This window comes from Pteropus medius, unplaced genomic scaffold (genome assembly GCF_902729225.1).
Source record: "Pteropus medius unplaced genomic scaffold, Ma_sr-lr_union100, whole genome shotgun sequence".
In the NCBI taxonomy this organism is placed as follows: domain Eukaryota; kingdom Metazoa; phylum Chordata; class Mammalia; order Chiroptera; family Pteropodidae; genus Pteropus; species Pteropus medius.
The window spans coordinates 1,075,093-1,219,271 of NW_024351546.1; the positions used below are offsets into that span (position 1 = coordinate 1,075,093).

General features: G+C 39.3%; 2 protein-coding genes and 2 pseudogenes across 2 annotated transcripts in view; 2 read left to right on the plus strand and 2 right to left on the minus strand.

Annotated features, from left to right (window-relative positions):
* Positions 1–28,942: 28,942 nt before the first annotated feature.
* TXNRD3 (thioredoxin reductase 3) lies at positions 28,943–79,411 on the minus strand. Its single transcript, XM_039843597.1, has 16 exons — positions 79,013–79,411; positions 65,438–65,498; positions 64,331–64,440; positions 62,490–62,594; positions 62,178–62,250; positions 60,609–60,728; positions 53,819–53,961; positions 52,222–52,337; positions 51,182–51,407; positions 49,874–49,966; positions 45,288–45,364; positions 44,534–44,690; positions 40,833–40,940; positions 37,128–37,223; positions 33,403–33,537; positions 28,943–33,200 (listed from the first exon to the last, which is right to left on the minus strand). Exons 1-16 carry the CDS (start codon positions 79,238–79,240, stop codon positions 33,138–33,140), a joined length of 1,911 nt encoding a protein of 636 aa, XP_039699531.1. The 5' UTR covers positions 79,241–79,411; the 3' UTR covers positions 28,943–33,137.
* A 17,824-nt stretch (positions 79,412–97,235) lies between these two features.
* Positions 97,236–97,354, plus strand: LOC120587027 (uncharacterized; annotated as a pseudogene).
* Positions 97,355–102,058: 4,704 nt separating this feature from the next.
* LOC120587024 (uncharacterized) lies at positions 102,059–102,162 on the minus strand (annotated as a pseudogene).
* Positions 102,163–109,084: 6,922 nt separating this feature from the next.
* The window catches only part of PLXNA1 (plexin A1), a 304,322-nt gene continuing 269,227 nt past the window's right edge, over positions 109,085–144,179 (plus strand). Inside the window, 4 exon segments of the mRNA XM_039843598.1 lie at positions 109,085–109,251; positions 129,389–129,509; positions 133,137–133,209; positions 135,073–135,217. Of these exon segments, the coding sequence (XP_039699532.1) occupies positions 109,165–109,251; positions 129,389–129,509; positions 133,137–133,209; positions 135,073–135,217 (426 nt within the window). The 5' untranslated portion in view covers positions 109,085–109,164.

Here is a 144,179-nt window from a genome sequence, read left to right on the forward strand (position 1 = left end):
GGGAAAGTTAAAGCTTCTCCGAAAACCACCAAAAGCAAGCAGAGATGAAACAGATTCTCTGTCATAACCCTCAGAATGAACCAACCTTGCCAATACCTTGATTTCAGATTTCCAGCCTCCAGAACTATGGGTCAATGCATTTCTGTTGTTCAAGCCACCCACTTAGTGATACTTTAGTATAGCAGCCCTATCAACCTAATACATATGCTTTGTTATTTTTTTGCTGAGAACTGGACATTCTGTGTTTTATATAATGTGATAACTCTTGAAATCACATATTCCCACTCCTGAGGGATTTCTGATCTTTGCTGTTGAAGGCTAGAGACATCTGCTCTGTTTGTGACTTTTCCAAATTATTCTGAAAACTATGTATTCCTTATTAAGTGTGGTCACTAAAGTTTCTATTCTCTGTGGTCAGTTAGTGACTGGATAAAGATTTCCTTAAATGTCTGGCTCTCAAATAGGAAAAAATAAAAATTAAATAAATTTACAAACAGGACTGTCTCTTTAAATCCCCTTGTGGCAGAAAAACTGCTTCAGACTGTGGGGAGTTGAAAGAATGACCAGACTCTGTGCCAGCCCATCAGCGATCAAAAGTAGTGAGCAGTAGTCAAAATTTTGAAGGACAAGTTTTGAAGGACAAGGTCCTATTGCCCACCCTGGAATCAGTAAGCTACACCATGAACAAAGGCCACTGTCCCTGTGACTGCCTGCCATAGTGCCTGCCATAGATGTAGGATGTTAGCCTCTAATGGAAATTCACTAAAATTTCCAAGCCTTTTCATCAAGCTCTCCCCTGGATCCTGGAAGTGTTCAACTAGATTCTAGAGTTCCACAATAGTTTCTTCAGACAGTTCTTGCCAGCTCAATTACTGTTTCAGTAGAGAGATGGGTTCTTGGAGCTTCCTATGCCACCATACTTCCGTTCATTCATCTTTATTACTAAGTAATATTTCATGGTATGGATGTACCATCATTTATTTAACCATTCACCTGTTGAAGAACATTTTGATTGTTTTTAGTTTGGGGCTATTATGAACAAAGCTGCTATAAACATTCGTGTACACACAGAAATGAACATAAGTCTTTATTTCTTTGGAATAAATGCCCATTCATTGAATTTTAATTTCTGCTATCATATTTTGTATTTCCATTAGTTGTCTTTTGATTCTCTGAATATTACTTCTGATAATATACCCTATTTTCTATTCATAATTATAAAACATTATCTCTGAGGATATCTGCATCATCCCTGTTTATTTTAAGTCTGCTATTCTTTGATTGCCTGCTCATATTAAACATTGAGGATTAAAAGATGTGTGATTTGGGGGGTGATGGAACTGTTCTACATCTTGATAACAAGTATGGTTTTATAATTGTTTGTCTTAACTCATAGAATTTTACATCAAGAAAATCTATTTTACTGTAAGTAAATTATGCCTTAATTTTAAAAAATTAAGTTTAGAAGACCTGAGCTTGTGTTTGGAGCTCATTGAATTTGAGCTTACTGTCCAGTATCTAAATGGGAACTTTTTGGGAGATGCTTATTCAGTACCTTTAGGTCTTTATGGCCTTTGTCAGAGTCCCCTGAGCAATAAGACTCTCCTAATCTCCAGCCAGAGGAGGATGAGGGCTGGTTGCCAGAGTTCTGGGAGCTGAGTGAGAGAAGTGGTCTCAGGATTCAATATGTATTTGTTCACTTAAATACTGGGATAGCACCCAGACCTTCATTTGAACCTAGTGCCCCTTTGTCAAGAAACCCATGGTTTTAACTCTCTCTAGAAAACAACTTCCCAGACATTTGTCGGTGTGCAAAAAGTGTACAATGTGCAGAAAGAATTGTGGGAGGTGAGCCTCTTGCTGTCTTAGATAGACTTTTAAACAGTCTATTTTATATTAGCTGCCCCCATCCCTCCTCCAGAGATACATAGTGTCACTAATTTTTGAGCCTTCGATGACTTTGATGTAAAGCCAGGTTTGTTTTTTGACTATTTTGATCTCTTTTTAGAAATTTTTTTTTAATCTGCTGGGTTATTTACCACTCATCTTTTTACTTTTCTTTCCAAAAATTTCACTGCTGTTTGTTTCCTCTGCTATCCTGCAAGAAATTAAATAATACCTAAAAAATGGGGGAACTATCATGTTTATGGATTGGAAGATTTAACATAGTTAAGATAGCAATACTATTTAAAATGTTCTATAGATTCAATACAGTTCCTATTGAAATCCCATTGGTTTTATGCAGAAATGAAAAAGCTGATTCTAAAATTCACATGGAATTCCAAAGGACCCCAAATAGCTAAAATAATTTTGAAATAGTAAAACAAAGTTGAAGGACTCACATTTCTTGATTTTGAAACTTGTTACACACAGGAATCAAAACAGTATATATAGTACCAGATAAGGACAGACACAGATCAGTGGCACAGAATTGAGAGTACAGAATAAATCCATAATCTATATAGTCAATTGATTTTTTGACAAGGGTGCCAAGACCATTCAATGGGAATAAAATAGTTCCTTTAGCAAATAGGGCTGGTACAACTTGATATCTACATGCAAAAGAATGAAATTGGACCATTACCTCACATAATACACAATAATTAACTCAAAATGGGTCCCTAAACCTAAATATAAGACTCTGATAAAAAGGTTTCTAAACCATAAAACTCTTAGAAGGAAACAGGTTTAAATCTTGGTAAACCTGGATTAGGCAAAGATTTCTTAAATGTGAAATAGCAGAAGCAACCAAAGAATAAATAGATAAATTGAACCTCATCAAAATTTAAAACTTCTGTGCTTCAAAGTACACTATCAAGAAAGTCCAAATATAACCCACAGGATGGGAGAAAAATATTTGCAAAACCTATATCTGATCATTTAAACGATAATTCACAGAAACTAAAGAATGATATATAAACTGAATTCACCAAACACTCAGGGCTCCTCTCCGTGTCTTTACTCTTATCTCTTTCACTGTCCCCATCTTTATTGTCTCTGTCCCTCTGAGTATCTCAGGCTCTCTCACTCTCTGCTGCTGAGAGGGACCACGCTCTGTCTGTGGAATGCTACCCTTTCTCTAATAAACTTTCTTTTTGCCTAACTTTGGCAGGCATTTGAATTCTTTCTTGCACTCAGCAAAGAACCCTTTTCTCAGTGCAGGGCTTGAGTCCTCTCCCTCCCCCCACTTGGAGAATTTGCCCTGTCCTGCCTCAAAACGAGCCACTAAAGACTAGGTACCACATGATTCCATTTGTAAAACTATCTGGACAGAAACAGCAGTTTTTGCCAAGGGGCCATCTTTAGGGGGAGTGGATTGGCTTCAAATGGGCACTAGGAAACTTTTTTAGGTGGAATTGTTGTGTATAACGATCTAAGTGGTGGCTACCTCAATAAACTAATGGAAAAAAAAGAATTTGTTGCCTGTATTTGAAAGAGATTCATATAGAAACATGAAATCCTTGTTTCCCTAAACTATATGGGAGGTCTGGCCTCTAATCGGTTCACATTACCAGGTGGCAACAATGAGCGGGATGGAGCCTGCCTCCTTGCACAGGCCTCCTTTGCATGGGCCTGTGCTTTCCTGACTGTTAGTGCCTAGCTCTGAAGGCACCTAAGTTTGAGACCCTTGATTTATAAGGAATTTTGCCTGACTCCTAAATGGATTACAGAATAGAGAAGTGAAGCGGTGCAGGGACTAAAAGTTGTGTTCCTCCCCAAGGCCAGGGCAACCTGTGAGAGTTTACAGGAAGAACACAGTCCTCAACTGGAACCCCACTGACAGCGCAAGCCTTGATTACCTAGCCCTTCCCTGCAGCGGTGGAGCTGGCTCTCTGGTGCCATCATGTGGTGGCCAGCGGGAAGAGGAGCAGTGGACTCGGAGGAGACGCCACTTCCCTTTGGGATTCTGCAGCCCTTGAGAATTTGAACATCCAGAGATGGGCAGCCCAGCGGCCCAGGAAGGTGTGTCTGGGCTGGAGTGATGAACTAGGTATGTGAGAGCCGAAATCACATGTGCCTTCAGAGCTTCTGGAGCTTCACACCCAGCACAGGTGCAAAGAGTTTCCAGATGTCTACATTTTCAGTGTGGATGAAATCTTGTTTGTCCTGTTCAATATTTTCTCCTTTCAACTTTTTTTCTGATATTACAATTGTGAGCCAGGACTTTGTCTGGGTAATAAGGTTTGTTTGGGGAAGAGCAAGAGATATTTGAACCCTCTCCTCCTCCCCTCACCTACAAGGCTGCCAGAAGGGCAAGCACACCCATATCTTGGGACCTTTAACCTGCCCCAAATTCTAATCTGGGGTCTGAGTATCCATTACGGAGAAAAATCAAACTGCATATTGTTAAGCACAGTGACCCAAGTACAACTTTGAGGGTAGAATGCTCTGTTTGTAGTTGGTGGGGAGCGCTGGAGGGGACCACACGGGCAGCAGGCTGGGTCTAGTGAGAGAACCCCTCCCAAACTGGCATCTGGCTGGTGACTGCAAGAACAGGGATATTTGATATTGTTGGCATTTTTCTTGTGCGACGTCCTCTCATGGCTTCAAAACTTGGGTCTGCATTCACAGTGCTTGGAGTAGCCCTGAGCCAAGGCTTGTATCCTCTGGGGAGGATAGTGGTCCTGAGACTCTGCATCCTCATGACAGCAGTGATGAGACCAGGGCCCCAGCTGCAGAGACAACCAACTATGTGAAAAGACAGGAATTCAACTTCTTTTCACAAAATACCAGAGTTAGATGGCTTTTGAAAGGGCTGGGATATGATGAGCTTGTTTTCCAAGGCCAGCAGGAAAGGTGGGTCATCTTTGCACTGGCTCTTCTGTCCTTGTGTGGTGGTGGTCCAAGAAGCTAGGCCAACATGAGTGGTTGCAAGGAGGAGCCAGGGATGGCTAAGCAGTGACAGCTAAGGCCCAGGTTGTAAAAGCAGTCTGTGGGGATGGAGGCAAAACTGTGGCCTCCAGTTCTGACTTGGTCCACGAAGGCAGAGGGCTTCGCCACTGAGCATTGGTGCCATGCCCCAAACACTTGCTACCCCCTAGGGAGCTCCTGGCTCTGAGAAGCCCTCATTGTTTCTAGCTGTAAACTGGGGACACTAGCAACACCTGCTTATTAGGATAATCAGAGGATTGGGTGAGGTTAGGGGGTACAAGAGCTGCTATGTGTCTGGCAACAGTCATAACCCTTCCATCCTATCAGTGTTTGCAAATCTATGAGACTCACGACTAGCATTTTAGTGTTTGCTGTCGCATTATTTTATGCAAGTAACACGTGTGTGGTTTAAAGAGTGGAGTAGTTCAAACCTCAAAGACCACCTTGTGTTCGAGGACATGCTCAAGGACCCCAGGCTCCAGGGCCTAAACAGCGGCAGAGGCACGTGGAGGCTGGCTGACAGATCTTCCCCAGTATCCTCCCAATTGTGTGGCAGCAACAAGCGGACAAGGAATCCCTCTCTATCGTGTTGCAAATATTGCTGAATGACTGGACATGTAGAAGAGCAGCTGCCAGTGCTTGCACTAGAGGGCTTCTGACATTGAGCCGAGGGCTCCCCCTTCTGTCGGTCAGGCTCTGGCAGGAATCACCATGCACGCTCCAGAGGGTAGGGAGAGTCCCAGGAGGGAACTACTCAAGAAGATGGGGTGGGGTGAAGGGGCTGAGGGTGAAAGTGAAGCACTGTTAGCACCTGCAGTGTGAGGGCAGGGGGTAGCAGCCATGAAAGAGGCTACTTGAGGATATGGACTCTGCCTAATCTGGGGAGCTCCATGGGGCTCCCACTCCTTCTGGCCTCCTGCTGGTACCTCCCACTGGTTGGACCCAGCCAGAGACCATGGCTGGAGTCTTAGTGATAGGGCCTAGAGCAGGTGGAGAAGGGTCAGGGGCTTCTGTAGGGTAAACAAAGACACATATTCAGTTTGCTTCAGTTCTTACTTTGCCGGACTCGTCCTCAGCAGAGAGGCAGTTATGTTCCACCTGTTGTTCCATCAGACATGTGAGGTGGGGTTCTCTCTGCTGGTCACCTTCAAACTAAAGTTCAGACTTGTCTTAGCAGGTCTTGTCCTTGACCATCTCAGGCAACATCCTGTCAAATACCACCTTGCCCACTGGTTAATGGAGGCAGTTCCATCCTTTTTGCTGAGAAAACTATTTTCAACTACACATGTTTGTAAACCTTAAGACATAGTACTTGTATTTCATTGTTGGTTTTGGTGTATTATTTTGCACAAATGATGCAAGCATGCAGTTTAAAGAGTCATAGCCTTTGGAGGCTTACACAAAGTACCACAGTTCTCTACAGAGCTTTCCCCTTTCTCCCAAGGCCCCTTACCAGAATAGTGACTCTTGTCTGGTTTAGCTGTTTCTTCCTGCAGTTCCACATCAGCACGTTGCTAAGCCCTTTAAGAATAGTGCTATCCATCAATTTTATTTCATTTACCAATTACTGGTGTCTGTTGTGAAAGAGGAGGACTCAGTTCTCACAAACATGCCCCCTCCATTGCCCCCTCATTATTTACATTTTTACACCTGAGCAAATATTACTCGTTTTTGTCTTTTGCTATATCCCAGGGTCAGAATCAGTTTCTCCAGGCCTTTTTCCCCAGCTGCTCAGATCCTTCAGAAAGACTTTTTCCAGTATACTGGCTGCAGGACAAAAGCCTGGAGCTAAGCACCTGAAGAAGATTTTAGCCTGCATCATGTAGATCTGAATGTCTCTCAATCCCTCACAGTGGGCCAGTGACCCCCCAGTCCAAAACCCTTTTGTTCTACTCTCTCCAGAGAGCACATTTCTGCAGTGGTGGGAACCAGCAGTTAACCCCCCAGTGATGTGGCGCACAGCGGGTTGAGCTGGGGTGTACTTCTTCTCCATGCCTTCCCTGTTCCAGGCAGTTCCCAGGCCTTTGTAGGGTCCATGGTGTCTGTCAGCTCAGCTCTCAGCTCTGGCTGAGGAATCCAGAGACCCTATGCCCCAGGCCTCTGAGTTAGTCACTGCTCATCCCACTTATCCACACTGGTGCTTCAGCTCCCACAATCTGGGACTGGGGTCTCCTTTAACAAAACCTCCCTTTACTGCAATTTGAGTAGGGAGTATTATCACATTTGTTTTCAATCCCCCATCTTAACCCAGAGGCCCATTTTATTTTTATGTTATGATATCTTTTCTTTAGTCCTTTTACTATTATAATTACTGTCTATTTAAGGCAAATAAGACTGGTTTCCATTTGTGGTAGTAATATGAAGTTTCCTTTTTAAATACATATACTTATATATTTATAAAATGTGTGTTGATTTATACTGACATTACAAAGTAAATAGTATAGAGGAAAAGTGACTATGTCAAAAATCATGAGTGACAGAAGTTTTGAAAACACAGGCCTTAATGAATTTTAAGGTTCTTATGTTTCTGCAGTTTAACAATTTTATAACCATTAGGAAAGTAAAAAATAGACCTAACTAAATTTCCAATTCAGTTGCTTTGAAAAACCCACATGATCATCCTAATAGAAAGAAAAGTATTTAACAAAATTTAACACTTTATTGATAAAAATTCTGAGCAAACTAGGGACAGAAGGAAACTTCCTCAACTAAGTAAAAGGAATGTATGAAAAACTACTGCTAACATCATTTTTAATAGTGAGAGTCTGTATGCTTGCCCCTAAGATCACAAATCAGGCAAGGATGTTTCATCACTGCTCACCACTGCTTTCAGCGTTGTACTAGAGGTTCTAGCCAGTGCAATCAGGGAGGAAAACAAAGATCTAGTTTGGAAAAGAAGAAATAAAACTATTTTTATTTGATGATGACATGATCCCGTATGTAGAAACTCCTAAAGAATCCATTAGAAGAACTACTGGAATAAATTAGTTCAGCAAGATTTCAGGACACAAGATCAATACACAAAAGTCAATTGTACTTCTATACATCAGCAATGAATAATCCAAAAATGAAATTCAGAAAAAAGTTTTCTTCACAATTTTTCATAATATTTGGGAATAAATTTAACAAAAGAAGTACAAGACTCATACCACAAAAAAACCTAAAAAACATTGCTGAGAGAAATTAAAGATCTACATAAATTCCATGTTCATGAATACTAAGACTCTACTGTTAAGATGGAAATACTCTCCAAAGTGATCTATGTAATCAGTGCAATCTCTATCAAAATCCATCATCATCATCATCATCATCACAGAAACTTATAAGCTGATACTAAAAGTAATATAGAAATACAATGGATATAAAATAGCAAAAACAATCTTGAAAAAGAACAAAGTTGGAGGACTCACACTTTCAAAACTGGCTACAAAGCTACAGTAATCGAGACTGTGTGCTGGTCAATTAATTGATGACAAAGGAGCCAAGGATATGCAATGGGAAAAGGACAGTCACTTCAATAAATGATGCTGAGAAAACTGGATATTCTCATGCAAAAGAGTGAAACCGTACTGCTATTTTACACTACGCACAAAAATTAACTCAAAACGAATTAAAGATTTGAACATAAGACCTAAAACCACAGAACTCCTAGGAGAAAACATAGGAGGTAAGTTCTTTGACATTGGTCTTAGTGATGATTTTTTAGACTGACACCAAAAAGCAAAGGCAACACAAGCAAAAATAACCATGTGGGACTACATCACATTAAAAAGCTTGTGCATAGCAAAGGAAACTACCAACAAAATGAACAGATGATCTACTGAATGGGAGGAAATATTTGCAAATCACATATCATATATCCAAAAATATATAAAAACTCATACAACTTGATAGCAAAAAAAATATCTGATGTAAAAATAGGTAGAGGATTTGAATAGACATTTTTCCGAAGAAGACAGACAGATAGCCAAGCACATGAAACTGTGTTCAACATCATCAATCATCAAGGAAATGCAAATCAAAATTACAATGAGATATCACCTCACCCCTATTTGAATGACTATTATCAAAAACACAAGAGAAAACAAGTGTTGGAGAGCATGTGGAGAAAGGGAACGTCCAGCTATTCTACTTCTCAGTATTCCGAAGGAAATGAAAAAACAAACTTGAAAAGCTATCTGCACCCCCAAAGCTATCTGCAGCATTATTTACAGTAGCCAAGACATGGAGACAACCTAAATGTCTACAGACAAATGAATGGATAAAGAAGGTGTGGGGTGTGTGTTTGTGTGCGTATTCATTCATAAAAAAGAAGGAAATCCTGTCATTTACCAACATGGGTGAATCTTGAAGGCATTATGCTAAGTAAAGTAAGTCAGAGAAAGACAAATATATAATCTCATTTATATGTGGAATCTTAAAAACAAACAAACAAACGGGCTCATAGATATAGAGAACAGATTGGCAGTAGCCAGAGGCAGGGGTAGGGGATGGAAAAAATGGGTGAAGGGGGTCAGAAGATAAAAATTTCCAGTTATACGATATATAAGTCCTGGGGATGTAATGTATAGCATGGCGACTACAATTAACAATACTGGACTGCATATTTGCAAGTTGTTAAAAGAGTAGATATTAAAAGTTTTCATAACAAGAAAAAAAGTTTGTAACTATGTATGGTGATGGATATTAACCATACTTACTGTGGTGATTTTTTTCAATATACACATATATTGAATCATTATGTTTACACCTGAAACTAATATAATGTTATATGTCAATTATACTTGAATAAAACATAACATTAAAAAAGTGTGGTCCTGGCATTAAGATAGATATAGACCAACAAAAACAGAATTGAGAGTCCTGCATTTCAGTTTATGACCAACTGATTTTTGACAAAGGTGACATGTAATTCAATGGGCAAAGGGCAGTCTTTTCAACAAATGTTACTGGAACAATTGAATATTCACAGGCCAAAAAATGAATTTAGATGTTTACTTCACATCATACACACACACACACAAAAACTAAAACTAGATCACATACTTAAATATAACAGCTAAAGCCATAACACTTCTAGGGGGAAAAAAAACAGGAGAAAAATCTTCATAATTTTGAGTTAAGCAAGTTCTTAAATAAGATACCCAAATCACCTACCACAAAAGGAAAAATTGATTACATTAGATTTCATCAAAATTACAAATTTTTCCACTTTCAAAGATATCATTATAAAAATGGAAACACAAGCCACAAACTGGGAGGAAATATTTTCAAATCATATATATATGATAAAGGACTTTTATCCAGAATATATATAAAGAACTCTTACAACCCAATAGTAAGAAAACAAACAACTCACTTAAAAATAGACAAAAGATTTGAATAGACATTTTATCACAGAAAGTATAAGATTGGCTAATAAACACATAAAAATATTCCCAATAACTTTATTCATTACACAACTAAATTAAAACCTCTGTGAGATAGCCTTTTACCCCCATTAGATGGCTATAGTAAAGAATATTTGGTAAGAATATGGAAAAACTGGAAATGTTATACATTACTAGCAGGAACATAGATCAGTACAGGTACCCAGGAAAACAGTTTGGCAATATCTTAAAAAGCTAAACATAAACTAACCATATGACCCAGAAATTCTCCTCATTTCTTACAAGAGGAACAAAAACATAAGTCCACATGAAGACTTGTACATAAATCTTCATAGCAGCCTTATTAGTAATAGCCAAAAGGGGAAAAAAACCAATATCCTTCAATTGATGAATGGATAAATAAAATGTGCTATTAAATATTCCAGACAACAAAATATTACTCAGTCATAAATAGAATGAAGTACTGAATGAAGCACATGCTACAATATGGATGAACCTCGAGAACATTATGCTAAGTGAAAGAAGTCAAATGCTTAAAATCTATATATTGTAGGATTGCATTTATATGTGCTATCTAGAATTGGCCAATCTTTATAAACAGAAAACAGATTAGTGGTTGCCTGGGATGAAGTGGAAACAGGGATTGACTGCCAAAGGGCAAAAGATCTTTTTGGAATGATGGAAAAGTACTAACACTGGATTATGGAGATGGTTGCCTTTCTTTAAAGGCATTACATTGTACACTGGAAATAAGGTGAATTTTGTAGCATGTAATTATACTGCGACGGAGTTGTTAGAATGTTTGTTTTCTTCAGAAACAAACATATCAGCTTGGATATGAATCTAACCTTGCCTAAATAAAAGGTCTATTTGCTCATTATAAAGCATGGACAATTTGTATGCAGGTGTTTTAGAGCTTAAGAGGAAGACTGTGGAAGATTCAAGGACAATAAGTGGACGCACCAGGTGGCAATACCTCAACTTAAGGGGAGACTGCAAAACAGTATTAAAACTCTTTATTGAAAAGTGACACACAGTCAATGTAGAACCTTTGGACAATACAGAATATTAGAAATTAAAACATACCCTAACATACCACTCTAAGAAAACCAGCAGCACTCTGGTTGAGCAGGTAGGAGGAGTGAGAGCCTAGAGTCAAACTCTGTTGTGTGATCCTGCCCTTGGATGTGTTCCTTACCTCCCGGGTACCCCTAGGCTCCTTTCTTTAAAAGCTACAGTCAGAGCAGGCCCACCCTCCAAGGCTGCTGGGAGGGCTAAATTAGACAGTGCTGGCCCAATGCTTGGTGCAGCATCTCAGCACCCACTCATAGAATGGGAAGTAGAGGGAGGAAGAGGAGAAAGGAGAGGGAGAGGGAAAAGATGAGTGGGAGGGAGAGTTGGGAGAAGGGGGAGATATCAGCATGGTGTATTTCTTTATAGCCATTTAATATGGTTCTTGGCTCAGCTCTGGAGATTGAAGCAGGTGAGCATTGGGAGTCATGGCATGGATGGGTGGGCCAGGAAGAGTGATGCAGAGAGGACTGAGGGGGTGAGGAGGGGCCAGGGTCTCTGTGTCTTCACTCTGCTGATATTCGGGTCAGATGAGACCTTGCTGTGGGGACCACTCTGTGCTTGTAGGATGTTTGGCAGCACCCCTGACCTCCACCAACCAAATACCAGTAGCAACTACCCCGCTCACCAGTTGTGACAACCAAAATGTCTCCATACACTGCCAAATGTCCTCTGGGAAAAATCACTACCCCTACCCTCCAGGTGAGAAGCATTGCTCTAGGACTGAAGGTTGGCTCAACATCCATGGGGTGCCTTAGGCTGGGCCTACCTTCCTCCAGACACTGTGGCTGAACCAACCAGCCTCTTGGCCTTGTCTTCAGAAGTCAGTCCCCAAAGCACAGTCTGCCCATTAGGCCCTCTTGGGTTATTGTGCCCTGATGTCACCCTCTACTCCCCCAACCCACAAATCCTTAGCTATGAGCCAAGACCACCACTTCACAAAGGGCAGCCCACACTCACATCCTCAAGACTTTTCTCCTAGGTCTTATTTTGCCGTAGCCCTGCAAGCAGACCTTCCTTGCCTGGTCTGGTCAGAAGCAAAGGCTCTGTATAAAAAAGTAACACAAAATCCAGCTCTAGGGCAAGATGGCCCTCTCTATGGGTGCAAGCTAAAGTGTGAGACCTGGGCTTAGGCCTGCCCTGGGTCTGTTCATGATCTGCTACTTGCATGCTATACGATCTTCAGCAAGTCCTTTATCTCCCTGACCAGTTTCCTCAAATGGAGATTGCAGATACATTATACCACCTTGAAGGGATGTTTTTGGATTAAAGGGGACAAGAGTGGTTTCTAGGCTGAGTACCTGCTAGCTTAGTCACTCAGTGGCACAAGGGAGGAGAGAGTGCTGCCTTCACTGGGCCTCGGGGTGTGAGCAGACACCCTCCAGTGACCCTGCTACCTGTACTCAGGAAGGTCCCAGGGCACCTGTGCCTTCAGAAGCGTCTAACTAAGGCACGGGGCAGGAAATGAGCTGTAGAAAGGGCTCCAGCCCTTGCACACACTCTCCAGGTGTTCACAGTCTGTGTTCATATTCCTTTCTCTAAAGTCTTTTCCTTGTAGTCTTAACAAAAGTCATTCATATCACCTTTACAAGACAAGGGACCAACTAGGGAGAAAGTGGCTGCAGACAGCTCTATTGCCTCTCCTGCCTAGCCCCGCCCTTCCATAGGCCAGACCTATAGCTGCAGTGGCTCTGCTTCCCATAGTTACTTCTGGCTCTGGGATCACTTAGAACCCTCCTCTTCTTTTTCTACCCCATCCCTTTTCATGGCGTCATTGCCTGGCCTCCCTCAAACCAAGGGTCAGAGCTAACGGGAGACAGTCCTTGACCAAAAGTTGGCAATATGAAATCAGAAGACATACTATCTGGATTCAAATTCCAGTTCCACTTACTAACCTTGAACTTTGAGCAAGATTTTAAAATTTGAGTCTGTTTCCTTATCATGGGGATGATAAACAGAACCTACCTCATAGAGTTGCGGTGAACTTAAATGAGATAAACATACAAAGTGTCTGGCACAGAGTCACTTAAATATTAGCTGTTAGTGTTGTTGATTTGATAGGAATTTCCCTAGTGTTTCACCTTAAAACATTTTGACTAGTGTGATCTGTTCTTATTTAACCATAATGAAGAAATACAGGTAGTATATTTCTCCAATGGCAAACTGGTGGAGGGGCACTGACCAGGTCACCTGCAGTGTGACCAGGTTGACCAGAGTAACTGGCAGAGTAACATTTGAGAGGACAGCTCCTCATGCTTTTTAATGATTCTTACTGCCTGCCTTCCTCAGAAGGGAAGACCAGAACTCAGAGAAATAATGAGTTGCAATGGACATACAGTTAGCAAATCAAAGGGTTAAGATTCTGCTACCAAATCCAGTGCTCTGTAAGGAGCAATTTATGTGAAATAGGATATTTTTGGCAAATAAATATTTGTAAAATGGAGAAAGTAACAAAACCCACCATTCCTTCCCTAATAAGAGGAACAATCTGTTTGAGCTACAAAATGACTGTTTTGTGTTTTTAACCCACCCTGGAGAGCTGAGAATAAAAACAAACAAACAAACAAACAAACAAACAAACAAAAAACCCTACAATACGAATGCTCCTCAACTTATGATGGGGTTACGTCCCAACAAACCTATCAGAAAGTGAAAATACTGTAATTTGAAAATGCATTTAATATACCTAACCTACCAAACATCATAGCTTAGTACAGTCTACCTTAAACATCATCACAACGCTTGCATTAGCTTGCAGTTAGGCACATTTAAGGTAGGCTAGATTAAACTAGTGCAGACATAGAGATGGTTCCAGACATTGAAAACAGACAGGGACTTTAAAACTATGGTAAATATGTTACGTGGTCTAAAGGAAAAGGTGGACGGTATGTGTGAACACACAAAAAATGCAGCCATAAATTAAGAATCTATTCAATGGGTTTAATATCAGATTGGACACAGCAGAATAACAAATCAGTGAACCTGAAGACCAGTCAGTTTCCAAATTGAATTACAATAATCCAAACAGAATAGAGGGAGAAAAAATACTGGAAGTCTTAAATCTGTTTAATAATAAGTCTGATGAAACTGTAACTGGAATTCTAGGAGAGAAAAGAGAATGGATATAAGAAATATTTGAGGAGGCAATGGCTGAGAATTTTCCCAAAATTGGTATAAGATATCAATCCACAGATCTAAGAAGTTCAGCAAAGCCCAAGCAGCATAAGTACAAAGAGGAACATAGAAAAGGCACATAAGAGCCAAACTGCTGACAATTCAAGATTTTTAAAAAAATCTTGAAAGCAGTCAAAAAGGAGGAAAAAGAGTACATTATATACAGTGGGAAACAATAGGGATGAAAACTGATATCTCTTCAGTAACAATGGAGACAAAGAAGATGGTGGAAATTTCTTAAATTGCTGAAAGGGGAAACCAATGTCAAACTAGACTTCTCTATCTGGCAAAAATACCTCTCAAAAAATGAAATTGACATAAAGACATTTACAGTTTTACAAAAGCCATGGAAATTAGTCTCTAGCAGACCTGTGAGAAATGCTAAAGACATTTTCAAGACAGATAAAACTAAGATTTTTTTTGTCACTTGCAACACAAATTGAAATGGCTTAACTTCCTAGAAATCAAAATATGTAAATGTGGGTCCCAGAGCCTAGTTTGGAGACATGCGGATTACCCTAGGAGGAGGGTGGAGAAGAGGCCCAGAGAACCAGGCAGAGAGCAGCAAGGGAGCAACCTGAGGCCTGAGAGTTTCCAAGGGAGGCAGAAGTAAAGACAAACAGCTCCCTGCAGTACGAAATGGTCAAGAGCAGATGAATCAAAGCCTTATGTTCCCAAACAAGTCACACTTATCCTAGTTGGAGAATAGCCTGAGTCCTTGGTCTTTATGTTGATGGCCACACCAGCACTGACAGCTAAGGAACTGCAGCTGAGGACTTTGCATGAACTGCTTGAAAAACTCTAGTATGGTCTTTGATCACCCTGAGATGCTATCATTTCCATCAGTTAGAGAAATTCTAAATGAAGATGTGTCTCTGCCTTTAAATGTGTACATTTTTTAATGATCTATTTATCAGTTCTTGTGTCAATACCACACTGTCTTGATTACTGCAGCTTTATTGTAGGTGAAGAAATAAATTAAGTCTTCTGTTATTGTCCAAGATAGTTTCATTTATCTGGGGATTACTGTATCTTCATATAAATCTTAAATTCAATTTTTCACTATTTTTTTTAAAGACTGCTGGAAGTTTCTAGTTCTGGAACGCTATCCTGTCACTCCCACCAAATGCAACTATAAAACCTGGTCAGAATTTACAGTAGAAATTTGAGGCCTCTGGAAAGTAAATGGTAGCAGGAGAACCAGGGAAGTAACTGACACTGAAAACACAACACAGAATTCTGGTTCAAACATGCAGACTGAATCCAATCAGGCCAATTGCCTGATACAACAAAAAAGACAAGCATCTCCGTAAGGTTTAAACAAGATCAAGAGACTTATAACATAATACTCAAAATGTCTGGGATGCAATACAAAATAACTTGGTATATGAAAAACTAGGAAAATCTCTACTTGCATGAGAAAAGACAATGACTATCTGCCAATGCTGAGATAACACAGATTATCTGGCAATAATGTTAAAACAACTGTTATAAAAATGCTCCAACAATTAAAAGGAAACCCTCTTTAAATAAATAAAGAGATAAAAATTCTCAGGAAAGTAACAGAAGACAAAATAAGAATGGAAATTATATAATTGAAAAATGCAAAAGCCAATATAAAAAATTATTGAACTCAATAGCAAAATGGAGATGAGAAAAACATGTCTGTGAACTTGAAAAAAGATCAATAAAAATTGTCAAATATAAACAATGGGGAGAAAATTTTTTTTTAAATGAACAGAACCCCAGGTAACTGAGACAATTATAAAAGACCTAATATTTGTGTCACTGAAATACCAGAGGAGAGAAGATGAGTGCAAGGCTGAAAATATATTTGAAGAAATAATTGTTGAAAACTTCACAAATTTGATAAAATACATAAATGTACAGATTCAAGACAGTGGAGTAGGTAAATGCTGTGCTCCCGTCCTCCCATGACCACATCAAAATTACAACTAAATTATAGAACTGCTACTCTTGAGAACCACCTGAAGACTAGCCAAAGAGAACTCCTCCTGTAACTAAGGATATAAAGAAGCCACATGGAGACTCATAGGAGGGGCCGAGATATGAAGCAGGCTAGTCCTACACTCATGTATGGCAGTTGAGAATTGGAAAGATATCTCGGCTGTGGAAGTGCCCCTAAGGGATAGGAATCCCAACCGCACGTTGGGCTACCCACAACAGCTGGCTGTGAAAATTTGTGGGAACTCAGTCAGGATGAGATGCAGGGCTGCTGGAAACACAGGTGTCCTCTTAAAGGGCCTGTGCAAAGACTCACACACTCAAACACTAATCCGAAACTCTCACAAAGGGTCAGCAGCTTGAAGGCACCAAGGACATATATGGAAGAAGTGAATCATCTGGCTTCAGGAGAAGGGCTAGAGGGGCAGCCCTCTCCAGTGCCAGTGAATGCCATTGTTCCTTTGTTGAGGCCTCCCCCTACTCAGCCTGCAGGCCCAGGTAGGCACCAATCTGAGTGTCCATTAACCCATTTCCTGTTTGCCCCAAGAATACTCACTGGCTGCAATTGCGACTGCAGTGTTTACTCCAAGATAATGTGTGGATTATAGTCCTAACCTCACCCTCAAAGTTTGCCACAAAATATCTCGCTTTTAATGCTATTTTTGCATCACTCTAGTATATCGATAGTCTTTAGGAAAAAATGACATAATTCTATTTATAACATTCTGTTTTTATTAGTGGTATTTCGATTTATAAAATATAGTAATTCTCGATCATTGAAAATGTCAAATCCTAGTAAACATTGCATTCCTACATGTGATGTTAAATTAACAGTGGCAGTGAGCTGCACTTTTTTTTCCTAAATGAAAAAAGGGTTAACCTGGATAACACTACTCTCATCCCACTCACTCTCTAAGACACCCCACCCACTCACCCACCTAATTCACATGCCCAGCCAGAACCTCTTTCAGAGGCTAACCCACACTACGAGCCAGCCTGGGCCCTTGTTACAGACTTTCCTAAAATCTCTCAAAGGTCCACAAACACTAAACTGAAGATCACTTTGTAGCTCCTACCAGGTGGGACACAGGCAGCAGCTGCCCTTGACCTCTACCAGAGCCCCTCTCCAGAGGCCCCAGAACCAACACACCAAGTGGTCAGCTTCAGACCATACCAGAACACCAAAAGGTAAACTTGGCAAGCACCTGAGCCCTGCTAAAGCAAATCCTGCTCTGTGGGGTCAGCCTCTACACAACAACTTGTCTGCTGAAGTCACAGTCAGTCAGCCTTAGGGTCAACCTCACCCACTGATGTGTCAACAGCAATCAAGGCTCAACTACAACAGGAGAGCACACACAACCCACACAAGGGACACTCTGGAACACCAAGCTCAGGTGAACAGAGAGACTGCACCACTGGTCCCCACAGGATACCTCCTACATAAGGCCACTCTTACAAGACTGGGAGATGTAGCAGGTCTACCTAATACATAGAAGAAAAAAAAAAAACCAGAAAGGCAGCCAAGTGAGGAAAAAGAGAAACATTTCCCAAATGAAAGAACAGAACAAAACTCCAGAAAAATAACCAAACAAAATGGAGACACAATCTACCAGATGCAGAGTTCAAAACACCAGTTATAAGGATGCTCAATGAACTTCGGGCAAAAATAGTGTCAGTGAGAACTTCAACAAAGGGATAGGAAACATAAAAAAAGAGATTGAAAACATAAAAAACAACCAATCATAAATGAAGAATACAATAACTGAAATGAAGAATGCATTATAGGGAATTGACAGCAGATTAGATGCAGAGGATCGAATCAGTGATTTGGCACCCAATGAGGCTAGTTTAAGGAGCCTCTGGGACAACGTCAAGAGTACTAATATTTGCATCAGAGGTGTATCAGGAGGAGAAGAGAGAGAGCGAAGAATTGAAAACCTATTTGAAGAAATAATGACAGAAACCTTCCCTAATCTAATGAAGGAAATAGACATACAAGTCCAAGAAATGAAGAGAATCTCAAACAAGATGAACCCAAAAAGGCCCCCACCAAGACACATCATCATTAAAATGCCTAAGGTTAAAGACAGAGAATCTTAAAAACAGCAAGAGAAAAGCCATAAGTTACCTACAGGGGAGCTCCCATAAGACTGTCAGCTGATTTCTCAACAGAAACTTTACAGGCCAGAAGGGATTGGTGCAAAATAGTCAAAGTGATGAAATGTAAGGACCTACACCTGCCATTACTCTACCCAGCAAGGCTATTGTTTAGAATCAAGGGAGAGATAGCTTCCCAAACAAGAAATAGCTGAAGAAGTTAATCACCACCTAATCAGTATTAAAATAAATGATAAAGGACTTCTTCAAGAAGAAAAAAAATTAAAATAAATAAGAAAAATCACAAAGAAAAAAAATTTTCACCGACAAAGGCAAACACATAATAAAAGCAGTAGATCAACCAACACTAAACCTAGTACAAAGGTTAAAAGGCAAAAGTAGAACAATCGTGTGTAATTATAATAGTAAATCAAGGGATACATACGAACATACACACATAAAATAAGTAAAAAATAATGACAAAAAAATGTGGAAGGGATGAGTATAAAAATGGTAGTGGTTATAGAATGTGTTTGAACATAAGCAACCATCAACTTAAAATAGACTGCTATAAACATAGCTTGGTATATATTATTCACATAGTAACAAAAAACTAAAAATATACGAGATGCACAAGAAATACAGAGAAGAGAATCCAAACACTACAGCAAGTCAACAACATACAAGAGGAGAGAGCAAGAAAATAAGAAAAGAACAGACAACTACAAAATCAATCAGAAAACAATGAATAAATGACAACAATCACATATTTATCAATAATTATTTTAAACGTAAATGGATTAAATACTCCCATCTAAAGATGAAAAAAGTTGTGGTACATATATACAATGGAATATTACTTGGACATAAAAAAGAGTGAAGTCTTACCATTTGCAATAAAATGGATGGAACTAGGGGGTACTGTGCTGAGTGAAAAAGGTTGGACAGAGAAAAACAAATACCATATAATTTCACTTACATGTGGAATCTAAAAAACAAGATAAACAAACACGCAAGACAGGAACAACTCCATAGATGCAGAGAACAAACTGATGGTTGCTAGATGGGAAAGGGGTTCAAGGGATGGGTGAAAAAAATGAAGGGATTAAGAAGTACAAATTGTCAGTTACAAAATTTAGGGAGATGTAAAATACAGCTTAGGAAATATAATCAGTAATATCGTAATAACTATTCATGGTGTCAGGTGAGTACAAGAGTCATTGTAAGTTATATAAAAGTCTAACCACTATGCTGTACACCTAAAACTAATACAATATTGAATGTCAATTGTAATTAAACATTTTTTTAATTAAAAAAAATTTAATTTGTGAACCCCAAACAGGTTAAACCCAAAGAAATCCACATCCACATGCATTATAATCAAACTTCTAAAAACTAAAGACAAAGTCTTAAAAGCAGCCAGAGAAAATCAACACATTACCTAGAGAGGAACAATTCAAGTTATGGCAGATTTGTCATTAGAAATCTTGGAAACCTAAAGAAACTGGCACAGCACTTTTCAAATACTGAAGGAAAAGAACTGTTAACCCAGAATTCTATATTCAGCAAAAATATATTATGAATGAAAATGAAATAAAGACATTCTCTGATGAAAGAAAATTAAGAGGATTTTTTGCTATCAGATCTGGTGAGGTTTGTTGCACGGAATCTAAAACTGAATATGAGGAAAAAGGAATGACTTAACAATAATGATACTTTTATGAAAATGGTATCTTTTTATCTAGGTTTTTAATTTCAGCAATGTTTTATACTTTCAGTATACAAGTTATATATATATTTTTGTTAAATCTATCCCTAAGTATTCATATTTATATGCTGTCGTAATCTTATTTTCAATTCACAATGATTTGTTGCTAGTACTTAGAAATACCCTTTGCATTCTTTGACTTCTTCACCTAGAAGTTCTAGTAGGTTTTTCTTGATAAATTTCTTAGAATCTACCATGTACTCAATCATGTCATCTGCAAATAAAGACAGCTTATGTCTTCCTTTCAAATTTGTTTGGTTTTTGTTTCTTGCATTGTTGCACTGCCTAGGACCTTGACTACATTGGTGACTATAAATGGTGAAAGTTGGCATCCTTGCCTTGTTTTCAATCACCTCGCACAACTAAGTATGATATCGGCTATAGGTTCCTTCCTTCCTTCCTTCCTGCCTTCCTTTCTTCCTTCCTTCCTTCCTTCCATCCATCCTATCTGTCTTTCCTTCCTTCCTTCCTTCCTTCCTTCCTTCCTTCCTTCCTTCCTTCCTTCCTTCCTTCCTTCCTTCTTTCCTTCCTTTCTTTATTGTGGAAGTCCTTTATTAGATTGAGGATGTTTTCTTCTATTCCTAGTTTGCTGAGAGTTTATATCATAAGTAGGTATTAAATTTTGTCTTATGCACCTACTGAGATAACTATATTGTTTTCTCCTTTTTCTGGTATGTTGAATCAATCTTGCATTCCTGAAATAAACTTGATTGTGATGTATCATACATTTTATAAAAAATTTGTGTAGAATTTGTTTTTTCATCCTTAAATGTTTGATAGAATTTGACAGCAAAGCTATCTGGTCCTGGATTGTTCACTGTAGGAAAGTTTTAAATTATAAATTCTATTTCTTTAATGAATACAGTGCTAGTCAGATTTTCTATTTCTTCTGAATCTGTTTTGGTAATTTGTGTCTTTCCAGGTACTTTTCCATTTTCTCAAAGTCGAGTTTACTGAGATAAAGTTTTTCAAATATTCTTTTTAATATCTGTAGGATATTTTTTGTTAAAAAAATGCTTTCTACTTTAGAACAGTTTAGATTTACAAAAAAAAAAAAAACCATATAGAGTTCCCATACACTCCCTCACCAGTTTTCTTGTTAGTATGGCATACATTACAATTCATGAATCAACACTGATACATTATTATAAACTAAAGTCCATACTTTATTCAGATTTGTTTAATTTTTTAAAAATAATAGATAATTAGTTGCTTGCATTTACATTGTACAATTCAATGAGGTTTTTTTTCTTTCAATTATAGTTGGCATACAATAATATACTAGTTTCAGTTGTATAGCATAGTGATCAGGGATCTACATAACTCGTAAAGTGATCACCCCACTAAACTTAGTACCCCTTTTCCCTCTTACATATTTATTACAACATTATTAACCATTTTTCCCATGCTACACTGTACATCTCCATGTCTATTCTTCAACTCTCCATTTGTACCTCTTAATTACTTTGCTTTTTTTTGTTCTCTCTAACCCCTCCCATCTAGTATCCTTCAAAATATTCTCTGTATCTATGATTTTATTTCTGCTTTTATTGTTGTTGTTGATTTTGTTCTTTAGATTCCACATGTACGTGATATCATGCAATATTTCTCTTCCTCTATCCAATCCATTTCATCCAGTGTAATACCCTCTAGGTCCATCAAGGCATTATATTTTTCCATCCCTTTCCTTTTAGTCTGTGTGTGTCTTTTAAGCTGAAGTGAGTCTCTTGTAGGAAGCATATGGAGGGAGCTTGTTTTCTTATCCATTCAGCTACTCTTTTTTGGTTGGAGCACTTAATTCTTTTCCATTTGAGGTACTTGTTGATAGGAATGTAATTATTACCATTCTTTATTCCTGTTTTTGATACATGTTTTTTCTTCTTAAAGAAGTTCCTTCCACATTTCCCGTAATACTGGCCTGGTGGTGATAAATTCACTTAGTTTATTTTTGTCTGGGAAGCGCTTTATCTGTTCTTCAACTCTAAATGATAGCTTTGCTGGATTATATTCTTGGCTGTAGATCCTAGGCTTTCATCACATTGACTATTTTGTGCCAAACCCTTCTGTCCTGCATAGTTTCTTTTGAGAAATTACCTGCCAGTCTATGGGTGCTCCCTTTTCTCTTGCTGCTTTTAAGATTCTTTGTATTTAACCTTTGGCATTTTAATTATGAGGTGTCTTGGTGTGGGCCTCTTTGGGTTCCTGGTTTTTGGGATCCTCTGAGCTTCCTGGGGTTTTATGTCTATTTCCTTCACTAAGTTAGGGAAGTTTTCCATCATTATTTCTTCAAATAGCTCTTCAACGTCTTGTTTGTTTGTTTTTCTGGTACCCCTATGACACGAATATTTTTAGATTTAATAGTGTCCCATAGGCTCCTTAAATTATTATTATAGTCTTGGCTGAGTGTCCTTGGCTTTTCCATCCTCTATATAGGGCATTTGATCCTCTTCTTTATTCACTCTGTTTCTTCCATTTAATATACTTCTCATCTTAGGTAACATGTTCTTCATTTCTGACCAGTTCCCTTTTATAATTTCCATTTCCATTTTAATGTTTTTTAACTCTTTGTTAAAGTTCTCATTGAGTTCATCTACTCTTCCCCTAAGTTCATTGAGCATCTTAATAACCAGTATTTTGAACTCTGCATGTTAGATTGCTTGACTCCATTATTCCTGGATCTCTGTTCTGTTCTCTCACATGGTTTCTGCTTCGTTGTCTTTCCATTCTGACTGCCTTTTCTGTGTTTGTTTCTATGTCCTAAGCAAAGCTCCTAAGTCTCTCGGTCTTATTAGTGTGGCTTTGTGTAGTAGGTGCCCAGTGGCACAGTTCTGAGAGAGGTTCAGCTGCAGGTCAAGTTTAGCCCTATCCTGTGCCCCTCTGGGGCCACCTATTAAGATTTAGCAAGCAATCCATAGATGCTGTGCTTACAGTTGCCTCAAGAGGCCACTGCAGAAACCAAGGTCAGCCGCCACCAGTTTGAGTCTTGGAGCTGCTCTGCAAGGAGCACCGACTCGCTGAGGACACAACCGTATGTGGCTTGGGTGGGGCCATGAGTTGGGGGAGGTGGAGTTTCAGGGAATCCTCTGGCAGACCACCTCTGTTATCCAGTTAGATGATGTTTCAGCTATGGCGGCCCTGAGTCCGCACACTGGGAGAGGGGAGGGCTCAACAGATGAACAATGGATACTGCCGGCACTTCTGCCTTGGAGAAAGCCTCACATCTGGCTTTTGCTCCAACAACTCAGTGTCCCCTTGTAAGTCCTTGGTGGCCCCCATGCCGCCAGCCAGGCACTGGGGCTCAGAGCAAACAGGTCCTCACCATGAAAGTCTACTTGCGGACACTGTGGCGTCTGCAGCTGCTGCAGCCTCCGTCCCACTTAGCCGCTCGGGACCAGGCAGCCTCACGTCCTCACCCTCTCCTACCTCTTCCTGCTGCAGGGTGATTTCTTAATTCTCTCTCTAGCAATTTTCCTTGCTGTTTGCTTGTTTCTGTTACAACTTCGATGTGGTTGCCAGAGGGATGAACAGAGCCTCTATCATTTACGCCATTTTTTTTTTCCTTTCCAGATTTAACTTTTTCCTAATGTCTTTTTGTCTGTTCCAAGATCTCATCCAGGATAACACTTTATATTTACTTGTCATGTCTCTTTAGGAGGCTCCTCTTGGTGGTGATAGTTTCTCACACTTTCCTTGTTTTTCATGACTAGTCAGGTGTTTTGTAGGATGTACTTCAACTGCAATTTGATGTTTTTCTTATGAGACTTTTTGTCATGAGGGAAATGCAAACTAAAACTACAATAAGATCACGATTCACATCAATTAGATTGGCTATTATTAAAAATTGGGAAATAACACGTGCTGGTGAGAATGTACACAAATTGGAATCTTTGTGAATTGGTGGTAGGACAATAAAAGGGTGTAGCTATTGTGGAAAAGAATATGGTAGTTTCTCAAAAGGTTAAGCATAGAGTTACCATACAATCCAGCAATTCTATTCCTAAGTATATACCCAAGAGAACTGAAAGCAGAGACTCAAACATATACAATGTTCATAGCAACATTCCAATAGCTAAAATGTGGAAACAACTCAAGTGTTCATCAACAGATGAATAGCTAAGCAAAATGTGGTATATCCTTAGCATGGAATATTACTTAGGCCTAAAAAGGAGTGAAATTCCTTAAGTTACAACATGGATAAACCTTGAACACATTATTCTGAGTGAAATAAGCCAGATACAAAGGATAAATATTGTATGATTCCACTTAAATGAGGCACTAAAATAAGCAAATTCAGAGACAGAAAGGAAAATGGAGGTTACCAGGGGCTGGGGGAAAGGAGATTGGGAAGTTATGGTTTAATGGGTTCAAAATTTGTTTGGAATGACAGAAAAGTTCTGGAGATATAATGGTGATGGTCGCATGGCATTGTGAATGTACTCAATGCTACTGAGTTGTATATTTAAAAATGATTAAAATGGTAAAAGAAAAAAGCCAATCAGTGCCCTTTAATCTTTTTGTTGTGTAAATTATTTTAGTAAATTTTAGATTTTCAATTGATTCAAATTTTGTACTTTTGATTGAGTTTTGCTTTTCCCTTATATTCAGCTTCTTTCCTTCCTTTCTTCCTTCTTTCCTTCCTTCTTCTCTCTCTCCAGCCCTCCCTTCCTTCCTGTCCTTTTTAGTGGTTACTTGGTATACTTCAATGATGGGGTCCTCCCTATCCTGCTCATATTTATGATTCTTCCTCTAAAGTCTCAAATCAGTATCACTAAGGTTATAGGCCTCCTGCATGACAGTGATGGGATTAATCCTTTGGCCGTGCCACAGGTGTGCCATGAGTGTTTTTTTTCCTATAATCCTGAGGGTCAGGATCCTTTTTGGTTGTAGAGGCATAGGAGCAGTGGCAGTCAAAGGCATTTTATAGTGTGTAAATGGAACCTCACAGGCCCAAAAGAGTAACTGCTCTTCCTCCACATGAGCAACCAATCAGTGGGCCCATATATTGCAAAGTCTTTCCACTGAACACTCTACCGAATGGGCATCATGCCACCTTGAAACACACAACCAATGGTCACAGCTTAAGAGTTATCATCCTGAGTCTAGCTTCAGTTAAGGCTTGTGCTTGACACATATGATTAAATCTGAGAAACACAGATCCAAATCAAGACACTTGACCCAGAGCCACTTTAAGAAGAGTCTCAATCCCACACTCCTGTACTTAAATGTCAACTATCAAAACTTCTAACTAGGTCAGTTAAATTTTTAACAGAGGCTAGGAAAACTAAGCAAATGTAGCACAAAGCAGCACAGCTCAAAGCTCAAGCTTACCAGCAAGCAACAACTACAAGTACATGCTTACCAGGTGGTTAACAAAGCCAGTTAGCAAGCCAAAGGAAAAGAGCTCCTAGTGGTGGCAGTCACTGTCTAGACACCCTTGCTTGCAGCACCAGTTAGAGTGGCTACTTCAGATAGGATGGACTCAACAAAAAGATGGTTTGGTTGTTGAGACTGATGACCTCAAACACAGTTCAAGAGGGTATAAAAACTTTATTACTCACATACTGTGGTTTTCTGGGAGAGCTGGGCAGATCCCAAAAGCTGGTACAAAAATGGCTTGAGAAAGCAAGGAAAGGAAATGATATTGGAGAATTTGTGGTGATTAGGTTGTGGACTGGGGTGAGGATTCCACCCATGGTCTAGGGCTTTCACAGTTTGAACTCCCTGCTGGCAACAAAAAGAACACCTGGGTCTTCTTATCAGCTTTTGCAGATATGGGCAGAAGGGAAAGACAGAGGGGCGAGGCTTATGAGTCATTGGCAAACATAAAAAAAAAATATGGTCATTTTATTACACTTAGTGTATTTAGACCATTTACATTTTCTAGTGATTATTGACATACTTGGATTAATATCTATCATTTGTAACTTTTTTTGTTGCAGTTTCTTTTCCCCCTTTTTCTGTTTTCTCTGGTTTTAATTGACATTTTATATTCCATCTTTGCTCTTTTCACATATTATACTTCTTTGAAATGTATTGACTGCCCTGGAGATTTTTCACTTTCAAATAACACTATATCGGTTCACATTGTCTAAGAAATCTTTATTTCTCCACGTTTGAAGGATAATTTCAATATGGAATTTTAGGTTTGTGGGTTTTCCTTAAAATATTTCACTTCACTCTCTTCTTGTTTTTATGGTTTCTGATAAAAAGATTGCTGTAATTCTAATCCTTGTTCCTCTATACATAAGGTTTTTCCTTCTCTCTGGCTTCTTTCAAGATTTTCTCCTTGTCTTTGATTTCCTACAGTTTGAATATATGCCTAGGTGTAGTTTTGAGGGGTATCTACTTTCTTTGGTGTTCTCTGAGCTCTGTGGATCTATGGTTTAGTGTCAGTAACTAATTTTGGAAAGTTCACAGACATTATTACTTCAAGTGTCTTATTTGCTTCATTCTCACTTTCTTTTCTTTCTGGTATTAAATTACACATTAAATGTTTTGAAATTGTCCCACAGTACTTGGATGTTGTTTTTCATTATTTTTTTCTCTTTGCATTTCAGTTTGGGACATTTCTATCAACCCATCTTCAGCCTCACTGATTCTTTTCTTGGCCATGTCCACTCTACTTGATTTCATCAAAGGCATTCCTCTTTTCAGTTACACTGTTTTTTGATTTCTAGCCTTTCCTTCTGTTTCTGTTTCATCTCTCTGCTTATTTTACCCATCTGTTTGTGCATATTGTCCGCTTTTTCCATTAGAGCACTTAGCATATTAATCGGTTGTTTTAAATTTTTGATGTAATTCCAACATCTCTGCCATATCTGAGTCTGATTCTGATGTGTGCTACCTTTTCAAACTTTGTCTTTTAATATGGCTTATAGTTTTTTGTTCCAGGCCAGGGGTGATGTACTGGGTAAAAAGAACTGAGGTTAACAGGCCTTTAATGTAAGAGTTTCTGTTTATAAGACTTTGATCTATCTGTGGGCTTATAGTTTTCATCAAAGTTTAAAAATTCTCCAAATATTGTTTTGCCCCTTGCATCCTTTCCCTTTCTTGGACTCTAATTATACATGTTAATTTGATATTGTTCCAGAGTTCGTTGGGTCTGTTATTACTTGCCAGTCTCTTTTCTGTCCTTCACTTTGAATAGTTTCTATCATGTCTTTAATTCATTACTTTTTTCTTCCATAGTGTCTAATCTGTTGATGATTATATCCAATGAAATATTCTTTGGTACTGTGAATAATTAATGAAGTCAGTCTATTTTACTCATTTTTACTTATCTCTATAGCCAGGACAGTGATCTTTGGCTCAGCTCTGAGAACTAAATTCATGGAATACTCACACAGTTACTTGTTAATGACATTATTACATATGTCTGAAGCAGCAGCTCAAGATGCACCACGCTGTGTTTAAAGTAAACATTAAGATTTATAATGTGCACTTGGTGTCATACTTCTGGTCCACATCATAGGTATGACCCTTCCCTTTAAGAACTCTGAACTCCAAGACTTGAATAGTGGGCTTCCATGGGTGTAGACATATCATGTTTCTTTGCAATTCACAGCTGAAAAGTATTCATATGACTCTCACAGAGACAAAAGACCTGGAAATCTGTATGTGACCTAACATTTGTCTATATACTTTTTTCATTCCTTTACTTTTTCTTTTATTGTAACAAATCTTAGGCATGAATATGGCTTTATGCTGAATCGTGTCTTTCCAGCAAATCACCAAACTAGCTAATGGTCATGGGACTTCCTGAAATGGGTATTTTCATTTCCACAAGTTATTTTGATTCTTCTGAATATCTTCCATTTTATTCATTATTTTTATATTTCCCTGTAACATCCTTGTGTGTTATTTCAATGACGTAGTCATTTCTGAGTCTCTTTCTATTCAGTTTTTTATGTATCACATTTTCCTGCTTCTTAACATGTCTAGTAATTTTTTATTGAATATTAGGTATTATTGTTGTTACACTGTTGAATGTTTTGTCTTCCTTTAATGAGTGGTTGGCTTTCTTTTGTAGTGACTTCTGGGTCATCTTGATCCCATTAAGACCTATTTTTAGACTTTATTAGGGTGGGTCTACAGTAGACTTGTCTCTAGGAATAGTTCAACTCTTCTACTAAAGCATGACTCCTTATGTGGTATGCATTTAATTTCTGGGGAGATTACTGAGGACATTGCTCTGCTGGTCAGTTAGAATTTTCCCCTATCTTCTGAGACCTATGGCAATTGTTCACCTATTACTGCCTGTCATTTTTTTGCCTGACCCTCTAGAATTTCACTCTGAGAATGTGTGGCTTAGAATTCAGCAGACTCAATAGCATACTGCTGCAGATTTTTGGATCTCTTCTGTATAGCTCCCACCTGTGTCTTCCTCACAACATACACCTACCTCAAACTCACTGAACTCCAATCTTTATTTTAACTTAGCAAAACTGTCATGCTCTGTTTGGGTTCTTCCTCATATTTGTAGTCTGAAAGTTACTTCCATCTAGAAAGTTGGGGCAATCATAGGGAATCACCTCATTTGTTTCCCTTCTCTCAGGGATCAGTCCTGCACTGTCCACTGTTCATGCCTCAATGTAATCATTCTGTATTTCCTCCAGTTTGTTTACTGAGTAATGTTAAGTCTAGTCCTTGTTATTCCAGCATGGATGGAAGCATAAGTCTCAATGAATATTTGATAATTTCTTAAATAAATTCCTAAAAGTCTTGTCATTTCCTTCCTAAACACACTGGATGGTTCTCCATTGGGAAAAATAAACCACAACTTGAAACACTGTACAATTACTCAAAAACATATAAAGTGTACTAAACCATATTATACAACAAATTATCAAAGCTTGAACTGTTTTAACACTAGCTCATTCAGACCTATGTGTTATAAGAGATGACTACAGTAACAAGAACTCATATGGTCTCATATATCTCAAATTCTAAAGACCACTGACATTGTTTTAGCAACTAGTTTATAAAATCTGACCAATTGCTGCCCAGACCTACTTACTAACCTTTGCCATATAACCATCCCTTTACTAACTGGAGCCTCGCAAATACTCTATATACCCTTCTCTCTCATTTGAGATGAGAGACTGTCAAGGTATTGCTCTCCCTTGCTAAGTTGAATGGTTTCTCAAGTAATCTTTCTTCACCTTTGACAATCATGGAGGCTCCAAGAAAGTTCAACAGGGACCAACCACAGCCAAAGCCCAAGACCATGGACTCAAGAAGCTCTCCACTAAGGCCCCTTGAGCTTTCCTGCTTGAGGTTTCCTTGTCTGGAATAATGAAGGGAGTTCAGCTAAGTCTAAGCTCTAATCTCTTTTTGTTAAAATCCCAAATCTGTATGAGTTTGTCTGCCCTAGGAGAAAAGTCCTCCAAGACATTTGTCATTTGATGAAATCTGTGCTAATTTTAATTTTCCTTGGTGAATACATTAGTTACCTATTGCTGTGTAACAAATTACTCCAAAACTTCATAGTTTGAAAAATAAGTATTTATTATCTCAGAGTTTCTGACAGTCAGGACTCTGGGAGTGGCCTAACTGGATTTTTCTGGTTCACAGTCTCTCGAGATTGTAGTCAAGCTGCTGGCTAGGAAAAGGCTTGCCTAGGGAATTATTCACTTCCAAGTTCTTTCACATAGGTGCTGGCAGACCTGTTTATTGCTGTTGGCTGGAGACCAAGTTCTCACCATCTGGGCCTCTCCATGGGCTTCCTGAGAGTCATCATGATATGGCAGCTGCCTTCTACCAAAGCAAGTGATCCAACAGAGTGTGCATAAGAGTGACCAAAACTTATGCTGCAATCCTTGTATGACCTAATCTTAGAAGTGACAAATCATCACTTACATCATATGCTACTGGTCACACAGACCAACCTTGGTACATTGTAGGAGGGAACTACACAAGAATGTGACTACCCATACCTGGAGAATCCAACTTGAGGGCCAAGGTGGAGGCTGCCTATCACAGTGAAGTATGCCAAAGCACTGATCTGTCAGTAGTTCTCCTATCTATCTATTGGCTATCCTGTTGTGTGTCTATAAGAGCTTTCCTTAAATAAGGCCCCTACTCATCATCATGGAAGCTAAGATACTCTACATCAATATGCTATATGTTGGAAACTCAATAAATGTATTCAATTGTTATAAGTCTGTGAAACAGGCACTGTCTACACTTAAATGAAGACTAAGAAAAGTTAAGCAATTTATTTTTTCATACATCTAGTAAATCATGGTACCCAGGCATTCTCAAATCTGTTCTTCAAAGTCTAGGATCTTTCCATAATTCCCTGTTTCTTGTGACTGGTTCCTGGCTCTAAGCTGGCTCTTTCCAGCTTGGCCTCCCATTAACCCCTCGCTCACCTCACAATACCTCCCTACTCCATATTCCATCATACTGCAAGGACCTTAAGGTCTCTAGGTTGTTAAGTGTGTTAGTCCCACAGCTAAAAGCCTTTGCCCCATCCCTATATACCAGTTTTTTAAAAATTTGTTGAGCTAGCACCTGGCAAATTTCATAAACATTCCATGAGTGTTTGAAATGAGTAAGTATTCATGTTAAATAGTCTTCTTCATCAGTGCATTAAATCGAGCCTGTTAATTGTGCTATTAAAATCTGCATCCTTACTGTTTTTTGTGTTTGACCTAATTAGTGAAGTATATGAAGATCTCTACTATAATGGAAGATGTTAATTTTTCCTTGCAGATCTGTATGCATCTGCATGTTATTAGATGCATACAAGGTTTATCTCACCATTATATGAACTGGTTGGGGGAGAGGGGTAAGGGAGACAGAAGGGTGTGAAGGAGCCAAATACTGGTAGGTTTATACCCAAGCCTTCTCTCTCCCTTGCTAAGGGGAGATAACTAGCCTTTCCAATGATCTGTAACCTGGACGGTGGTTACAGATTCTTTGGATGGATTCTTTCCTTCCACTCATGCCAGTGAGAAGGCAAGAAAGTATCTTTGCTGTCTCTTTCCGTAAGGCAGAGTGCTTTTCACTCATCCTTCTACTAGGAGTATAGTCCACTGGAGTCTGAGCTTTACACAAAGGTCCTATTAGAAACTTTACCTGAGGCAGGCCTGAGCTTTACGTTTACTGTCTCATGCTCATTGCAAAGCAAAACCCAAGACTCCCAGGGTTCGTGGTTTCATTTCATTTGAGATTCTAGAAACCCTTGGTTGTGTATGTGTACTGCTTAGCAATACAAGAATTATTTTATCTAGTATTTTAGTTGAAGTTTTAAAATTATTTTATCTGTTTTTAAAATTAAAATTATTTCTAAAATTATTTATCTTAAAATTTAAAATTATTTTATCTAATATTTTAGTTGAATTTGTTGAAAGTATCAGAGCCTTCTCCATAACTTTGAAATCCTATTCATCCCTCATGATTCAGCTCAAATATAGCTGCTTCCATTAAACTCAGTTCAATTATTCCTCCCCTACCCCACATCCAATGGAAATACATATCTTCCTGTTTCTCACCGTACTGTTTCTACCTCAATTATAGCAATTACTACACTCTGCCTCACTTTTTCCACAGTTACATTTGTATTTTTCTCTACCTAATAAAATAGCAAATCAATAATGGGATCCTATGTCAGTTATCTTTGGGTCCCCATCCCCACACCACTCCTTGCCTCCAGAGAGGATAGCAATATGTCCCTCTACGAACAGAGTTCCCTAATTGTTTATTGGCTTTAAATTTTTCTCTTAAAACATATGCTTAGAAATTATAACCCTAGAACTATCTAATCCTATGGCAGTGGGCTAATGGCTGGTGTGTACTGCTCAAGAGAGCAAGTACTATCTAAAAGAGCGTTGAGCTGGGCTACTATGTGGTGTGTTCCTCAGGAAAACATGATTTTCTAAGAATCTTAGGTAGGCCTCCCACTACAGGGGCCTTTTAGATGCTGACAGGTGTGTAAATTCAAATAGAATCTCCTAATATCACCTATTTACTGAACTTGATTATAATTAGATTATGGACTGAGTCATTTTAAAGTTTTAAATTAGAGTTCACATAATACAATATTGAAAACTTTTTATTATTCTGAAAATCAACATGAAAAAGAAATTCAAGCATCTCTCTCTGATATGAGATATTCTGCTCAGTTTAGAGACACTAAGGGTAGAATAATTCCAAGGCGGTTACCATCAGGAAACCAGGAGAGTGTGAAGCATGACGCAGGCTTCTGACTGTGGGTAAAAGTGTACTCAAAGGAGAAAATAGCTAACTAAACTCTTTCAGTGTGTGCAACTTTCAACTGTGAAAGTTGAATGCACCCCAGTCCTCTGCAGCCAGCTACTCCACGGATACCACTCACCAGTGACCACGTGAATCCCATGCCCACACACTGGAAGACTGCCATTTTAGAGTTTCATAACTGAGGAAATATTTTCACAGAAACAACAAAACAAGGGAATAAAAACACTAGCAACCAGAAAGATAACTTAAGGTAGTTGTACGTTTAAAAGGTCTTTCAGGAAAACTCAGTTCTGACTTGGAAGAGTGTTGGTCTTAGCTCACCTCACACAGGGTTCCGAACTAAGACGTCAAGGAAGCAGTGTAACTGCCTCTCCCAGTCAGCTGAGGCTGCTGAGCAGATGCCCACTGCTGCCAGTCTCCTTGTCTACATTCTCATCTGGGTGCTATGAAGAAAGCCCTGCACTGGGCCCTGAGAAACAGAGCAATGGCCCTGAGCACAATCTCACTTTTTCTGAGCGTTCTTATCTTTCAAAGAAATGGAAATAGACAAGGGAGATTAGACAGCAGCAGCTCTAGCCTCAGCAGCCTTTCTGGGAGATGTCTAGTCCCGATGATTTTGTGATTTCCAACGTGGTAAATATCTGTTAGAAGGGAAGAAAACAAAACAAATTTATGTTTATGTTCAGTATTGCTTTAAGAAAACACATTCTGAATATTACATCTATTCTCCTTTAAAACATACAAAGTAGTTACTAATACAAAAACTTTCTGATGATGTGCATTATAATAGTTTTTCAAACTATACCAATTGAAGTCCATTTTAAAAATGTCCTGTTTCTGTACCTCACCACATGTGGGATGAATTCCAATTGTGTCATCAAGTAGCTGCTTCGTGAGCCCACATTTCATTGCAGCTGCAAATCCTTGGGTAATCTCACCGGCATTCGGTCCAAGAATATGAAATCCTATTACCAGATTCTTTAACACAGAAACAAAACAAAGGGAAGCACAGTAGGTTAATGGCCTGAATAGGAATCTATGGATTTCAAGTTCACAGTTCAAAATGACAGCATCTACTACAAAAAAACAACAAAAAACTTTGAACTCAGCAGAGAGCATTGCAATGAAACCGAGCCACTGTAAGAATTTGTTAAATGAGCCAATAAACACACATCAAGTAATCTGCTTCAAATTCACTAGAAATAAGCAATTTACCCATTACATGGAGCTCAATAGTATGTATGATGGAAAGTTCTGAATTATGCTGAGCTAGTGCTAACTGGTAACATAGAAATCTAAATGAAAGTCTAACACTGGAATAATTCTAAGGCATGGGGTTTCACTGGGATTGCAGTGATTCCCTGCCCAGGAAGCAAGCTGCCTGGCTCCTAAAACAACAAAGCAGTGATCAAGGAGTGGATGCTAGGGGTGCTTTTTTCCCTAAGATTGCATGCTGGGAGGTGGGAGGCACATGTGATGAGCAGACCACTGAGACAGGAAGCAAGATTTACAGCATATTCCCAAGCTACACTGCAGTTAGGCTGTCCTTTTCCCAATGTTTTTAATCAGACCCTAGTATCTGTTTTGATCCTCAATAGTAAATAGTAAAAGTGTACAACAGTGTAGTTACTGTCATTTTATAATTCACATTTTTGATCTTTTCTTCTTCCTCCTTCTTATTCCTCTTTCTCCTTCTTCAAGCAATCCCTCTAACATTTCTTGTAATTCCTGCTTCAGTGGTGATGAACTCTCTTCAGCTTTTTCCTGTCTCGGAAGCTATCTGTCCTTCCATTCTAAATGATAGCTTTGCTTGGTAATCTTGGCTCTAGGTCTTGGCTTTGCCTCACTTTGAATATTTCATGCAAATACCTTCTGGCTCGCAGTTTCTATTGAGAAATCAGCTGACAGTCTTAAGGAAGCCCCACTGTTAACTGCCTTTCTGTTGTTTTTAAGATTCTTTGTTTTTAACCTTTGGCATTTTAATGATAATGTGTCTCTTTGGGTTCATCTTGTTTGGGACTTTCTGAGCTTCCTGGGCTTGTATGTCTATTTCCTTCCCCAGGTTAGGGAAGGTTTCCATCATTATTTCTTCAAATAGGTTTTCAACTCCTCACTCTCTCTTCTCCTTGTACCCCATGTGAATGTTGGTATGCTTGATGTTGTCCCAGAGGTCTACTTACACTATCCTCATTTTTTGGATTTCTACTTGTTGCTATTCTGATTGGGTGTTTTCTGCTACCTTATCTTCTAATTGCTCATTTGATCCCCTGCTTTATCTACTGTTGATTCCCCTAATGCATTATTTCAGTTATTGTATTCATCATTTCTGACTGGTTCTATTTGTTTTCTATCTCTTTATTAAAGTTCTTCCCCTAAGTTCACTGAGCATCCTTATAACCAGTGTTTTGAACTCTGCATCTGGTAGATTGCTTGTCTCCATTTTACTTTTTTCTGGAGCTTTGTTCTAGTCTTTCATTTGGTCCATGTTTCCTTGTCTCCCCATTTTGGCTGCCTCCTTGTTTGTTTCTATGAATTAGGTAGGACTTCTACGTCTCTCAGTCTTAGTAGAATGGCCTTACGTAGTAGGTGTTCTGTGGGGGCCCAGTCTTCCCTTGTCACCTGAGCCAGATGCTCCATGTGTGTCCCTTGTATGGGTTGTATGCACCCTTCTATTACAGTTGAGCCTTGGTTGCTGTTTGCATATCAATGAGAAGGCCCTCACCCTTGAGCTGATTGTGAAAACTGGACAGTGAGGGGCTGACCCTACATAACAGAATTCACTTTAGCAGGGCTCTGGTGCCTGCCCAGTCTGCCTTTGGGTGTGTCATCTTCAAATGAGCCCCAGGTAGTGCTCTAGTTAGGTCAAAAGTGGGCCATGGGGTGTGCCAGCCCCCAGAGACTCCTCGGAGGGGCCTTGCCACAGGCAAAGTTCAGCCACAGCCTGTGCCCTGCTTGGGGCCACTTGGCAAGTCACCAAGCAATGTGCAGATGGTCACCACCTGTGCTAGGCTTGGAAGTGCCTCGAGAGGCCAAGCCACGAACTGAGGCTGGCTGCTGCTAGTACCAGGCTTGGGGTTATTCAGTAAGAGGTATGGGGCACTCCAAGTCCACGTGCTGCTTGTTTGGGTTTTGAAAACTTTTGAGAGATTTTAGGAAACTCTGCAGCATGACCCAGGACAGGCTGTTTGTATGGATAAGCCACTGGAAAAGGCTTCAGTGGGCCTGAAAGTGGGGTGGGGCAGGGTATCAAGGAATCACCAAGGCAGCGGGGTAGGGGAACCAATGTTAGCCAGGTTGATGAAGACTCAGATATGGTGGCTACCTGCATCTGCACACTGGGAGGGGGAAGGGCTCAACGAAGATAAAATGGATTCTGCCAGCACTTCTATCTTGGAGAAAGCTGCCCCTCCAGCCCTCTCCCTGAAGCCAGACAACTCAGTTCCTCTCCATTTGTCTCTGGTGCCTTTCAAGCGGCTGCCCCAGTGCTGGAGCTCAGAGCGAGTGAGTCCATCAGCAAGCAATTCTGTGTGTGGGCCCTTTAAGAGGAATGTCTGTGACTCCAGAGGCCCTCTGTCTCACTCAGGCACAATCTCCGCTGGTTTTCACAGACAAAAGTTGTGGAAACTTCTCTTCCCAGCACTGGAAGCCTAGGTTGGAGAGCCCGGTGTGGGGCTAGGAACCCTCAGTCTTCCAGAGGTATCTCTGTAGCTGAGATATCTCTCTCAATTCTCAACTACTATACAGGGTTATGGGACCAGCCTTCCTCATCTCTGCTTCTCCTGCCAGTCTCTTATGTCCCCAGTTATAGGACCTCTGTTCAGCTAGACTTCAAGTGACCCCCAATGATGGCTGTTTTGTAGTTTAGTTGTAATTTTGATGTGGTTGTGAGAGGAGGCAAGCACAGTGTTTACCTACTCCAGCATCTTGACTGGAAGCCTCTTACTCTGTAAACTTTACATAAAGTCAGCTGTTGCTGTTCATATTTATCTAATTTTAGGTTTTATCTCCCCAGAGAGATTACAAACTCTTAAAAAAGGAGGAACCAATTGCTAACATGGCTTTCTACACTCAGTGTTCTTTATAAAACAAGTCATAAATAAGCTGTGCTTTAAACTCTGATAATCAGGGTATCTGTTATCAGCTTCATGCTCACCTCAATAAGGGGAAGGCAGAAACCACCAACAATGGGCTCTCCATCCCACGGATTCTTCTTTAATGAAAGAGTTCATTAGGAATTAGCTAATTAACTAGAATTTTCACTTTGTTTAAGTATCTCCTTCTATAGGCTTTTTGACACACATTTTATTAGTTATAATCAAAATTTTCACAGATCATCTAGACGGATCTGAGAAAAGAAGTTTCAATGATTATTTCAAGAAGGTATTGGTAAGTCTCAATTATAATCTATGACTTGTTCAACTTCTGCAAACACATTAACTGGTTAATTGGTTGAAGAATTTATATCTTGCCCTGAAAACTACCTTTAAAGAGATTATAAAAACCCAAATACTAGAATAAAAGGTACATTTTAAAATTATAGCATTTCAACTTCTAATCATATTACGTACATTGTCAAGTTTATTGCAAATTATCTTTGCATAGCAAGTATTGTTGTCTCTGCCGGCTACTGTCCACTCAAGAGGCCAGAATAAAGTATGATATACCTGGAAAACAAGAAGAGAGATAAAGAGGCCAAGATTAGTATATATGAAAACCACTCCTTAATATGCTTTTTAACTACACAAACGTGATAATCTCTACAACAGCTTCCAGAAATTTATAAAGTTCCATGATCCCAACTTTAGGTATCTGATGGGAGCAGCTGAACCAGAGTTCCTAAAATGCCAGCTACAGTGTTAACTTTCATTTTGCTCTGATGTTAGTCAAAAAAAAATCTATTAACTAAATTCAATTTTCAAATTCTAGAAATTCATTTCCAGAGTACTATTATCCAAGGCAATGCACTAGGCCCTGTGTGGGCTGAAAAGGTAAATAAAGGCTTAACTCTGCCTTTGACAAGTTTACAACCTGCCTACAAGGTTCATTTTCAAACCAAATCTAGGAAAAGCAGAAGAAACAGAGTTCAACCCATTTAAAGATACTGAGAACATTACCTATGCTACTTGAAAGTCCTCACTCCAGCACCCCAAGTGCACCACTCAGGCTCTTCAATCTGGCTCAACTGTCTAAGAACCAGAAAAAAACACAATGTGCCTCACCCACGCCACCTGCTCGCTGCAGCTACATTTTCCCAGTGTTGACCCTCCTAATCCTTTCATTCAGAAGGCACTGGACTAATGTTTGGTGCCAGGATGAGAAATGTATTCTAAACTACAGATGGTCCCCAACTTACGATGGTTCAGCTTACGACTTGCTGACTTTACAATGGTGCAAAAGTAATACACTTTCAGTAGAAATGGTAGTTCAAATTTTGAATTCTGATCTTTTCCCAGGCTAGCAATATGCTGTAAGAAACTTTCTTGTGAAGCTGGCCAATGGGAACAAGATGATTTTGCCCAACTGTACAGGCATATTTTGTTTATTGTGCTTTGCTTCATTATTGTGCTGTGCTTCAGAGATCCTGCATTTTTTACATGAAGATTTGTGGCAATCCTGCATGAAGCAAGTCTGTCAGCACCATTTTTCCAACAGCATTTGCTCATATTTCTGTCACATTTGGGTACTTCTCACAATATTTCGAACTTTTTCATTATTATTATATTTGTCATGGTGATCTGTGATCAGTGACCTTTAATGTTACTATTGTAATTGTTTTAGGGCACCATGAACTGCACCTATGTAAGATGGCAAACAATCAATAATGCATGTGCTCTCACTGCTATACCGACCAGCTGTTCCCCCATCTCTCTTCCTCTCCTTGGGCCTCCCTAATCCCTGAGATACAAATGCTATTGCACATTAAATATACTAAAATAGTGTAAACATAACTTTTATATGCACTGGGAAACCAAAAAATTCATGTGACTGGCTTTATTGTAATATTCACTTTATTGTGATACTCGTTTTACTGCAGTGGTCTGGAATTTAACCTGCAAAACTTCTGAGGTATATCTGTACTCTAAAATTTTGTATTAAGTCAGGCCACCCCAGAGCACAACCCTATTTTGGCCCCTTTAAGATTTATTTTTTATTATACTGTGCTTTGGTATTAAGCCATGGGACTGCAGCTGAGGATAAGAAAGTTCTATAAAAGCCATTATCATATTTACTAAAAGGGTAGTCTGAGAATATAATTCACCATATCTAAAGGCCCTATTTTTAAGAATGTAAAGAAATATCTCTCAATTCACCCTTTTCTAGTCAGGTAGTAGGAAGCTTAGAGTTAATTTCAATTTTCAGCTTAATTCTAAAGCAAGTCTATAGCAGCAGTTCCCAATCTCTTTGGCACCAGAGACCAGTGTTCCTATGAGAATCCAATGCCTGATGATCTGAGGTGGAGCTGAGGCAGTGATGCTAGCATGGTGGAGTGGCTGCAATTACAGATGAAGCTTCACTCATTCACATGCCGCTCACTTCCTGCTGTGTGCCTCAGTTCCTAACAGGCCACAGACTTGTACCAATCCACCACCCAGGGGTTGGGGGACCCCTGGGCTATAGGACTTTATAGCATTTTGTGAGCCAACAAGTTAACCTTCTAACATCACCTTATTTGTATACCCTCATTCTCTTTCTACTTTGATTTCTTCATTTAAAAAATATCATATATATATTTTTGAGAGGCTTCCTCAAATGTCTTTATAACAAAAATTTTAAAAAATACTAATACATGAAATTTTTTTGATCCTGTCAAATGCAAAAAATAAATATATAAAGTTGGTGAGTTGATCTGCAGTGACCCTTAGGATAAACAAATCCCACAAACTTGGGGAACTTTTTTCACATAAAGATATTCCTTTAACTGGGGTATGGCCTTCTATATTCTTCCTTACTCTCTATTTTAATGTCTCATTAATTTCAAAAAGTTTTAAAAGTGGTAAATCCATAATTGTTACCAGCAATCCTCCAATACCCAAGTGGAAATTTAGCACTGCAGAACGGATGGCTCATTATCACAAGGAGTTAATTACAATGCCGATCAAACAATGTTCTCTAAAACATAAATGTCTCATTGAAAACCATTTAAAATAACATTATAAAGTTTTACTCATACATTTTTGCTACACCAGAAGAGTAAGAGTTTCAGTAAGTCATTAGAACATTTAACTAGGTAATTTCAGTACTATGTTTTAAAGGAATTCCCAATAATAAATTGAAATGTCTTTAAGGGAGAGGACTTGAGATTTCAATTCTCTTTTGCTTAACACCTCGAGTAGTAATAATCCTCCAACTCTGTTTCTCTCTTTCTCTCCTATATTGGGAGGGTATGCAAAAAAAAAAAAAGGCCACTCAAACCACCCACCAAAATGTAATGAAATATTTATAAGGTTGTTGTGATTGAATGAGGCAGGGGTGGAAGGAGAAGGAGAGGTAGAAATAAAAATGTGTGGAGGACATCTCTGTGGGAGTCTGTAGCCCATAGCCCACAAAAGGCGGACAACTCTGGGAACTGGACATCTTCCCCACCTACAGGCCATCAATAGTGTAGGCTCCCAGAGTCATGAGTCTGGATACTATCGTATCAAATGGAAGTGATTGGATGGATGATCCAACTAGGACCAATCAAAGGTCCTCTCACATAATTTAGAATTGAGACTGAAGAACAGTGAGGCAATCAGTTCTTCATAAAACCAGAACTATCAGATAAGCTTGGGAGCAAAAAAAAAAAAAAAAAAAGGTCATATTTTGACTGCTATGTGCATTCCAGGGACAAATAAAGTCTGCAGGAACAGAAGAATGAACTGCATGCACACACACAAGCATACATATAAACCCCAAGCAAGTAAAAGGAACAGTTGATATGGTTTTCCAATTCCTGGTTCTTATTCCTTCCTAAGGCCTTGATACATTCCATCATTCCCAAAAGATTTCATATTAACTTGTGCTTTCCTATATAAGCTTACTCAGGTAGATGTTTCTTACCTGTTATACAGAAGTTTTAATGCATATATTATACCTCTCTCTTTCTCCAAATGTATTATTATTAGTTTGCAATAGAAACAGAATTTAAATTATTTAATTTCTAATTTTCCTAAAATAGGATGATTTCTTACAATATAACCATTACAATAACTAGCAAAATGACAAAATAAAGTGACTGAGAGGACGTTGATTAAAAGAGAAATTCTTAAAAAGTAAACAAAACACAATCTTACTTCCAGATTCTCTTTTTTATATACATCAATAGCTTTCTCTTCAGATAATCCACAACAGCCATATTCCAGAGGAGTAAACACTGTAGTTGGAACATTAATATAATCACACTGAAAGATAAATTACATGCTATTATTTTGTGACATTTTAAAATAAAATCTATATTACATACATTTATAAAAGGAAAATAGGTAAGTCCAGTTAAATGTAAGTGATTGTGACACATTACCATTTCAGGGAATTCTAAATTACACTAAAGGAGACAGGGTGAGCCCCTGATTCCACGGCAAAGATCACACGCTGACCAGTGACTGATGAACAGGACTGGCTCTCTCAAAGCCCCAATCTCACACTTCTGGTCTGAAAATCATGCTCTAGGGGTGGAGGTGGTGTACTTCACTGCCCCTGTAGACAGTTTCTAAAGTGTTCTCCATCCCTACAATTCTGGACCCTACTTTCTTGGAGTACCTCTACCAAGTGACCAAAAATGACACTATATCACTAGAAGTTGAGACCACCCTTGGTCATTTCATTTAACGGTGCCACTGAGATGATGAGCAAAGAAGCAGTTCAACAATGTGAGAATTAGTGACTGCCCTGGATCATCAAGGGTAGATGACATATGTGCACTGGGGGGCTAATAAAGGGGCCAGATCTCATGAGTCCTATGGTTACGATGGAACCCCTTTCACAGGCCTTATCAGACTGAGGCATGGCATGAGTGCACAGCACAAGAAGACTGCAGACTCTGAACCTTACACACACTCTTCCAGCAGCTCCATGCATCGGCCAATAGGAAAGCAAGTACAGGTAGCATCCCTGCCTAGAGAGAGTGTGTTTGTGACTGTGGAGAAGAGTTGAAATGTGTTGGCAGAAGCATCATTAAAACTGTGTGTGGAGAGAAAGCACTGGAGAATATAACCAGAGATGAAGGTCTCTGTGCCTGCCCATCTATAGCCCCTCAAGGGGTGATACTGGCCACAGTAATATATGTCCCCTCAACTTCTGCCAACAAGTTACAGGTGATTAGGTCAGGGGTAACATCTAACCCAAAGTAATCCATAAGCTGGCTAGAAATCCATGCAGGAAAAGGTGAGCTGTGTCAATCAAGTCCTTTCTTTGCAGGAAAATGAACTAGGAGCAAAGGAAGGATCCCCCAGGTGAAAGTGGGAGGGACAGGAAGAAACATGCCTGCAGAGTTGTATCCAAGTTAGTCTAAAAGGACACCCTGTGAAGCCCCACCCATGTGGCAGGGCCCCAGAGCAGCTGTGACCCCAGACCCAGCCCTGCTCTAACCACAGTGAGGCCCAGTCCTGGCATGGTACTTGTTCAAAGTCACTGTGTGATTTGACTTACTCATTCATGTGATTCTTTATAAGAAACTCCCTCAATTTGCTTAGTTTGAGTGAGTTTCCATTTTACCCAAAAGGAGAACACATCGAAATACCACCAGGTATCCCTGCGTCAATGAGGTGATTGTGCACAATAAACATCAGCCTAGAGTCTTTCACTTAAAATGTGCTGTAATCTCATTTTGCAATTGTTAACCGCAAATCATGGGTCAGCCAAGATTTGTTTTTTTTTCCAACATGGCTAGAGAAAGTCACATAACCATGTAGACTGCCTTAGTATTTTCTGACTTCCCTTGGTCCCTCAAATGCTCATCAATCCATTTACTTACCAGCAGCTGACCCCATATCCCATGGCCTACAGTGGAAGCCTTGTTTTCAACAAATGCCTGTGTCCTGTTTCATATCAATTAAGAAAAATCAACGGGCAATTTCTCAACTTTCCTCCCTTTCATCTAAAATACTTTCTCCACATCTTATATCATCTCCTCCACTTGAACTTGAGTTCATCTTGCCCTATTTGTAGCCTTCCTTCCAGTCTGTACCTTTAACTTCTCTCTCTAATCTCTCCATCCTACGACCACCATGACTAACCTCTTAAAGCATTAGGCAACTACTCTGCTTTAATACACCTCAAAATGTTATTGCATTTTGGATGGGATAATTCTTTGTATACTTAACATTCCTGGCCCCACTCATTAATGCCAGCAGAGCTCCATCCCCAGCCACCTCTTATCTACCAACACCTCTATGTGTGCACAAGGTCTTCATTCACAATCTTATAAGGCACCTGGGGTAATGAAATAAGCTGCATACAGCAGCCCTTATGAAGAATAAGAATACATGCCCAAAAAACTTTTCACTTGAACCAAATCATGCAAACACAATCAGAGAAATTCAGAATATGAGACATTCTACAAGAAAGGTAGCCTGGATTCATCAAAAAAACCAAAGTTATGAAAAGTAAAACAAGCCGACAAACAGGGAAATAAAGGCAGGGGACTGTATCAGGTTAAATGAGACTTAGAAGAGCCATGTACTGTGTGTACCAAAAAACATGCACATACACTTAGTGGACAACTGAGAAATGTGAATATTACTGCATTTCTGTTGAATTGCTCAGCTACAGTGATGCAATTGTGGTTACGTAGGTGAATATCCTTGTTCTTAGGAGATATATGCTAAAGTATTTAGGAGCAAAACATCATTGATGTCTGCCACTTATTTCAAAAAGCTCAGAAAAAAATGTACATGCATTGTATATATACATCTGGAAAAAAGGAGAGAGCAAAGATGGCAAAATGTTATTAACTGTGGAATTTAGGTGAAAGGGTAATACGGGTGATTGTTTTTATTTATTATTTATTTATTATTTTTTTCTATGGTTTGACATCTTTCTTAATGTTGGAGAAATAAAGGTCTTCAACAGCTCCCACTGCCCAGAGAAGGCCTTACTGATGATTCTTTACTGTGGCATCACAGATTTCTGATGATCTGACACCAAATCAATTTATCAAGTCTCCAGCCTCATTCCCAACTGTATCTTTCTATCACCAACTGCCTGCATATGCCCCAGAATGCTGTAAGTACTGTGGATGGGACAATTCTTGACACCCACTCAGTAAGACCACTTCTCCAGTTGCTCATTACTCATCAACACCTCTGCACATCCACGGCACTCCTAACGGAGCACAACATGACTTCCTTCCGCTGGGAATTGCTAAGAGACTGCTCATATTTCTAGAACAAAGTAAGCACTGCAGAGCTCTTGGGATTTTGAGTTATCTACTTATCAAGAGCCTTTTGCTTCCTCAATTTTGAATTATCCCACAAGGCCCATCTCAAATCTTTGATCAAAGACTATGAAAGGTAGAGGAGACTGTGGCAATCATCTGATTCACACCATAAGTTTTGCAGATGGTGAAACTGAGGTGCACAGAAGTGAAACAATTCAACCAGGTTCATACACCAAGCAGGAAGTGAAGCTAGGGCCAGCATCCTGATCCAATGAGTCCCCTCCTACTCTGTGACAGTGCAACTGTCCACCGGGAGGCCTCTTGGGAGTCAGAATTAACTGCTCCTCATCTTATGCATGACCCCCACCTATCTGGTAAATCCCCGTGGTGCTGGAACCATGCCAGTCCCTTGTATATCACCCAGCACAATATCTTGCACACAGCAGATATTAAAAAAATATTTATTGAAAACCATTACTAATAGTAAGTCACCTTAAATGATTTATCTGTGAAGGACCCTTTACTTCCAAAACAAGCACACAAGTGTTATTTGTACTGATTTTTTAAGTCATAATTTTTATTTAGATATTATCTTAAAAACAGTAGTAAGAAATTTACCTTTTCTAAACGACCCCCAAAGAGTCTTCGAGCCAACAGCTTGCCTGCCTGTATAGCAACGGGAGTGAGCTCAAGTTTACCTTCCAGAATATCTCCTATAGCGTAAACATAGGGCACGTTGGTCTGTTCCATATCGTTTACTGGTATCTTGCCATTCCTATTAGATTTTGGAAGGGAGAAAAATATATTATAACTAACTCTATACTGCTGGATGACTAACACTATTCCAAGAGACAGAGACTAAGTACATAGAGAAAAGACCTCCCTCTAAGAACTCATGTACCTGGAATCATAAACTGTCTTACAATAAGATGTACAATAACAAGGGTTTCTGGAGCTCCAAAAAAAAACATCCTGCTGGTTGATGAAACCATGCTCGTTTTATGGGTGCTGAGGATATTGCCAGATTTCTGCCAGAATTGCAATTAGAGCTTTGAAATTTTTTTCCTTGCTTGACCAAGGACATAAAAATTCACTCTAAATCAGATAGTAAGTGCATACATTTCCACAATTATTTTTTAAAATCATGCATGAGCTCTTTGAGGCATACAACAGTTACTGACTGATTAATGAAAAAATTGGTAACAGAGCTCAGACAGTACTTCCTGTAAAGTAAATTTAAAGTATTAAAATTTTGCACCTTAGTGCAAAATTTTGCACCTTAGTGCAAAATTAAATGAGAATTTCTAAGAGGTGATCTGTATAAACATTTTGCTTTGTGCAGCAATAGTGCAATGATCCCACATGTACATACTTCTCATTGATTTTGACACCAATCTTCTCCAAGCCTATTTTCCTTGTACTGGAGTCACGACCAATTGCTAACAAAACCTATATTTAGAGAGAGATCAAAAACACAAATTATCAATATCAGGAATGAAAGAGAGAACATTACTATAGATCCTTCAGACATTACAAGTTTAATAACTATTTTGAATGTCCTAGGCCAATGAATTTGACAGCTTAGATGATAAAGATTCCTTACTTTTTGTTGAGGTCAAAATGTGTTTTTTTTAAATTGCAGTATAATTGATATATAAGTTTCAGGTGTATTACGAGTCTATATTTGTATATGCTGCAAAATGACAACCTCAATAAATCTAGTTAACATCCATTACTATACATAGTTACAATTTTTTTTTCTTGTGATGAGAACTTTTAAGATCTACTCTTAGCCACTTTCAAATATACAATAATACAGTATTACTACCTGTAGTGACCATATTGTACATTACATCCTCAAAACTCTTTGAAAGACACAATTTACCAAACTTACACACAAATCTGAATAATCTTATTTTATGTGTTGAATTATATCCCCCTACTCCCCCACTTCCAGCAAATTCACATGTTTAATTTCTAGCCCCTTATACCTCAGAATGTGACTGTATTTGGAGATAGGACCTTTAAAAAGGTAATCGAGGTAAAATGAGGCCATTAGGGTAGGCTCTAATTTACTATGACTAGTGTCCTTATGAAAAGAGCAATTAGAAAACATACAACAGACTAAAGAGCAATCATGTAAGGACACAGGGAGAAGGTGACCATCTCTTGGCCAATGAGAGAGGCCTCAGAAGAAACAATGAGAGAGGCCTCAGAAGAAACCAAATCAGCTGACACCTTGATCTCAGACTTCTGGCCTCCAGACTTGTGAAAAACTAAACTTCCTTTGCCTAAGGCACCCAGTCTGTGGTATTTTGTTATGGAATCCCTAGCAGACTAATACCCTATCTTCCATTCTCATTAAGGAAACTGAATTCACAATTTATTAACTTTCCATAAATTAACTCCAGACCCAGATGACTTCACTGGTAGAATCTACTAAACACATAAGAAATAATACTAATGATACAAGAACTCTTTCAGAGAAAAGAAGAGGAAATCTTCCCAACTCCTTTTTATGAGGTTAGCATAAATATCTGACACCAAAATCAAACAAGTATATTTAAATAAAATTATAAGCCAATATCCTCATGAACATAGTTGTAAAATCCTTAACAAAATCTTAGCAAATCAAATATAACAATATGTGAAAAGGATCATGACCAAGTGAGGTTTGTCCCAAAAATACAAATTTGGTTTAACATGCAAAAATCAATCAATGGAGTTCATCTGATTAACAGAATAAAGGAGAAAATAATTTGATCATCACAATAGATGTAAAAAAAAGCATCTGATAAAATTTAACACTCTTTGAGGATTTTAATAAAATCCTCAGCTCACTAAGAATAAAAGAAAACCTGATAAAAGGCATGTATAAAAAAGTTTACATCCTAGCAATCATAAAAGACTGAATGCCTAACTAAGATTACCCCTAAGATCGAAGCAACATGAGGACGCACACTCACAATTTCTATTCAGAACTGTACTGGAGGTCTAACCTGTGCAACAAGGCAAGAAAAAACCAAAAGGCATGCAGACTGAAAAGAAAAAACCAAACTGATTATATATGCAAACATAAATCCTAAGACTCTACAACAAGGTCAATGTACAAAAGTCATTTATATTTCTATACACTACCAACTAACCATTAAAAGTTAAAAATTTTTAAATACTATTTATGATCGCTTAAAAAAATGAAATACTCAAGATAAGTTTAGTGAAATACATGAAAGCTCTCTAAAGCAAAATAACATATTGCTGATAGAAACTAAAGAATAGATAAATAAGGGAAAATATACGAAGTTCATGTACTGAAAAAAAATCAGTATTATTAAGATGTTAGTTCTTCCAAACTGATCTATACTATACAATCTCAATCAAATCCCAGCCAGCTTTTTTTTTTTTTAATCGACAAGTTGTTTTTAAAATTTATATATGGAAATATAAAGGACTTAAACAAATTTGGAAGACTTATTCTACCTGGTCTCAGATTTACTATAAAGCTTCAATAATCAAAACAATGTGGTGCTAGTTGAAGGAGACAAATGGTTAATGGAATAAAGAGTGCAGAAATAGACTGATGGTTAAAAAGTCAAACTATTTCAACAAAGGTACCAAAGTAATTTAATAAAGAAAAGGAAGCCTTTTCAACAAATGGTACTAGATACCCATATGGAAAAAAAAGAACCTCAAGTCCTACCTCACACCATAAACAAAAATTAATTCAAGATGAATTACAGACCCAAACATAAAGATAAAACTTTAAGGCTTCAAGAAGAGAATATCTTCACAATCTTTGGCAATTACTCAAAAAGTTAAATATAGAAACTATGCTAAGACCAAGCAGTTTCACTCTTAGGCATTTATTTACCCATGAGAAATGAAAATATATGTCCACAAAAGGGCTTATACTAGAAATCTTCATAGGAGTTTAAGTCACAATTAGCCCAAACATTAAACAGCCTAGGTGTCCATCTACAGGAAAATGAATAAATTGATATATTCATACAACTGTATATTTATACAATTCATACACCAAAAAGAATTACTAATATACACAACATGGATAAACCCTAAAAAACATTACTCTGAGTAAAAGCAGCCAGATACCAAGGAGTACCTAATATATGGTTTCATTTCTGTGACATCTAAAATAGGCAAAACTAGTCTATGGTGACAGAATAAGAATAGGTTGCTTGGGGTCAGAGAATAGGAAGGGACATGAGAGCTTTCTAAACTCATAGCAATGTTTTGTTACCCTCAAAGATGTATGGATTAGAGAACATGTATATCTTTCAAACTAATTTAACTGTACATCTAAGATCTGTGCATTCCACTACATATAAATTATGCCTCCCTACAAAAATAAACAATTTATAAATTCAGATAACGTAAACAACTTTATGCTAATATGTTTGATAATTTAGATGAAATGGACTAACTCCTAAATAACTATTCAAAAGTAACTCAAGAGAAAAATAGAAAGCCTTAAAAGTCCTTCAACTATTAAAAAATGAATCACTGGTCAAATATATATATGTCTATATACAGAATTCTCTCCTTCTCTTGAGAGATAGATAGATAGATAGATAGATAGATAGATAGACTCTCCATAGAAAATTCTAGACTTAAATGGCTGCATCAGTGAATTCTATCAAACATATAAAGAATGTTCTAATATTACAAAAATACTTCCAGGGAACAGAAAAAGAGGGAACACACCCCAAACTTCCTTCATGAGCTAGAATACTCTTGATACCAAAATCTGAAAAGTTCAATATGTTAGAGGAAAGTATAAGCCAATATGATTCATGAATATAACGTAAAAGTTCTAAATAAACAAATCCAACAATATATAAAAAGGACCTGTACCAAGGTGGGTTTATACCAGGAATACAAAGTTGGCTAAAGATTAGAAAATCAATGTAATTCAAGACATTAACAAATTAAAGAAAAAAAAGAAAGCTACAAATGGAACAGTGTTACAACTGTACTCATCCACTCATGATTTTTTTTTTAAAAAGAAAACCCAAATAACCAAAAAAACCTTAGCAAACAAGAAATATAAAAGAATTTCTTTAACTCGATTAAAATTATCTACAAAAACCCTACAAAAAACATTATTCTTTAATAATGAAACACTGAAAACTTTCATTCAATACTGAGAACAAGTCACGAAGGCCTGCCATGGCCATTTCTGGTTAACACGATACAGAAGTCCTAGCTAGTGCACTTTTGCAAGAAAAAAAATAACAAGGAAAATGGTGGAAAAGAAGAAACTGTGGTTATTCACAAATAATACGAACATGCACAAAAAAATCCAAAATAATCTAAGGATAAATTATCAAATGAGAGTTTTTTGAGCTCTATCATATATTTTTGAACTTTGTTGACTCTCTATATTATTTCCTTTTTTTACCTAAAAAAAATCATGTATATAACAGTACATAAAACATAAATGTATAGTTTATGTTAAAACTATAAACTACAGTTTACAAAAGAAATGTTGGCATCTAAACATCAGTTTAAATTAGAATTGTTGCCATTCCAAAGTAGTCCATGAACTAGTCACACTTTGTGGAGATTTTATAGTGTTTATTTTTTTAAAATAAAAATATCTTTTTTTAAAATTATAAGATAGATTTAATGTTTATTGCAAAAATATTCAAATGAAGAAATGTGTAAGATATCTAATGTCCTTGAAGTAAGTACTAATAACAGTCAGGTATATCTGCTTCCAGATTTTGTTCTACGAATAGCTACACATACACATGTATTTTATGGTGTTTTTCATGTACTACTATCAAATGTCAACAGATTAACTACCTTCCATATTTATTAAACTCCTACAAAGAATACCGCCCCCAAATTAAGCCTGGTATAATTTTCCCATAAGTTTCATCTGTGCTAATTTATGAGTGTGCTCAACTACTTACTGCTTATGAAATAAAAACTTACTGTGTTATACATTCCTTCAACAGTTTCTGGTCCTTCAGTGGATTTAGCCACTACTTTCAGCTTTCCAGGTGAACCTTTCTCCAACTGTTGAACCTAGTAAGGACAAATAATGTAATGATTCTATCTAAAGGGAACAGAAAATAAATGGGTCATAGGGTGTACATGTGAGTGTGGGTGTACCCATGTGGGTGTATATGTGTGTATATATTTAGGTTTTTGGACTAAGTAGGGATAGAAAAAAGAGGACCGTCACAAGATACATTTTGGAGGTAGAAATAAATTAATGGATTAGTTGAAAGTAGTATAAAAGGAAGAATGAAGGGATGCTTTCTACGTGTTGGCTTAATAAATTGTGAGGACTCTCGTATCATTTACTGAGTAATGAGATAGGCCAGGCAGATTAGCAGGGGAATACATTTTGGTAGAACGTCAAGAGTTTTGTTTTTATGTTGTTAAATTTGAAATGCTTATATGGAATTCAAGGTGTGTGTGGGGGGGATATCCAGTAGACAGCTGTACAAATGAGTATGAAGTTTAGGAGAGATGCCTGAGCAGGATATATAAATCTAAGAGCTATTGGTATTGAGATAAAGTGTAGGCCTAAAGAAAACTGCCCAGGTAAAAAGGGCAGAGAAGTGAAGAAGGACAAGATGCTCTGATATTTACAGGTTTAGTACAAGTGGAACTATAGGCTGTGGGGCCAGAGAAGTCCAGAAAAAAAGAATATTTCAAATTGAACGAATGTCAGTTTCACCAAATGCTGCCAGAGGCCCAGTAAGATAAGAATAGAGATGTGATCACTGACTTTGACAACAGAGTTTACTACAGATCCTGATAAGCAGTTTCAAAGGAGTGGCAGGAATGAAAGCACGTGAGTTGGAAGATGTGGGAAATGAGGTAAGAAATGAAGTAGCATGGATAAAAGTTTTCTTGTAAAGGGGAAAAGAGAAGTCGGGAAAGGTAGAGAGAAGAGGGAGGGTTTGTTTGTTTAAAGATGAGAAATACTGAAGGGAGAAAGATAACGACTAGCTGAAGATGGGACGACCCCGAAAAGGTGACAGAAGGTAAGAGGAACAGTGAGAGAAGAGGGAACCCAGGCTGAGAAAAGCAAGGACACCTTCATGTCAGCAGAGGAGGAGACAGAGACAAAATGGAGGCATGTTTGTAGATTCTGGGTGGGAATATTATCTTTAAGGTTTCCTATTGAGTACAGACCAATTTATTTAATGAAATGAAGGAGAGGTTAAATAAAAAAGCTAAAGAGAGTAAAAAGAAAATAAAAGGCATTTCAAATGTCATTCAACTCACCATCACAGGTATAAATTTTCTTACGAACTTAACACCATGTTGTTCCATGTAGGAACCGACTCTCTCTGCCATTTCTTGATCAAAGCCTCGAAGAAGAACTGAACGCACCATAACTGTGACATCTAAGCCAAGGCCAGCAAGAAATCCTGCACATTCCAGAGCCACATAAGATGCACCAACTACTAATGTTTTGCCAGGGCAATAAGGCAGAGAAAAAAGGTCATCACTGAAAAATAAAAAGAATACCTAGACAATAAAAATGAAAATGAGTTAGATTTCAAAGTATAATGGTCTTTTGTTGGCTGAATTGCAATTTGGGACTTGAATGAAGAAACACTAAAAGAAACAGCCTTTTGAAGTTTGTAATAGTATCTCCTGTGGAGTAAGAAGTATACTTCAGTTTTTTCAAAATCAAATTAGTGGATTGCAGCAAAGATTTTTTTAAAAACAGAATAGAAAATATTAGATTACATTCTATGTGATAAGAAGAAGTATTGTTTTGTGGGTTTTTTGGATATGTGTGTGTATGTGTTCACATGAACAACAGTGCGACAAAAATGTTTTTCTTATTGTGCATCAGCTGAAAAATTTGAAAGTCGTCATACTAAGTTATACATTGTCCTCTTGATGATAATCCAGGGAAGATTCCTATTAAATCTCAGTATTAGGAACAGCCATGATTCTTCTGATCAGCTAGTTCATTATTATTATACAGACACTAAAACCTAAAGTTAATTGTATTCACTTCTTTGCTTTGGCCTCTGGGAAGTTTAGAGCCAAATTCCCATAGGAATTACCTAGAAACATACAGCATATTTCTGTGTATAAATTTGACCTTATTATTTACTCAAACTATCTTTTCTTTGCTCTATTAACTACTTAGCTTCTTTTTTTTTTTTTTTTTGAGACCTACTTAGCTTCTTGCATTGTATATACCTTTATTCATCAATTCAAATCTTTGTGAAATAAGGCAGGAAATAAATAAATTGAAAACACATAAACAATACAATTTACAGTTATAATGGTCTATTTAATCTTACCTAGTAATACAGTATTCTTTATCTCCTTGGATTCCTAAATACCGCGGCCTTTCACCTGTTGCTATGACAAATTTTGCAGCAGTATAACAAGTTTCCTGTCCTTTTCTATTGGTTGCCTTAAAAAAAGGAAAGTAAATCTCACTTTTCAATAAACGCTACAGAGTACCAGACACCATGAACAAACTAATTATTACCCTCTATGGAGCTTCCCATCAATAGAAAGAGACATGCAAAAATAATAATCCAATGTGATAAGCACCACCACAAAAGAGAAGTCATTACAAAATATTAACCAAAAAGACTGCAGTGAGGGTGGAGTAGAGGACTGGAAAGCCAGTCAAGAATGGCTTCAAAGGTGGTGATATTTCAAGTGGTGATGAGAAAAGTGAAATGATTTGAGAGGAATGGAAACCTAAAGAGAGAAGAGTATATATAAATGCACACAAGCCTGAAACTAGCTAGCATCTGGGAAACGAGTGGCCAAAGGTGAAAAAGAGGAGAATATGTGTCAGAGGTAAAGTCATACAGATTAGCACCAAATGTAAAGACCTCTCTGTGTCATCCTAAAAATCTAGGCTATGGAGAATCAACAAAGGTGAACAATAAACACACTGTCTATTTTCAATTTTAAAAGTAAATCATAAACATATTTGCATTTTAAAAATTCAAGAAGAAATGAAAATGTTTCAACAAGGGGGTGGTTTAAACAGGGATCTGCAACAGATCCACAAGTACAGGCTGTGAAGGTGAAGTGAGGAGGACCCTAGGTTTCTTGCTGGAATAACTAGGGAGATGCTAGTGTCACTAAATGAGGAAACAAAGGAGAGGCAGGTCTGGCTGGGGGCGATTGGCTTATTCAACCAACTGTACCAGGCATATGACAGTTTGAGAAATAAAACTGACTGACTTATATTTCGACTATGTTTCAGGTGAATAAGTAATTCAGATTAGCCCAGGCATGGTTCTAAAGTGGAAGCTTTAATTGGACTACCTCACACCTTTCTAGAGACAACAAATAACTACAAAATAACCTCATATCCTTCAAGATCATTACACACTGCTATGAAAGCAGAGTACAAAAATAAACTGGATGTTGAGGATGATATCTGATTGTCTCTCATAATTCCAGTTTAAAATTTTTGTGTTCATCAAAATGGTCTCTTTTTTAATATATTGATCTTATAATACATAAACCTTACAAATATAAATTTATAAAATACAATAATTCTGATACTACTTTTATTAATGCTTTTATGAGTAAAATGCTTTTATATATTGGAGTTCTAGGTAAGGTTTCATTTTTTTAAAAAAATTAACATGGCTAAAATTGTGACCATTTTACTATTTAAACTTTGAACTGTTTAAACATTTTCTTCTAAGATAGTAATGAAATCAAAGGGCAAATAACTTTAAATTACAAGTTCTTTAAAAAGTAGTTTCCTCAATTTACCCAGACATGTAGAATCCACAAACAATGGGTGAAACACACGTATTGCACTAGTTATAGTCCTTAACATGTGAAACAGAATTTTAGCTCAAAGTAAGTACAAACAGTAGTAAGGAAAAGCAATTAACAAGACAAATATTCAAACAGTACCTTTATTTTATGATGTTCAACGAATTCTCCATAGGAATTTACATAGGCCACAGCCTTCTCCCTCAAAGACAGCCTGTAGCTCCAATTTAGAGAGCCGATGTGGTTTTGAATCGCTTCTGTCATGGTCTCCCAGTTGTGCTTCACTGAAAATAAATTAGCAGGGTAAGGGCGTAAAGTGAATTTTACTGTAAATGGTAAATTATATATAACCACACATGAGCCATATGACATATCGCTTTAAAGAATCAAGAAGTGAACAGAAGATAATTAGCAACTTAAATTTTTTAATGCCAATTATGGTTTATACTTCTTCCTTTTATATTATAAAACATGCAAAAAAAGCATAGTTCTGAAAAGAAGACAACTGGAGAAATCCATGGAGGAGAGAATGGGGAAAACTGGGGCTACTACAGCCATGCCCGCAGAGTTATGAGGCAGGAAGGTGATCTGCGCTTGAAAGCACCCAAAGACACTTTCACATTCTATGAGGGCCTGTTGCACGTAGCCTCCTACGTGTGAAGGAAAGCAGGTCTCAGAGACAGTGAGCACTGCACTTTCACCTCCCCAGACCAGCCCACGCCACCCCAATTTGGTTCATCTGGCAGTAGTTTCATCACACTGAATATCCTACATTTCTTCACCATAAATGTGGTTTAGTGCTCACCAGTGCACACCATTTGTAATACAATGTTTACCTACTTCCAGTTGAAGCTGGGGTGGGAGTTGATGGAATCGGATTCCTCATCATCCCTGTATCTTCTAGGTGGGATTTATTTCTGAGCATTCACCTCGACTGCTGATGCTGGTTTCCAAAAAAAACACACCATCTCCATGCAGCACTGTGTTTATAAGACACAGAGGCCAGCCCAAGGCTCCTGTCAAACTGGATGAGATCCCCAAAGACAAACCCAACCAACTGAGGGTTCTCCCTCTGGTCACATTTAGAAACTTACCCCATCTAGCACTCTCAAGAAAGGCCCCACTACAATTGCAAGTTGGTGCAGCTACCATGGAAAACAGTATGAAGGTTCCTCAAAAAATTAAAAACAGAACTACCATATGACCCAGCAATCCCACTTCTGGGCATTTATCTGAAGAAATCCAGAACACTACTTTGAAAAGATACATGCATCCCTATGTTCGCAGCAGCACTATTCACAATAGCCAAGATACGGAAGCAACCTAAGAGTCCACTGGATGATGATTAAATAAAGAAGTGGTACAAATATGCAATGGAATATTACTAGGCCATAAAAAAGAATGAAATCTTGCCATTTGTGACAACGTGGATGGACCTAGAGGGTATTACACTAAGTGAAATAAGCCAGACAGAGAAAGACAAATACCATATGATTTTACTTATGTGTGAAATCTAAAAAACAAAATAAATGAACAAAACAGAAACAAACTCATAGATACAGAGAACAAACTGATAGTTGCCAGATGGGAGGGGGGTTGGGAAGCTGAGTAAAAAAGGTAAAGGGATAAAGAAGTACAAATTGGCAGTTACAAACTAGTCACACGGATGTAAAGCCAATTGTATTATAGGGCATATAGTCAATTATATTATAACTACTTATGGTGTCAGGGGGGTACTAGACTAATCAGGGAGATCACTTCATAAGGTATATAAATGTCTAACCCACTGTACACCTGAAACTAATATAATATTGAATGTCAACTGTAATTAAAAAATTAAAAATTTTAAGGAAAAAAAAAAGGCCCCACCACTCATCAGGGACACAGGATGTTACAAGGCAAGCAAGGGAAAGAGAGACTCGGCCAGTGTAAACATTTATGGCCCACAAGTCACATCACCCCTTATAGCAGGGGTCCCCAACCTCCAGGTTGCAGACCAGTACTGGTCCAGCGGCCTGTTAGGAAATGGGCCGCACATCAAGAAGTGAGCAGTGGGAGGGAAAGGAAGTGAAGCTTCATCTGGATTTGCAGCCACTCCACAGCACTAGCATCACCATCTCCGCTCCACCTCCTGGGGCTGGGGTGGAAAACACTGCTTTATAGGATGCCAGTGTATAACAAGTCAACTAAAATTTTGCAATCCAGAGGGTCATTCTGCTTACTACATTACCCCCATGCCATGACTCAGCAGTGATGACCCTTTCTACAATGCCACATACCCTTATATCCTAAGGTATAACTGCCTCGCTTCCCCAGTAGTTGAAAAAGCTATTCTTCCGACACCTCAAATATCTTTTTTTTTCTGGTTCTTGTTGTAAAAGACAATCTATATTAGAGGTTCTCACACATCAGAACACCCTGAGAATCATGTTGAAATATACAGATCGTAGGACCCACTTAAACCTATGCAATCAGGAGCAGGACCTCAGAACCCAAACAGTTAAAAAGCTCCCCCAGATTTTGATATGGCACGTTTATGAACTGGCATTTTGGAACCACTTGCTCTAATATTTTATTAATCTGTTTAGTCCCACAACAGTATCACAATTTTAAATACTGATGGGAAAAGCCATTCTCTATTCTTTCTCAAAGACTGCATAGCTATCATCACACACTTTTCAATATGAACTTTAGAATAATCTGTCAAGTTCCAAAAAGAAAAAAAAAATTATCGAGATTTTTTTCCTGGACTTAAATAAAATTTACAATAATGTCTTTACAATATCAAGACATCCTACCAAAATCAGAGTATATTTTTTGTTATGCTTCTATATTCTTTTCTTATAATTTATACATTCCTAGTTAAATTTATTCCAAGTTATTCTATCATTTTTTCTTGCAATTTTCCATTATATAATTAACATTATTGCTGATACTTAAGAAAACTATTGATTTTTGCATGTTTCGGAGCAAGTTATTGAATTTATTAGTTCTAATATTTTTAGTTCAATCTTTTGTACATTCTAGGTATATTGTATATAATTCATATTATAAATTTACAATATCTTTTTCTTCTTCCTTTTCAAATAAGTACACTTTTTCTTTTCTATTCTTCATTTTGTGCACTGACCAGAAGCACCAGAACAATATGGATATTAGTAGTGGAAGTATACAGCCCTGTCTTACTCTCGACTTTAATGCAAATGACTCAAGCTCTTTTCCATTACATATCTGCTTCTGACTTTTCTTCATGAAGTAAGGCGAGTGTTGTTTCCTTGATTATTTTACTAACAATTTTTTGAAAAGCAAGAACGGATGTGACATTTTTATCAAATGCCTTTGGAGCTGAAATCACGATTGGCATGTGGATTTTATGATTTCCTAATGTTGACTCATTCTTGCATCCCCAGAATAAACCTTCATAAATTACAGTGCATTTTTTAGTATACTGCTGGAGAGGATTTGCTAATGCTTTTTCTAGAGTTCTGACACTTCTACAGGCTATAGTTTTCTATTTTCATACCATTTTTCTGTATCACCATTACGTCAGCCTCAAAAAAAAAAAAAGTAAACCTTTCCATCTTTTTCAAAGTCCTACATAGTTTAAATTATAAAGTATTACTTAAAGATTTGAGAAAATTTACTTGTAAATCTACAGTGTCTTAGGGAATGGGTTGTTCTTAAACAATGTTTTCTCTGATAATTCAAGTCAATTCTGGTCATTAATATTTTCCTAGTAGATACTCTTTTTCATTGAGATATTTAAAATTCTTACCACTAATTTATATATTGAATTTGTTTTATCTCTTATCTATAGTTATATTTCTTTTCTCACACCTAATACTGCATACTTGTATGAATTTTCTCCCCTTATTGCCTTGATGGATTTAACAAAAGATTGCCTACTTTATTTGTATTTTCAAATACACTATCACTTTTATTTTAGAGAGGGTGATAACTCATTAATTCCTAAGTTTTAATTTTTTTTTTGTTTTTGCCATGTAGTCTACCTATCCAGTAGTATAACTGCAATTGCTTTGCTTTGTATTTCCTGATACCTTTTCTTATCTATTAAAATTTTTAAAAATCTACTTAAAAATTCATATATTTTCAATAATTATCTCTTTTGGTTTTAGGTGTATGTCTTGTATAAACAGTATGTCAAAGAATTTTGCTATTTACGTAACCTGAAAATCTGACCCTCAGTTTTATTCTAATATGTAAAAGACTGCAATTATGTTAGATATCTTATTTTCTGTTATTGTTCTAAATTATACTATCATGCTGTTTCTTTGTATATTTTTCCTTTCCCTTTGTTTTACTTGTAAGTTCTATAATTCAATTTCTAATTTAGAGATTATGTATACGTTTTTAGTTTATTTTAATATATAGTTCTCTATCAACATCAAGAATGAAAGTATCTACAACATCTCCCCGAACAAGATTTCAGCACGCTTTTACTTCCTTTCTCTTGCCTCTAAGATTCTGTTGACTTCTTCTGGCCATTCACTGAAGCTATGCCTAAAAATTGTTAAGCCTCAATTTTCATGTAATGGCTAGCTAGGTATTTCTTAGTATAGCACCTCAAAATTAATTTAGAACTATTTTAAATACAGGGAACTTTAAGGAATCTAATGTAAGATTTTACCCACACAAGGAAATTAGAAATTATTTAGAAATATTAGGCACTTAGAAGAGTTCAAGAACATCAACTGGCCCCTCAGCGGAGGCAAAGTGGTATGAACATACACCCTGCTGTCTCCTTGAAAGTGCAGAGCCCCAACAGTGTGAGGCAGTGGTCACAAACAAGGATGATGCATCAAAAAGTCATCAGCATGTGGGGTGAGCCTGCCATCTAGTATCATGCACACACCACCCTGCCTGGCTAGCCCCTTTGTCATAGGCTGAGTGTGCAGATCCGTCCTTCATGGCCTTTTTCCCTACCAAGGAGGCATTCCATGTTTTCTCCCTACTTAGGCTTATTTATTATAGAAACAGGGTATGAATATTTTTAATTTTAAAAAGAGACTCCTCAACTACCTACCGATCTGAAATGTACATAATTCAAATTCTATTCCATTTTACCTTTCTGCAGTATTTCACTCAAGTTAGTTCTCTTTGAAGACTCCCTAAGCCCTAAATCTTGCCCTTAGAAATCTAACCCCTCCTGGTTTCTGTGACACAACTCTTCTGGATTTCTTCCTCTTCCTCAATCGCTTACATTAAGTATTAACATATCTCAGGATTCTCTCTCGGTCTTCTATTCTTTCCATCCCCAGACTACCTCAGCAATTCCTAAGACTTCAACTATCACCTACAATGCCGTGGCTCTAAAATCAAGACTTGTCCAGACCTCCCTAGAATACAAACCATCCATAGGTATCTATTCCACCAGGATGTTCTGAAGGGGCTTTAAGTGGAACACCAGGGAGAAGGATTCTTGAAAGTGAAGACTATCTAGAAGTTAAACTGCCAAGTGGAGAGACCTCATTTTCTCCACAACCAGTTGATACTACAGTTTGACCAAAAGCTCTCCACTGAGTTAACTGTCTGGGGAAATTTGTTCATAGCGAGTATGTCCAACTGGAACCCATATGCTGCAAACCTGTTTTCTATCTCAATGAATGCATTTTCACTCAATCTCTCTTCCTGAAGTCCTTCCTCTCCCTCTGTCCTACCAATGACATGAGTGGCCTAGCAGAATCACCCTAAGTATCGATAAAACTTTAAATATGCACATGTACAGCTAGCTCTACTAGATCAAAATCTCTGGGAAAAGAGACAAGTTGTACTTTAAAAAAAAATTCCATATTATTCTAATGAACCGAGATCACCATTCCACATCTAGCCTGTCAGTTCCATGTCTTAAACCACCTGATTCTATTTCTTACTCTCTCCAGCTGACCTCACAGTCTTTGCCTAAGCCTCATCATTTCTCCTCTGGGTTATGCAATAACCATCTCACCTCACTTTGTCGTCTTTGGACTTGAATCCCACCCACCCACTCACCTCCAGCCTTCAAAGTTCCTTGGTGACATCAGAAGGATTCAGAATCCAAGCTATGGTTCACGTTCCTCTCCTGCTGAAACTCCTCAACAGCTCTTGCTACCTTTGGGGTAAATTTTAACTCCTCGAAATGGCATTTAGGAGCCTTCGTGACCTGGTTACCTCTCTAATCTCATTTATCCCAATATCCTTCCTTCATTCTTCAGTTCAGCCCTCACTATCTCCCAGATACTCCAAGTTTTCTCACATCTCCATAGTCTAAGTAAAGCTTTCCTGTCATAAATGTCCCAGCTCCATGTGCTCTTCAAGGTGCAGCTCAAGGGTCACCACCCCGCTTACTTCCAACCCTCAAGACTACATTAAGTGTACTTTAAGAAGATGCTCAAATTAGCACCATGAATTACATAGTGCACTGAATGGCTTCTCTTCCAATGAACTATGCTACTTAAGGGCAGGAGCTGTATTTTCCTCAGATCTATATTCTCAGAGCCTAACCAGTAGTGTTATTGGATGAATTTGTTTTCTATCTTTCATTAACCAAAGACATACATAACCACTGATAAAAGAGAAAACGTTATCACAATAATAGAAAAAATCCTAGTAATGACTTTTACTATTCTATTTTCCTTATACTTGAAAGAAATCTGAAAATAGTGATTACTCTCTCTCACATTCTACTAAGGGTCTGAAATGGTTATAGCAGCAACAATTCCCTCCTAGGCAGTAAGGCCCATGAAAGCAAGGCCAGGTTTAACTCATCACCTTAGAATCTACTGTGCCTGGCTGATAAATAGGAGATTCCTAGTGAGTGTTTATTAAACAAAGTTCAAACTCAGCGATAGAAATATAAATAGCAAGTCCTTCTCTAAGAAACTCATTCTTTCTTCTTTTCTCCCAATCTATATTTTTATACACCATTACCCACCTTGTTGATTATACTCCCAGCCAAATTTTCTTGAGTCACTTAATGCCTGCCCCAAAAGGGCAGCTTGATGCATCAATTTCTTAGGAACACAGCCTACATTTACACAAGTACCACCAAGACCTGAGAAAGAAAATAAGTTTTAATGTTTCGTGTGTGCGTGCACATGTGCACGCAGTTTTACACAAGTGCAGAGTGATTGTTATTAAAACGTGGAAATGACAAACTCTAATGGTTGTGAGGTCAACATCACATCTCACAGTAACACACAAATGATTAACATAAACTACTTAACCAGGGGTCTGTGAAGGAAGCCCAAGGATGAGCAAAAATATGGATATGCATTTGAACAGTTTTCTAGAGACAGAGTCCAAAATTTTCATTTGAGTCTGACCTACAAAGGGATCAGAATCGTCTAAGATTAATTAGATATATATTACACCAAGGGCCAGAACCCCAGCTTCTAGCCTTTACTCTTTGTAACTCTGACTCTTCTGAGCCAATAGTAGGTCTATTGCAAGGTAATTAGCTTTACTATATAAAATTCCTGGCCAAAATTTTTTGAGTAAGTTTCAATTTTTTAAACGATTTTCATATTTTGCCAGGGTTGTGTAAGGAAAAGATGACACCCTCGAGCTGGGTAACTAAAGAGAGTTTATAGGGAAATTTTACTGGGGTATGGGCAGGAAGAGCATGGAGAGATAGAATAGTAGTAACAACCAGTAACGGTGGGCCCATCGCCAACCCACATGAAGGGCCATGCACCACTGAGTAGGTGCCACAGCCCAAGGGGGCTGCTATGGCAGGGGCTGTGTGTGGCCTGCCACAGGGGTATGAAGCCAGCCTGTGGCAACCAGCAGAGAGAGAGTCTGGAGAATGAAGACCCCCAACTCCATTCTCTTTCCCTTGTTCTCCTCCTATTACCCCAACTGGCTAAACCCCACCAGAAGCCAGAGGGCAGGGCTACCAATTCATCAGCCCTCTGGGGCGTACAGTAGAGCAGAGATGATGGAGAACAGATTTGAAACATAAACAGAAAATATCCAGCACAAAATCTATGTGTTCTGTTTTACAGTGAAAGGAACATGGAAAGATGAGCACTCTCGTCTACAGGAAAGTCTCAGGGCTGGAAACTTACTGTGCACTTTATTAAACTGACCTGGAATGATCGATCACACACACACTAACTCAACTGGCCACCATATAGCCATGAAAGTCAGTTATGAAATCAATGCAGAAACACAGAAAAATGTTATGGCAAACTTAAGTGAGCGCAACACAGTGTACACAGCAAACACAACTATGTGAAAATATTAGTGCATGTGTGCAAAAATTATGGCAGAAGTATTGGGAAACTATAATTCAGTTTTCTGAATTATTTATGTATTATCTTTTCAAATCAGCACTTTTTAAATATGGGCTCTTAAGCCAGTTATTTCACCTGAGACTCAGTTTCGTCACCTATAGAACAGGCTATTTATACCTCCTGAGATTGTTGGGAGGATTAAATGAGATTGAACAAAGCCAAAGATGTATGTAAAGAACAGAGAACAACAATGAAAAACAGCTTACCCCAGGATGTGCCCTGAGGTGATGGGACAACAAAGTCAAGTACCATAACTTTCTTTCCCAAAATGGCAGCTTCCTACAAAAATAAAAAAAAAGCCACAAATAAAGATCTTGTCATTTTCCTAACACTCATCCAATCTGTCTTTTCCCTAAATAAAAAGGTTCTATTTGTGTTATAACACAGTCTTTTCTCTATTAAACCAGCTGTTACAATAAAAGCTTAGACTGTAACATCAAAATTAGCTTTTAAGTAGCAGAGAAATTCTTGTGGCAATTACCAGGAAAATTATCTTCAAGTTCCATTTTTTTTCATACCTGAGCACAGGCAAGGCCACCAGAACCACCACCAATGACAATGAGGTCATAATCATATGCTGAATCTTCCTGAAGGAGCTTCTGTAATAAACCACTCTGATGTGCCTATAGTTTAATGAAAGAATATGGTGTGACTTGTTTTAAAACTGTTTCTTTGCACCCTATGTTTAATCAGCATGAACTTCTTTTCTAAAAATCTTAGAAACAATAAATAATTCATGTAAATTGGAATTATAAATTTATCTGAACGGTAATAAAATAAGTTCCAACTATTTAGACTATATGCCAAAGTACATATGTTTGTTCATTACCTCTTGATTGGCAGGCATGTGTCAAATTACCAGAGGTCATGGCTTTATATCTATGACAGACAAGGAAGGCCCTTTTCCTTGGTCTAATCATTGAAATATTATAACCAAGTGCAATAAAATAGCCAGGTACCATTTTTTCAAGATCCTCTATATTTTGTTCACCGATGCTAGGCCTCCTTTTGAAAACAATTCTTATGCATCATCAGCAAGACATGCACTTCGAATTTTCAGTTTTCTCATAAACTGATCTAAATTTTGCAGCTTACTGATAAATTTTGCTTTTTCTTTCAGCAATGGTCACGAGCCTGGCTCTGCACTATATTCCCTTGTTCACTTGGCCCTCCCTGTGATAAAAGTAGCTTAGATGAGGCTAGTGGTTCAGTATGTCTTTTAGCAATAGTTTTCTTTATGCAAAGTTAGTTGCTCAGACCCACTGTATTGGCTTTAGAAACACCATGCTGGAACCAGCTCATCCTGGGAAGCACAAAGGAAGTGCTATGAAACTATGGGATTCAACAGATGCCATGTGGTTCTCTGAAGGACGGGTGCCCACAAAGGCTTTCAGCACATTCTAAAAAGGACTCCTTTGTCCCCCTTCCTTTTAGGTGCCCTAGAGAAATCTGTCTCCTAAACATCTGCCATTGAAGGAAACCCCTTCGATGGATATCTCTGCCTTTCCAGATTCATCCTCTGACATCATTTTCTAGGCTAGGATTGGCAAAACCAGCACTCCTGAAGATGTTTAGGGACCATAATTAAGACACTTACCACCATGTGAATTTAGTTATAGCTTCTAGGAAAAATAAAGCAGACCATTACTAGATAATGATGTCGATCACAGATTAACATACAATGCGGATAATCTTTTTCCCAAGAAAAATATAATTCTTAATTAGAATTTCAAATATGAAAAAATAAGTATTTAATCAATCAGTAACTACCACCATGTGCATACATACATAAAAGATATAAAAGAGCAGAATCTTAATAAAAGTAACTCGTTATAAAATAAGGACCTTATTTAATAAACATCGATTTTTATCACTACTTAACTGATTAATTCCTGTTCATTTCTATATTCTAGGAATTAAAAAACAAACAAACAAACAAAAAACAAAGGTGAGGCCTTTGCAAAGCTCCCAGGGTTAGCAGCCTTGACAAGGAATTTTACTTACCCTAGCCAATAATGCTAGCATTGACCTCATTTCACTAAACCTTAAAGAGAGAACAACCTTTATTTCTACCTCCATTAGAAGGAAGAGACCCAGGTCTCCAGGGTGGCTCACTTGGTTATCTGGCAACCTCACTCACACTCAAAACCTCCTTTTCCTTAGTTTCTGAAGTTTGAGTTGGTAGAAAAGCTAATTTCCATCAAAGAAATCAAGATTATCTGATAACCATCCTATAAGCTTTTCCATTTTACGACTTCCAAAAACAAATAGATTCGTAAAAACCATTTTATCCCCTTTTAAATAGTTTTTTAAACAAAATGAACGAACAGCATTAAAGAACACATAATACCATTACTACCTGGAAAGTCCGGTCACATCCACCCATGTGTACTTTATTCACAAAAATATTGGGTACAGTTCTCTGATTAGTGATCTCTGACAGCACTTCTTGAACACTGGCCCCATCATCTAAAGAATAAAAAATTAAATATATAAAAACACTAAAAGGGTTCCAAACCTTTGTGAGAAGAACTGAAGTGTTATAACACTCAAATGCTCGCATGTACACACCCATACGAAGTTAGTGTATTATATAACTTTATGAAATGATGATTCAAGAAGAGAAAACATACAGGTTTTCAAAGGAAATCTTAATGGATAAAGACCAATCTGATTTCTTTTCAAATAAACCCTTCTAAATTAGATTTTGATATATAATTCAATGATGCCAGACAAATAGATAAGAATACTCTTTAAAGAGCAAATATCAAGATAAAATCTGCTTTAACAGTAATAATTTAGAAAATATTTCTTACAATTATATTTGAAAAATCTTTATGATCACAGACCAAAATTTATCTTCCATTCCTAAACAGAGAACCAGACCACAACTAAAGACTATTTGATATATTCTTTGGAAAAGTCTCCAAGATTCAAGAACATTTCACTTATTAAGGTAACTGGCTAATAGAAGTTGGTAAGTCCCATGAAAGCAGACATCAATTTTTTTCTGTCCCTGACCCCTGCAAAAGACATGCATATGTAAAATGTTCAATTAATACTAGATCAATTAACATATTTGACAAGAATTCAAAAGTACAAAGCTAAAAGATTAATGCATACTCTCTCAAGGGTAATACAATCAGAAAATAGAAGTAGATTCTTTTCACTTATTACAGTTTAATCTACTTTGCTAGAAATTTGCCTGATACATCTGAAATGCCTGAAGAACTTCAAAGTTAGCATCTTATACATTTTCCTCCTACTCCCTCAAATACTAAAAATATATCAATAAAAAATTTACATCAAATTATGTCATATAGAGGTTCATTTTCTACATGGTTGAATGTAGACAAAAACAGCTCACCTAACCCAAAAGACAAGAGTAAATTGAATTGAACAAAGCAAATAAAATCAGTCTCATTGACATTTATTGAAAACAGTATGTAGTAACCTCTCTACTTACCAACTTGATCAAGTTCCAAGATATTACATTCAACTCCCAAAGAAGAAAAGAGTTCTTTAACCTGTAACAAAAATTCACTTAAGTTTTGCTCTCTCAAAGATTCAACGGAGTTATGAAGTATGGACATAGTAATAAAAGATGTCCAAAATAAATGTTCTTGAGGAATATGAGCTCTGGCCTATGGTTTTCCTCCCTTCCTCCATACTCTTCCCAGAATAATCTCAGCCTACCTCTTCCCTTCTTTTATCATTTGAATCTTCGACTTCCAACACAATAACTTTTGTCCAAATTCCTTTTCTGAACTCAAGACAGGTGCCCAGAGGCACCTCACATGCAACATGCCCAAAATGAAATTCATCTGTTTCCACATCCTTTTCCTTCTAATATTAAATCCTTCAATAAATATTTACCCATCAAACATCTACTCTGTACTCAAATATAACAATGAATAAGATACAATCCCTGCCATCTAGTAGTAGAAACAGACAAGTAAACCGACAATTCACACTGCCACCATTCACCAGTTGCCTGAACAAGAAACTCTAGGGCCTTGCTTCCCAAACAGGAGACAGAGGACCAGGAGCACCTGGGAGCTTGTTAGACATGCAGAATCAGAATATACATTTTGACAACTTTGTGAAGTACTGACTATGAGTCATTTTAATGCCTCCCTCTCTTACAACATCTTCCTACCCCAAACCAAACTCTCCACCCATCCAATTAATTACTTAGTCTTAACAATTCTCTATGTTAAACTAGTTCGACTTTCTAGTTTCCCACAGTTGCTATGTTAAATTGCGCACCAACATCCATTACTGCAATTTCTCAGTAATATCCTAGGAGTTCCCTCTGCATCCAGCTGTCCCCTCCAGTTTTCTAAATTGCAGCCAAAGTAGTTTTTTAAAGCCCATTTTTCACCAATACTTACATCTTCAATGCCCTCAGCCCTCAAGATAAAGCCCAGAGGTTCTAATTCCAGGATGGAGGATGAGGAGTCTGGCAGACCTGCTCCTTGACAAAACATCCACAACTGGTGAAAATTATTTTTAAAAACCATTTAAACTCTCTGGAAATTGTCTTAAGAGCACACGGCAAATGAAGAAACATGTATTCAAGAACATCTACTAGATGTCAATAAGAACAGGGAGTGTCTGAGCCACTTGGGCCATGACTCACACCCTTCCTCCCCTGCCCTAGGTCACCTTAATGGAAGCTCCACTTTGAGCAGCCAAGAAAATGAGGCTCCCTAGTTCCTGAAATCCATTCGACAGAAGGGGCTAACCACCAGGATTTCTCGGTCTCTCCACAGCTCTGGGTGGCAAAAGCTACATTCCTCTGAGTGTGGCCAACAAAATGAGAGCTCCCTTCCTCCACCCAAAGTTCAAAGGCTTTACCCTTGGCTGAAAATACTGAAGCCCTAATCACCCCTGCCTCAGCCCACTTGTCAGTAGAGGTTCTAAACTGGTAGAGGTAAGCCAAGAAAACCAGAGGCTACTGCCCTACCAAGAGCCCTACTCCTAAAGCTGTTACCGAAGAGAATCGGGTCACTGTCCCCTACTCTAGCTCTGGAGCAAGGTCTTTGAGATTTCACTTGCGGAAAGAAGCCATAAGATAAGAGAGCTCTAAACCTCTACACAAAGGAGATAACTTTATTTTAAATAAACTGTGGGGAAGTTCAAGTCTAAGGATGCTCTTGAAAACAATGGGGATTCTGGTGGTAAGCAATGAAGAGGAGGCTGGGAGCTCAACAACCTAACCTGTAAGCCAGCCAGTTTACCAGAGAAAACCAGGGAAGGAAATCGCTAAAAACAGTCCTGTTAGGGTCAGATAAGCTTCAAACTTGCCTCAAAAACTATCCCTGCAAAGGGGCCTTGATTTAATTGAAGAAGAGCGTGGAACAATTTACACTCCAGGGCATTGTCAAAAACAACAGCACAACTACCCTTTGATTTGTAGCACCTCACATCTAGGAATGATACCAATAGAGACAAAAACAAACAAACAAACAAACAAACAAACAAACATAACACAGACAGTCAACAAGAACCCTACTAAAATCTCTGTCATCCCAAGGTGACTGTGCAGATACCAAAGGCTCTACTCTCTGAGGAGTGACATCAAAGGCTATATCTTTGGGTAGAAATAAAATTCCCTAAAATAATACAGCCAACTAACTACAAAGAAATAAACAAGCAAACCAAAAGAAGCCATAGAAAAGGAGGGACCAAGTATATGGCCTTGCTATAATATTATTACCTAAAATGTTTACATGTCAACAAAAAATTACCAGACATACAAAGAAACAAGGAAGTGGATCCATACATAGGGAAAAAAAAAAAGGCAAGAGAAACTATCTCTAAGAGGACCCAGATATCATTCGGATTAGACTAAGTGGCCATTGTAAGTATGTTTCAAGGGTTAAACTATGTTTCAAGAGCTGAAGTAAGGTATGATGATGTCTATTCTAATAGAAAATATCAGTACAGAGATAGAATGATAAATAACAACCAAATGGACATTATGGAATTGAAAAGTACAATGACTAAAATGAAAAGTTCACTAAAGTGTCTCAACAGTTGATTTGACTTGGCAGAAGAACAAATTAGCAAACTTAAGGATAGACCAATAGAGATTATGCAACTTGACACAGAAAAAAAAGAAAAAAATAGTTAGACAATATGGGATACAATTAAGTACACCAATATATGCATAGTGTGAACATCAGAAAAAAAGAAAAGAGCAGAAGAAATGTTTTAAGAAATGACAAAAAATGTCCCAAATTTGATGGAAAACAGCAAACTACACATTCAATAAGTTCAATGATCTCAAAGTAATATAACTTAATAGAAGTTCTGGAAAGTGGTCAAAGATCTATAGCAACCAAGCATATGCCAATCATTTGCTAGATAATTTTGTGATATTTATAGTCACCCTTGCCTAGCAAAGTAAGCGGGGAGCAGCAGACCAGGCTCCAGTTGCCTTCCACAATATGGAGAGAGCAGAGAGACCAACTTTGCAATGTTCTAGCCTGTCTAAAGGATTGGTCTCTGTGATACCTTATTCGGAATTCAGATAGTCAAAAGTGGCTGAGGTCTCAGGCTAGGGGGAGGCCATGAGAAGATGTAGGCATGGCTCATGAAAACCAAAAGCAGACTACAAATCTGCAGACCCCTGGGGGCAAGGGATAACAAGCAGAGGAATACAACATAATCAGCTAAGGCCCCAAGAAGCAGCAGAGGAGAGACTTTTAAACAATTTAACACACTTTAAAGCCATGTACACAAGATTAGGCCCATGTGTGAAAAGTACACATACAGGCTCACGGAAGACAAATGCCCAGAAAAGACCTGAGAAGATCTTAAGCCTTCATATGGCACTGATTAGTGAAGGACTTCCCCCAGCATGAAGCCAGTGTGCAAAGACTGGCAGAGATCCCTATTTTATATTATACAGAATTTTCAATGAAAGATCATATGCATACAAAGAAACAAGAGAATATGGCTCATTCAAAGGAAAAACTAAACATAAACATACCTGAACAAATAGACTTAAGACTTACTAGACAAAGACTTGAAAATAACTATCTTAAATACACTCAAGATAGAAAACACTAGAGGAAATCAGGAAAACAATGTATGAACAAAATGAAAATATCAGCAAAGAGGTAGAAATAACCAAACAGAAACTGTAAAGCTGGAAAATATAATAACTATGTTGAAAAATTCACTAGAGGGGTTCAACAGCAGACTTGAACAGGCAGAAGATAAGAATCAGCAAATCTGAAGACAGAGAATTTGAAATTATTGAGTCTGAGTAGCAAAAGAAAAAAGCATGAAGAAAAACAGAATAAGGGAGATGGGGACAGATTAAGCAAAACAACAAACACATTGTGGGAGTTCCAGAAGAAAAAAGAGGAAGAAAGTTTATTTGAAGAAATAATAACCCAAAACTTCCCAAAATGGAGAAAAGATGTAGATATACAAATATTAAGAAGCTTAAAAAACTCCAAGGATAAACCCAAACAGACCCACACCAAGAAACACTGTAATCAAACTGTTGAAAGACAAAATCAAATTCCTAAGAGTAGCAACAGAAAAGCAAATCATTAAGACAAATTCTTAAAAGTAGCAACAGAAAAGCAAATCATCAAATACAAAAAATCCTCCTAAGATTATTAGAAATCTTGCAGTAGAAACCTTGCAGGCTACAGGCAGCAGGCTGATATATTTAAAGTGTTAAAAGAAAAAAAATCAAGAATTTCATATCTGGCAAAAACGGTACTTCAAAAATGAGGGAGAAATTAAGACTTTCCCTAATAAACAAAAGTTGAAGGAGTATTAATACTAGAGCTATTCTATAAGAAATGCTATAAAGGAGTCCTTCAAGTTGAAAGAATGCTAGACAAGAATTCAAAGCCATATAAAAATACAAACTTCTCCAGTAAAGGTAAACACATGAACAATTATATAAATTAGCACTATGGTAATTTTGGTTCGTAATTATATTTTCTATTCTTCTTCAAGGATTTAAAAGACAACAGCATGAAACAACAATAAATCTATAAAATGGTACATAATTCGTGACACTGATAACATAAGGGGGGCACAACTATAAAGGAGTAGAGTTTTTGCATGCAATGAAAGTTAAATTGCTATCAGTTTAAAACAGACTATATCTTTAAGATGGTATATGTAATCCCCATGGGAACCACAAAAATATCTATCAAAAATTCACAAAAGTTATAGAGAAAGGACTCAAAAAATGTCACTACAAAGAATCAACTAAACACAAAGGAAGACAGTAAGGAAGAAAATGAGAGACAAAAAAAATTAAAAGATATACAGAAAACAAATTTTAAAATGGCAAAAGTCCTTCCCTAACAATAATTACTTTAATGTAAGTAGATTAAACTCCTCAATCAAAAGACACAGGTTGGCAGAACAAATAAAAATACAGGATCCAACATTATGCCGTCTAGGAGAGACTCATTTTTGAGCTAAGAACATACATAGGTTGAAAGCCAAAGGATGGAAAAGATATTCCATGCAAATAGTAACCAAAGAGAGCAGGGATGGCTATACTAACACAAAACTGTTACAAGAAACTAAAATGCACATAATGTATTTATTAAAGGGTCAATATTCTCAGAAGATATAAGAATTATAAAAATATAAATCAGAGCTTCAAATATACAGAGCAAACACTGACCAAACTAAAGAAAGTGAAAGAGCTACAATTATAGGATGCTTTAATACTCCACTTTCAAAAACGGTAGAACTACCAAACAGAAGGTCAATAAGGAACTGGAGGACTAGAAGAACACTATCAACCAACTTGACCTACAAGGCTTATTACATAACATTCCACCCAATAAAAGCAGAATACACATTTTTCTCAAGTACACATGGAACATTCTCCAGGATAGGCCATATGCTAGGCCACAAAACAAGTTTTAATAAAAAGACTGAAATCATGCAATGTATCTTTTCTGATGACAATAGAATGAAATTGAAATCAACAGCAGAAAGAAAACTAGAAAATTCACAAATACAGTCATGTGCCACTTTAGGACACAGGGATACCTTCTAAGAAATGCATTATTAGGCCATTTCATCATTATGCATAGCCTACTGCACACCTAGGCGCTATGGTATAGCCTATTGCTCCTAGGTTACAAACCTGTACAGCAGAGGTCCCTAAACCCTGGGCCGCAGACCAGTACCAGTCCGTGGCCTGTTAGGAACTGGGCGGTACAGCAGGATGTGAGCAGCAGCAGAACAAATGACACTTCATCTGTATTTGCAGCCGCTCCCCAGGGCTAGCATCACCACCTCAGCTCCACTTCAGATCATCAGGCATTAGATTCTCAAAGGAGCACCCGTCTCTGGTGCCAAAAAAGTTGGGGAACCACTGCTGTATAGCACGTTTTTGTACTCAATACTGCAAGCAATTATAACACAGTGTTAAGTATTTGTGTATCTAAGTATATTTAAACACAGAAAAGCTAGAGTAAAAATATGGTAAAAAGATTTAAAAAAATGGTATAGCTGTATAGGGCATTTACCATGAATGGAGCTTGTAGGATTGGAAGTTGCTCTGGGTGAGTGCGTGAGTGATTGAGTGAGTGACTGAGTGAGTGAGCTAGTGAGTGAATGAAGAGTAAATGTGAGGCTTAGGCCATTATTACTGTACACGACTATAGGCTTTATAAACAATGTACACTGAAGCTACATGAAATTTATAAAACAACATGAGATTAAATCAAGCACAAAAGAAAATGATGCAATCAAGAGACATCGTAAACACAAGGTATATGAGGCTGCACAGGCATAACACACCATACTTACACCAAATTTTTTATACGAAGAAAGAGTATACTCTAAAATAATGATAATATAGTAAATACATAAATCTATAATATAGGTGTTTATTATTATCAAGTATTTTGCACTGTACCTAATTGTATGTGCTACACTTTTATATGACTGGCAGCACAGTATGTCTGTTTATACCCAGCATCACCACAAGCACATGAGTAATGCATTGCACTATGATGTTACCACAGTTATGATGTCACTAGGCAATAGGAATTTTTCAGCTCCATTATAATCTCATGGGACCACTGTCATATATGCAGTCTATTGTTAACCAAAATATTGTTATGCAGTGCATGACTATATGAGGAAATTAAACAATATACTCTTAAACAGTGGATCAAAGAAAAAGTCACAAGGAAAATTAAAGAATACCTTGACAGGTAAAATAAAAACACAACATACCAAAACTTATGAGATGCAGTGAAAACACTGATAAGAGGAAATCTTATAGCTGTAAAATGCTACTATTAAAAAAGAACAAAGATCTTAAAGCAGCAGTCTAACTTTACAACTTAAGGAACTAGAAAGAGAACATAACTAAACTCAAAACTAGCAAAAAAGAAGAAATTAAATAAAGATTAGAGCAGAGATGAACAAAAGAGAGAAAAAAAAACAATACAGAAAATAAACAAAACCAAGAGCTGGTGCTTTGAAAATATCTACAAAATTGACATGCCCTGGCTATACCAAGAAAAAAACAGAGAAGACTCAAATAACTAAAATCAGAAATGAAAGAGGGACCATCACTACTGTCTTCACAGAAACAAAAAGGATTACAAGCAAGTATTATGAACTGCATACTAACAAATTGGATAATCTGGATGAAATGTGTAAATTCCTAGAAAAACACAATTTACTAAGACTAAATCACGAACAAATAGAAAAAGTGAATAATCTATAACTAGTAAGGAGACTGAATCAGTAATCAAAAGCCTCCCAACAAAGAAAAGCCCACGATTAGATGGCTTCACTGGTGAATTCCACCACATATAAAGGAGAATGAACACCAATCCTCCTCAAACTTTTCCAAAAAAATGAAGAAGGAACACTTCTAAACTCACCCTATGAGGTCACCATTACCCTGATACCAGAGCCAAACACACTTCGAGAAAACTACAGACCAATATCCTTGATGAATATGATGCAAAATTCCTCAATAAAATACCAGCAATACAAATTCAATACCATATTAAATGTATATTATACACCATAACCAAGTGGGATTTACTCCTAAAATGAAGGGTGGTTCAACATACGAACACAGATCAACGTAATACCCACATAAATGGAATAAAAGGGGAAAAAAATACACGATTATCTCAATGGACTCAGAAAAAGCATTTTAGAAAATTCAGCATCTTTCATGACAAAAATATTTAACAAACTAATAAGAAAAGGAAGCTCCCCAATACACTAAAGGTGAGATATGAAAAACCCACAGCTGACATCATCTTTGATGGTGAAAGCATTTTCTCCAAGATCAGAAACAAGACAAGGATGCCCACTTTCACCATTTCTATTCAACATAGTAGTCCTAGCCAGAGAATAAGGGAAGATAAAGAAAAGGCATCCAAGTTGGAAAAGAAGTAAAATTACCTCTGTTCACTGGTAACATGATCTTACATGTATAAAACCCTAAAGATTGTACCAAAAAAACTGTTAACTAATAAACAAATTCGGCAAAGTTGTAAATACAAAGTGAATACACAAAAAATCAGTTGCTTTTCTACCTAAAAATGAATAATATAAAAAAAGTAATTAAGACAACAATTCCACTTATAATAGCATGAAAAAGAATACTTAAAAATAAACTTAACAAGGAGGCAAAGGCTTGTACACTGGAAATTATAATATGTTGCTGAAAGAATTAAATAACACTCTAATAAGTGGAAAGAAATTCCACGTTCATGGATTAGCAGACTTAATATTGTTAAGTTGTGAATACTATCCCAAGTGAGCTATGAGTTCAGTGTAATCTTTATCAAAGTCCCCAAAACAAATTGTGAATAGAAAAACCCATCTGAAAATTCATATGGAATATCAGGAGAACCTCAGATAGCCAAAAATCTTGAAAAAAAAGAACAAAGTTGGAGGTCTCACACTTCCTGATTTCAAAACTTGCTACAAAGCTACAGTAAGCAAAACAATTTAGTACTGGCATAAAGATAGACATAGATCAATAGAAGAGAAGAGAGAGCCCAGAAATAAAGCCTTGCATATCAGGTCAAATGATTTTGGACAGTGGTGCCAAGATCAAAGGGGAAAAGGACAGTCTTTTCAACAGATGGTGCTGAGAAAACTAGATGAGTATTCACATACAAAAATATGAAGCTGGACTCTTACTTAATACCATACACAAAAATTAATTCAAAATGGATCAAATATGTAAAGGTAGGAGCTAAAATTATGAAACTCTTAGAAAACAGGCCAAAGCTTCATGGCATTGTGTCCGGTAACGGCTTTTTTTTTTTTTTTTTTTTGCTATGACACCAAAGGCACAAGTAACAAAAGAAAATAGAGACAAATTGGACCTCATAAAAATTAAAAAATGTTTGTGCATAAAAGAAATTATCAACTAAGTAAAAAGGCAACTCCAGAATTGGGGAAAATACTTGCAAATCACGTATCTAACAAGGGATTTATATCTAGAACATATAGAGGACTCCTAAAACTCAACAACAACAAAAAATAACCCAATTAAAAAAACTGGCAAAAGACTTGAAATGACATTTCTCTAAAGAAAGTAATAGCCATTAACAAATGGCAAATAAGGACATGAAAAGATACTCAACATCGCTAGCCATCAGAGGAATACAAATCAAAACCACAGAGATATCATTTCATACCCATCTGGGAAAAAATATAAGAAGAGTTGACAAGGGTGTGGAGAAACTGGAATCTTTGTGCACTGTTGATGAGAATGTAAATGAGTTGGCCACTATGGAAAATAGGATGGTGGTTTCTCAGAAAATTAAAAATAGAAATACCATATGATTCAGCAATTACACTTCTGAGTATATACCCAAAAGAAATGAAAAGAGGTACTCAAACGGGTATCTTTATACCCATGTTCACAGCAGTAATATCCATAATAACCAAAAGGTGGAAGTGACTCAAGCATCCATCAATGGATGAATGGATAAACAATATGTAGTATATACATACATACCATGGAATATTATTCAGCCCTAAAATGGAGGAAGTTCTCACACAATATAAGACAGATGAACCTTGAGGACATTAAGCTCAGTGAAATAAGCTAGTTACAAAAGGACAAATATTGCATAATTGCTCTTGTATTGAGGCAACTAGGGCAGTCAAATTCAGAGCCAGAAAAGGGAATGGTGGTTTACGAGGCCTGAGGGAGGGGGAACAGGGTAAGATTATTTAATGCATACAAACTTTCAGTTGGGGAAGATGAAAAAGTTCTGTGGGTAAATTAGTGATGATGGTTGCAAAACAATGTAAATGTACTAATGCTGCTGAATTTTAAAGCTATTAAAATAGTGAACTGTGTTGTCTATATTTTACTATTTAAAAAAAAAGGCTGAGCAATGGAAGCTGACCCACAAGTATATGAATCAAGATTGAGAAAACATGGCTTAAAATTAATGTGGAGAAGGGGTTTAAAAAGAAATCAGGGCATTTTCTTCACTAGTTTGGGCCATCATTTTGTATCTGACTTTAATGGTTACTTTCTGACTAGCTGCTTCCACCTGTAACCTAGTCTTCATACTACTGCCAATTTTCAAATCACAGGTCTAACTCTTTCACTCTTCTTCTCAGAAGTCTGAGATGACTTCTCTGCCTGAATCATTAAGTCCACACTTATCTGCAAGCATTTTAAGATCTCCCCAATATGACTTTGAAATTAAACTTCCAGTCATTTTCCAATTTATTCTGCCCATCTCCTTTCATATACCCTGTGTTTAACCCCACTATTTTCATTGCATCAGTTCCTGTGTTTACTTTCACTACTTCTTTAGCTAGATGCTGTTCCTTACTTCAGACTTCCAATTTATCTCTCAAAGACCAACTTAAATATCATTTCCTTAAATTTTTCTGATCCTCCACAGAAGTAATTATTTTTGTCTCTTATTCTCATTGCACTTGTTTTCCACAGGCACTTCTGTAGATGAAAGCTGGTTGATTAGAGTTCAATTAAACTATGAATTCTTGAGAGGTAAGACCACGGTTTATTCATTTTTGTGTCCCAAACAACACTGAACACCCAGTAACACTTGTTAAATGATATTAGTAGCCCAATCAAGAAACATATGTGTCCACTTTGGATGCTAAATTTAAGAAGTTCATGGTCAAACTACTTCCAAATAGAATTAGTGAAGAATCACATGTAAAGGCAGATGATATGAGCACATAAGAAAGTGGACTGCTTAGCCAGGCTAGAAAAACACTCAGGAAAAATACTGAAAGATCTGTCATCCAAGTAAAAGCAGGGTTCTTAATTCTGCACACAGGAGCAACACTAACCTCCTAAAGTGAGTAAATGTTTCAGGAGAACAGATTTGGCTCAATTTTTAAAAAATTCTAATAAAAGCTGTCCAATTATGTAATAGGACTCAAAGTAGTGGCCACATTACTGGGAGTGTAGAAACAAACAGAATGAAAAACATTTTCCTAAGGTTTTCTGTGTTGACAAAGGATTGACTAGAATAATCTAAGACCATTTATTCATTCAACCCACATTACATGTCCCAACGATACAGCAGAGGCCCCAGCGATACAGCAGAGGACAGGCACAATTCTGATCTCTTGGCCCTTTTATTAGCTCCAAAGGACAAATTGCAAAAAATAGAGGTAGAAAACACAGCCTGAAAACAGATCAATGTATAAGTGAGAGCATTCAAGTTAGCATGGAAAGGATGGACTCTCCAGTAAGTGAAGCAAGGACAACTGCTAAGCCATAAAGAACAAAAATGAACCGGATCTCCACTGACAACAGCATCAAGTCCAGGTGGAATAAAAGAAGGTGGATGTGAAAAGCACACTCTAAAACTTTCAGGAACTGAAATAGGAGAGTATCTTTATGACCTCAGAGTAGAAACAGATTCCTTGAATAAGACACAAAAAGCACAAATCATAAAAGAAAAAGAATGATAAACTCAATTATATTACACTTGTAAACTTCATTCAGCCAAAATATCTCATAAAGAGCATGAAAAGAAAAACCAAATCTAGATTTTCCAATACATATAAACAAAGGATTAGTATCCAAAATATATAAAGAATGCCTATAAGTCAGTACAAAAATAAAACAACCTAACAGAGAAAAAAAGCAAAAGACCTGAACATTTCATCAAAGAGGAAACGCAAATGACAGATAAACACATGAAAAGATGTTCAACTTTCACCAGGGAAATACAAAATTAATGCCACAACAAAACACCATTTCAAAAGTGCCAAAATGGCAATAATTAAACATATCAACTGTTGGCAAGGACATGGAGCAAGGGGGAACTGTTACCCACTGCCAGTGAGAGAGTAAATTGGTATAACTGTGGCAGCCTGACACTGCCTGGCCATTTCCTGCTCAAACAACTTCGTTCCTGACTGTCTCCCCACCTCCTTCCAAGGACTCTCCAGCTGACATCAGTTTTCTCATAGTTTGCCAAACAATCACTCACTGTTCCTCCTTATATCTGTAGTCGTGTAGGAATGACAAGACTATATAAAACTGCCTAGTATGTTACAATCGGGGCTCAGCCTTTGGATAAGAATCTGCTGAGCCAGTGCCGGCATCAATAAACGCTGCTTCCTGCTTATAGCTCAGTGTCCCATCTCTCTGTTCAAGAATCTCATGACATAACCTCTTGGAAAAACAGTTTGGCGTCACCTAGTTAAGGTAGAAATAATGCATCCTCCATGACTTCAGCTTCAAGGCATCTAAAGTAAATCTTGTATGTGTGCACTGAGGGATACGTGAAAGAATAGACATAACTGTATTGCTTTTAAGAGCAAAATATTAGAAACAACAGAATCAATAAACTGGTATGATTCATGCTAGAGAATGTTATTGTAATGAAAATTAACAAAGCACAGCTGCGGAAACTAACATACACAAATTTATAAAATATAATTGTTGAGGAAAAAAAGTTGCAAGAAAATACATATTATTCTACTTGCATAAAGTGCCAAAACAGGCCAACAGGAACAAAATATTGTTTAAGGATACATATGTATTTGGTAAAACCATAAAGAAAAGCAAGGAATTTTGGATAGTGGTTAACTCTGAGGGGAGAGGAGAATATAATCAGAGAGAGACATCCAAGGTGGTTTCTGGAGTACTAGTTTGTTTCTTTTTCTTTAAGATGTACGTGCATGATATGCATGTTTTATGAAACAATATATAAGGCAATGTAAACCTGAAAAGAAATTTGAAGAACATAGCCTGTAAGTCCAGGAACCTATCCAACAGTTTATGCTTTTGCATATTTCATTTCAATTTTCTGATACTGTGAAGTACAGTTAAAAATACTGAAAGTCCCTATAATATAGATGGGTTTATCTTCCAAGTGTTCATCTCTAAGTGGGTTATTTTAAAATTCAGAACAAATCTGCCCATAAAAATGCTGGATTCCCAGTTAGATCGCCCAAAGTTAAGGTAGTGTGCAATATAGCTGAAATTACCCACTATTGCATACTATGTTCACACCCGTTCTTAAGTTCATTTTTACAAAACGTGGAAACCAGGGCTCTGCGGAGCTGTTAACTGGTCAAAGTGACACAGGTAGTGGGATATGACTCCAGCTCTAGTTTACTCCCAAATCGTGGCCTCTCCTCGCATTACTCGTAAAAGGCCTAAACTTTTTAGATATATCTTTTATTCCTCCGGAAAAGCTCTTAATAAATAAGCCAGCACCAGGCCAACAGGGAGAGGATGAGCGATTAATCCCACAGGCCGCGATCCCAAATCAAGTCAGCCGGAGTATAGGCGGTGGCGGTTGCTCCGGGAGGCCTGGCCCTCTGGCTACCTCTCTATGGATGCCAAAGGGACCGAGCAAAAAGACCCAGCCCTGGCTTCGAGTCACCACCCAAGGGAAAAGGTTCCGAGTCTCTGCCTGCTGGGAGCAGAAAGGGCAGCTCGAAGTCCCAAGTACAGAAGGGAGGACCAGCCCGGACACCGGAAGACCCCGCCACCCCCAGCGGCCTCGCCCCCGACCGCGCCTGCCCAGCCTACCCGCGTGCTGTGCGGGCAGTAGCTCTTGCTAAAGATCATCACTCGGTTGCCTTCGATGAGGCCCAGGAGGCGGCGCCGTAGCTCCTCGCGGGCCTCAGGTGCCGAGCGGCTGGTCCCGGAGGACCACAGGCGGGCCCGGCGCCCGGGCGGCGATGACATGGGGGCGCTGCGGCCGCTGCCCGGACGGCGGTTGGAGACAGCGCCCACCTGCACCGGCCCTGGCGACATCTGCGCCCGCGACGGCGGCGGTGGTGGTGGCGGCTGCGCCAGGGCCTCGCTGTCACTCCCGGCCGGGCCGGGCTTGCTCAGAGACCGATACGCGGGCGGCGGCGCGGGGACTGAGGTCGGAAAAGTGAACCGTAAACACCGCCCACAGCCCGCATCCGCCACAAATCCGCGGGACCGTCGCTCACCCCGCCCCGCGCATGCGAACTAGGCCGTGTGCCGGGCAGCTGCGCATGAGTCACCTACCCTCCGCAAAGAGGTGGGTGTAAAGCTGCGTTCTCTCGTTATCCCAGTTTTATGTGTACATCCCAGGCTATTCAGTCTCCGTGATACCGCCCCGGGGTGCTCCTTGTGGAGGACTCTCCACGCCTTGTAATCTCCACCAGCCTCCTCAAGCTACCTTAAAAATATATATTCTTCAATGAGGATGAATGTTTAATTCTTCTGGAAATTGTGAATAAATAAAGCCATCCTTAGGAAAAATGGTTAGTTTTTAAAAGTTTATTTACCACAAACTAAATAAAAATACTATGTTCCCTATCGCAAAGCTGTTTCAAAACGAGTTTCCTAGGTTGCTACCTCTCAGTCCCTACCCAGTACGTAGAATTCTGGAGGCACCACTAACAAGGAGACACTGAAAGCATCTATTTCAGATAGGAATCCATTATTTGGATGGGTGGATAGGTGCAGGATCTCAGGGCTGAACTTGATCACTGGGATTTACAGTCCCCTGCGCTGCAACAAATAATTGAAACCTCAATGAAGAGAGGAACTTTGACCAGCCCGTATGGCCTAGTCCTCATATGTCATCTCCTGACATGCTCCCTCTAGATTGTTGTCCTTCAGCCACCTTGTGCCTCAGATTTGTCAAACCCATTCTTGCCTTAGGGTCTGTACGTATTCTACTTCTTCAGCCAGATTTCCCCCTCCCCAGGAAGAAATCTATAGAGAAGATCACTGTGGTGAGGAACTTTCGCCTGTTAGTGCCTTTGGTCATATTTGGAGTTCACTTTTCATTTTTTCCTATTCCTTATGCTATACATTTAATTCATTTATCTCTTCGTTTGTTTAAAAATAAATATTAATTTAGCAAAAAGTATATATGCTCATTACTCTTCTTTCAGAAAAGCTCAAGCAACACATAAAAATAGAAAGGATAAAACTAAATATACGGTAATAATCGTCCCAGTAAAAGAAGTTATTTTTAATGTACCATGACCATGATTCCAGATATCTCTGTAAACATTTAAACACATACAAGTATCGAGAGAGATACTTTTCTAACATATAGTCATGCTAATTTCAAAGTAAAACGTAAATGAAATTTGAAGAACAAAGCTAAAATATAACTGTAGAAATTATTTATTCACAAATTTTTTTCCAGAGAAGATATTAGTTTCTAAAGATCTCTTTAAAGAAAAATGATTATAATGAGATCGAGGTAATTAATTTTTTTTAAATTTCAACTTTCAACTGTATATTTTTACTTCTGGTAAGAAAAATGAAGAAATTACAACAATTTATTCTCTCCTTCTTACTCATGAATTTTACGAATTATATTATTATTTTCACATTGTCAAGTTTATAACATTTGTATTCTGCATCCCATCTAAACCTCTCACAATTTAATCTTATTTTAGTAGTTTTGAAGTCAAATACTCTTGCCATGTCTTTTTTATTCATGTATTTTAGAATTTTAATCCCTTCTTCATTGTTTGGTTTGAATTATATCAAATATTTTTTTGCCAAAATTATCACAGTTGTTGTCTTCCCTGAGTTTTTACATTCTTGAGCATGTCTGTCTGTTACATACACATGTGAACAACTCAGCTAGCCCTAAAATTCCTGGATCATGCTTTCTTTCCCTCTGAACTTTTCAGATTTTGCTCCCTATCTTCTGGAATAGAATATGGATGTAGAAAATTTTGAAAACAACAGTTTCCTTCTTGTATCACATGTTAATTATCTATTGCTGCAGAACAAATTACCTGAAAACTGGGCTGAAAAGAACATATACTTTTATCTCAGTTTCTGTGGTCCAGAAATCTGGGAACAGATTGGCTGCATGATTCTGGCTCAGGGTCTGTATGAGGCTGCAATGAAGCTATCCACCGGGGCTGAAGAATCTGCTTCTAGGCCCACTAACATGATTGTTGAAAGGACTCAGTCCTCTCCACCTGAGCCTCTCTATAGGTTTCTTGAGTGTCTAATGACAAGTGACTTTCTTCAGAACAAATGATTAAAAAGAGAGAGAGAGTGTATGCACAACTTAGCCAGAAGCCACATTTTTATAACCTTTTCATAACCTAACCTCAGAAGTGACATCCCATCACTTCTGCTGTATTGTTTTACCTAGAAATGAGTCGCTAAGCCCAGCCCAGACCCAAGGGGAAAAGAATTTAGCTCCACCTCTTGAATTGTATCAAAGAATTTGTGGGCATATCTTGAAGACTACCACATAATATGTCCTTTTTTTTTCTATATAGAAGCCTATTCTAATTTTTACTTATCCTTGAAATTTGGAGAAATCACCAAGCTATGTCTTGGTGACCTTTTGAGCTGCAAATCCAGGTATATCTTTATAAGGAAATTTTCTTCTATTACATCTTTAGATCTCGTTTCTATTTTATTTGTTTTTCTTCGTTTGGAAAATTATGATATGTTAGGTTTCTTTTGCTTTCACATTTATTATCTCTATAATTGTTGCTGTAAACTTATTGTTTTCTACTAACTTTTGCTTTTGTTTCTTCTAGCTTATTAACCATGTCCCTAACTGTGTTTTCAGTCACATTTGTTCTATATGTGTTATTTTATATATAACTACTTGTATGTAGAATATATTTGCTGTTTTTTAATGTGGCTTGTGCTCTATATTACCTTTATTTTTATTTGTAATTTATATTATGGATTCTGCTTGCTTTCTTTTAATTAGCTGATCACTTTCTGGGAGCTTATTATTTCTTCTTTGAAATTTTATACGTTTTTCTCTTGAGCTTTCTACCCTCATTTTTTTAAAAAAAGACATGTTTTCTCTAGCTTTTTTGAAATTATAGAGAACTACTTTTGTGAATTCTTCCAATGTCTGATTGTGGGTCGATTCTTCTGTGATGTGTGCCATTCATCTACAATTTCTTACTTGTTCTTTCAGTATCACCAATGGTTGTCACAGGTTTAGATTGGCAATCAAATTCACAAACCATGATAAGCTTTGGTCTAATACTATGTTTAGATAGTTTTATAGAAGGATACACAGGACAGGATACTCAGCGTGCATCATCACTTCATCTTTTGGAGGTTCCAACAGCTACCCAGGTACACAACTTCTGATGTCCCCTTACACACATGAGACATACATAATTGCTGCAGATGACAGACAAAATATTCAAGGGTAACAACACAAAAGCTGTCACCTCAATTTCTCACCATTTTAAAAAATATTCTTCTGGCCATGTAAAGCACAGCTACCCCAGTCCAGGTATAGACCCACAAATCACAGAGAAACAGCAAAGAAAGCAGACACAACATTACATATCTATCTTACCCCTATAATTTTCAGGGAGACGGTACTGAAAGAAGAGAGACCTGAGGTCATTTTCCCAGGTAGGCCAAGTTCAGTCCAGGCCTGCTGTTAACCATTTACTCACAGGACTCTGTGGTTTCTTAAGTAAAACTTCTTTCTATGCAACTGGCTCTATGCTGAAAAATATTATAGTAGGAAAGGGCTACCCAAAGCTTCAATTTATGTTCATTGTCCTTAATACTCTTTTGCCAAATCTGTTATCTTCTTGGCCCTAAGGATGCATCCAACCTGTTTTCAAAATTTAAGAGCTTCACAATCAGACCTCCCTATTCCAAACCTTTGTGGGCTGTGACTCAGTCATTATCACTTCCTCTTTCACTCTCACCCTCTGGTAGTCTCCTCGGCCAGAGTCTGGGTCATTGAGAGGAAGGATAACACATTGCTCTTTCAGCTTCCCTACTTCCTGGGTACTTCATGTTTTGTTCTGCATCCTACTCATTCCCTTACAACTAGTGGATCCATCAAAGCATCATTGGATGGGCCTTTCAGAACCATGACACAGTTTTTAAGACAATCTCTATTTTAATGAAGCATTTCCAAAACCAAACCGTTGTCAGCACATCTGTCAACAGGATGGACCAGTTCACTTTTGAAACCCAGACCAGCAAAAAGATGGTTCAAATCATGCTCCAGATGAGTGATTATACCACTCCCTCTAGTGCCCCTTTCACCCAGCCACTGTCTTCTGATGAGATCTTCGGATCCCTACCTGTTGGCCATAATGTTTCTAAGCAAGTTCTTGTTCAGTATCTCACTCTGCTGGCAGATCATCCACTAGAGTTTGTTGGAAAGTCTGGTGACAGTGGTGGAGGAATGTATATCATCAACCTGCATGAGGCTCTAGGACTCCTAGCCATAACCACTCTGCAGTCTGTCATAAAGGAGAGATTGGAGTCTTGCTGTGCTGGAATATTCTGTCTAGTTTCGCAAAAACAATTATATTATGCTCAAAATATGGCTTCTCTGATTTTTACTTTTTGAAATTTATTAAGATTCTCTTCATAGTATGACAGCAACTAATTTTTGCTACTGTTTCTTGACTGTTTGAAAGGAATATGCATTTTTAATGTGTTGTATACAAAGTAGAAGCTTATGATTTTATAATTCACATCACAGCATCCTTATTTATTTTGGTTGTCAATTCATAAGAGAGATAAGTTAAAAATCATGGGTAGGCCATGATGGTCTCAGATAACTGAGAAATGCCTTCCTCCTTGCTTCAGTTTATTTCAGAATTTATGCATAAGCCAAGCCTAAGCCACCACTACCTGCCATTCCTCTGGCTGCATGGACTGGTTCAGACATGATCATATGACCCAAGTTAGTCCACAAAGAGTATTATTTGTGTGTGTGTGTGTGTGTGTGTAGTAGTAGTAGTAAAAGGGAGAGATAACTCAGACCAGATGCTCATGAGGAAATACTTATCTACATATCCTTCTAGCAGCCGTCCTCTGATCATAAGGAGACTGCTTTAGGTGAAAAAATGCCCTGAAAGCAAGGATGAGAAGAATAAAGAAATAAGGTCTTTGAGAGCTTCATTCAGCCACTGGATCAGATCTTACCTGAAAGCTGTCCTGTCTGGACTATTGTGGTCCAGTGAATTCTCTTCACAATTTAAGACAACTTAAATTGTGCTTTCTGTTATTAGCAATGAAAAGCATCCTAATGAATAAAAAGATTTCAAGTTTATGATGTTAGGTGCAGAAAAATTCATGACTTGTAATTTCTTTATGGATTATATCATAAAATATCCTTCTTTGTCCTACCTAGATAACTCTAGTTCTTAAATTCTATTTTTTAAAAATATTACTGTGGCCAAATCTACTTTGTTTTGTTGACATTTGTATATGTATCATTTTTCATCCTTTTTTTTTCAACATGTATTTGTCTTTTTCTTCTATGTATGTCTATTAGGACAGGATATAATGTAATTAATCACTTTTTATTTCTTGTAAATTCTTAATTAATTGAAGACAGATACGAGAAATCAGACAATATAGCCAAGAAGACATTGCAAGAGAAAGTAGATTAGTGGTTGCCTTGGTCTGGAAAGTCAGGGAGAATATATGGGGGCATGGAAAGGGATGCCTAAAGGTTACAGTATTTATTATTATTTTTTGAGTAATAAAAATGTTCCAAAATTGATTGTCATCATGCACAACTCTGTGAATGTAATAAAAGCCATTGATTTTACATTTTAATTTTAATTTTTTATTTATTTTTATTTTTTATGGTGACATTGGTTAATGAAATCCAATAAGTTTCAGCTATACACTTTAACAGTAAGGTGCATATATATTAACACTGTGTGTTCACCTCCCATAATTAGATTTCTTTCTGTCACCAAATATTTGACCCCCTTTACCCCGTCTACATCCCCACTCTTCACTCCCCACTACCCTCTGGTAACCACTAGTCTATAGTCCGTGTCCATGAGTCTCTGTTAGTTTGTCCTGTTCATTTGTTGATTTTAGGTTTATATCTCACATATAAGTGATATCATGTGATTTTCAACTTTTTCTGTCTGGCTTATTTCGCTTAGCATGATTATCTCAAAGTCCATCCATGCTGTCGCAAAAGGCAATATTTCATCTCTTCTTATGGCTGAGTAATATCCCATTGTACATATGTTCCACAGCTTCCTTAGCCAATCATCTATCCTAGGACATTTTGGTTGCTACCATGTCCTGGCCACTGTGAATAGTGCTGCTATGAATATCGGTGTGCAAATATTTTTTTTGGATACGAATTTACAAGTCTTTGGGGTAAATACCTAGTAGAAGGATTGCTGGATCATATGGTAGATCAATTCTTAGTTTTTTGAGGAACTTCCATACTGTTTTCTATAGTGGCTGTACCAATTTGCAGTCCCATCAGCAGTGTATGAGGGTTCCTTTTTCTCTGCATCCTCTCCAACATTTGTTATTACTTGTCCTGTTGATAATAGCTATTCTAACAGATGTGAGATGGTATCTCATTGTGGTTTTGATTTACATTTCACTAATAGCTAGCAATGTTGAGCATCTTTTCGAATATTTGTTGGCCATTTGTATGTCCTATAGGGAGAAGTGCCTGTTCAGGTCTTCTGCCCATTTTTTGATTGGATCATTTGGTTTTTGTTATTATTGAATTCTTTGTATATTTTGGGTATTAGGCCCTTATCGGAGGCATTGCTTGCAAATATATTTTACCATTCAGATGGTTGTCTCTTTACCTTGCTGATGGTTTCTTTTGCTGAGCAGAAGCTTTTTAGTTTGATGTAGTCCCATTCATTTATTTTAGCTCTTACTTCCCTTGCTTTTGAGGTCAAATTCATAAAATCCTTTTTAAGTCCAAGGTCCTTGAGTTTAGTTCCTATGTTTTCTTCTATGCATTTTATTGTTTCAGGTCTTACATTCAGGTCTTTAATCCATTTTGCATTAATTTTGGTGTGTGGTGATAGACAACAGTCTAGTTTCATTCTTTCGCAGGTGGCTTTCCAGTTTTCCCAGCACCATTTATTGAAGAGGTTTCCTTTCTCCACTGTATGTTTTTGATTTTTTTTGTTGAAAATTATTTTCCCATATAAATATGAATTTAATTCTGGACTCCTGATTCTGTTCCACTGGTCCATGTATCTGTTTTTCTGCCAATACCATGCCGTTTTGATTACCGTCACTTTGTAGTATAATTTGAAGTCAGGCAGAGTGATGCCTCCAGCCTCGTTCTTTTTTCTCAGGATGGCTTTAGCGATTCAGGGTCTTTTGCGCTTTCATACAAATCTGATGATTTTTTGTTCTATTTCTTTAAAAAATGCCAATGAGATTTTGATGGGGATTGCATTAAATCTGGGTAATGCTTTAGGTCATTTTAACTACGTTGATTCTTCCAATCCAAGAACATGGAATATCTTTCCATTTCTTTGTATCTTCTTCAATTTCTTTTAATAGGGTCTTATAGTTTTCATTATATAGGTCCTTCACATGTTTCATTAGATTTATTCCTAGGTATTTTATTCTTTTTGTTGCAATTGAAAAAGGAATTATTTTTTCCATTTCTTTTTCTGACACTTCATTATTAGAGCACAGGAATACTATGGATTTTTGAACATTGATTTTGTATCCAGGAACTTTATTGTATTTGCTTATTGTTTCTAGTAGTGTTCTTGTAGAGTCTTTAGGGTTTTCTATATAGAGAATCATGTCATCCGCAAATAGTGACAGTTTGACTTTTCATTTCTTATTTGGATGCCTTTTATATCTTTCTCTTGCCTGATTGCACTTGCTAGGACCTCCAATGTTATATTGAATAAGAGTGGTGATAGTAGAGAGCCTTGCCTTGTTCCTGATCTTAGAGGGAAGGTTTTCAGTTTTTCACCATGAAGTATAATGTTGGTTAAGGGTTTGTCATATACGATTTTTATTATATTAAGGTACTTTTCTTCTATACCGATTTTGTTAAGTGTTTTGATCAAAAATGTATGCTGTATCTTGTCGAAGGCTTTTTCTGCATCTGTTGATATCATGATATGATTCTTATTTTTTAATTTGTTTATGTGGTGTATCAAATTAATCAATTTGCACATGTTGAAGCATCCCTGTGCTGCTGAGATGAAGCCCACTTCATCGGGGTGTACAATCTTTTTAATATGTTGCTGTATTTGGTTCACTAGTATCTTATTTAGGATTTTTGCATCTGAGTTCATGAGATATATCGATCTGCATTTTTCTTTTTCTTGCGTTATCTTTGCCAGGTTTTGGTATCAGAGTAATATTGGCCTCATAAAATGAGTTGGGAAGTACTGCCCCTCTTCAATTTTTTAGAAGAGTTTGAGGAAAATAGGTATTAAATCTTCTTTAATGTTTGGTAGAATTCACTCGTGAAGCCATCTGGTCCTGGACTTTTACTTTTTGGTAGGTTTTTGATGATTGTTTCAATTTCCATACTGCCTATCGGTCTATTTAGATTTTCCAGTTCTTGATTCAGTCTAGGAAGATTGTATCTTTCTAAGTACTAGTTCATTTCTTCTAGGTTATTAAATTTGGCATTATATACATATTCTTGTATGATCGTTTGTGTGTCTGCAGTGTCTGTCATAATTTCCCCTTTCATCCCTGATTTTGTTTATGTCCTTTCTCCTTTTTCTTCAGTGAGTCTAGCCAGGAGTTTGTCAAATTTATTAACCTTCTCAAAGAACCAGTTCTTTGTTTCATTTATTTTCTCTATTTTTTTTTGTTTGTTTTCAATTTCATTTATCTCTGCTCTAATTTTGATTATTTCTTTCCTTTTGCTGACTTTAGGCTTCATTTGTTCTTCCTTTTCTCCTTTTTTAAGATGAAGTGTTAGGTTTTTCATTTGGGCTCGTTCTTGTTTTTGGATAGGCTTGTAATGACATGAACTTTCCTTATAGTACTGCTTTTGCGATGTCCCAGAGTTTTGATATGTTGTACTATCATTATCATTCGTTTCTATGTATTTCTTGAATTCTCTTTTTATTTCTTCTCTGACCCAGTTATTTTTTAGTATCATGTTGTTTAATCTCCATGTATTTGTGGTTCTTCCTGCTTTCCTTTTGCAGTTGATCTCTAGTGTCAAAGCATTATGATGAGAGAATATGGTTGGTATGATTTCAACCCTCTTATATTTGTTGAGGCTATCTCTGTCCCAGTATGTGGTCAATCCTTGAGAACGTTCCATGTGCCCTAGAGAAGAATGTATAAGCAGCTGTTTTGGGATGGAAGGCTCTGTAAATCAATTATGTCCAATCGTGTCATTTAAGGATGTTATTTCCTTATTGATTTTCTGTTTGGATGATCTGTCCATATCCGACGGTGGGATATTAGGTCCCCTACTATGATAGTGTTTTGGTCTGTTTCTCTCTTTAGTTCTGTTAGTAATTGTTTTACATACTTTGGGGTTCCCTGATTCGGAGCAAAAATATTAAAAAGTGTTATATCTTCTTGGTGCATGATTCCCTTTATCATTATGAAATGTCCCTCAGTATCATTCTTTACCTTTTTTATTTTGAAGTCTATTTCGTTTGATATTAGTATCACTACTCCTGCTTTTCTCTTGAATGCCATTCATTTGAAATATAATTTTCCACCCTTTCACTTTGAGTCTATATTTGTCTTTGGAGCTGAGATGTGTCTTCCAGAGGCAGGATATGGTAGAGTTTTGTTTTTTGATCCATTCTGCAACTCTGTGCCATTTCATTGGTGAGATCAGTCCATTTACATTTAGGGTGATTATTGAAATATGAGGTTTTATAGCCATTTTATCTTTCGCTTTGTGGTAGCTCAGTGTTTCCATTGCTTCCTTGTCCTCGTGTTTCTATTTTCTTTATTTTGATTGGCCTTTGTGGATTTTGCCTCTGGTTCTTCTTGTTTCATGTTATATACTTCAGTTCTGAATCTTTGGCATGTGGTTACTATTATGAATATGTAAAAGATAGTTATTTATATACAGTCATCACTTTTCTCTGTATGCCGTATCTCCATTCCCCTTTGTGAATTTTGATCTTTGAATCCTTCCCTTTTCAGTTATTGTTGTCTCAATTTGTCCCTAAGTATGCTGAACATTCATTACCATCTTGCTATAGCAATTCTTTTCTTATTTTTTAAGCTTATAATCCCCTGTTCTTAGCAAGGGTTGCACTCCTCTGCTTCTATTTGCCTGATAGTCACGTTACTCCTAATTACGTTGGTTTTTTCTTTTTCATTTTGTTTTAGGTGAGCTGACCCTTTTCAGTATTTCCTGTAGTGCAGGCCTCGTAGTGGAGAATCCTCTTAATTTTTGTATGTCTGGGAAATTCTTTATTGCTCCTCCATATCTAAAGGAGAGCTTAGCTGGATACATTATTCCAGGTTGGTAGTTCCTTTCATTTAACAGTTTGACTATTTGATTCCACTCTTTTCTGGCTTGTAAAGTTTGTGTTGAGAAGTCTGACGATAATCTAATGGGTTTTCCTTTATAAGTTATCATCTTTTTCCTGGCTGCCTGAGAATTCTATCTTTGTCATTAATTTTTTATAATTTTAATACAAAGTGTCTTGTATTAAAGACAATTGAGTGTTCTGTTGACTTCTTGAATTCCAAGCTCCAGCTCATTCTTTAGATTTGGGGAAATTCTCATCAACTATTTGTCTGAAAATGCTTTCTAGTCCCTGGTCCTTTTCCTCACCTTCGATAATGCCCATTATTCTTATGTTTCCTCTCCTGATGGTTTCAGCTAGTTCTTGTATTTCTCTTTCATTATTTTTCATTCTACGGTTTCTCTCTTCTTCCTTCTGATTTATTTCTAGATTTCTGTCTTCGATATCACTGATCCTTTCCACCATTTGGTTGACTCTATTTCCCAAGCTTGCTATTTCATTTTTTAATTCTTGCAGTGTGTTTTTTATATCCGGAAGATCTATTCTGTACTTTTTGAGGGTTTCAATCCTTGCTAAAGAACTCATTCTGCTCATCTAGTTGTTTTTTCAGTTCCTGAAATTGTTGATATGACTCGTTTTAGAGATCATTGAGTTTCTTTCAGAAATACCATCCTGAATTCTCTGTCATTTAAGTCGCATAGTTCTATGTCTGTAAGCTTATTTTTCTGGAGATTTTTCTCTTTCTTTCTGAGATACCTTGTCACCTTGGTTGTTCATGGTGTTTAATGGACTATTTCTCTGCCTGGACATTAATGGAAATGTGTTCCGGTTTTTTTTTTCCAAACAGATTTTTTATATGATGGTCTCTCTTTAGCCTGTTGCAAAGGAGGTGCTTTTCTTTTGGTTTCCAGTAGGTGGCGTCTATGCCTCTTGGATCCCTGCTTTATATAAAGTCTTAATAACGCCTTTTTTTCCCTTATATTCAATCAAGCTTGCTAACCCTCAGCCTCAGTCCCTATCAGTGTTAGCGACAATTTCCGTAGCCTTTGCTTAGATTCCCTGAGGTCCGCGGTGTTCTGTCTTGGATGGTATGGGGGGAGGAGACCTCTGGGTTGGGGGTGGGGGCTGCCACTCAGCCTCGGTTTTGCAATCGTGGCTGGTAAAAATCAACTGTTGTTTCTCGGCTGTTGCCGCTTCTCTTTTGCCCTGTTGAGTGAGCACTGCTGCTGGCCTTGTGGAGCTCATGGAACTCCCAGGCAGGGCTCTTCAGGGAAGTCACCAAACCTTCTTCCCTCCCTCTCCTCCTACAGGGAGCCCCGGGGACTGCGAGAGGTAGCTTCTTTATTTCTCCCAGTCCACCGCCTGACACCTGGGTTTCTGACCTGTGGTAGCTCTTATGCACAGATCCCACGCTCATACGTGCTGGTGTGCAGTTTGGGTGTTTTTTGTTGAGTTTTAGATGTTCAGCTTATTGTCATTTCACGGGGAGAGATCTGGGGAGTCTGTCACTCTGCCATGTTTCTCCAAACTCCCAGAGTATAACTTTCTATAACTTGGGTGTTATTCCTGAGTAGTGCATGGATGCAGTGCCTTCATAGCCAAATCATCAAACTAGAATTTACATTTTAAATGGGCAAATTGTATGGTATGTGACTTATCTTAAGTTATTAAAGAAAGAAGATATTGAATAAATAAAACAACAAACAGAAAACTAGAAAGAAATAACTCTTAGAAATGTAAGTATTGTTGCCAAAACTTATTTATACATAAATATATAATATAGATTATTATATATAATTAAATTATTATGTTTTACATATAATTATAACATAAATTCTATAAATACTAATATTATATATAGTTAATATATATAAATATTATATAGTTAGTATTATATAAATCTAATGTATATTTATATGTATAGACACATGTATTTTTATATCTATAAGAAAACTTCCCACGATATGGTGCAATAAGTGAAAAAGGCAGGAAATATAAAAGATGAAAAATCAAGCCATGACATTGAACTGTCTGTCTTACAGGAGCTTCAAAAATGCATGACAGAGTAAAAGGGACAGAAATAGTAAAATAATAATACTACTAATAATAGAAGACAATTTCCCAGAACTGAAGCACTTGGAAGGCCCTTCAGTTCAAAATGGCCTTTCAAGTGCCCAGCATAATGTATCAAGTAGACCCATGTGACATCAGGACAAATTTTCAGTATATCAAGAATAGTGGAAATATCCTAAAAGCTTCCAAAACAGGTGGGTGCAGGGGAGATACATTTTGGCATCGCATGCCTTATTACTAACTCTGGGTACTAGAAGAAAATGGACTACTACCTCTAAATTTCTGAGAAACAGTACCTTTCACTTAGACATCTAGAACAACCCATTGTTTTAAGACAGAATAATGATGTTTGCAGATATGGAAGAACTCTGGATTTTACCTTGTGCACAATATTTCTCAGGAAGTTATTTGAGTCTTCTCTCCACCCAAATGAGGAGCTAATCCTTGATGAAGGGCTCCAGGAAGACATGGTGAGTCCAACGTAAGAGGCTAACGAATGGAAGTCCCTGTGTGACAGCCAAACAGCAGTCTTAGAGAGCATTGGGTTCAAAGGAAGGAAGAAAATGTTCAAGAAAAAAATTATGTGCAAGGCAGCACCCCCCACCTGCTCAGGGGAGCAGCCTCTCATCTCTCTGTGAGTAGGTTCATCAGGGCTGAGCCCATCCTCAGTTGACTTCTGGTGTTTGTGAAGATTTCTCTGTGGGAGGTTGCTTTCCTAATACTGAGCCCCAGAGGGCAGAGGGTGGGGAAGTAACCCACAGAGACACAGCTACCCAGCTGGATGAACTTGAGCAAGTCCAGGAAAGAAGCTGAAGAATAAAGTTAGTGGGCACATCAGTTAGCTGTTGTTATATAACAAACTATCTCAAATTGTGATAGCTTCAAACAACAACCAACTAGTATTGCTTATGAATCTGTGAGTCGGCAGGATGGTTCTGGGCTCAGCAGGGCATGCTTATGTATCAGCTATGAGTCAGCTGTATGTCAGCCAGGTGGCTTTGCTGATCTAGGATTGGCCTTCTAGCAAGTCTGCAGACTCAGCTGAGACAACTGGCTGGTCCAGAGATCTAAGAGAGAAAGGAAGCATGCAATGCCTCTTGAGGCCTAGGCCCAGAACCAGAATACTTTCCTTCTACCACATCTGTTGGCTAAAGGAAGTCAAAGGGTCAGCTCAGATTCAAGGAGTGGGAAATACTTTGCACATCCCGATAGGAGGAGCCATACAGTCACATCACTAAGAATGTGGCTACAGGGAGGGGTGAAAAATCAGGGCTACTTTGCAATCATTCTACCAAGGGGCAAGAAAAAAGGATTTTTTTTTAAAGCTAGAGTTATATTGTTATTTTGTGATTAATGAACTGTCAAATTGATTATGATGCTATCCCACACTATATACCACCATTCTCCAGTACAAAAGTTTTTAAACCAGGCAGAGAAAGCAAAGATACAGGAATATCATCCTTAACAGCATCCTCTAGCCACGCCCCCACCATGACCTTTGTACATGTTTTCCTCCAGCTTAAAGTGTCAGGATAGTGTACAGGCTGGTGGGCAATCTGACCCCTTGACCTTTTTAAATAGCAAGCAACTTACAGAAGTAATGGAATTCAACTTGTATTTTCCTTGATTTTATTAGTCTGAATGCATTTTAGTTTACTTTAATATTTTAATTTTCTTTTACTCTATATGACAGACTATAATGACCTAAGAGAATACTGAAACAGAGTCAGCCAAATATATTACTGACCCCAAAATAATGTTTTAATTGGTCCTAAAGAAATGTACCACTCCAACAATTTGAGAGTTAGGCAAAGAGAATTTCTCTGGGGAGGAAAGTAAAAGGCTGTAGAACAACCAAATGTACTCAATATCGTTAAAACAGCTATTTGTTTTTCACCCCTGAGTGATAACTTCTTTAAGCATCTTTGATAAATATCTCTCAGCAAAAAGTGCCAGTTAATCAGCTTTGTTGAAAACATAGTAGAAAACCTGATTCTGGTTATCTCTTTAAGGACATTTAATTGTACCGACGACATAATGTAATATATCTCAACTTCAGATTGATTGTAAATTACTCTAATCTTTGTGAAGACTGAAGGAGTACTGTAGTGTAACCCAAAAGTGCATTTGCTTAAGACCTTTCAACTTTTTCCATAGGTAGTTTAACAGGCATTACAGTTTGTAATTGAAGTGTTGCTTTCACTGAAAGTGTCTTTTTCGGGTATTTTTAATCATTGTGTAAAAATAGAACTATCTTTTGGGTTTATCAGATTTCTCATGCACAAGCAATACAAAAATTTTAAATTTTTTATGAGCTACTTGTTTCTGAAGTGTTTTGATAGTTTTATTAAGAGATAGTTACATATTGTGCTCTACAGAGCCCCAGAGAAAGGGAGCTTGGGAGAGGGGGCAGGGCTCTGTTCTGGACTGGGCCAGCCTGAACAATACTGGCAACCAAGATTCTGTCAGAATTTCTGTGCCTATAGTGTAGTAAAGAAAAAAGGATTTTTTAAAAGATAGTAAAATGGTACTTTTTTCCTAAATGGGCTTTCTTTTGCTTTCTCCTGTGCCCTGGGCATGAATGGATCATTTTCCAGATCAGAAGTCTAGGCATTCTGCGTATTCAGACTTTGCCGTGTTTATTTCCCTACATTCCAGATGTAGAGGAGCCTTTGGACAGATCCACTATGGCTCCCCTGAACTAAGGGAGCCACCAGAGAGGCATTCTGATCACCCCTGGAAAGAGTATTCAGGGGAAGACTCGATCTCCCCCTCCAACGCAGGGGGGCAGCAGAGGGTCAGACTGAGGCTCTCAGAAGAAAGAGCTAGCTAGCGCCGCCTTCCCTCCTGGAGTTGATCTTTCCAGAAACCAGCCACAGGGGTTCTGAGGGTAATGGAGTGCCTGCTCAGGTGGAAACTTAAAATTATGCAGCTGCTCACCTATCTACGAATGGAGACCGTAAATTATCTGGGAACAGTTTTGCCTTATTATCTTTTGAGTTTCCTTAGGTTATATAAATGTAAGGCACTCAGCACTGCTTTTTATTTTTTCCTTGAGAAAGGGTATCAACGGATTCTTACCTTCTTTGGCTTGGAAATGCTTATCTTTCCAAAGAGTCTTTAGTATGCGAAGCTAGGGTGGAGATGGTGGCAGATTCACACAGGGGCCACCAGCCTGCTAGGAAAAGGGGGTCAGGGACTCTGAGCTCTCCTTTTATTGGAACTAGACCCTCTCTTAGAGACTGGTGTGTCCTCCCTGAGGTTCCCTGTCAGAAAAGGGTGGCCACAGCCCCAGAGGTTAATTCTGTCCCAGTCTGACTTGTGGATAGCTTGCCCAGGTCATGCCAGCCATAGGTTCTTACCTAGGGTGTGGCCCTTCCTACAACTATCCATTCAAAGAGCTGTCAACCTCAGAGCCTAGGCGGGAGATGCTCTCTGCACCGCCCTTGATGTTCTTGAACAATTTGGGTGGCGAGGTTCCAAGCCTGAGGTGCAGAATCTCTGGCAATTAGAGCAAGTGGAGGATTGAAGCAGAACACTAGACAACAAGAGTTGTGCTACCTGGGTGGATTGGCTGAGCTCTTTGAGTTCAGATTCTAGCACTTAGTATGGTTGGCCTCACGTGCAGGCCATCCGTCCCTGTCTCCCCAGTTCCCTGGGATACCCTAGAGCTAAGACGGTGGAGTCCTTCCTCTGCCTCAAACCCCCAGTAGCCTCTTTGCCTGCCTCACAGCAGGGCTTAGGGCCTGTCATCGCTAGACGACTCTGGAGTGAATTCAGTGCATTTCAAGCACGCTCCAGAACCTATCCCCACTTCTCGCGGAGTAGCGGGGCAGGCTGCTTTGTGCTGGTTGAGTCAGGCAACCTCTGGGGCCCGGAGGCACTTCTGAGGCCGGCCGCGAGGGGGCAGTGGACTCCCGCGCAGGTGCGTCCCGGCCGCCCGACGCCCCGTACACATGGGCGACCTCCACAGAGGGTCTCCCAGCTTAGTGACTCCACCCTCTCCTGGACTTGATTTCTAGTTAAACCACATAGGGTGCCCGACCGAGATCCACTGAGGAATGGATATGAGCACATGGCGTGAACTGTAAAGGCTAGGGCAGAAAAGCCTGCTGTGGATGAAAAGGCAGCGGAGAAGCACCCTCTACTCTTAAGGAATGTCCTGTGCCAACTACTGAGAACTCCATCCTGGGCAGGAAGGCACTTTGACAGTTGTGAAGAGCAGAAAGTTCTGAAGGCATTGTTGTAAGGAGGGGAAGAATAAAAAGCGGTGCTATCCACTTTGCAGATATTGGCTCACTGAAACCCCACAACAGGCCTCTGATTCTCTTTGAGCTACTGTGATTATCCTCATTTTACAGACAAGGAAACTGAGGCCCAGAGAAGCTGTGGAAGCCTACATCTTAGTAAGTGGCTAAGGGGGATGCAGAACCGAAGTGAGGGATTGGGATAGGGAAGGGAGAAAGACAGTGGAAGTAGGCGGGCTAAAGTGAGAGGGGGCGGGGAGGCAAGAAGAAGGATGTCTGCGGGAGGTAGTATGGGACCCCTTCCCCAGCCCAGAGGCCTGAGCAGGGAGGCACCGTGACCTCTGGGAGCCAGGCTTAGGACCCGTTGCCCTTCCCCTTTGCAGACAGCTTGAGAGCACACTCTCCCACCAGACCAGACTGTTGTAAGTTCTCAGAGCCCTTACACTCACCAGAGTTTCTAATGCTATACTTGTGTGATTTTCTGATTAATGTCTGGCACCTCCCCCTGCAAACTGGAAGCTCTGCAAGGACAGTTAGCATGCTGGATATTCACCACTGTGTCATCAGTGCTGAGCACATGCTGATGCATGGCTGACACTCATAAGTGGTAGAGATGAAATGAATATCAATCATAGTGATGGTGAGAGTTGGAGGACTGCAGGGGTGTGGTTTGCATAATCATCTCTTTGGTTTCAGCCCCTCCTTCTATCTTAGGTGCTGACTCATTGAATGTATGTGTGTCCTTTCAGCACACAGGAGCTGGAGTGATTCTCATTAGTTGTAGAAAGTGTTCAGAGGAAAAGAGGGAATAAGGTTGCCAATTCCTTTGAGGCCACATCATTTCTACTTCATCTTTAGCTGCTTTTCAGCTGTGAAATATCTTAAGTGCAGCCACCCCATTTCACTGGAATGCCTGTCTCAGACCCATGACCAGGAGGTGACAGAGCTGGCTGTGTGTCTGAGAGAGAAGGAATCACCAAGGACTTCATCTCAGAGTCTCTACCCTTTCCCTTCGCCTCCAGGGACTGGGTAATGGCCTCATAAAACTGGAGCCAGCACGTTGGCCTCTCCAATTAACTTGCAGGAATCATTTTGCCTACAAGAAGATATTTATTCCTTAACCATAGAGATGTCATCTTCTGGTAAAGATGCAGAGTAATAGTTATTGAAGATGCAACTGGTTTCTGCCAAGTTCCAGTATCTACTTTGGGAGAATAGTAATTGTTGATTATTAGAACCCACATGGTCTACGGCCATGCCACCCTGAACAAGTGTGATCCTGTCTGATCTCGGAAGCTAAGCAGGGTCGGGCCTGGTTAGTATTTGGATGGGAGACCACCTAGGAAGACCAGGTGCTGTAGGCATAAAAAATAAAAAATAAGGGATTGTAAGCTGACAAGGTCTTTGCAATTTGTGAGGTCAACCTAGGGTTGCCTCGCCTAAATAAATAAATAACCCTCATGGGTTTTATGTTTATATTTATGTATCTTGCAGCATTATTTCTGCTTCTTGTCCTTAAACTGTAATGAGCAAGAATTTTCTGAAAGGAAATATGAGAGTGCCCCTCCCTGCCTTTGCCTTTCTTTCTTTTTTAATGGCTACATGAATTAGTGTCTAAATAAAATCAACCAACAGGAATGCATATGTACTACTGCTTTATGAATCTGACAGGTGGTAATAATGGGCAGCAAACCTGTAGAATAGAAAGCCTATAAAATGCCTCAAAGCAACTCTCTTTTGTCAAGCTGTGATGAAGGATATCTATAGACTCAGGAAAGAAAACTCAACCAGCGAGGGAGTGGGGGTGAATTTCTTAGATCTGGCAGACAAGATTTTTTTCTTAACACACATGAGACTGAAATTCTAAGTTGCAAAGATATCAAGGCTGGGCTTGGAGGAAGTTCTTAAGTTTTCTCTATTTACAAAGTCTGTAAATTTGGGATTTCCTGTATTTATCCCACACAGAGAAACAAAAGACATAAAGCCTGATTCTTATAAAAAGCAGAAAATGGAAGATTTGGGAGTTCAACAAGGAAGATTCCAGGACTCGTCTTGTAGGAATAGGGTTGAGGCTGGAAGTTTTACCCATCCCGCCAAGAACCTTTGGGCCAAGACAGCCCAACCACTCTCATTCCCCCATTCTCATTCTGAACTTTTGGAAAGTTCAGCCAAAAACACTCAACAGCATTCATAGGAACCACCTGAGGAAGACTTTCTTACTTTCCTGCCACATTCACCCATGTCCATGCTAATTCTTCATCCAGGTTCCGTTTTATCTTTTTGACCACTTCTGCATATTGGATTGGTCAACCGATCTTATTTTCTTGGCTCAACCCTTAGCACTTTGGAGGGATTTTCACACTTCCTGGCCTTTTCCTCCTGCCCTTTCTTTCCTTCCCCCAAGCTCCGCAGGGAGGACGCCTCAACTTAGTTTTGATTCCCAAGGATCCAGCAACTAATTCCCTAATAGGGCCCACCAATTTGACTGGTAAAGGAGTACCCATTTTGGAGCAATAGGAAGGGGTGCTTGGGAAGGGGAAGACAAAGGAGTGTGGAAGGGGAGAGATATGTAGGTCATAAAGGCTGCCACGATTCTCCTCAGACACAGCTAAAGTGAACTCCTTTGATCAGTCTCCATTTTAGCACCTGTGCTGCTAACTGCTCAGATCCGTTTGCAAATCTATGAGATGATTTGAGAATCTGAACATGAGTAATGAGAGTCTTTCTGCCATATTCTCTAAATAGTAACACTGTGAAAGAGAGTGACCAAATTCCATCAACTATACACACATACACACACACTCACACACACACACACACAGACACATGTATACATGCACACACACACACGTGTGTGTGTGTGTGTGTGTGTGTGTGTGTGTATCCTAGGAATCAGATTTAATAGAGAAAGCAGGGAAGAAATTTTGAATAAGTATAATTAATGGCTTCAGAAAGATGCACAAGAATATTGCCTTCATAGGAAAATAAGAGCATGAAAAACTCGGTTGCTAAATTAGGAAAAACAGAAGCTCAATAGGTAGGCTGAAAAATAGAATGAATACAGCTGAAGATCAAATTGGTAATCTAGAAAACCTAACTGAGGAATTATAAAAGTACAAAGAAATAGAAAGCATGAAATAAAAGTTAAGGGACGAGGAAGACAGAAAAATTGCAAGAGCCATCAAATAGGAGTTCTAGAAGAGAGCATAGGAAGGGTAGAAGGGAGGAAATTTTCCAAGAAAAAAATAGAGGAAATTCTCTCCAAACTGAAGAAATGCACAAATGCTGAAACTGAAAAGTCCCCTCAAGAGATCAACATGATAATAAAGCAATATCTTTAAAGTTTTAAGTGAAAATTGTTTGGAACCTATAGCTAAATATTAGGTTAGGCTATAGCAAGCCTAACTATTACAAAGCTATCATTCATTGTGAAGGCAAAGTAAAGACATTATTAGGCATATAAGAAGCCAAACATTTAATAGCCACAAACATTTTTTAAAACAAACAAACAAACAAATAAACAAAAACCAAATACTAGATGATGATCTCTAGCAAGAGGAAAAGTGAAGACATGCAAAAATAAATACAGAACAGAAAACATTGGTGAGCAAATAAAAGAAAAACTATTTTTAAGAGTAAATAAATGTTGACTGCTTAAAGTAAGAAATTTTGAATGACAATGCAGATACACTGCTTGGATAACTGACAGTATCTTCAAATGCTAGATATATGCATGCCCTATCACCCAGCAATTCTATTCCTTGGTATGTATCCAAAAGGAATGTCTTGATAACCTGTACCAAAAAGATACGTGCCAGAATGTTTATAGCAGAATTATTTGCAACACCCACAAACTGAGACCAACACAAATGTTTACCAACAGTAGAATAGATAACTTGTGATATAGTCATAGAATGGAATACTATACAGCACAAGAAAAGCACCACTGCTATATGCTTCTGTGGTAATGAGTTTCAGAGGCATAATGCCAAGCAAAACAAGGGAAATAAATTGTATGCCAATCTTCCTCAAAAACATAAATGCAACACTCCTAAATAAAATACCATATAGAGCAGAAACCATACAAAAGATGGGGTGTTGCCCAACAAAGTCACTCTCTGTCTAAAAATTATTCTATATTTGTTTCAGTCTCAGTGTATTTTTTCCCTCTCTACGTGCTTCTCCCTGTCTCTCCCTGTCTTTCTCTGTCTCTTTCTGTCTCTGTCTCCCCCGCCCCACCTCACTTTGTCTCTCTCTCTGTCTCTTCCTCTCCTCTTCTCCCACTCCCTCCCCTTCTCTCCCTCTCTCTCTCACCCTTTTTTTGTGATTATGTATGCATCTATCTATTTATTTAGCTTTTCTGGATATATCTCTTCTGAATATGTTTCTTTGTGAGTCTTTTGGCCTTTCTTCTAGAATTTGTCTTTTTTTCTTTAGTTTTACATTTGTGTTTCTTTATGTCCAGATGTTTCTGTGTCTTTTTTCCACTTCTGTTTTTATCTTTTTTCTTTCTTATTTCTCTCTCTTAATTGGTAAAAATATCAAAAACAAGCAAGTGTTACGATTTTATTCATTGAATGTGCTCCTTGATCTTAATTTTAAGTTAAGATGAACAGATCATCATTATGGTATTATTTTTTAAAATTAAATTGAGTTTTTATTTTTAAAAAACTACCAAATTAAATTCAGCAGTATATTAAACGACAACTCAATATGTGTTCAACTTTAGAAAAAAATCTACCAGTTTAAATCACTGTTTTATTATAGTGCAAGAAAAAAACACATAATTATTTTCAAAAACAAAAACACTTTTGAAAATACTTTCATGATAAAAAAACAAAACTTCTAGCAAATTAGGTTCTTAATATGATAAAAGACATTGGAACTCTAGAGTAGTCATCATGCTTGATAATGAAATAGAAAGAAACAATATTACTATTATTGCTCTATTCAAACTTTTTATTGGATATTCTAGCTAAGACTATAAGAGGGAGAAATGGTATTAATATTGGAAAAAAGTGATAAATAGATTATTTGCAGACCATTTGATCATCTTCCTAGAAAATTCTGATGAGATCCAATTGACAAGACAATAAGAGTTTAGCAGTGTAGCCAGATATATGATCAGCATAGAAAAATCAATAGCTTAATTACATACTAGCAAAAACCAATTAGAAAATGAAATGAAAAATGAACTCATTCTTAAAAGCAACAAGTTTCATAACATATCTAGAAAGAAATCTAATAAACATGTCTAAGAACTATGTAAAAGAAAAGCTACCAACATTTACTGAATGGCCTTCAATAAAAGTTAGATGTATCAGTTCTCCTATAAACTAATCTATAAATTCAGTAGAATCCCAATTGAAATCTCAATAAGATTGTTGTTGATGGTATAAGATTATTGATGGTGTATGACGAGATGATTTCCACCCCCTGGAAGGGGAATTTCAAGAGGTAGTTAAGAAAACTTGAAAAAAGAAAAACAACAAGGAGTAACTTCCCTTAACAGATGTCCAAATATCTTATAAAGTTATAGCAGTTAAATCAGTGGTGAACTGCTATTGAAATAGCCAAAGACTAGAGAAACAAACTCAGAAATATATCATGTTCATAGGGAAAATATCTTATCATGAAGTTGACTTTTTAAATTCAGTGGTGGGCAAAATAATGAAATAGTCAATAAACTATAAGGAGGGACTGGTTATCTATGTGAAAAATATCCTATATAGCATAATCCTATATCACAACCAAAAATAAATTACAAATGATTTTAAAAAGTGAACAACAAAAAAATACGATCTTAGTAGGAGATAACTTTCTCACTGATATCTAAAATCTACAAGCCAAAAAAGGGCACAGATTAGAGATTTGCACCAAATAATTAAAACTAGTTTGTCAAAAAATAACATAAATCCAGTGAAGACACAGTAGTGAAATAGAAGAAAATAGCTAGAGCATCCGAAAAAGAGGAATAATAGCCAGAGCATATACAGAGCTCACACAAATAAATAATAAAAAAAGCTCCCCCAAATAATCCACAACAAAATAAATTAAGTAAAATATATGAAAGGGCAATTCACAAATAAAAGAAATATCAATAAACAACAAATAATTAAACTAATTAGAACAGATACTACACTTGATCTTAGCCCAAAGGCCAAGAAGCAATGAATAAGCAATAAATAAATAGAAAGATGCTTAATTTTAGATATAATATTCAAATAATTGCAATTAAAATTAAAACAGATTTTTTTTCCTCTATCACACTGGCCAAAATTAAACTGTAACACCCAGTGCTGGCAAAGGTGTAGAGGAAATGAACATTCTCATATACAGTGGCTGGTAGGAGTATTTATACAGTGCGACTTAGTAGTATCCGTGGTTCGAACCTGCAGTTCCACTTCTAGGAATCTATTCTTCAGAAACACAGGCACATGAGCACAAAGACACAAGTACAAGAGGGTTTGTTGTAGCATGGTTTGTATTAGTGTAATGATCCATCAGAAGGGTAGGGAGGAGGGCACTGGTAGGTGGTGTGTTCAATGGGTTGTGACCCCCAGTGCACCTGGAGTGTGGTGTGTCCTGCCACACTGGCTCCAAGTGTTAGTCCCTCCTGGACTGTCCTGGCCCCCAGATTATGACTGTGTGCTGTGGACAGGTTGGTCCCCTCCTGACCATGGTCGACACCCCTAAGGGGGAATGACAGCAATAATACTAAATCAGGTTGTTTGAGGATTGTACCAGACCACTTTCAAACACTCCCCTATCTTTGTCTACTGTCTGTGTCAGAAAGACTTGGAGAATAGTCTGTCTGCTCGAGTAGCCTGCTTCTTAGAGATCAGTGGGATGAGAGAGAAGAGCTCAAAACAGCTCAACCTGTGTCCTTGTTAGAAAGAGTGGAGAAGACTTATTCACAGCCTTTTGCATTACTGTTATCATCATGACAACTACAACTACCATCAGGAGTCCAGTAAGAGGTCCATCCTCAATTCTGCTGAAGTCCACACACAAAAAATCAGATAGCCTCCAACTCCTCAGCCTGGCTCACAGACCTATCACAGGCTCCCGTGGTCACCTGGCCCTCCTGTGTGCTCTGCCAGGTATGTCCCTACTCCATCTTCTGGAGGCCTATGCTCCTGAGACCCTTCTTCATGCTCCCTGGGGCCCCAGGGCCCTCTGTGCACCTGCCCTGCTGCAGTGTCAACACCCTCATGAGCTGTGTCTGCAAGTCATCCTGTGTCTGCAAGTCACCTTAGCAAACATGGATCCTCCTGTGGTGTTCTAGGCTCTGACGTGCCTCAGATGTGGATTTTAATTTCACGAGTTCATATTAACATTTTAGAGGACAGACACAAGTGCAAACAAAACTGTGTCTGTCACGTGGTGGCTTATGGAAAAGAGCTTTTGGGAGGCCTGTTTTGAAGCTCCGTTTGCAATGTTAATACAAAGTTTCTACATAGGGGATATTTTGTTTAGCTTAGAAGGTATGATAAAGACTACAGGAGGGAGGATAAAGCTCCCCCAGCCACCCTCTTTACGCAGGACTCAGGTAGAGGCCTTAAATGCAGAGAAGGTGCATTCTCTGTGGCCTTCACCCTGGTCACCCTGCGGCCTCTTAGAAGAGGGTCCCGCAGCTGCTTGGAGTTCAGGTGGACCCATGGAATGACCCCTCCCTTCCTCTGCTAGTAGATGCAAAAGGCTGGAAAACCATTTGCCAAGTAGGCAACTAGGATTACCACTGACCTCTCAAAGGGATCATGTCAGTTTATAGTTCTTATTATAGCGTAATGTTATTTACTTAAAGTTTGTGTGCATATTTTAATGAATTCATAAAACTCAAACTGTAAGTCCTATGGCAGGGAGGGAGGGATGCAGCACTGTGACTTTGAATTTGAGCTGAGGAATGGGAAGACTCTCGTGTGGGGCTGGGAGCTGAGGGTAGCTCCTCCCAGGCTAGTGCCGGGATGGTTTCCCCATCAGGGTTTGGTGCCTGGGCTAGCAGGGTGACAAGACTACCTGGCCAGCAGCTCCTCTTTCCTTCCCCCACCCCATTCCTCTGCATTCCCCTCTCGTGGGCTGATAATCAGGCTGCCTTCATCCCAGCCCCAAAGTCTCACACCCAAGAGCCAAGCAAGCCATGCTCTGACGGGGTGGGGTGGGGCAATAAGACCAGATATGGCCTTAGAAAGGGCTCCATCTTATGAATCATTTGGACCAGGGTTCAAATCCTGTCTTTGGCACTTTCCATCTACATAACCTCGGGCAAGTCACATCTCCTATCTGAGCTTCAATTTCCTCATCTATAAATGGAGAAAATCCAACCTGGCAGGTTTCTTGGGATGATGCATAATAAGTACTGATGATGGAGTGTTTCCTCTTTGCCAGATATTATCCTAGGTCCATTACGTGCATTAACTCATGCAATCCCGCATCAACTCTTTAGGTAGGTGCTGTTCTTATCCCTGTTTTACAGATAGGGAAACTGAGGCACAGAGAGGCAAAATAACTTGTCCCCAATCAGACAGGGAGCACAGCTGAGACTGAAATACAAGTCGTCTGACCCCAGAGCCTTCACTCTTCATCATTCATATCTCACCTCTCTAAACCTGGAGCAACTCCCACATAGTATGAGAGCTCACATTCATTCCTTCAATCATTCATTCAGTCACTCAATGATTTCCTGAGTACCTACTCTGTGCCAGGTCTCAGTGCTAAATGCTAGGAACTAAATGCGGTCCCTCTTCTCTAAAGTTCAATCTTAGGAAGTGTGTGTATGTGTGCTTTGTGCGTGTGTATGGGTAATGCGTGTGTGTGTGTGTGTGTGTGTCTGTGTGTCTGTGACCAACCATAAACAAATAATAAGCAACAACGATCCAGAAAGTTATCTTTTTTTTCACGAAAACCAAACACATTGATGTGAGGTGGGAGAGGGCGGCCTGGCTGGGAAGGTGGCCTCTGAGCTGAGACCTGGCTGAGGAGAAGCAGCTCCCCAAGAAGAGCAGGAAGGAAGCAGCAGGACCAGGTCAGCTGGTCCCTGAGGCCTCTGTGGCTCTGTCTGGGGCCAGCTGCTTGCCCAGCACCTGTAAACTTTGGCAGGGCTCCAGGCCACTCCTGAGCCCCCGGACTCTGTGAGCCTTTGTCAAGCTGTTATCGCCCATGCTCAACTTTTGCTGGTTGTGCTAGAGCACCTTAGGGCTCCAATCAGATACTTCCTGGGAATAGGACCAGAGTCTTTGCCTGAAACACAGAAACACAGACTGGGAAGCCCAGCCTCTGCCTGAGACTGGGCCTGCCTCTGTGTGTGTGTGTGTGTGTGTGTGTGTGTGTGTGTGTGTGTGTGTGTGTAGGGAGAATTAGAGAGGAAACAATCTCTTAGCCACCTCCATGATGGTTCTATGGCCTACATGGATATGTTGAGCCAAATTCTCCCTCTTCCTATGAAGTCCTTGGCTATCCATGTTCCCTGCCTCTCTCACTTCAAACCAACTGTGGTCAGAACTGTGACAAGGGGGTGACCTTCCTGCAGTGCTGCTATTGGGGTGCAGAGAATCCCTGCTCTGGGGAGCCCTCTCCTGCCTGTACCCAGCTGCCATTCACAGTTAAATTCATGACAGAAGCTAAAGCTGAAAACGCGGAGAAGCAGAAAAGGAAATTGAGGCTGAGGAAGCTGATCATGACTTGCTGCTTGAGCTACCTGTGCTTTTCAGCAGATTCATTTTATCTGGAGGCTTTGTTTCATACCAGGAACTGCCTAGATTTGGGGAGAGAAGGTAAAGACCTAAGCATGGGCCTGGAACAATGGATGGAGCAGCTTCATTGGGTTTGCTCTCTCCCATTCTGACAATACAACACACACACACACACACACACACACACACACACACCACACACTTCATTCACTGTGATGCACGGCACAACACACACTCTTATTCAGCATGCCCGCACTGCACACATGGCAGCACTGTGACAGTCTAGTATACTGGCAGAAGACACAGAGCTTGAAGAGGCTTTAATAAAGGGACTATTTACCTAGGTATGGATGGGTCTGGTTTTGTTAGATATGCAAGCCAGGAAATGATCCTACTGGTTTAAAGCAGTCCTGGCCATCCTATTCTCTTTGCCAGGGCCTGGCCCAGAGGCGGGGATGTGTGTGTGTGTGTGTGTGTGTGTGTGTGTGTGTGAGAGAGAGAGAGAGAGAGAGAGAGATATGATGGGCCAATGCAACTCCATGAGAAGATTGCCAGTGGCTTCTGGGAAAGATTCCCTTTTTGCTGAGAGAGAGAGAGAGCCCTTTGTGCACCTCCATTCTTCTAGCTTGGCTGACTGTAGTGAGCAAATGCAATGCTTGAGGCTAAGGCTGACATCCAGACACCATGAGAGAAGATGTCACCAACATGCTGAGCCAGAAAGATGGGAAGAGCCCTGATCCTTGGTGGACTCAGACTCTCACTGCTAAGACTATCACATGGAGAAGTGCATGCTTCATATAGGAAGGTGGAACTCAAACAGAGAAGAGGAGGAAACCACCAAGTATCACATGCCAAATTCCTGCATGAAATTTTGCCCATCATAGAAGGGCCAAGAGTTACGCTAACGAATGTCTCTCCTTGGAGAAACACAAGTCTGGAGAAGGGAGGTTACCCCAACCAATAATGTCTTCTAGAGGCCAGGTAGTGAAGAGGGTGGTTATGGCTGCTGCCGATCTCCTACAAATTCAGATGGTGGTGAAGTTCAAGCAGTGATCTCTGTATTTCGACCAGGTTGTATTTTAGTGTTGGGCCTCATCATTAACCACCTCCAAACACCGCCCTCCACTCTGGGTCACAGACAGCTTTCCAAAGCACAGCTTGGACCAAGTCAAGAGTTCTCCACTGTCTACTGTCTCAGGAGTCAAACTACATACTTAACATTCAAGGCCTCCCTCCTCATGATCCATCTGAACTCTCCAGATTTTTCCCCCACCATACCCCATTGTCCTAGTACTCTGGGAACTGATACATTTTTCATAGGTCCACCATTGGTCAACCATTCTCTAAGAGAAGTGTTCTAAATAATGGTCCAAAGATGAATTTGGGGGCGGTGTTCTAGAGTCTGGCACAAAGGTGTTAAAAAATAAATTTCCTTTCTCTCCTTCCCTATGTCACCGCCTTTATTTAAATCCTCATCCTACTTTGCATTTATGTCACTTTATCTTCACTTGTTTGCACCTTGCTTTTCTTGTCTGTGAGATAGGGATACAGAACTTGTTGGTTTTTCATGAGGATTAGCTATGCTGCTGTCAGTGTAAGCCTTACTCTTGTGGAATTCCAATTCTCTCCCAGGACTTTGCAGATAGGGACAGGAAGAGACCACACACAGTCTCATGGTCAACTGTGTCTCTGACTCTCATTTTGCTGAATTAGTTATAGTATTTCATCATCTGGCTTAGAGGTGAAATCCATCCTTTTCTTCAAGTTTTACAACCCCTCTCCATAGTCATAGATGTTTCGGTGTCCAGGAGGCTTTGAAAAATATGGGGAACGTGGGGTGGGTGCTGAAAGTGCTCCATTCAGATTTTTTACTGTCCTGTGAGGCCATCCCCCAGCTGTGGTGTGTGTGGGCTATTGGCAACTCACAGATGGCCCCCTTCACTGGGGAATTGTCCGAGGTTGCTAATAACTGATGTGGAGGACAGAAAGCCAGTTCTCTTGCCTCACAGTGGGATTATTTCTGGCCATAATTTGTGTTCCAGAGCCCTCTCTGGGATAAGGCTGAAGCTAGTCTCCAGCTTTGACCACATCTTTACTTAGCTTTTCCCCACCTTATCCTGTTTCCTTACTTCCTTTCTCCTGAGGCACTCCCCCTATAAACTACTTGCCCCAGAATTCCCTACTCAGGCTCTGCTTATAAGGAAGAAATGGAGGACAGAAGGGATGGAGGGAGATTTGCAAATCAAAGTATTTTGAATAAAATTAACCTATGTCCTTGTTCATAAAAATCCTCTGGCTATATCCACCTCTGGAATGTTCACTGGCTTCTTCATCCATGCTGTTCTCATCTCACTGATCTCTCTAATTCACACTCTCCTCTTCACTCCTTCATTTCCAGGTTAGCAAAAGGGGTTCTAAATTACTCTTGCTGTTTCACATAGCAATCCAGTGTTTTCCAGTTCCAGATTCCAAACTCAGCCCCAAGCCTGCTTTGGCAAATCAAAGCCATTCAGCAACTCAGATGAACAAGAGGGGGCTTCATTCAAGGTCGGTATGGCTGTGAAGAGCAATCATTTGTATTCCTCCATTACACATATGATACTGTGTGAGAATCACAAGCACATAACTTTGCGCACTGCACTCAATGCATGGTGTGTATGCTCCTTGGACAATGTCTTCTAAATACTTAGGACCATTCACACACTGTCCTGCCAAGAAACTCTGACCCTAGACTTTAAGGCCTTATATGATTAGGCCCCTTCCTTTTCTGATCTCTTTGCTTCTGGCTTTCCTCTGCTCTCTTCTCACTTTCCATTCATGTGGTTAGACCCTTTTTCCTTCTTGAATGTGGCAAGGTCTTTCCTGCCTCACGGCCTTTGCACTGGTTGGTCCCCAGCATAGTTCTTTCCCCATCTTCTCCTGGCTAACTCCTACCAGTCCTTAGGTCTCAATTCAAATGCTTCTTTCTCAGAGGGGTTGCTCTGGCCTCTCAAAGGAGGCTGCCTCCTATTAATTTCTCTCATGGAACTTATCATAGTGGTTAGGAAGTTTATTTACATGCTTGCTTGTGTCTTTTCATTTGTTTCCTCCATTAGATCTAAATATCAGGAAGGCAGGGCATGCCTTGTTTAGTCATCACATTTCCCGCAGTTTAATACTTGCCGGGTGCTTAGTTAGTTCCGCTCAATACCAGATTGCTGAATGAACCAAGCCGAGAACCATCTCAAGTTCGCCTTCTCATGCTTGGTTCAACCCACCTGGTGGTCTCCTGGCCTCAGAACATCAGGGCCGGAGAGACTACAACCCCCACAATGCCCTTCGGGCCCACGCCATATGATTGGTTGATCCTCCGGCGGCGACCAATAAAAGGTGGTTTTGTTGGTATGTGCCGCTGCAGCTCGAGTCCCGGAAGCTACAGCCCGGCGTCATTCTAGTTGCTCTGGAGCCGGGTCCTTTGGCTGCCAACCCGCCGGCCTCCTGCCATGGGTAGCACCGAGAGCAGCGAGGGCCGCAGGGTGTCCTTCGGAATGGACGAGGAGGAGCGGGTCCGGGTGCTGCAGGGCATCCGGGTGAGCGGGCCGCCGGCAGGCGAGATGAGCGAGGGAGGCCGGGGCCGGGCGGGCGTGGAGGGCGCCCGAGGGAGCAGAGGCTGCGGGCTGGCTTAAGAGGAGGTGCGGGCCGAGAGCGGCTGGGCGCGTCTCGCTCGTTGAGCCCTCCTTACTTCCTTTGTGGAGAACATCTCTCTTTCTGCCCAGTAAATGAGGAAGGTGAGGCTCGGGAAATGCCTAGAGCTCCCCGTGCGGGGAGTGGCCGGCCGCCTTCTGGTCTCCCCACTACCCTGGCATTAGGAGAGAAAGAGTGGAGAGCGGGGTGGGCAGGCCACATTCCAGCTTCAGTTGACTTGTTACAGACCCGAATTTGTTTCTCCTCACCCCAAGTGCAAACGTCTTGTTATATATACTTGAGATGCTTCCAATCCTGGACAACTGCAACAGTCTCTTAACGGAGGAGGCAGGGGTCTCTGCTTCTCAGCACTGCATGCAGCCAAAGGGCACTTAAAAGTTAAATCAAACCACATACCCTTACCCTTGCTTAAAATCCTGAGCAAGGGTTTTAATGGATGCCTAGTGCATTTAAGATGAAGAGGAACCACTTTACCTTGTTTTACAAAACTGTGCTGCTGACCTCTCTGTCCACATCTCATACCATTTCCTTCACCTCCCACTCCCCGTCTATTCACTGGCCTCAGGACCTTCTTGTCCCAGCAAGATGTATTTGTAGTTTTCTGTCTCCCAGTTTTTCTTGTAGTTATAGTTTAAATATCATATGAGTATACTTCACTGACCACTTAATCTAAACTACCTACACTGTCACATTTTTTTCATAGTGCTCATCACCATTTGTAACTTCTATTGATAATTTACTTGTTTATTGTGTTCCTGCTACAGTGTAAGTAAGCTCCTTGAGACTGAGGCTCTTGTCTGATTCAAGATTCTATTCCTAGAACCTAGAAGAATAATAAAAGCAGCTCACATTTGAAAATTTATTAGTGGGGCCATGGGGTACCCTTTATAGTTTTCCTCTCGTTTAATTGTCAACAACTCTATGAGAGACATAGAATTCTATTTGCCCATTTTCTAGATTAAGGACAACTGAGGCACTGAGATGAAGTAACTTATCCAGGGTCAACTAGTGACAGATAGAAGAGATGGGATTGATGTAGGCAACATTAGGGCCTGTTCATTGAATGCTACACTTTCTCCTACACCTGTGCCTGGCACATTGTGGGTGCTTTGTAAATAATTGAGTGATTACATGGATGAACCCAGGGAGACAGAGACTGAGTTTAAATGGAATGTACAGAGCTGGCTGTAGGTGAATTAGTTAATTAGGAAGGTGGCTCAGAAAAAGGCATCAAGAGGTCTAACTTCTGGGTAGATGCTCATTAGCTCTGTGACCTTGAGTGAACAACTTATCTTTTGAGTCTTAGTCACCACATTTTAAAAAATGGGGGTGCTGATAATCCTAGGTGTTGTCAAGGATATAATGAAGATGTGTGTGGAAGTGTTTAGAGGAAGTACAGAGTGTTTTATAATAGAATGGTGGCCTCTCTTCTTCAACTGGTGTAGTACTTAACACATTTAATGCCTGCTAGGTGTTTATCTAGTCTTGACCTGACTTGTGGCAAAGATAAAATGGGGGGGATAAAAATGTGTTAGAAGGTTGAAGGGCAGGAGCCTGAATTGGAATTTAGAAAGATACCCTTGGCTGTGTTTGGGTGTTCTCTCACCTTTGTCACCTGGTATCCTGCTTTACGGGAATGTTGGAAATTTAGGTCAGTGGGAGCTTCTAAGTTTCAAGGGAGTCCCTTTGGAAGTGATTTCCTTTAAGTTGACAGAGGCATATCATCTTTTTTGAGTATTATATTAGACAGGTACATTGTATTTCTAGTTCTCTTAAATCTGCAAAGTATAAATTCTGTTTAAAGATGGAGAATCAGACTTAGAGAAGTTAAGGAATTTGTCCAAGTTGTTACCTGAGTAACTTCTGGGACTTTAATACAGATAGTTTGGGTGCAAAAACCAGCCTTTTCTCACTACTTCAGCTCCCTCCCCACCACTGATATGCAAGACAGCGTGAAAATTCTGTGATAAACCCTCTACCTCTTCTGACTGCTGATGCCCCAATTAGTTCACCAGAGGTTAAAATGAGAGGGAGCTTTGGTGACTGGTTGACTGCTGGGCAAACTCGTTATAGAGAATAAATGACTTCTCCTGAGGCATACTGTGGGGTACATGGCCCCATGCTGTGACCCCCACCCACTTTCTCCCTCCCTCCCTTCCTTCTGCTTATGTGCCTGGTTTGAAAGAGGGAGATCAGAGAAAAAGAGGTGACCGCAATGAAGTGTTTTGGTATAGGGGCCTTTTTGTTAGCAAAGTTAATTGAGGGTTGGGAAGTCCACCTTGTCTTTAAGCAGATAAGTAAAAATCAGTGGGAAAGATCATTGGATGAACAAAATGAGAAGTTAATTTAATAAAAGGTAGTTGCCAAAGACTATCTGCCCTAGCTTCTTCAGAGAAAATTAAATATTTTTAAAGACCACTTGTGTTTAATCCCCTGGGCCTGGTCTTGGAAAGCGCTCTAGTTCCCTTAAAATTAAATGCTAGGACCTTGATAGTTTACACAGTTATTTGTGTAAATTTATATACCGAGGTCAAGCCTTAATTCCATGGACAGTAAAAGAAATTTAATTAATGCAAACTGCTGCACTTACATTCAACTCCAGTTTTCAGAGCAAGCATGTGTGAAGTACATAAAGATTTCATTTCAACCAGTATGTTTAATCTCATCTTCCAATAAGAGAAGGCACACATGTGGCAATAATGTCTGTATATGTTCTTTTTGCCTTTTTTCTGCTCCATGTGAGCAGCCATCTTTGGTGAGTCAGCTAAAGTTGGTTGCTCCTCATCCAGACTCCTCACTGTCTCCAGCCTTTGTCATTCCAACAGCTTGGTGGCTCTTCCCTAGTCACTTCCCTAGTCTGCTGCTTCAGGTGTGTCCCTAGGCTCATTACATGCTCCTGGCTTTATCACCTTTACCATCATTCATTGCTCCTGTGAAGCAATTCTGGGCCACTTCTGAAGGGAAGACCAAGGAGAATATAGTAAGACATACAAGAAACAGTCCCCAAACATGCCACTGCTAGAGAAGCCACATGCTGATCACTGCACACATAGCTACTGTTTATCTATCACCTCAGCAAATGCTTACTGAACATGTTACTTGCCAGTCATGGGTCCTGGCCTTTCAGAGACAATAAGGGACCAAGCACAAGGCCCCTGCTTTTTCTGGGACTTTTGCCCAATAGCGGGGACAGAACAAAAGAAGGAAAAAAGAGGCAAAGGAATAAAAGAATTACAAGTGCTATGAAGGAAACATAAAGGATGTAAAGAGTAATGAGGCTACCTCCTTGAGGTGGGATGGTCAGCCAATGCCTCTCTGAGGAGGTAACTTTGAAGATATGCCTGAGCCAGCCAACAGAAGTGTGCACATATTTATTCTGTTGAGTGTTTTAAGAGCAATGTCTCAGATATTCCTCACGCTGACCTTGTGAGATATCATCATCCCCATTTCAGAGGTGAGGAAATAGTTTCAAGGAGGTGAAGTAACCCAGGTCACAATGAGTTAGTAGTAGAGCTGGAAGCTCAGACATTCCAACTCCATAGCCTAATGTGCTTGCCAGCCAAATGGGCTGGAATGTTAGAGAAAGTTGGGCACATGATGAGTCCAGACAAGTGATAGGCCCTGAATGCCAGGCTGGGCTATTTATGTGTTATCCTGGAAGCAACACTGCAGTTCTCTAATTAGGAGTGGAGCTTTGCAAAGATCGTAACTGATGATGGTGATTTTTCTTTTTTTTAAACAGCCTTACTGAGATATATTTTACACATAAAATTCACCTATTTCAATGATTTTTAAAGCAAATTTACAAAGTTAACAACTCTCTTCACAGTTGGATTTCAGAACTTTCACAAGACCTAAAAAGATTGTGCCTATTTGTTGTCACTCCCCATTCCCACTTCCAGCCTCAGGTCACCACAGATCCTTCCGCCTCTGTATGATTACTTTTTCTGGACATTTCATGTAAATGTGCTCATATATCTTTTATGTCTGGCTTCTTACACTTAGCATAATATTTTTGGTGACGGTTCTTTGATGTTGTAGCATGTATCAATAGTTTGTCCCCTTTTATCACTGAACAGTATCTCATTGTTTGGATATATTGAATTTTCTTTATCCAGTCACCACTTGCTAGACATTTGAATTGTTTCCAATTCTTGACTTTTATGAATAATGTTGCTGTTAACATTTGTGTACAAGTTTTTTAGTGGACATATATTTTCATTTCTTTTGAATAAATACCTAAGAGTAGAATTGCTGGGTCATTCTGTCCATGAATTTGGTCAGTTGTTAGGTTTAACTTTTTAACCCATTTTCCGTTTAGGAAAAAAAAAGATGCAGCTGCTGCCAGCATTAATTTAGCATCATAGGAATGCTACATTTTCTAGGATTTGACATTTTCAGCGATCAAAAATTACTATATTTTGTAAATTGAAATACTGCTACTCAAAACAGAATGCTATAAATAGAACGATGTCATTTGTTTCCAAAGACTGTCAATATATTAGAGTGATGTAAAATAATAATAAAAGTGAGATGTTTTGTGGCAAACTTTGGGCGTATGGTTAGGATTGTAATCTGTGGGTTATCTCAGGGTAAACGCTGCAGCCACAAATGCCGCTGGTGAGTTTTCTCAGGGCAAATGGGAAAAGGGTTAAAAAACTGCCAAACTTTTTCTAAAGTGGCTGTACCATTTTATATCATTCCCACCAGCAATATATAAGGGTTCCAATTTTTCCATAGCCTCAGCAGCACTTGTTATTGTTTGTCTTTTTAATTATAGTAATTCTAGTGGGTGTGAAGTGGTATCATTGTGGTTTGAACATCTTTTCATGTGCTTATTTGCCATCTATGTATTCTCTTTGGTGAAATGTGTATTCAAATCTTTTGCCCAGTTTTAATTGGGTTGTTTGTCTATTATTGAGTTGTAGGATTTCTTTATGCTGTGTACAAGCCCTTTATTATATTATGATTTTCAAATATTTTCTCCCAGAACATGGCTTATCTTTTCGTTTTCTTAATAGTGTCTTTGAAGTGCAAATATTTGTAATTGAGATGGTTTAATTTATCAATATTTTTCTTTTGTTGATTGTGCTTTTGGTGTTATATCTCATAAATAATTGCCTAACCTAAGGTTATGGGAATTTTCTCCTTTGTTTTCTCATAAGAGTTTTATAGTTTTGGCTTTTATATTTAGGTTTATAATCTGATTTCAGTTAATTTTTGTGTATGTCATGAGGTAAGGCTGTATCAAGGGTTGGAAAAATTTTTATGTAAATGACAAAATAGTAAGTGCTTTGGCTTTGCTGACCGTAGGACTTTATTATTACTACTCAGTTCTTCCATTGTAGGGTGAAAGCAGCCATAGGCTACATATATAAATGAAAGGGTGTGGCTATGTTTCAATAAAACTTTATTTACAAAATCAAGTGTTGGGTTGGATTTAGTTCCAGCACTAGAGTTTGTTGAACCTTGACACAAATCCATCTGTTTTGGGAGACTTCCAGTCAAGATGGCAGAGTTAACGCTGTGCTCACCCCCGCCCATTACCATATTAAAATTACAACTAAATTATAGAACAATTACTCTTGGGAACCACCTGAGGAGTAGCTGAACAGAACTCTAACTAAGGATATAAAGAAGCCATGTCAAGACTAGTAGAAGGGGTGGAGATGCAGCGTGAATTGGCCCCATACCCACACGTGGCTGTTAAGAATCTGGAGGGATATCTCAGCTGCAGAGGTCTCCCCTGAGGAGGGAAGAGTCGCAGCCCCACACCAGGCATCGTAGCCCAGAGTACCAGTGCTAGGAAAGAGAAATCCCTACAATACCTGGCTATGAAAATCAGTGGAGATTCAGTCCATGTGAGGGCTGCTGCAGACCCAGACGTCCCCTTAAAGTACTCACATACAAACTCACTTGCTCATAAACACTCACACTAAGCTCCAGTGAAGGGACAGCAGCTCAAAAAGTCCCAGGGATATAGGGGGAGGAACTGAATTATCTGGCTTTAGGGGAAGGGCTGGAAGGGCAGCTTTTTCTGGGAGGTGCCATCATTCCTTTGTTGAGCTCTTCCCCCACACAGCTGGCAGGCAGAGGTGGGTGCCTTATCTGAAGCCATCAACCTGGCTAACACTGCTTTACTAGCTCCACCCTAGTGCTTCCCTGAGAACCTGCCGCACTCAACCCATGCAGCAGCCCGAACCTCTTTAAGGGGCTGATCCTCACAAATGGCCAGCTGGCCTTGATCCATTCTGTGGACTTTTCCAAAATCTCTCAAAAGTCCACGGTCCCCAAATAAGCAGTAGCTGAACTTGGTGTGCCCTGTACCTCTTGCTCAGCAGCCCCAAGCCTGGCACTAGTTGCAGCCAGCCTCAGTTCAGTTCACAGTATAACCAATCCCAGGTGCCTCCAGACCCAGCACAGGCAGCAATCAATTGCAGATCACTTCGTAGCTCCTACCAGGTGGCCCTGGGCCAGATACAGACAGTGGCTGATCTTGGCCTACAACAAAGCCCCTCCTGAGAGGCCCCAAAACCAACATACCAGGTGGCCAGCCTCAGGCCACACCAAAGTACCATCCAATTAGTGCCACAAATGACATACCCAAAGGGTAGACTCAGCAGGCACCATAGCCCTGCTAGGGTGAATCTTGCTTTGTGGGGTCAGCCCTCATATAACAGCTTGTTCCCTATAGTCATGGCCAATCCTCACAGCCAGTCAGCCTGAGGTTCAATCCCACCTACTGACATGCCAACAGCAATCAAGTCTCAACTACAGTAGGAGGGCACATACAACCCACACAAGTGACTCATCTGGAGCACCTGGCTCAGGTGAACATGGAGACTGCACTACTGGGCCCTACAGGACACCTACTGCCTAAGGCCACTCTGCTAAGACTGGGAGATGTAGCAGATCTACCTAGTACATAGAAACAAACACAGGGAGGGAGCCAAAATGAAACAAACATGTCCCAAATGAAAGAAAAGGAAAAAAAATGCCAGAAAAAGAACTAAACAAAATGGAGGAAGCAATCTAATAGATACAGAGCTCAAAATACTGGTTATAAAGATGCTCAATGAACTCAGGGGGAGAGTAGATGATCCCAATGAGAACTTCAACAAAGAGATAGAAAACAAAAAAGAACCAGTCAGAAATGAAGATTACAATAACTGAAATGAAGAATACATTAGGTAGAATCAATAGATTAGATGAAGCAGAGGACCACATCCATGATTTGGAAGACAAGGTAGAATATACCCAATTGGAACAGCAAAAAGAAAAAAGAATTAAAAAAAAAAATTTGAGGATAATATAAGGGACCTCTGGGACAACATCAAACGTAACAACGTTCATGTCATAGGGGTATCAGAAGGAGAAAAGAAAGCAAGGAATTGAAAATCTATTTGAAGAAATAATGATGGAAACTTTCTTAACCTGGTGAAGGAAATAGACACGTGAGCCCAGGAAGTGCAGAGAGTCCCAAACAAGACGAACCCAAAGAGGCTACACCAAGATCTCATAATTAAAATGCCAAAGGTTAAAGACAAAGAGAATCTTCAAAGCAGCAAGAGAAAAGCAATTAGTTACCCACAAGGGAGCTCCCATACGACTGTCAGCTGATTTCTCAGAAATTTTGCAGGCCAGAAGGGATTGGCATGAAATAGTCAAAGATGAAAATCAAGGACCTACAACCAAGATTACTCTACCAGCAAGGTCATTTAGAATCAGAGGAGAGATAAAAAGCTTCCCAGAGAGGAACATCTAAAGGAGTTCATCACCACCAAACCAATATTATAAGAAATGTTAAAGGGACTTCTTTAAGAAGAAAAAAAATAAAAAAAAATATGAATAAGAAATCACAGAGAAAAACTGACAAAGGCAAACATAAAAACAGTGGGTCATTCAACACTAAAGCTAGTGCAAAGTTTAAAAGGCAAAATTAGGACATCATGTGTAATTACAATGGTCAATTAAGGGATACGCACACACACAAAAAATGAAAAATAATGATCAAACATGGAGGAGGTGAGTAAAAATGGTAGTGATTTTAGAATGTGTTAGAACATAAGCGATGAACAACTTAAAATAGACTGCTATAAACATAGCTTGGTATATGAAGCACATGGTAACCATAAGCCAAAAATTTACTAAAGATATACAAAAAATAAAGAGAAAGGATTCCAAACACAGCACTGCAGAAAATCATTAACATACAAGAGAGGGGAGCAAGAGAAAAAGAACCAGAGAACTACAAAAATAATCAGAAAACAACAAAATGGCAATAACCACATACCTATCAATAATCACTTTAAATGTAATTGGATTAAACGCTTCCATCAAAAAGTCGAATGAATAAAGAAGTGATGTATATACACACATATACGTACATACAATGGAATATTACTTGGCCATGAATAAGAATGAAATCTTAACCATTTGTGACAGCATGGATACACCTAATGGGTATTGTGTAAATGAAATAAGTCAGAGACAAATACCATATGATTTCACTTTTATGTGGAATAAAAAAACCAAAATGAACAAACAAAAGAAACTTACAGAGACAAACTGATGGTTGGTTGCTAGATGGGAGGGACATTGGGAGACTGATGGAAAAAGGTGAAGGAATTAAGAAGTACTAATTGGCAATTACAAAATAGTCACGGGAATGTAAAGTACAGCTTAGGGGATATAGTTAATATTGTAGTAACTCTATGTGGTGTCAAGTGGGTACAAGACTTATCAAGGGAATCACTTTGTAAGTTATATACATGTCTAACCACTATGCTATACTCCTGAAACTAATATAATGTTGTATGTAAACTGTAATTGAAAAAATAAAAAAATTAAAAAATAAATATTTTTTTTGCATGAAATATCTAATTTTTCCAAACTCCATTTATTGAAAAGACTTTTTCACATTGAATTATGTTGGGACTTTTGTGAGCATCAGTTGACCGTAAACATTGTAGCTTTGTAGTAAGTTACAAAATTGGAAAATATAAGCCCTCAAATTTTATTTTATTTTTTAAGGTTGTTTTGGCTGTCCTGAGTCTTTTGTACTTGCTTATACGTTTTAGGATCCATTTGTCAACTTCTGTAAAAATATTGTTTGGTGGGGTTTGTTAAATCTATAGATTACTTCGGGAAAATTGCCATTTTAACAATTTGATGCCTTTCAGTCAGTAAATATGAAATCTTCATTTATTTAGATCTTTTAAAATTTTTTCTCAGCAATGTTTTGTACTTTCAGTGTATAAGTCTTACTTTTCTTAAATTTATTCCCAGGTAGTTTATTCTTTTTGATGCTCTTATGAATGGAATTTTCTTAATCTCATTTTTGAATTCTTTATTGCTAGTCTGTAGAACTACAATGGATTTTTGTATATTGATCTTGTATTCTGCAACCTTAATTCTAGTAGGTTTTTTTTATTTTTTTTATTTATTTTTTTATTCCGTAAGATTTTATGTAGGTAGGGCCATGCTGTCTCCAAATACAGTTTTAATTCCTTTTTAATCTTGATGCCTTTTTTTTTTTCCCCCTTAATGCATTGGCTAGAATCTCCAATACAGTATTGAATAGAAGTGGTGAAAGTGAATGTCTTTACCTTGCTGTTTTACTTAGGGAGAAAATATTCAGTCTACCACTATTTAGTATGTTAGTTATAGGTTTTTCATAGGTGCCCTTTATTATACTGATGATTTTATCCCATCACCTCTTCCTCTCTGTCTTTTGATCTTATTTTTTTCTTTTGTAAGCTCTTGGAGAATAAAGACTATATTATTTATTATAGTGGCTGGCTCATTATATGTTGGATTGTATGCTGTATTAACGAATTGATGACCCTTCTTTTACCTAAGCTGGCAATCTAGTGGCAGCTGTGCATGGGAATCCTACTCTTCTACTTCTTAAAATTTCAAAGCTTTAATACAGACTCATTCCATTTGTATGTAGCAGACTTCCTTTTCCACCTTGCTGTTGTCCAATGATAAGCTTCTTGAATGTCTCAGCATAAATGTTGATGCTCCTTATCATATTGTTTTACATTACAGCCTTCATCTTAATAGACTACTTAAAGGTAGTGTGGTGAACAAAAGATCACAGAAGACTTGGCTTTGAGCCCTCTCACTCAGAGTGATAAGTCTCTTTCCTTTTGTGCAAGATGGCGGTATAGTACAACACCTCCATTTACTTGTTAGCTAGGTACCTCAAAGGGGTTGGATCATAAATTCTTCCCATTCTTCTCCAAATTTAATGTTCTACCTGGCTGACCATTTGGGTGAGTGCAGTTAATGGGGCCGCAACAGGAAATGCCAACTTGGAAAGCCAGGAATGGACCTGTTCTCTACAGCTTTCCAGTGAATGGTGTCTATGGATCTGGATGTCAAGTCCAGCAAACATTGCTCAAATACACACTATGTGCCAGTCCCTGGGCTAGTTGCTTTTCCAGGTGTTATTCTCTTTGTGCTCCCAAACATCACATCTTCTGGTAAAGTATCAGAAAACAAAGTGGAGCTAATTTTTTAGGGAAGCAGAACACTTTTGGTCCCTCCACCTTTCCCCCTTTAGCTACTGAGGAGTGGAGAATCATTTTAAAGACAGGATGATATGAAGGCCTGGATGCCTGCATGTAGACTTTTCATCGGTGCCCTCCATTCATTTGGTTCAGGGATTCCCAGAATCACTCTGTATGAAGAGGACAGTAATTGCTGGCTGCATAACCAGGCTGTACTTTAGGGGCAGATTTAGCAACTTTCAAGGGTTTATTTGAACATTTTAAAATTTTTCTCTTAATAGTACTACAATATAAACAGTAACGAAATTTTCACCTTACCTTCTGACTTCATTATGTAATCCTTAAATACGATGAAATTCCTTCGTAATACTCCTTAATTATACTGGAGTATAGTGCTGAAGGTTTTTCTGTGTAAAAGGTTAATCTATAAAGTAATATAATAAGGAGAGTTGTTAACTTTAACTCTTACTAAGTTCATCCCATGTCATTTCCCTCATTTGGGAGGTTAGGATGCTACACTGGAAGCATCTTTGATCCTGTAGGTTTCAAGTGCCACCTTTTCCACCTCTTCAAAGGAGGTTGCTGCATACTCTCCTACAGCAGCTCTGGTTTCCAAGATTAAATCTGTCATCTTTGCTGTTTCTATGTGGCTGGTAGAGGCTTCAGAATATTCCCTAGTTCAGCCCTCTTTCCCTGGCCATTCTCTTTCATCCTCATTCATGCGCTGATGCGTTCCCGTATTCTAAATATCCAGCCCAGAGCTGTCCAGAACACCGCTGGCCATGTTCCTTACATGTTGCATGGGTGCATGTAACTCACTATGTCCAGTAGATCTTACCTGTGTCCTCTCCTCTGCCTTCTAGAAATCATCATTTCCTAGGTTGCGAACGGCTCTATCCATCCAGACCCTCATCCAGAAAGCTGGATCCTCATTCCTTTTTTTCTATACATTTAATGACACATCTTGAGTTTACCCTTCCAACTGTTTCTGTTTTATCCTCTCTTCTTTATCCTTACTACTCCTTATCTTAGTTCAGACTCACTCCATCTTATAAATTGTACTTTCTCTAAGTGGGCTTGCCTCCCACAAAACTATACCTCCTGTTGCTAGCAGGGTAATTTTGTTTAAAAGATAAATTTTACTTCTGAACAGGTTTCAGGCAAATGGTAATAAAATTCAGACAGTTCAAAGAGAGGCTCACAGGGAAGAAGAACATCTCTCTTCCACCTTGTTGGTCAGTCCTGCTCTCAGAGGTAGCCCCTGTTACCAGCTTCTTGCATCAGTGATTGTTTAGAGTTAAAGCTGATTGTGGTACTCCCTTCCCTTCCTTACATGCTTCCCATTGCTTCTAGGTTAAAAGCAGATTCCCAGGCCTGGCTTCCCTCCATGTGCTGTCACCACTTTCTGCCTCTCACTGTATGTCCTGGAATGGAAGACACTTGTTCTTGCTATACTCTAAGCTATTTTATGCTGTGTTCCTGCGATGCTAGTGTCCTCAGTCTGCAGTATTTTCTCTCCCTTTGACTGGCTAAATTCCTCTTCATCCTCAGGACCAATTCGGAAGTGTTACCTTCTGAAAGGTGCCTTTCATGATGTCACTGCCCCACCTCTCGATGGTCACCATCCTGAGTCCTGTGGACTCTGTGCTCACCTCCCCTTGCTTACTGCTCTGGGTAGAGACGATCTCTTCCTCTTTTACTCTTTTACTGCCCCATGAGCAGGAGCCACCTGTTTGTCTCTCTGTCCTCAGCACCTAGCTCAGAGCTGGGCACAAGTCAGCAAAATTTTAAGCCACTGGCTCAGTTTTTCTTTCCCAACACTGTAAGTCCAGAAACTTGGTGGTATTAATTTATTTGAATTAATTGCCAACATTTACAAATTGGAAGGTTTACATAAATGCAATTTTTAGCTTTTTTGGGAAAAAAATTGAGTCTGGTTCACATTCCCATATGGCAAAACTTTCCCATATGGAGTTATGAGGTAGCTGGTGGGAGGCATATGCCCTCACCACTGTCCTCAGCATGTTGTCCTTACACTTTTTTTTTCCTACCAGGCCCATTTTATTCATTTTTTGTCACGTGCCTGACGCATGTTGGCATTTGTGTTTGCCATGCTTGGTATAGGAGGTCTCCAAGGGCTCTTCGGCTGACATTCTGGGATTTGAATCTGTGGTGAGCAGCCGGCAGATCTAATTTCAGCTCATCAAAGACTGAAGGACTAGTGAACGAAATCTCCAAGGCAACAGCCTCAGGCAAGGAGAAAAGTCTTTTTAGGCTCACAGGATTGGATAATACCTCTGTGAGGATTGGGGTATCCGGGCACCAGGAAGCACTGACAGACCTGACTCCTTGCAAACTCGTTGTTCTGGAAACTGCCCTGGGCGCTCAGCCTGACTGGAAGACCCCTAGGCCCAGCTGGGAGAGAGCAGTGAGCTGCAGTTTATCTTCTAGCACCCAGTGGGTCCTCAGAAAATGGTGCCCTGAGTGGCCTCAGCTATGACCATGCAGGCCTGGTTTGCTGCTCACTTACCATAGAACCTTGGGCAAGCTGCTTCTCCGCACCACACCTTCTCCATTCTTGCATGAGGAGGACACCTCTTCTGCTCATGAGTGAACTGATGCTGCGAACTCATTTGTTGAACATCAGAGCACTCAATGCAAAAAATAATGCTTAGGAAGCTGACTGCACATTGCTACTTCTCAAATATGTCTAGATGAATAACATTTTAAGACTAAAAAGTGCTAATTTTCATTTTGACGCTCTCCTAATTTAAGTAGGCTGTTTTATGAGTACATCCATTCATGCTCAGCCTTCCACCCCTTATCCTGGGGCTCATTAAAGCACCATAAATGGGAGAAAATGTGACTTGCACATATTTTTGTTTTTCTCCAATTGGCTCTTCTATGAGCATGGTTATTCGTCACCTCAGAGTGACTCTATTACTACCTTCACATGTGTAGGTATCACTGTTGGTGGCCAGGCTTTGGATGGGTGACTTGGCCGAGCACTTATGATCTCGGGTGAATGGTTTCACCTCCCTGACTCCAATTTCTTCATCTTTAAAATAGGAATGCACCTAGCCTGGGGCATGACGTGTCAGATGTGCTCAGTGAATATTAGGTAATTTTTTTTTTTTTTTGTTATCTTTAAATAGGAGCCTCTGCCATCACTCTAGGGTTTTTGTGCCTCTGTTGCGGCTATGAGCTTTGTTGCCCCCTTCTGGAGTATGGGGACATTACATCATCTCTGGTCTGTCCCTCAGCACTTTGATGCCAGGGATTTCCTAATTTTTTTCTCCACATGCAACCTCTTGCAGCTTCTTGTGTAATCTATTTACCTGTGGAACAGAGCTGCTTAGATCGACTTTGATACTGCACACACACTTAGAGAATCGTTTTGGACTCAGTGTTGACACCTCCGTCTCCAGTTAGCCAGGCTTGGGCCTTGCTATCATCTTTCTCTCATGTATTCCTGTAAGACATTTTCTTCTTGCAAAAGGCATCTTATTTTTAAATGCCAACTGTTCATAATTTCTCATGAATCCTTTCTGGCTTTTCTAAGCCTCCATATAAAAGCATACTTTCCCTTTTTAATAGTACACATGAGATCATACTGTATATACTGCTCTGTAAATTGCTTCTCTCAGTTCCCCGGTGTATCCGATCAGCTGCCAGGTCTTCAGTCATTTCACTTCCTTGGTGTCTCTTGCATCCATTCCCTCCCCTCACTCCTGCAGCGATTACATTTCAGTCATTCTACTCCTGAAGTGCACTGTTGTCGTAGCAACTCTGCTTCCAGCCCTGCAACCTCAGCCTGTCTTCCTGCTTCGGCACACTATTTTGTACAAGATGAAGATCTGACAGAGTTGCTGTTCAGAAACCATTGGTGGCTTCCAGTTGATTGCAGAATAAATTGCAGCCTCCTTACCTTTTTATTCAAGGCCATCACTGAAGGGAACCCTCCGGCCATCCACAGTTTGATTTTCTTCACGGACCTGTGCTCTGTCAGGCAGAACTTCGGACTTCTCCGAGTGCCCTCTCTCTGTGCCTTTGTGCCTGTCCTTTCCCTCTACTCTCACCCCTCTCTGCAGTCATCTCTTTGGGCCCAACTTGGGTCACTTCGCTTCTAGCTGAAACTTAGGATTCCTTTATTAGAACTTCTGGGCATGTTAGTTGAGCTTCTGCTGCCAGCTTAGCAGCTTATGTCCTGTGTGAGTTTGTCTTACCCACCCTTATGGTGGACCATAAGCTCTTTGCGTGTAAAGCTCTTGGCTGTTATATCTTCACATGCTTCATTGCACTAGTATGGTGTTATGGACCTGTGCCTTTAACAAATATTTGTTTCGTTCATGTGTTTAACAAATATTTGAGCACCTCCAGTGTGCTGGGCACTTTCTAGGCACTGAAGATAACAGCAAGAGCAAAAGAGTCCCCACTCCCATGGAGCTTATATTCTGGTGAGACTGTCAACAAACAAGTGATAGAATGTTAGTTGCGTCCGGTGGTTAACAAGTGCTGTGAAGCAAAATGAAGCAGAGGAAGGAAGAGAAAGAATGGTGGGAGAGTCGTGACTTAGATAGGGTCATCCAGAGAATGCAGGAAGTGTTTTTTGTGTTTGAGCCTATTTGTGACTCAGTTGGTGTTCCCTAGCTTCTATTAGCAAATCTGACTCCTGCCGTCTGCTACTTTAGCTTTTGTGGTAGTTGTTTCTTCCAGGGGCCCCTCCCACCCTTAAGTGAGCTTCACAAGTACATCTGCCCTCACTCTTGTCCTTGGAGTTAGCATCCTTTTGTCCTACAGCAGACTGGACAGTGGTTAAGAACTTAGGCAGTCTGGCTTGCAGTCTACGAGCGTCATGGCCTTCGCGAGCGCTTTACCCTTTCTGTGCCTTGGTTTCCTCAACTGGAAGCTGGGCATTGCATTGTGAAGATTAATGAGGTAGTCTCTACATAGTGAGTGCTGAGTGCACATAACTAGTGTAATAGGAGGGTGTTACAGCTTATATTTATTACGACTCTGACCTTCTCCATTATACTGGGTCAGTGGGACACTGCTCACTCTTATCATGGTTTTTTCATTTGGTACTGGATCATACCCACTTTTATTTTTTATGGCAGCACCCTTCTCTAGCCTTTTAGTCATGTGGTGGCCACACATCTTACTGGGTTAATAAGGAAATCACTTGCCTCTAAAATCAGTTACTTTTGGGTGAGGGAAGCATTTGGTTGCAGTCACGGAATGGTGATCATTAGGAAGCAGGGGCTCGATTCCCGGCCGTATTTGTTAGGATGGAAGTGGTGAGGTCTCTGCACGTGCATGACTTCGATTGGGGCCTGACTTTGGTAGTTTGTGGCCTGCCCACATGCAGTTCTTGGCACTTGTGGGCTAGGCTGTCGGCTGGAGGGGGAGGAGAGAGAGTCACTTCTTGGGCTCCACATTGTCACTGGAGACCTGTGGAGGTGCCAACCAAGGCCCCTTTTTTTGGAGTCCCATATTACTCCACACTGAGAGCAGGAGGTCAGAGCGGGAGAGCACTTTAAAAAAGATCTTCCCAATTTAATTTTGGACACGTTGTGCATGTCAAACACTTAGAACAGTGCTCAGTTTATAAGTATGTGGTAAATGTTACCAATTGTTATTACAGTAGCCCCCCTTATCCATGGTTTTATTTTCCTCGGTTTCAGTTACTGGCAGTCAGCTGTGGTCTGAAAATATCATTAAATGGAAAACTCCAGAAATAAACAACTCATAAATTTTAAATTAACTTATAAGTTAAACTTTATCATAGGTATGTATGTATAGGGAAAACAGTATATATATAGGGTTCAGTACTATCCACAGTTTCAGGCATCCACTGGGGGTCTTGGGACGTATCCCCTGCAGATAAGGGAGAACTACTGTGTTATTGATTAGTTCATGTATTTTTATGTATCTAGTGTATGCCTGGTATGGATTATACTTAGTATTTGTATAGTGTTTTGCACTTTCTCATAATAGCTAATATTGGTTTTTAATTTGTGCCAACTGCTTTATGTAGATTGCTTCACTTAATCCTCGTGACAGTTCTGTAGTCTATATATCATTAATTATTTTCGTCTCACGAGTAAAGAAACTGACTTAGAGATAAGAAGTCCCTGGCCCAAGATCCTGTAGCTAGTAAACAGCTTGGTTGAGATTTAAACCCAGGCCTACTTGACCCTAAAATACTTAATTCCTGAGCTGTATCACAGGGGTCCCCATTTTGTAGGTGTGATGGGTGATGCTCAGAGAAGCGAAAGAACTGGGTCAGGGCCACTGGCTGGAGTATAGGTAGTGCTCCTCTTTCCTTGCACTGCTCTGGATATGGCCTTCCATCTTCTGGCCAACTCTGATGGCACAGTGGCCAGTGGGCCTCTGGCACTGAGTTCCCAGACCCGTCTGGCTCTGGAGACCTCCATTCTGGTTCTGTTGGTACAGGGCGCACTGCCCAGATGGTGTTTATTCTCACATGACTACTGTGCGTATATGTATATTTGTTGATTAAAAATATTACTTGCTGTATTTTGTAGCAACATTAAAAAGTATTACAAATCTTCTGCCAACAAGAAGCCTGCCAATGCCTTCATTAACCCCTCATGCACTGATTAGTATTGTTCTGACGATGCCACCTGGGCTGTGACTAGGAAATCAGAGCTTGTGGTTCACCTGTGTAAAACACCACCCTAGCTGCTATTGCCATTGGATCAATTTGAGCTTCTTACTTTCCTCTGCCAAGGCTTGCCTTTGCCTTTGCCTGCTTCTTTGGCCTGATTGTTGGTCCCATTCTTCTTACACACTGGCTTTCTGTCAGGTTCTTGGACATGCTAGCTTCAGTTCTCAGAATTTTCACTTATCCTCTCTTCTGCTTGGAACTAGATCATTTTCTCCTGGATCTCAAGACATAAAGATAGAGGTGGGAGTCTTAACGTTAGTGTCATTTCCTCTTTTTATGGCCAAATAATATTCCATTGTATAGATATATTACACTTTACTTATCCATTCATCAGTTAATAAACATTTGGGTTGTTTCCGCTTCTTGGCTATTATGGATAATATTGATATGAACATTCATGTACAAAATTTTATGGGGGCATATATTTTCATTTCTCTTGAGTAGATACCTAGGAGTGGAATTGCTACATCACATGGTAAATCTGTGTTTAACCTTTTGAGGAACTTCCAGACTGTTTTCCACAGTGACTGTTCTATTTTAAATTGCCATCAGCAATGTATGGGGGCTCTGATTTCTCCACATCCTTGTTAACATTTGCTGTTATCTGACTTTTTGATTATAACCATCATAGTGGGTGTGAATCTTGTTGTGGTTTGAATTTGCATTTCTCTAATGATTAATGATATTGAGCATCTTTTCATTCACTTATTGGCAATTTGTACATCTTCTTTGGAGAAATATATATTCAGATCCTTTGCCCATTTTTAATTGGGTTATTTTTCTATGTATTATTAAGCTGTGGGAAATTTTTATGTATTCTAGGTACATATCCCTTATCAGATATATGATTTGCAAATATCTTCTCCCATCTGTGTGTTGTCTTTTGGTACATAGTCTGGATTGTGATGATGTTCTGTATATTTTGATGAAGTTCAGTATATTAATTTTCTCTTTGATTACTCATGCTTTTGGTGTCATATCTATGAATCCACTGCTAAAGCCAAGATCATAAATATTTATGCCTGTATTTTCTCCTGAGAATTTCATTGTTTTAGATTCTACATCTAGGTGTCTGATTTTTTTGAGTTAGACTTTGTATATGGTATGAGTTAGGGGTTCAACTTCATTCTTTTGCATGTGGAAATCTAGTTGTATCAATACCATTTGTCAAAGAGACTATTCTTTCTCTATTAATTGTCTTGGCACCTATGTCAATCAATTGATCGTAAGAATATAGGTTTATTTTTAGATTCTGAATTATCTTCCATTGCTGTATATGCTTGGTTTTTTCTTGTCCTATGTCATTAATTAGCTATTTGATTTGCATCGATCTTAAATATTAGAGGGGCTCAATTATTACATTATTATTATTATTGTTGTTATTATAATCGTTAGTTGCTAAAAAAATGTTCATGGTTAAAAATTAAAATGCAGAAATGCCAAAAGTGGAAGTCCTGACCCAGCTGCTCCTGCCCTCACTTGCAGGACTTAGCCTTTGTGAGTTAGCCTTGTAGACTTTCACCTCTGAATGGATATGTGTGTTTGTGTATATGCATATTAGTGAAAACTCAAATGTATATTCACATTTGTGAATGTACTTATGTGTATATTGACATATTTATATTTGTATTTCTGTATTTTTATAATTCGTATATCTCTTTTTACAAAATTGAGATACACAGAGCATTCTATGACTTTACAAAATCAGCAGTGTATCTTGTATATCCTTCCATGACAGTTACATGCTTTACCACATTCTTTCTTAATGGTTCCATAATATTTCCTAGAAGTTATACATCATCAATTTTTAAATAGTTTCCTATCGTTGCATATTTATGTATTTATGTTGTTTTCTTTTCCTTTCTTTCTTTTTCTTTTTTTCTTTTTTTTTGCTATTCCAATGCCGCTGTGTACATATGGGAGTACTTTTCTCAGCTGGATACCTGGAAGTAGAGTTGCTGAATGGCTTTTGTCTTAAAGTTATTTTTAATGTTTTTCCCTCAACTGTGCTTTATGATGCCTTGCACATATTAGGCACTTAATAAATATTTACTGAAGTGAACGCTTAAGGGTTTTCATTCTGGATATATCCCTAGCTTGCTATTTCATTTCAGTAAACTGTTTTATGACACCCTCATGCCTATTTCACTTCCTCTAAGTTATCCAGTCTTCATTAGAGGGAACTAAGGTAAAATGAGTGAAGCATGTTGTGATTGTTTGCTATATGTGTGGCACTGGGGGGTATACAGAGGTAAGTAAGAAGAAGTCCCAGCTGTCAAGTTATTTAAAAACCATCAGGATGAGGGAGGTAGGATGTGTGGTATGTGGTAGACACACATATGTTCTAATGGGAACATTTAGGGAGGGGAGAACTTGGGTGCTATCAGAGAGGAGCCCATGAAGGAGGGGACCCTGAGATGCTTTTAAAGGAAAGGCAAGATTTGGATAGGTGGAGGTGTACCAGGGTGGAGGGCTGCTGGTGGTTCTTGGCAGAGGAACAGCATAATGTACTCAAGGGGTGAGAAAAATGATAACTCAGGTTCCACTGTGTATGCAGGGAGCAGCAAGAGATGAAGCTGGAGAGCTAAACAAGAGACCTGATGTGGTTGGCCCAGAATCAAAACAGGGGTTTGGCCCTAACCTGGTAGGCACTGGGCCATCATGAGAGGTTTTTGAGTGGAATTATTGGAATTGGCCTTGAGGAAGTGGTGTCAGTGGTCAACCTGGGGCATGGGTTAAGGAGAGTCTTTATTTTCAGAGGTTTCTGTGATATAACTTTTCCCCTCTTTTCCTATCCCTCAATTCTTCCCTTAGCTGTCTGAAAATGTGGTTAACCGCATGAAGGATTCCAGCCAGCCTTCCAAAGTGGGCCAGCTGACTTTTCCTCCTGCTCCTCCACATTCCACATTCGGCACCTCTAAAGATCCTGAGAAAGGTATGGCGGGGTTGTAGCAATTCTGCGCAGAGCGGGAGTAGAGTGTGAAAGGAATGACAAACCATGTTCCTGTCAGAACATGTTTGACAGCTAATGTAGCTCCTGTTTGTTTCTGGGTAATGTAAGCATCTCCTTTCTGATAACTGCTTTCCTGGAGAGTATGGCTTCCATGCATGAAAGATGCTCTCTGGTATAATGAGAACAGCATAGGTTAGTTAGAGCTTCTGTGGTTGGGGCAGGACTATTTTCTTTTACTGTTGCAGTTTCTCTATATGTGAAAAATGAAGCAAAAGGGCTTAGCTTGATAATCCCATTAAAAAGTTGTTCTTAAGGATCCATGAGTGAAGAAGCATAACCATTACTGTTGGTATAGTTCAAAGAATGATAGGGATTTATGTGAATTGGGTCGATTAGGGGGAATTGAGTCAATGACTTTGGCTTCAACCTCAGCATCTCTAACCTAACCCTCACATTCTGGTCTTGGCCTGGCTTTTGGACAGTTCTCTCTGGGCTTCTAGGAGGACCTGCCACCCTGCACTGTCCATGAGTTCCTCTTCCTGTACCCATGCTGGGCTCAAAGCTGATTTGTTCCCTACTCTTTTGTGTCCATCACAAATGAAGAAATTTGTGCTTGTCTCCAAATAACTACTTTCAGCAAACAGAAAGGAACAAAAAAGTTTAAGAAAGGCAATATAAGGTACAAAAATATTAAGATATTACATGCTAGAAAAGTCTTTGTGCAATTGCTATGCTACTTGATAAATACCTGTTTGTGAGACTTTGGGTCGTAGCTATCCCAGTAACTTGATATTTTTCTTCACTGATTAACTGGAGGAACCATGGCACTGTGGAGTATAAACTCTGTCTCACTGTTCACTATCTTGTGAGTGGCCTTGCGTTAGAGTTGTCTTATCTGCCAGTCTTCCCTGTTAGTTTTTAAGATTATGGAAGGCAAGCACTATATCCTGTCCACTCAGCATTTATTGAAAGCTAGCCAGGGATCAGGACATGTGCTTTGTGCTGGCACACAGTGACAGGTAGACAGGGATGCCTCTCCTGTGGCACGCACAGCTCTAGTTAAGGAGCCAAATGTATAACCCCATAGGTTACATGTATCATGGATTTTGCAATACTAGGAGCATGCCCAAGGTCCATGGTAGCACAGAGGAGAGAGTGACTCATTATTTTAGGGTGGGGCTCCAAGGGGAGATGATGTTTGAACTGGATTTTGAAAGATAGAGCAGTGGTAGATAGGGCAGTTCAGGCATGGTGAACAGCATCAACAGAGGTCCAGAGGTGGCATAGCCTGGCCTATTTGGAGACCTAGAAGCGGTTTGCTAACTCCGGAGTACAAAGTAGAAGGAAAGGGGAAGTGTCAGGACTGTGCTCAGAGGCCAAGCCCTGGAGACTTCCGCACAATGGCCAGAGAGCTTGGCTTCATCCTCATGGCCAGGGTGCTGGCCAGGCCTTCCATACCTGTCCTCCTGTGTTATCTGCCTCAGAGATTTCTGAGCATTAGAGCAAATCAGTACTTGGATTTCGACCCACCCCCAAATCTTTCTCAATATCTATCAGATATTTATCAGACGGCTAGCTCCCATGATCTCCCTAGCTGACTGATGAGGTAAAATGGATCTAACGTAACCCAGTGCACTTTAATAAAATGCATTAACTGGTGAGAGGGAGAAGTGATGAAAAGAGCAAAAATTGCCAAAATATATCATGCACACATCAGTTTCAGCTCTGGGAGATAAAAGAAGTACTCGTTTCACTTTTGATAAGTTTCAGCAGTTTAAGAGGCCAGAATTGTATCTCACTTGTCATTTGGTTTTGGTTATAATAAAGTTTTTTGCTGTTTAAATGACGTGAATTTTGAGTTTCTGAAAGCTGAAGAATAGTCAGCATAAATGGACTGTCTTGAGGTTGACTAATTTTAAAATATTTTTACTTTTAAAATCAGTGTTTACTTTTATTTTAGTGATGGGACAAATTAGAAAAAGAAGTAAAATTAAATCCTTATTTTACACTATACCTTAAAATAAATGTCAGAGGAAATAAAAGATTTGAATGTAAGAATTGAAGCCATAAAAGTATAACGGTACATTAAAGTACAATAAGTAGACTCTCTAGGCATTACATCAAGTGAAGAAACCCTAAATTCTGAGGAAAAGTGGGTAATATAACTATAAGAAATTAGAGACAATTTAGATAAAAATGAATGAATGATAAATATAACATGGCAGAGTCTTGATAGTCTTCACATATAAAGAGTTCTTAAAGATTCTTAATAGAAAATGTACACAAATGGTCATAAACATGTGATGAGATTCTCAACTTCGCTAATGATTAAAGATACATGTATTAAATTATGAGCGTTATTACCAAGGGGGCAGAGAAATGGGCAGTATCATACATGGAAGATGGGAGTGTGGATTAGTGTCACATTCTCTACAATGATGAATAGATGTTATTTTTGTAGTGATAAAAAAGGAAAATTATATAAAAAGCAAAAATAAATAGGACAGATTACGTCTCAGTAAAGCTGTTGTAAGTAAATAAGTAAGAACAGGGAACATTAATGTCAAAAAAAAAACTGGACAACAGTATACTGTTTTTTATTCCCAGTTGAGAACCTGGCATATTACTATGGAGCATTTAGGTGTGCCCTCCTCACAGGCCGGAACACCGCCGTGACCTTCTTCTGTGAGAGGGGTCTGAAAGTGCAAATCATAGGGTGATTACTTTTGGAAGTAACCCCCTGAAGGTTGAGTGTTCAGCCTCTGAAATCATCATGCTTTAAAAGGTCTTGGGAGTAGAAGAACAAATCCTCACATAGTCTTTCACAAAGCCTGGTTCTTCTATAATTTTGTGCAGTCTTAATCACTGCCTCCTTAGAAACCAATGAGGGCGATGTAGGATATTTGGCCAAGGCCACAGAAAAGTATGGAATTTTGGCTGACAGATGGTTTGGGAAGGATAAAGACTGAGAAAGAGAGGATAACAAAACCTTCGGTATCACCAAGTGGTGGAGAGTGTATAGAGTGAATTGGATTTGCTCAGAAAGTTTATGACTATCAAAGGGCTACCTTAACAACTTAAAGAGCCCAATAGTAATAGAGGTGATACAGACAGGTTAAATGATATATAAAATATCATTAGTATGCGGTGTTTGCCTCATTCAGTATTAGAAATTCGTAGAATGAGATACTGAGGGAAACAAGATTTTAGGAGCCTTCCCTCTCTTCCCCTCCCCCACGTCAAAATCTAGACCCTGGAGGCTGTCCTTTCAGTATGAAGCAGGGCAGTGGCCCCTCAGCTGTTCTTGGCCTGTGTTTAGGAGGTAACCTAGTTTTCAAGTCATTCATTGTACAATGAGTAGGAATGGATTTGGAACACTGTACTCAAATAACTCTGCCTGCTGCCAGCCCCATGCAATAAGTGGTCCCGGTGCAGAATGAGGAAGCCAAAGGCCTTTGGGCCATCCCTCCCCAGACTGGGGAGGGATCAAGGATGTGTTCTTTGTCCATCTCTGGTGCTTGTCCATCCATGGGGATGCACTCCTGGGTCCCTTTGCCTTTGTTTATCCTGGGGTGCTGCTGACAGGCCTTTTCTTTCAACCCTTTGCAGACTCTAAACTGCCCAGGTCAGAGTATGGTGGTGGCCATCAGCCCTCAAGGGTGGAGGAGGATCTCCTTAAGAGGTGAGCAAGAGTGCCCACTCTCCCCAGCCTTTGCACTCCAGCTGAATGCACTTTCCTCACTGGGTGTCTTTCCCTGGCCTGAAGGGTTCATCTTACATATTTTGTCTTACTTAGATTGCACGACAACCCTATGGTATAGGTGGCACTGGTCCTAGTTTAAAGATGAAGAAAAACCAAAAGGGCCATGTGGGAATTTATTGCTAATGGTCTTAAAAATTCACCTGATAAAATCGGGACTAAATAATTGAGTGTCTGGACCTTCTGTGCTTGTGTACACATGGACATACTTACAGAGATATGAAGGAGAAAGTAGAGCCCAGTTACACAATTCTAAGTGTCTTCCCATCAGCATAGGCCACAACCCTGGAGAACCTGCCACACCTCTGAACTGGGACCTGCTTCCCCTCCCCTGAGGGTTATAGAACAATGCTTAAAGCACAAAAGCCCTCCTGGAGTGCAAGTTTGCATCCTGATTCTGCTACTTACTAGTAATGTGACCCTAGAAAATCACTGCGTCCCTCTAGGCCTTTGAGAAGGGCGTAATTTGAGTACCTCTTTCATTGGAGTATCGTTATGATTAAATATGTTAATGCATATAAAGCATGCACAGTGCCTGACACAGAGTTCTCAGTGAATGCTAACTATAGTTGTTACTGGTCAATTTCTATAACACCCTTGAGGACAAAAGCCTCTGTGACAAAGGACCCAGTGAGTTTGTTTAGGGGGCACAGTGTCAGCTATAGTTGGTTTGCTCCCTCCAGTAAGTCAGCCATGCAGGTGTGTTTCCATAGTCATGGATTAAGACCCACATTTTAAGAAGTCACCTCCTTAATCCTAAGAGGCCTGTCCAAGAATACCTAACCTGAACTCTTTTTTTTTATTGTACTTTTAAACAGTTAAAAAATGTTCAAGTAATACATGCTAATGAAAGACTTAGAAAATAATTAAAATGAAAAAATCATCCATAGCTTCATCATTTCAAAGCAATGTTTCTTTCAAATGTCTTCTTTCCTCTAGTTTAGGATTATCTTTCAAGGTCATATATAATTTTATATTTTGCTATTTTCACTTAGTGTTATAATTATTTTCCAGTTGTTACACCTGTTTTATAAACATTTTATTGCTAAAAGTCTGTTTATCAGTTTTTGATTTTTAGATTGACCTATAGACAAGTCAAATAATGAATGTATTTTCTAATGTTGATGTAATATACCATGTGTGATTATACTAGATTTTCTTTAACTTTATTTTTTTGATTGTTGGACATTTGAGTTGTTTGCATTTTTTACACTAAATAAATAATACTGCCAAGAGCATTTTAGTATTAATAATTTTTTTTTTTCCTTTTTAAAGTTATTTTACCGGGCAGAAAGCCCAGAAATAGGTCAAAGATTAGGAACACAATCAGAATGAAGAGTTACATATTCAAAACAAAGGGCTGCTGCTATCTAGAACCGTCAAGCATTTGAATGGAGGCAGGGAATTTGGGCTTCCCACCTTGCCTACCCACTTTGAAGGAGTGGCTAGAGCAGGGTTGAATCCCTGCCCTAAGAATCTCTCCTTTGGCATATGGCTGCCTGCTTCCTCACCTGGTAGTCAGCTCTCCTCTTCCTAATCTGCATTGTCATGGCTGAGAAAGTATCACTGTATCCTCTTGCCTTGGGGACTGTCACTGATGCCATGCCTCTGAGGGGTTAGATGGGTGTGGGCTTTCACAATACTCTTTCTGGTCAGCCTCACAGTTCCACTGGTCCACAGATCCCAGTCCCCTGGCCAGCTGAAGTGAGTGCACAAATTCTTCTTCGCTACCTTCTCCCACTCATTCTATCTGCACCTGCTTCTCCTGTCTTTCTTCTGGCACAGGTATAAACAGGAACAGGCCACAGCCCAGGATGAGCTGTTCAAGGCGGCATCGAGGGAAAGAGAGGCAGCTAGGAAGCACCAGAGTGCATCCCTGCATCGGGGGAAGGGCAGCGTTGACCAGGAGAAGCAGAATTCAGCCTTGCTGGTGAGTGCAGATCTTCCTGAGCTTGCCTTTGGTGTTCTCGAAGCACAGGGAAGCAGAAGTCAGGCCTGGGACCTTATCTGTTCGAACCCTGGGGCTCAGCCTGCCCATCTGGTGTCCTCCAAATCACCTCTGTGGAAAGACTGCCTTTCTAGTGACCAGGAACTTAGATTCTTCTAACCCTGGCTCTGCCACTGATATGCTTCGCTGCCTCTGGCCTGTGTTTTCAGTCACTGGAGACCTCAGATCTATGCTGTAAAGGCTGTATTAGTCAAGGGCCTGGTCCTGCTTTGAAATTTGACAGTTCTAAGTTCCATAGTATTGTCTGTGCCAACAGGGTGTGAAGGAAGAGGACTGGGGCTTGGGGCCACGCAATAAATGAGATGCAGAGCATCATTTCTAGAGTTAGGTAGCCTAAGTGTAAATCTTACCACCTGACTTGCTAGCGTGGGCACATCCTCTTAGCGTCTCTTAGCCTTGAGCAAGGAGGATCAGGATATTTGCCCACAGTATCACCCAAGCGATCAGAGGAGGTAATATTTAACTGTGCAGGGCTTAGTGTGCCCTGGCAGAACAATGAACATGGTGCAGGCTGTATTTCATATCATGAGAACTCTAGAAGTGTTCCCTGGAATAATCATGGACCCCAGTTCTTCTTCTACTCTGTTGTCCTCAGCATGCCAGGGCATCCTCAAGCCTGTTGTCCTCAAAGTTAAATGATGGCTGCTACCACCCCCAAGTCTTGTGCAGGCTGGACAACAGTCAGCAAATGAAGAGAGGCTGTGTTGGTTCTGTCAGCAAGGAGAACTTCCATGGAAGTCTCCAGCAGAAATCCTCTTAATCTCATTGGCTTAAATTGTACCATGTGCTCATGGCTAAGCCAGTTGTTGGCAGAGGGGATAGGGACAGCATCACTGACTGGAGTATAGCTCTTTTCTAGTCACATTTGGGAGGTAGGGTGTGGGCATACAGACAATATTAGTACTGACAGTTAATACTAATTCTCCTAAACCCAGTGTATGCTCCTCCCCCACATCCAAGGAATTCTCCAGCACCAGCTGGATGTCCTATAATTCAACTAAGTTCAAACACTGTCTACCTAGAGGTAGCATCAGATATCACAAGGTAAGGGCTTAGTCCCACAAGACTGCCATCCCCTGCCCCTGGAGATGCCAGTCGAAGTCCAGTGCTTCTGACCTACTGACTGAATCTGAAGTTCCCATGACCCCCTCCTGCGGTTTGATTAATTTGCTAGAGCAGCTCACAGGACTCAGAGAAACATGTTACTTCCTAGATTATTGGTTATTTTAAAGGATATAACTCAGGAACAGCCAATTGGAGATGCATAGAGCAAGGTATTGGGAAAGGGCTCAGAACTTCCATGTTTTCCCCAGCATGTCACCCCAAATTTCCACATGTTCACCGACCAGAAGCTCTCCAAACCCAGTCTTTTTGGGTTTTTATGAGGGCCTCATTAAGTAGGCATGACTGGTTAAATAATTGGCCAATGTCTCTCTCCCCTCCCCGGAGGTGGTGGGAGTAGGACTGAAAGTTTCAACCCTCTCTAAATCACAGGTTGGCTCCACTGGCAGCCAGCCCCTATCCTTGGGTACTTTACACTCTCATCACTTAGGGAATGCCAAGGGTTTTTAGAGCTTTGTGCCAGTAATAGGGGCAGAAGACCAAACATTTATTTCTTATTTTAAAGCATGATATCATGGCAAGAAGAGGGTAGGGGGCAGGAATGGCTATAGCAGCATATAATAACATCTGCTTCAGAGCCCTGGGCTTGGACACCAGGAACAGCTTTGTCCTGTTTCAGGTGGGTGGCCTGGGCCAGCTGTGCTCCATAGAAGGAAGTTGGAGACAGTGTGAGATCACCACTCAGGACTGTACCTTCCCAGGATGAGAAGGCCTCTGCAGAGATGTTCAAGGTGTGCAGTAGGCACATAAGGAATGCTGATTGAAATAGGCCCTTTGGGAAATAAGAACAATGTAGGATTCTTGCCTTTGGGAAATTTTCAATCTAGTAGGGAAGATGGATTTATACCAAAAACTTTGAAAAAGGACAAATTGGTTACATTAAGTGTGAAATGGAGGTAAAGATAATGTGCTTGGAAATGCAAAGGGAGTGGTGTCAACTGCTGGTGGAAGAGATGGCCTTGACTTTGTCAACAAAAGAATGTCCAGCTTAGAGTTTATTTGAGCCAAACTGATGACAATTGCTCAGAAGCAAATCTCAGTGGATTGAGAAAATGCTCGGGAATGGCAATTTTGCAGCTTATTTTATACATTAGCATCAAAGGAGGAGATTTAGGAGGGTTATGTGAAATCCATTGTTGGTAGATTAAGGGGAAGGGAGAAAGCAAAGTGAGGAAATCTGTGGGGTTGGAAAAGTAAAACGAAGAGACATACTTCTTTTCCTTCGGTGGGTAAGGACAGTTAATAACTTATAGCATATAGAAATGGTATTCTGGGAGCAAGATAACAATGAGTGGTTCTGTGGGTCAGTGCTCTGGTGCAATGTTTGTGCTCTGAGAGGTCTGGAAAAGGAGATTACTTTCACATTCCCAGAGTATGTTATCTTAGATGCAAAAAAGACAAATAGAGAGGCTCACTCAAGGTAAAGACTGACCTTTGTCAAGGAATCTACAGGCCTAGGACATGAGTACCCATCATGACCGGCTTTGACCTGCTTTTAATTAGAAATTTTTTATGTTCAGACCATCTTATGTTGTTACTTTTGGTCTCTGAGTTTGTAAGGCCCACCATGCAGGCCTCCCGGGAGCTTGTCAGGTTTAGTATGTGGCCCCTTTTTTGTTTCCAGCTTCAGCCTTGAGAGATGTAGAGCCCCCAGGCAGAGGGATAGCTGGGCTGAGAGAGGCAGTTATCAAGGAGGTGATGGGACACAGTGAGAGAAGTGAGCAATGTGTGAAGCGAGATTGGAAAAGGCTTTGGGCACCTTGAGGAGTTAACCCACATTATAGTCCACAGTGACTCTGAAAATGCAGAGGATTCCCAGAAGTTCATAAGGATGGAAATGATGTGGTTTGACTTGTGTTTTTAGAGCCCCGTGGCATCCTGGTGAAGAATCAGTTAATGCAGAGAGAAAATAGGGTGAGAACGTAGTTTTAGAGGCTCTTGCAGTTTGTGAGAAACAGGCAGGTTGTCACCCCTCTGCAGCTAGCCTGATAATCAAGTCAAAAGGACCCTGGTTTTGGAGTTAAAGGGTTAACTGATATGTCATGAGCAAAAACAGTTGGCTGCTCGGGAGGTGTGCTATCTCTTCATTTTCACTTGGAATGTGTTAATTACAGTGAAAGGGAACTTACAGCTTCTCTACCTGCAAAAGAGAGGGCTGGGTCCTGCCTCCTCAGGATTGTCCCTGGAAGAGAACATTTACAAGTGGGAAAGGACTTAAATGACCTTCAGTATAGGTGTGTAGGTTTTTTGTTTTTTGTTTTTTTAAATGAAGGGTAACTTTAAAGTATAGGGAATACATCCTTACTTGATCTTTCCCCCAGATCTCTGGATGGATAAGGCCCTTCCGAACCAGAGTACCTAGGGAATGGTGAAGCAAGTGACTTGCTTCATTTTCAAGATGTTTAGTAACTACTTTTGTGGGCGGTCCCATTTTTTGACTGTTTAGCATCCATTTCTTTATGCATTTGGTGCCCCTGTTTCCTTTTGAGAACATACTTATGTCCTGTTGTTGTGTCATCTTGCTGAGATTGCAGTTCTAATCCCAGCTTCCTCCATGGAAGCTAGATCTCTCTCCCTGCCATGGTACAGGCAGGATCTGGGTACAGGGCCCAAGAGGAGCCAGTCAGATGCTCTCTCCAGGAGCTTTCAGTTTTGAGTGAGTGAGGAGGCCAGGGCAGTGTTGTTTGTTGCATGGCAGACCAGGATTGTCATCTTGTGAGGCTGCGTTGGTTTCTGTCTGGTCTTCCTACCTTCTTTAAGATTGGATCATCTTCTGGTAACCTGCCGTCAACTTTCCTTTGCTTCAGTTAGAGCGTGAGTTGGTTTTTGTTGCTCGGCTTTATAGCAGTTGCAGAGAGACATATACACCCAGTTTGGAAGGCTTACAATGACATTCAGTACTCAATACAAAAAGAGGAGAAGGAAAGCTAGTGCCAGGCCCTGTTCCATAAGTCATTAGGGGCATGAGGCACTTACCTAGGTCCTGAACAATACTGTAGCCATCACTTCCATTTGGGTCAGTATGATTGGCATGTGCTTTTAGTGGACATAATTTCAAAACTATACTTTGGATTTAAATAAGAGGAGAAAGATGGAGAGAATAACCTGAACAGAAGCATGAATTTTCTCTCCTTCTTCATGCCTTCCAGATGCAAGGGGCTGGATTGCACCCAGAGGCAGACCTGGCATGGTCACTGGCCGAATAAGCTGGCTGCCCACTTGGCCTCGGTGCCGTCTCTTGACTGATATCCTCAAGCTCTGCACTTTGAACCAGTAGCCTTGTCTGGAAGATTTCCTTTTGAGTGTGCTGAGTACAGTTTGACATTTAATGTGTGCTTCTGCCCTGTCTCTTTGCCTCTGACTTTTATAATATTGATTTTTAATCTGCTTCTGCATGAGGGAATGATTCAGCTCATTATTGGGAAAAGTTCATAAGTCTAATGATAGGAAAGGTAATGACTTTTATAATCTACTTCTGACAACACAACAGAAGTGTTATCATTTCCCATTTAGTGCAGCAGTGGTGACTGTTTTTGAGGATGCTCATGCATGGTTCCTGCCACTTGTTGATGGGTAGAGCCCCAGTTATAACTGGGGAGAAGGCACGGGGTGTCAGTGGAGCCTCTGTGAGGTGTGCTTCTTTCCAAATTGGGAGAGGAAGTTTGGAGTCCAGATCAAACATTCTGGAGAGAAATAAGAAAGAACAGAGCAGTTTCTTGGGTTGAGTCTTTTGATGGACAGAGCTTTAAAACTGCAGTGGATGGAGTAATAAAGGACTGGCAGTAGCTTTACTTCTGGCAGTAGCTTTACTTCAGGATGAGATTTATGACCCTGCTTTTCATTTGAATTCCTGACACATATTGTTAGGTATATGAGATTGTATTTTACCTCACAGAAGGTAAAAACTTTCATTTCTTTTCTTTTTTTGGTGAGCAATTCTTTTATTATTGTTATATATTATATAATATATTAATACATTACATTATATGTTGCATAAATATAATATATTACATTATATATTATTACATGTTGCATATATGTTATATGTTATTAACATATATTATGACATAATATACATAATATATAAATAATATATGCAATATATATTATTATATGTTATATGTTCTATGTTAGGCAGTGATAAGTGGAAATAAATAAGATAAAGCCCCTTTCCTTGTCAAGGTCTATTCATTAGGAGACTTAAATATTCTCAGAACTGACCATACAGTGTTACATATCATAACAAAGGGACAGGAAGGTACTAGAGGAGAAAGGAGGCAGCAACAATGGCCTCTTCCTGGTGGGATGGGAAGGTCTTCTAAGAGGAGGTGACATGTGAGCTGGATTTTGAAGACTGAAGAAAAGTTTGCTGAGTTAAGAAGAGTGAGAAGGGGTTGAAGAATATTGCCGGAGTAGAGGCCAGTGGTTGGGAGAAGACAAGCCATTTGTCTGGAGTTGCGGGGAGTAGTGGGTGTGGCAGGCAGGAAAGGTCAGTTTAGGCCTGGGCCTAGAATGAAATTCTGGAAGTCTGACAGGGATCTTCAGAGGAAAGTTTTCTTCATCCTTAAAACATCCTCAAAAGAGACTCACAAGAAGAGAGAGCCTCTCTTCTACTGCGTGTTGATAACTGGGAAAGGTCCTAAATGGCAAATGAAGACGTTGGGACCAAATCTTTCCACTGGACAAAGGGTCCGTAACTGAATGCTTCTCTACCTGGACGTGTCCATCTAACCTAAGGACTTGCACAGGAAGAGTGGCTGTCCTTACCAGCTCTCCAGTTTGCATGGAGTTTTGATCTATTGTTGCATTCTTTTCATTGCTCAGATGCTCTAAGAAGCTGCTGTCTTAGCTATATGAACTCTATAGTCAGAATTTTAAGAAAATGCCAGATTCAGAAGTTTTTGAATTGCAGTTTTCTGAAATCATGAGTGAGATGGAAGATTTATTTTGGTTTTACTACAGCTGTAGCCTTTTTTCCTAATTCTCCTCTCCTACCTTTTTGTAAATCTTGTCCCTCAGATTATAAGCTCCTTGAGGATGGGAATGTTACTCTCTCTCTAGGTGAGATCACTTTGATCTTCTTTGTAGTGCTCAGCAAATTATAGACTCATAGCAGATGGTTATGGAATGGAAGATCTCAAGTGGGTAAGGGTGTGGGGTGGTATCTCTTGCTTCAGACTTTGCGCAAAGTCCTTTGTTCACTTCTTCAGGCCTCACTGCAGCAGCACCCCATTGCAAATAGGTAGAAAGAAGGACTCGTTTCAGCCTTCCCTAGAATGGATAGCAACTTACAGATCTGACTTTTTCAAACAATAAAACAAAGCAGAAAAAGCCTTTCAGTATAGTGATATCTTGGAGTCAACTAGAATGTAGTTCATGTGACTACTATTCAGAGAATTAGGAGCTTTGGGTTTAACTTGTGTGGAACATGGCAGAGAGTGGGGCTTTGGTGACTTAGGCCTGGAGTCAGGAAGAACTATACTTGACATATAGCAGAGGAGGCCTGATACCTGGGGGCGGTATGACATGGCTTTTGTTTCACAAAGTTAGTGGCCTGGGGACTCTGGTGGCCATGTACTTATGCTTCTTCTAATTTGAGCTATAGGTAGAGATCTTGAATTCCTATGGAGATCTATTTATCAGCACTTAGAGGACTGGTAACAGGCATAATCTGGAAAAAAAAAAATGAGAGCATGACATCCATAGCCCTTTTCTTTGCTTCCTTAAGTCTTGCTTCATCCTTTTTTTAGGTTAGATCAGTGGTTGACAAACTTTCTCTGTAAATATTTTAGACTTTGGAGGCTGCACATAGTCTCTGCCACATGTTCTTTGTTGTTGTTATTACAGTTCTAAAAATGTAAAAACCATTGTGAACTTGGAGGCCATACCAAAAGAGGCTGTAGATTGGATCTGACTGGTGGGCTGTAGTTTTGCTGACCCCTGGACTAGACAGTGCAGCTCTGGAGATTAAAAAGTTTTTTTATGTCTGTGAGGAACCAGATGCCTCAAGGAGCAGAGGGACAGGAGTGCTGACAGTGGTCCTAGTTCCTCAGTGGTTATCATTCCTGTGAGAAGTTTCACTGCATGGGAGTATCTGACAGCCTCAGTCTTCTGATCTGTAAAATGAGGATTTTTTTCTGGAGACAGCCTTTGGGCTCTTCGGGAAGGGTCATTAATTTCCACTTTAACTCCTATTTCTTTTCACGTTTGCCATTTTTTATAGTTTCCATTTTTCTGCTGAAATTCTCCATTACTTATACATGTTGTCCACCTTTTCCTGTGGATCTTGTAAATAAATTTGTCATAGTTATTCTAAAATCTCTATTTGATAATTCCAATATTTGGGTCATCTCTGGGTTTGGTTCAATAGACCTTATTTCCTCTCTTGATAATGGGTTACATTTTCCAACAGCTTTATGTGACTTATAATTGTTGATTGATGTCGGACATCATGGACAGAAGAATCATAGATACTGAGGTAAATAGTGTTTATGCCCAGAAATGGCCACTCTTCTTCATTTGACAGGCCATTAATGTGGGAGCAATGAGTAAATCTAGTCTGTAGTTGAGCAAGGTATGAGCTCTTGTTGCTTTGGCTTCAGATCCTGTGAAGGTGGGACCTTCCGTTTAGCAGGCTTAGGATCTGAGCACTGCAGAATTTGTCTGTGCTTGCTATCCCATCAGACTTACTTGAAGCCCTGCTTATCTGTCCCAGGGTGCTTCCTTGTACCTCCTTCAGCCGTAGGCAGCTGCTGCGTGGTGCTTGGTGTAGGGCCTGGAGTACTATGGGGCTTCTCTCCATCTCCTGCATGGCTCTCAGGTGCCAAACAGGCCCTGTGTATCCTTGCCTAGGGAGTGTGCATAGGAGGGTGCTCATTCAGTTCTGCCCCACATGCAAGTCTTTTAAACAACATAGTTAAGGAAGAAGGTTCTTATAACCAGTACTAAATTTATTTCACTCTTCTATTTTATTGTCATCACTTCGAATCACACTTTGAACCCCAAGGAAAAGAAAAAGGAGAAAATAATATGACTGATCTCACTCTTTCTGAATGCCCAGGCCTAAATGGCTACTGATGAATAGGGTCAGCCATTCCATAGGACAGGTAGGGTCTCCTAGAGCCAGGGATAAAGGGATATAACACACAGCTGACCATCTCCAAGCCCCATTTGCAGCCACATTTGCTCAAAGAGCATGGGTGTGTGTATTTCGTTATTTTAGGAGGAATAATTAGTTAGAAGGGGCAATGTGAGGCCTCCTGGGTTCCTACTTAATTAAGGTTAAAGTTAAAAAATTTGGCCTTGTGGTTATATGATGTGACAATTTTTGAAGAAAAGAAAACTACAGATAAGCTTGCATGAAAACTGGTTCAACTGCATTTTTAGCTGATTACACATCAAAAAAAGAACTTTGGTTTTATTTCTCATATATTTCATACAAACGGGGTGTAGGGAAGGCATAAAAGCCAGACACAGCATCCAGTCGTGGGCCAAGAGTATGGCACTAAGTCCAGGGATGGCCCTTAGTGCTTGAGGACAGGATTGTGATGCCTGCCTTGTGGGTGGTTTTGAGGCTGGCCAGGGGAACAGGTAACCTAAATGCTGGTACCCAGCTGCTCCAGGAGGTAGACCCGTTGTTCTGGGACATGGGGTCTACCTCCTGTAAATCTTTTCACTCTACTACATTGTTTCCTCCTTTATGACATGGGGGTAGATAGGTTTCCACATTGTTGGGAATGTTATAGTTTATTCTTCTCTTCTT

Excerpts from the sequence above, each read along its gene's own strand:
- TXNRD3 (XM_039843597.1), bottom strand. The coding sequence starts at position 79,240 with ATGTCGCCAGGGCCGGTGCAGGTGGGCGCTGTCTCCAACCGCCGTCCG. Across the intron at positions 64,441-65,437 it reads CTTGGAACTTGATCAAGTTG|ATGATGGGGCCAGTGTTCAA; the intron begins GTAAGTAGAGAG and ends TTTATTCTTTAG. Across the intron at positions 45,365-49,873 it reads TTGAAGGAATGTATAACACA|GTTTTGTTAGCAATTGGTCG; the intron begins GTAAGTTTTTAT and ends CTCTAAATATAG.